The following is a 144179-nucleotide window of genomic DNA, read 5'->3' on the forward strand; positions in this document are numbered from 1 at the left end:
TAGGTGCGCTGTCTCCGAGTAGCCAAATGAAGAAGAAGTAAGTGCTGTTTGAAACCAGTGTGTTTAGGAAGGACGGGAAAACAGCTTAGCTGTCCCGCGTTAGTCAGGGTGTTCCTGAAAGTCGAGTTAGTGCTCCAGAAGAGCTAGGTGTTTATTTTGATTTTTGTATTTGTTGTGTTTTCTGTTTATTAAAAAAATTGCGCAAACGCGCTTGAAAAAATCCATTTCTGTGTGCCGGGTCTATTCTTAAAGGGGCAACGAACCCAAGTGGGTGCGAATCTTTTACAATATATATATTGTAAACGATCCAGTAGCGTGGTGCTGCTGACCACTGGTTTCCCGTTCCCACCAACTGGCACAGACTCGATACGTTTGCAGGCAAGTATGTTTTATTTACAATATTTACACAATACAGCAGTTTCTGCTAAAGGCTAATGCCCTGTACGGGCCACTGACTAACTCACTTCTTCGACCCTCTCTAAGCTACTTCAAGACTACTACACGTCTATAGGCTTTGGCCTGAGCACGATCCACTTAGGTGGGACCAAGTCCACTGGAGCGAACCACACTGGCCACTGTAGCCGTGGAGACAGGAGAGTAGTACAGAGATTCCTTCCGCCGAAGTGAGTTAGTCCACAGGTAAGAACAGGGCCAGCTCTCTTCCTTAGAGCTGTCCAGGATCACAGGTAAGTACAGGGTAGGCTCCTTCTGCTGGAGTAGTTCTGTAACACAGGCAAGTATAAAACAGACTCCCTCTTCTGGAGTAGTCCTGTAACACAGGTAAGTATAAAACAGACTTCCTCTGCTGGAGTAGTCCTGTAACACAGGTAAGTGCAAGACAGGCTCCCTCTGCTGGAGTAGTCCTGTAACACAGGTAAGTCCAAGACAGGCTCCCTCTGCTGGAGTAGTCCTGTAACAGCAGTGTGGAGTAGTGGTTAGGGCTCTGGACTCCTGACCAGAGGGTCGTGAGTTCAATCCCCGGTGAGGGACACTGCTGCTGTACCTTTGAGCAAGGTACTTTACCTAGATTGCTCCAGTAAAAACCCAACTGTTTAAATGGGTAATTGTATGTAAAAATAATGTGATATCTGTATAATGTGAAATAATGTATAATGTGATATCTTGTAACAATTGTAAGTCGCCCTGGATAAGGGCGTCTGCTAAGAAATAAATAATAATAATAAAAATAATAATAATAATAACACAGATAAGTGCAAGACAGGCTCCCTCTGCTGGAGTTGTCCTGGAACACAGGTAAGCGCAGGTTGGATCCCCTTTAGAGAAGAATCCCAGGAACACAATTCAGATGACCCCAGACGTCCAGAGAAGTAACCCAGACAAAACAAGTTATATCCGAGCTGTGGGTAGGAACCCCTGCAGCCAACTCCTGGTCGTCCTCAGAAACATATTGTGTCCCAACTAAAAGCCACTTTTCTTGTGTAACACGTATGCAATGTGTCTTGTATCTGTATTACAATAAACAATGTGTTGCACATCCCGACTAATAAATCCGTTCTTTCTGGTAATTATTCACTGTTTCTGCAGTGCGTGAATAATCCAATACACCTTCTGGTCGTACGTATAAAACTAAACACCCTGCGGTTGTGACCACGCACAACCGCACAACGCGGATTACTGCGGACCTCTTTTAAATTGCTGAGAAGTAAAAATAAACTTCAACTAGCACCACGACAAAAGAAAATAAATAAACTTACACCAGACCAAAAGGCTACCTCACCAAGAGGAAAATCGTACACCGTTTAAACTAAATACTATATTCTAAATACAAACAACGATCACTTTACCTTACGTTGTTCTAACAACGCACTCGAAATTGCAGGCTTCTTCTCTGCAGAACAATAGGGCGCTGTTCCCCACGATCATACAACGCCCCGATGGTTCTGCCCTGCCTCCTTATAAACCTAGAAACCCCTCCCAATAAATTGGCACTCGGATTTCTGGGTTGTGTAGTTTCTCCCCTAGCGCCGCCATTTCTTAAAGGCGACGCTACCCTTTCCTCACTATATATATATATATATATATATATATATATATATATATATATATATATATATGTATATATTACAGCTACATTGTAATTACATTGCTGTTATTTTAAATGTTGAAATTGCTTGTTTTAACAATTAGGAATTATAGGCTGTTGTTAGTTTAGACTTGACCACAGCAAGCGTTCATAAACACCTAGTTGTCGACAACATTTTGCTGTTGTTCAGGTTTAGGGTTAGCAGGTTGACCGATGAAAATGTTATGCTAATGAGATATTTGTTAACCTTTATCACAATTCGTTTAAAATATTCCTTCAGGTACGAATGCCCTTGCAGCTTAACGACACATATCAGTTGTCCCTTATGAATAGCAATGGTCGTTAGATAAGCGACTATGGTTGAAATCTCATCCTGTGCTCCTGTGTTCCCCTTACGGCAGCCATTAACCCTTTATGAATAGACCCCAAAGAGTGTAATGTGGTGCAGGTTAGTGATTCCTCCAAGGAACATCTGCGGCTCCAGTATCTACACACAAACTGAACGTCAGTCAGGGATCACACTCCTACCTTTAAACTTTGGGTTGCTGTTTCACTATTGCTGTAAGCCTCTGAATAGCCTCAGTCTGGGCTGTGGAAATGCTTTTTCAAAAATTAGATTAGTTTGGATTGGGTTTCACTGATTAACATCAGGACTGAATAAACTGATATCTGATATCTTCTATTGGCCTTACATTTAGAGAAAGTGTAGTTATATTTATCAGTTTATGCAGACAAGCATTGTAGATGTGTCCAGTTTGTGTGTAGATACTCCTGGAGCTGCGCATGTTCTTGTCTTTTGCAGTGGACCAGTTGATGACCTGAAAATGTGGTACACTAGAATGAACTACACCATCTTTCTGTGGCTTTTAACATAGTTGCACATACATGGAACTTAAAGGAATAATTGTGAAAAGCAATTGAACCTTTATTAAAATAGGTGAAACAGTCAGCTCCAGAGACGGCGTATGACTCACCAAATCTTTAAAAAAAAAAAAAAAGATTAAATAGATAAATGTGGCTGAAGTACAACATGTAGTGAAAAAACACCAATTCAGAATCAGAGACAACTCTGGATTGTTTACATCAAATTTGTCAGCTTTATTGGGTGCGTCTTGACCTTTCTAAAAAAATAATGTCGATGGCGATTTGGTGTAACTTGCTTTAAGAATCTAGCCCATTGTGTAAACTGAAGATATATCAATAAATATAACATTAATTTGATGGAAAGTATTGCATCTGAACCCACACCTTCCTGCTGGGACACAGGTGGGTTGATCGTGATCAATTCCCCCATATGACAGACACTGCTTGGAGCCATTGCTGGAACGGAGAGCTGAGCCACAGAATAACATCTCTGTAAAATGTACATTTGTGATAGGCAATTTTCGTGGAGTAGCTTGACCACTTTAAGACACATTTTGATCTTCTTAACTCATGTTTCATTACACTTTTATGATTACGTCACTTGTGTTTTAAATGATCTGTTGTTGTTTAAGTTTGAATGATTTAAGTAGTTTGTTTGGTGATGTGTTTCCACAGCCTTTGGTGCAGTTCCCTTGTCTGTCCTGGTTTCCGTCCTGGATGCCTTGACCTGACTGGAGGAATCTCTGCTATCACCCCAGGAAGAACGGCTTCTTTACTTTCCTGCAGGCTGTTTTTAAGACACCCGAAACATTGTTGTAGAATAATTGCAAGGTGGTTTTTTTTTTGTTTGTTTTTTGTTTGCTAAGGATGTTTGATTTTATATTTGGTTAAACGAAAGGAATGGACAGTGCTATTTCAAAGATGAGTCAGTTTACATGAGTAGTAAAGATAGTTGATTAGCTGAGCTGTTGTTCTGTCGTGATACTCTGTTCATTGTAGATAATTGGCCAGCTGTAAAAACTGATTCTATCTATTGCACCCACCCCCATGAAGTAACTTCGGCAAAATGAATATTGGCTAAATCTGACCTGTATATTGTTGCTACTTCACCCTTGTTAAGCTTTATTGAATGGTTAAATATGTTTTAGCTGTGGAAAGACCTATTCATTTATCTTCCAGAGGGATACAAATGCGCTTTACTTATTAGAACCCTTGTAAGTATATTGTAGTCATTGTGTGACTTTTATTAGGTTAGTGAAAGCACACTAGTAACTCAGGCTCTGGAGATTTATAATGTGTTTGGATGTCCTGTCTAACCTACTTCGGTACGTATGGATACAACTGCTCTAGGACAGTGTAAAGTAACCTGATATATGTATGGTCAACGCCATGTCCCTCCTAATTCTTCTTTATTATAGGCTATATAGATTTCAGCCTATCTTCATAGCTCATTCCTTCAAATCCTGGGAGAAGTCTGGTTACCCTTCGTTGGACTGTCTCCAGGGCCTCAATGCCCTTTTTGGGGCTGTGGTGAACAGAACTGGACACTGTGGTCTCACCCATGCATTATACAACCTCACCACAACCTCTTTAGATTTGTACCCGTAGTGTAATTTAAGTTCTCTACCCAAACATTCTGTTTGCCTTTTTTGAGCTGACTGCGATGAATCTATTACACCAATGTTTATCTTGGTGAGCCTGTTCTGGTTCTATAGCCCTGTAACAGGGGACTTGCTACATGTGATGGAAGGAGACGTATCTGGATGACCTGAATGACGTGGATGCGTGTTCGCTGCTTGATTGACAGGAGGCGGAGACAGAAGGTTGGGCAGGCGTGCAGGTTTATTTACATAGTACAGATGAACCCCACGGGACACTACCAGCAATGGTCACTACCAGCAGGACATAAGGCCCGGCCTACAAAAGGCAAAATAAACACTACAAATACGATCAAGCAAAAGGTGCCACTTCCACACCTGTCTGCTATACTGGGTGGGATCTACTATCTCAAAACTAACTCCCTGTTCCTCGGGCAGTTCGCCCAACTCCAACCTCGGATATACAGACAATCGTTCATGCATTGCAGCTTCCTTGTCCCGGAACAAACCCCCGACCACCTCCCAACCCCGGAAAATACAAAATCGATCGCTGTTAGAGGTGGTCGCTTCGTTTCCTGATCCCAGTCGTTCAGCAGCACAGACGGACCGATGCTTCGGCAGCAGCAGCACTGACCTCTATGGCTTACAGCAGCCATGATCCTTATAATTGGTACCCTTTTAATCCTGGCGCTCTGCTGCACCACGTCCACCTGCTGATTAGAAGCATGCAACTGGTAAACACACACACGCTGCTCGTTCCCACAACTAAACACAGGCAGGCTGCTACACACAGAACGTCGGGTTCCCCATTAAAACCAATTCCATTCTTACTTATACACGCACAACACTCTTATTTACAATAAATAATCCCAGAAACCTCCTCATGTGCATGGCCACAGCCCTGCTACAAGCCCCCATTTTAAATATGGATCCTACATGTTTGTGACTGGCATGTAACAGTTTACATTTGTTGGCACTACATTTTATTTGCTACGTTTCTGCCCAGTTTTGTGTGGTCTGAATTTCCTGGGTGGCAGTAAGCATGTCTGCCACTCCCCCAAGCTTTGTGTCGTCTGCAGTTTGACTAGTTGGCTAATTATCCTACGATCTAGGTCTTGCTGATGTATATAAGAAACAGCAGGGGTCCAAGCAAGGAGCCCTGCAGCACACCACTGAGCACATGGCTCCAGCTAGAGGTTTCACTCTTACAATTACTCTCTTATGTTAGAGGGGGAAAGTAAAATAAATTGCAATCTTTGTACTGTAATATAGTTTTAAAATAGTTTAATAGTTTGTCATTTATACATATAATCGGGCACAATTTTCTGGTCCCGAGCTATTTGGGATTAGACAAGTTTTACTATATTTGAAAGCGGCTTTATTGTTCTATATTGAAGAAACTGCATTTTCTTTTGGGATTGAAAAACACTAAAATTAAATTATAGTCAATGCTGATTACTGGTGATATGTACTGTATATTAGGATTCATATACAGTACTATAGCATAGAAGGATGCTGTTGGGATACTGTTGCGCCTGTTTAGTTATGGAGGAAACCTCTTAAATGCTAAACTCAGATTTTCATTATTATCTCAGCAATCGTAGGGTGCAATTTTGCTCAGGTTTTTAAAATCCATTGTCATACTTCTAGTAGCATTTTCACTGCTCACCCTATCAAATGCTATCACATCTCTGTATCAATGTTAAAGCCTTACCTGCATAAAGCTGACTTATTTGGGAAATTCCTGGCTTTTGTGGGCTCAGGTTTAACATATACCATATTTACTCAAATTTAAGTCGCCCCTGAATTCAAGTCGCACCCCCAAATTCGAAGACAAAAGAAAACAAACACACAAAAAAACTCTGAATGCAAGTCACATTTGTTGTTTAGTATCGCCTTGGTGTCGTTTTCACCTGTGGTGTTAAAGATACTTTTCAAAAAGTATAGGCTCTATTCTTTTTTCGCATCGCTGCACAGTTTCACTTGTCGCATCATGTCCAGTGTGTAGAGGCCTTTACTGTACTCCTTTGTTTAATTTGGCCATTGTAACTTTCTGTCACGTTTGCAAGCAAAAATAGCCTTTCAATTGCATCTCCATCTTCTGACACACATCTCAGATGCCCCAAATTCTAATAAACCAGCACTGTATCAAGAGTTCAGTTCTCCTGAGCTTTGTGGGGAATTGCTGAATTTTGTGGATTTGAACTGAAACCATAATATTATTTAAACATTTTTTTAAAAAAATATTGGGTAAGGGTTCATCCTACTCATGGGAGTGGTATAGTCAAATTTTGGTGCACACTTGTCTGACACTTTACTAATTGATACCATCGCTGTTATTCACCCATGTATACTTTTGGGGTGTTCCACAATCATAATACAAAAGGCAGACAGACGAATGTAATGTCTGATGTTTTATTTATTCCAAAACACAATGAATATGTAATGGAGTCCCAACCTAGGAGAGTGTTTGTCCGTCATGGTCCCACGTACGTTATTCACATTGTTAATAATATAACACTATGTAACAATTTTTTTTTTTTTTTTTGGTTCCTGGGTAGTAAGTGTTATTTCCTAATTGCTTATGCCTCAAAAGTATAGAAAATGGCTATTATTCCCCACAAACTTTGCTTTTGTGATCAGGACAGTGATATTTTGAAATTTACCTATTTCCAATGAGAAAACGGGCAAATTTGTGTCTTTTCGTTCACATAAAGTCAGAAAAAAACAACATATGAATCCAAATTAACATGTATTTATACTAAAGTAATACAAAAATGACTACAAAAGATTTAGAAGTGAGTAGTTTTTCGAGATTTACGATTATACTGTAAATCACTTTCACGAATCAGCACCCAAATGTAGTCTCCCATCATGTTCTCGTTATACTGTCCTTCATTGACAGCTCATCCAGGAGCCTCAAAGCCGTGCTGCTCCATAATGGTAACAAGTACCCGTCTCTTCCCCTGGCTCACTCGGTGCACCTCAAAGAGGATTACAACAGCATCAAGACCTTGCTGGACGCCTTGAAGTATGATGAGTACGGCTGGGACCCCCGGAAGGTGCTGATGCCACCACTGCACATCAAATTGGGCCTTATGAAACAATTTGTCAGAGCTCTAGATAAGGAGTCGGCAGCCTTCAAGTACCTTCAAGACTTCTTCCCTAAGCTGTCTGAGGCAAAGGTCAAAGCTGGTGTCTTCATCGGACCACAGATAAAGAAGATCCTGGAGTGCAATGAATTCCCCAAGAAGCTCACTAGTAAGGAGAAAGCGGCTTGGAACAGCTTTGTCTCAGTGGTTCGGGGCTTCCTAGGCAATCACAAGGCCAAAAACTATGTGGGGCTGGTTGAGACTCTGGTGAAGAACTACGGCACAATGGGCTGTAGGATGTCCCTCAAAGTCCATATCCTTGATGCTCATCTTGATAAATTCAGGGAGAACATGGGAGCGTACTCGGAGGAGCAAGGCGAGCGCTTCCACCAGGATATACTGGACTTTGAACGCCGCTACCAAGGACAGTATAACGAGAACATAATGGGAGACTACATTTGGGGGCTGATTTGTGAAAGTGATTTACAGTATAATCGTAAATCTCGAAAAACTACTCACTTCTAAATCTTTTCTAGTCATTTTTGTATTACTTTAGTATAAATACATGTTAATTTGGATTCATATGTTGTTTTTTTCTGACTTTATGTGAACGAAAAGACACAAATTTGCCCGTTTTCTCATTGGAAATAGGTAAATTTCAAAATATCACTGTCCTGATCACAAAAGCAAAGTTTGTGGGGAATAATAGCCATTTTCTATACTTTTGAGGCATAAGCAATTAGGAAATAACACTTACTACCCAGGAACAAAAATTGTGTTACATAGTGTAATCAGTGGTGGATTGCAGAGTTTAACAGCTTTATTACGATTCTTTAGGTTTGTCACTCTGATGATTACATTTCACTTCACCACTGGAGGTAATAAGTGCCAAGTGCAGTTCTCTGACGTCAGGTTTTCAAAACAAATTTTCTTCCGTAAAAACAACTGTGCTATCCAAGTCGCTACCAAAATAACACCCTTCAACAAAGCCTATGCATTTATGCTGCTATTTGTATTGTTTTGCTTATCATTGTATTTATTCCAAAGCCCAATAAACAGCTGCCAGGTAACACATGTACACAAATACAAATGTGTATATGGAAAAGGTAATGGCAGGATAAGTATTTCATGTTAGACACAATAAAATCAATAGGCATCTCTAGTAGAAGTTTTCCCAGAAATGTCTGAAGGGTTAAATGTTTTCTGTGCAGTTGTAAGGCTTGCATATCCTTATCTAAATATCACAAAGCATGCTAGTCTGTACGCACTGTGAAGTGAAAATGTCAGGGTTTAATTTTGATTTAATCAATGGCAGGCCCACAATTATCACATGTGGTTTTAAATTCCCTGAGGGCAGGCAGCATTGGGAGCTACAGAATTGACACATGGCTCCATTATGCCTGGTAAAACGAATAACAGTTCATCCTACTCACAAAAAGGGCCCTCAATAATGCTAAAGGAACAGTGTAATTCATCTCCAAAAGCCTCAGGTAAAACCAGGCTATTGTAATAATGTAGATGGCTTTATTTTATGTTGGTTTTCTGGGATAAAAGAAGTAGCTTAGATTGGTGTTTTTGCATGTCTTGTGTGTAGGTGTGTACTAAAAGCTAGCTTTTTCATCTCTTTCACTAGGGGCCTGTGACAAAGACGGCCGGAGTGGGTGGCGTCAGACCAGAAACAGGAACACAAACGACAGAGAGATGTGGAGTTTGGTGGAGCTGAGCGAATGCTTTCGCTCAGCATTTAATGAATAAACATACAGAAAATAAACGTTTGTAACAAAACACAAAAACAGGATACGGCACTTGAACCAAAATAAACAGACAAACAAAACGGACTACACAGACAAACACGGTGAGCTTCTTTTACTACTTATTTTGCTTTACAATACCCTCCGTCTCCTAACCCGTTCTCCACTCACCGAACACCAACCACCAGTGAGTGAAAACATGCAGCTTTTATGCAGTTGTACCGAGATTCGATTGCTAGTCAATCATTCAATTGGAATCTCGGTACAACTGCACGTGAATTAATTAAAGTGCAATTCCCCGTGCTCACATATTACTTTTTACTTGCACGTGATGTGATGTGCCATCCCCGTGCCTAAATACAAATATACAATTTACACACACGTGAAACACAGACCGCTTATATCCCGTGTACCAATGCCTATACACCAACATTTACACACAACACGTAACATATAACATACACAGGGGGGGGCACTTTGCCACATATACCCCCCCTTGTGCAACGCACACATGGCCTCAATGGCCACCTCCCCCCTCAGTCCCAAAGTCCCGGAAGAGGGGGAAGCAAGTTGTTTCTGGGGGTGGCCATGGTGGAATGTCTGGCACCCCCCAATTCTTCGTGGCTGGCAGCTCCCTCTTCCGGGGCTTCAGCCACACTATCTGCTGCCGCCAAAGTGCAGCTGGGGGAGCTGGTCTCCTGACCTCCCCCTCTTTCTTTATGGCCGGCAGCTCCCCTTCATGGAGCTCCGGCCACAGTGTAGCGACCCGAGGCAAAGCAGAGGCCCCGGCGACCCCAGGCGAAGCAGGACCCTCGATGACCTCAGGCGACGGCAGCAGCAGCGGACCCTCGGGAGGTGGAGGCAGAGGCAGCTCCTGCTCCTCTCCCTCGGGTGGTGGAGGCAGAGGCAGCTCCTGCTCCTCTCCCTTGGGTGGTGGTGGAGGCAGAGGCTGCTCCTGCTCCTCTCCCTCGGGGGGTGGTGGAGGCAGAGGCAGCTCCTGCTCCTCTCCCTCGGGGGGAGGTGGAGGCAGAGGCAGCTCCTGCTCCTCTCCCTCGGGTGGTGGAGGCAGAGGCAGCTCCTGCTCCTCTCCCTTGGGTGGTGGTGGAGGCAGAGGCAGCTCCTGCTCCTCTCCCTCGGGTGGTGGTGGTGGAGGCAGAGGCAGCTCCTGCTCCTCTCCCTCGGGTGGTGGAGGCAGAGGCAGCTCCTGCTCCTCTCCCTCGGGTGGTGGTGGAGGCAGAGGCAGCTCCTGCTCCTCTCCCTCGGGTGGTGGAGGCAGAGGCAGCTCCTGCTCCTCTCCCTCGGGTGGTGGAGGCAGAGGCAGCTCCTGCTCCTCTCCCTCGGGTGGTGGTGGAGGCAGAGGCAGCTCCTGCTCCTCTCCCTCAGGTGGTGGAGGCAGAGGCAGCTCCTGCTCCTCTCCCTCGGGTGGTGGTGGTGGCGCTGCTGGCTCCTCCGACAGCGGGGGTAGGGCTGGTGGCGCTGCCGGCTCCTCCGACAGCGGGGGTAGGGCTGGTGGCGGGCGTCTCCGCTGGGCTCCCTTCAGCAGCAAAAACAGCGGCTGCTGTGGAGCCTGAGCTTCACGCCCTCGTCCCTCCCAAAAAAAAATAGGGGTTTGGGCCTTCAGCTCCTCCCCTCCGGACACAGGACGCACCGGCTCCTCCCCTCCGGGCCGTGGGCGCACCGGCTCCTCCCCTCCGGGCCGTGGGCGCACCGGCTCCTCCCCTCCGGGCCGTGGACGCACCGACTCCTCCCTCTCGGGCCGTGGACGCACCGACTCCTCCCTCTCGGGCCGTGGACGCACCGACTCCTCCCTCTCGGGCCGTGGACGCACCGACTCCTCCCTCTCGGGCCGTGGACGCACCGACTCCTCCCTCTCGGGCCGTGGACGCACCGACTCCTCCCACTCGGGCCGTGGACGCACCGACTCCTCCCACTCGGGCCGTGGACGTTCGGGCTCCTCCCACTCGGGCTGTGGACGTTCGGGCTCCTCCCACTCGGGCTGTGGACGTTCGGGCTCCTCCCACTCGGGCTGTGGACGTGGCAGCAAGGGCTCCTCTTCTTCATCCTGCATGGGGCATAGGGCCAACGTGTGCCCATATGCCCCACAGCCAGGGCACCACTCCCCCCATCCCAGTCTTTGGGCCATTGCCTGTAGGGTCCTGTGGACGGAGCAGGGTATGGTGGTGTGGCTAGTTTGGCCACAGTCGAAACACCACAGCCCTGCTTCCACCTTTCTCCCTTTGCCCTCCTGTGCTCTTCTCCAGCCTCTTCTCCCCATTTCATCTCCTTTGTTTTTTTTTTCCCCCCCAAAAAAAACTGCGGTTCCCGCTCTGGCCTGAGCTCTGGAGGCGCTGTTGTCCCGGTTCTGACACCACGTGTGACAAAGACGGCCGGAGTGGGTGGCGTCAGAGCAGAAACAGGAACACAAACGACAGAGAGATGTGGAGTTTGGTGGAGCTGAGCGAATGCTTTCGCTCAGCATTTAATGAATAAACATACAGAAAATAAACGTTTGTAACAAAACACAAAAACAGGATACGGCACTTGAACCAAAATAAACAGACAAACAAAACGGACTACACAGACAAACACGGTGAGCTTCTTTTACTACTTATTTTGCTTTACAATACCCTCCGTCTCCTAACCCGTTCTCCACTCACCGAACCCAACCACCAGTGAGTGAAAACATGCAGCTTTTATGCAGTTGTACCGAGATTCGATTGCTAGTCAATCATTCAATTGGAATCTCGGTACAACTGCACGTGAATTAATTAAAGTGCAATTCCCCGTGCTCACATATTACTTTTTACTTGCACGTGATGTGATGTGCCATCCCCGTGCCTAAATACAAATATACAATTTACACACACGTGAAACACAGACCGCTTATATCCCGTGTACCAATGCCTATACACCAACATTTACACACAACACGTAACATATAACATACACAGGGGGGGGCACTTTGCCACAGGGCCTTATAGTGTGGGGTTGTGGGATGCAATTACAGTACTCCACAAAATGTGAATTTGGAAATTCACATGGAAATTCACATGGAATTTAGAAGAAATTCACCCCACCAAAGTTGATCCATGAAGCCAGACAGATTACCAACTGCAAAAAAAGCACACCTCATGCAAAATTATTTACAATTGTTACAAGATATCACATTATTTTTACATACAATTACTCATTTATACAGTTGGGTTTTTACTGAAGCAATTTAGGTAAAGTACCTTGCTCAAGGGTACAGCAGCAGTGTCCCCCACCAGGGATTGAACCCACAACCCTCCGGTCCAGAGTCCAGAGCCCTAACCACTACTCCACACTGCTGCCCAATGACCAAGAAAGTGCAACAGTAACTGAAAGCAAGGCTTGCAAACTGAGATTTCTTTAACCAAGTGTATACCAGGTTATACTGTATATCAGGTTTTAGAATAAAAAATATCAGTTTACTATAACATGTGTTTCTTTCAAAACTGGGCATTTGAGACTTGTATAACTAATAGAAGTACACGACCTGTAAGAGTGGAATTATTTTGTTAGGTAAAATCACTTTAATGGCTATCATAAACTCTGAAGATTGCCCCAAAATAAACTATAAGTAACCAGGGATTTAGACATTAGTCGACATCATTGAACCCAAAACCACACACGTTCTTATGTGAAGTAATTTATTTCAACATGTTAAAATCAAATTTACATCAAATTTACCTCTTAGGCTTGTATAGGATTGACGGGAACGTGCATAATTATTATTATTATTATTATTTATTTATTTATTTATTTATTAGCAGACGCCCTTATCCAGGGCGACTTACAGTCATAAACAAAAAATACATTTCAAGAATCACAGTACAAGTATTAATACAATTAAGAGCAAGATAAAATACAATAAACGTAGGCAGACATTTGATGAAGAGACTTTGTCAATGTCTTTCTGAGTGTGTTAGCCAAATGTATCTATTTGGGAGTGGTGTTGGCCCCTACCTTGGTTCTGAAACATATCTTATTCTTTTAGAAATACAGGTAGTGAATATAATTTGGACTTTTCTGTGTTTCCTGACTGATTAGCCGAAAGCTTGTTACATTTAACCTGTGACAAGAGATGCACAGCAACTTAGTAACATAATTACCACCTTACTTGCTTTAATTCATTAAAAAATATTAGTTGAAATTAAGTTTTCCTTTGACCATTTTGTACTGGACATGCCCCAAGATCAGGCTTACTGCTCACCTTCATGTGTGGTTCCAGTTAAGTTGAATATCCTCTATGGAAGACATTGACTTGCTTATAGTGAATCAGAAGAGACTAGATCAGGCCTTTCTGATTCACTAGGTAGTGAATATCAGCTTGTACAGTAGATCACCCTACAGTATATGGTATTCTATCATCTGTGACCTATATATCATGATTTGTATAGAATCGTTACCCTGCTGAAGACCAAATGAAGTTACAGGCCCATGTTATACAGATGATCTTTCTAGTAAATCTATATGACAAGCAAGGGATCAAGGTGGATCCTATGACTGACATCTGGCCAATTTGTGTGGCAATGCATGGCTATTGACATTTTATCAACTATTTAAGAAATGCCAGACAATATTAGAGAGGGAGTGGGGGAAATGGTGATTAGGAGGTAATATGTGGTATCCATAGCACAGTGCATACCGCCTTCAGATCAATAGCTGAATGGTATTCTTCTTGAAGCGCAGAGTTATCAAGCCAGGCCAAGGGTGTCATTATCAGAAGAAGGCATTGCTTGCAATGTCACTTCCCTCCCCTGTCTGTAGCTGTCATTTATTCGCTGCTGATAACACATCTCGCTACAGTGATCACCCTAAGCAAGTCTTAAAAATCTGCCACTTTTGACAAATTACATGTGTGAAAGCAATAAAGTACCACTCCAGCCTATTATTCATTCAAGCTGGCAGCTGTATTTTGACATGCTAAAAGTAATCATTGGTAATTGTGGAGCTTAAATTCCCCAAAAATGACAAGAAAAAGAGAAAAAGAAAAGAAAAAAAAACAACAACTAGTGTCTTCTTTTCAGAGCTGACCGCAAATAACAACAACAAAGCTTTGATCTGTAATACATATGGGACAATTTAGAGACTTTCTGTGAGATGGACTCCAATGGATTCTCTGTTTTGTTGAACAGCTAGTTCTTTGGAAGAGCACTAAGTGCGTCATTCTGATAGACCCAACTTTCACCTTAATAGCTTTGCTTTGATTCCAAACCAAAACACAGTGGATATTTTGTTTTGGTTCACGAATGAGCAAAGCTTTAGAAAAGATCCCATTAGACCAGTGTCTTACCAGAAAACAAGAACTAACACAAGCAGGCCCCAGCACTTACAGCACAATGGATTTGAACAGTGCTCCCAATACTATGGTAAAACAAGAAGAAAGTCACTTAGAAGTAGATACATGTTTCGGCTAGTGCCTTTTTCAGTGCGCTGTTTCTGCTTGTGAAAAGCGGATATTGCAAGTCCATAAAAAAATCAAGAAAAACTTTGTCAGTAACATACATCCTGTGCCACGGCTGTAAATCCAGAGCAGTATAATATTAATACCAAGCTTCATGACGATTGAATAAGCGGTTCTCCTATATGGAAAAGTGAAACACACTTACGCACACATGTAATTGAATGAACTTCAATGGTGCAGCTAGATGCCACAAAAGTCAGGAAACAAGTGAATATAGTGTTTAAATGTTATGTAAACAGCCCCTCTTTGTTTCAGTGGCTGTTCAAATATGATGGCGGAGCAAGCAGCAGTGAACCTGTGTGAAAATGACTGCTGGGTATGGCCGGCAGCGAGAGAAAGAGAGAGACGGGCACAAAGCTGCTTCACTGAATAGGGACTGAAGTCACTACCAGGAGGCCGAGAGGCCTGCAACCTGAACTCAGTTCCTTGAGGCTGGCTGCAGACAGCCAATACCCCCCACTGAACAAGCAGCCTTCTTACACAGTGATTTGTGTTATAGGCGCATGTCTTTCTGAGCTGAACTGATGGAAAACCACATCCTCTCAAACACTTGAATGTACATGCAATAAAAACCAACATTAAAAATAGCAATAACCTAGTACAAATACAATCAAATTCTAACCTCCGTCAGAAATTAAGCCAGCACAGACCAATACCTCGGTGCTGAGTACTATAGCTGTAGCTATTACATTTTTTTCTCCAGGTCTGCTGAACAATCACACATTATAATTCGCATTGTACATTGTACATTTTTATGTTTTGAGCACCATTTTATCTTTTAAAATAGCAGTCCTATTGAACACCATTTTAAAACGTACAGAGACAATGCTACATATGCTAGAGTGTGATTCTCATAACTCTCAACCATAGCAGAGTGTGATTCTCATAAATCTCAACCATAGCAGAGTGTGATTCTCATAACTCTCAACCATAGCAGAGTGTGATTCTCATAACTCTCAACCATAGCAGAGTGTGATTCTCATAACTCTCAACCATAGTAGAGTGTGATTCTCATAACTCTCAACTCTCTGTGCAACAAACTAATATGCTGTTGTTGTTTTTGTTTTTTAACAGCTTTACTCAAACAATGTCATCCACAGGTTTAGAAATACAGTACACCTGCAAGGAACAAATTGTTTTTCAGGCTCCTGTTATTTTTACAATAATTACAGATTATAAATGTGTTGACTTTAAAACCTGAATACAATCTGTGCTTTCCAAACCCTGGAGGGAGGTATCATTATATGCTATTAAACTCTTTTTGTAGCTCCCAGCGAGTGTCATTAAAGCTACAAAGTAAAAAGGCAACATTCAATAACAAAATCATACATAATTGGTCAGTCAGACACATTGTAATTATCTCAGCTGAAATCAAATAATTACACAAGGCCAACATAGTGTGCTATATATAGAGGAAGTATAGAAATCAATTTATAATTGTGATAACTGATATTGTAATTCCAGTCTGTATTACTAAATAACTTTTTAAAAACATTTGATGGAACCGTTTCTTTCAGGATAAGTGTTTGAAGCAAACATTTACCATAACAGCAGTGTGGAGTAGTGGTTAGGGCTCTGGACTCCTGACCGGAGGGTTGTGGGTTCAATCCCAGGTGGGGGACACTGCTACTGTACCCTTCAGCAAGGTACTTTACCTAGATTGCTCCAGTAAAAACCCAACTGCATAAATGGGTAATTGTATGTAAAAACAATGTGTAAAAAATAATGTAATTGCACGTAAAAATAATGTGATATCTTGTAACAATTGTAATTAAGGGCGTCTGCTAAGAAATAAATAATAATAACCCTTTCAAAACAAGTAACATACAGTACATCCCCCACACGGCTGTAAATTCAAGATTAGAGTTATCAGTATGATGAAAATGTTGAAGACATGTATACACAGTATGTACAGAATAGTATAAAATAAGCAATCACATGTTTAATTGCAATATAATAAGTGATTTTCCAGATCTAATGCATATGTGTTATACAGACATCTGGATTCACAGACACCCTCCTCTGTGTCTAGTCTTAGTAATCTATGCTAAATAATGTTAATACCAAGTTCTGTGACAATTGGATACGCAATTCTTCAGATATATAATAATAATATCTTTATTTTTATATTTATATTTAGCGCCTTTCATAGTGGACCACCATCACAAAGCGCTTTACAGAGGTAGGTTGTGAACTGTGCATAATATGCAGAGTCACTTACAATAGGACATTATGCAAAAATGTAAGCGTGACACACAAACATTAGTAAATTTGTGTATGTCGCACTTACACTGGAGTCTGCATTCACCTGAAATGTTACTGTTACATCAACACTGAGAACACTGTCATTTTGATTAAACTTGCTAAGGGCATTATTTAGCCCCAAACAGGTCTAATCTTGGATTACCTCAGCTAAAGCATTAGGTAATGCAGGATGTGTGCTAATCAGGGTTTATGGAACTAGCCGTGAGTGTATCAGAATCTGGGGTATATGGATTAAGGTTACTGGTCTCTGTGTCTGTATTTCACTGTATTGATATCTTAATATTTACGGCCATGGTGCGGAATGAATGTTACTGATTTATTTTTTTACCACTATGGTCAGAATGCAGAAGAACCCTTCTAGAAAACATAAGCGTTGCATTTGTGTGGATATAAACAAACCTTATGCCCATGCTGTTACCAGAATTGTGTGTTTTACTTATCCTTTTGATAAGCATGATAAAAAGACATTGAAATTGGAACGCAGCTGATCAGAATGACATACTGTATTTAAATGCAAACTTTGTATCTCTCGTCTATTTCCCTATGTTTGCTTATAAAGGGAACCCTTTAATTTGGCAGACACTGGCTATTGTAGTGATCTTTAGCATTTTCATTGTATTCACTGAAGAAATAGCACTAACAGGATTCGAGGCCAAGACATTAGTCTAGCTGTAATCCTTTTAGTCCCAATGCCTAGGGGTGTGTGTAGTAATTCATAATCATATTATCTATCAACATGTTTTCTGCAGAGGCTTAAGAGTCACTTGATGCAGGGACTATAATCAGCATGGGGATTTAAAGCATACGCGACTGATGATAATGACAATGTGAAACTAACCTTTAAAATATCATCAGCTTCAACTATATCTGGAATCAACTTACAAGTCATTTTTGTTTGCAATTGGTAACTGAAAGTAATTCATTAATTTACTACAGCTTCCCCTTTAATGTGTTACAGAACATCCTGCAAAGATTACAAGAAACACACTACGTTACCTTTGTTCCATGTCATCTGTATCACAGCGTTATATTTTTTAACATATTGCACTCTTTTTAATCAGACATCATGGTTCAAAAATCAACTGGATAATGCATTTCTCAACATTTACATGGGAATGTTCACCATGAAAAAAAAAACATGTCTTCTAAAGATCGCAGTGTATCCAGATCACGCTTCCTACTGCAACAACAGGGCAGTTTTTGTGTTCCCACAAATCGACACATCAATCAGAGAGCAATTTTGAAGTAATAATATTAGTGTTACTAAGATTTTAAAACCACGGTTAGCACCGCTAAGAGGTCTGTAACACTTTAATTGTGTGCTAAACAAGCTTTTAAATAAGCAAATACTGTATCACAGCATTTTGACTAGCTTGGTTTTGGATCTCTCCCCGATCTTGGCCAAAATGAGGTTAGGGAGGAGAAGGTTCACTCAAGGCAAGGCACTGTCTGTAAATTCACTTGGATAGATTACTGCACTATTGGTGTTGGCACGGACTGAAGTGTGACATTGATATAGGATTTACCTCCTTAGTTCAATGTCTGCTTAACTTGTGGTTATGGCTGCAAAAATAATTTTTCGCATGTTTATTTACTTTCCTGCCTGAAACTTTGCATAGATTATTATCTTTTATTATCCCCTGCTGGGGATAATGCTACATGTCACTTACATGTTTGCATATATCTGGAGAATAGCTTATCAAATTATGATTAAACATTGTATTGCTAATTCTTATTCTATACTGTACATACTGTTGGTATATATCATGGTCATCCACTTTTTTGTCAAACTATTCCAATGCAAAAGATATGAAGTTGTTGCCGCTTTCTGGAACCTAATCACTTCAAATGCTGTACTGTAGTTCAGACTCACTCCACACTGTAATCAGACAATGCCACTTCCAGCAAATGCACCAGGGTGCTGCAGATTAGTTATAGCATTGTATTTTAAATATTAAAGTGAAGAACAAAAAGATTAAAAATAGAAGGGGGAGCAATTATAGTGTTAATTAAAGTGAATAGGAGTTAGTAAATTATTTTTAAAATCATTGGTTAGCATTCCTTTAAAGGGATTTTAAGTAATTGGTTGAAAAAAATTAAAGAAACGGCACAAAAAGTAAATCAATATATATAGTTTCATATGTGACACTGTATGCAGTATCTGTCCAATATCACATGTACAAAAATGACCAAGTGAAAGGACCAGCCATATAAAGATGTGATATCTGCAGAGGAGCAACCCTGTAAAAATTTCATGTAAAAGTTGAACAAGACACAATTGTGCCCTCCATTTCATTACAATAGGAACTAGTAGCAATATAAATAAAAAAAAAAGTGTGGGCTAAGTTTGCATTCCATACAAGTATGCCAAGTATCATGAAGATCTGTCTTCACTTCCTGTGCTTTTCTTCTTCAACAACAAACACAAACACATTTTTTAAAGAGGTGCTGTAAGACCATGGTAGTATTTTCACTTGGCCAGAGTATATGATTTTGAATGAAAAAGTAAACATCTAATTTACCGGTGCAGGGCCAGAAAGCGGTACATCGTCAAAATGTGGTACACATACCAAAACGACCCTTTGTTGATACGAGCCAAGACATGCAGGGGTAGAACAGTCAAGAAAGATGACGTGCAAGGCATTTATTAACTAGCTAACACAGGGCCTTAAGCCATCAGCAAATACAAACAAACAAAAATACTGCTCAGAGTTACCTTTGTGGTCTTAGTTAAGCCCCATACCTTTAAGCCTATTGCACTTAAAATACACATCTCTTATGGTAATAAATAAAAGTTATATTGACACCTGTTAAAATTAGATCTCCAGCCATACAAGGCTATGATTAAGAGCACACTGATCAGGAAGTGCTGTGATTGATGACTGCGTCATCACTACGAACAAGACAAACTGTAGATCACCCACAAAATGGAATATGTTTGCAATTGTAGGTAACCCAATGTGTTGCTCGTCAGTTAAAGTCACATACTTTTGCTGAATTGTGAATATATATATATATATATATATATATAAATATATATATATATATATATATATATATATATATATATATATATATATAGAGAGAGAGAGAGAGAGAGAGAGAGAGAGAGAGAGAGAGAGAGAGAGAGAGAGAGAGAGAGAGAGAGAGAGAGAGAGAGAGAGAGAGAGAGAGAGAGATATTAAAAAGATCTTTAGGGGCCAAACTCAATACGTCGTGCACCGTTCAGATGGGAGTTTCCTTGTTTTCTGAGCTAAAATAATTTGCAGCATGACCGCAGTACACGTTTTAACGCGAGCCGCGTAATAAGACCACACCTGTACTGATTGGTATATGCTATGGATAACTCAAAATAAACATACCAAAGATTTTATTTTGTTTGTCAGAAACTTTCAAATTCTAACTTCGCTTCGTTAAGTTCCAAATTGCATGCGTTTAGCCAAACCTATTCTTGTGATGAACACAACAATCCACAGGCTTCATCGATGTGGTATTTCTTTCTGAAAGCTCCAATTAGACCCAGAGCCGTCTGTTTTCCGATTTCCTGGACAGCCACAGGTCTGTACTCAAAACAAACCTTTTTCTTTTTAATAAGACCCTTAACTGCAAATAAATGAAAATACAATTGCATGGCTCCAGCAATACGCTAAATGCTTCTGTCGGCAGGTGGGTTGGAGGAAATAGTATTTGTCAATGCAATATTGAGGCAATTAAGTTAAATGGAAGTGACAGAGGCTGTGGGGTGGCTGGTAAGCAAATTGAGGGGCCTGACGTCAGGAAGAAGAAATGGCCTGTATAAATATGCGAGGAGGCAGGGTTTGGGGTACTACATAAAGGTTCGGTAGCGAGACGCGACTAGTTTAAGGACAGACTCTCATGATGCCAACTTCAAACAGTTCCACTTCTTCAGATAAAATCTTCCGCAGGGCAGTCTCCGAACTGGACTCTAAACAGGTCGAGTCTGTTACGGTAAGCATTCCATCTTAGGACCAGTACTTTCTGACACTTCTCTTACATCTTCAATTTGTGAAACAAACCTGTATTTGTTTACTGCACGGAGTTACACTTGCTCCTTCACATCATTATTATTATTATTATTATTATTTTTAAATACTCAATTCATATTTTTCTACACCAAGATTACTTTCTTTCTTCCATTGTGGAACATTAGTTATTGTCCCATTTTTTGTATTTTGAGCACGAACCATGTACAAGTTGTCATTGATCATTTTTTCTACAGTATATTCTGTAGATAGTTGTTTGTTTTGTTTGTTTGTTTTTTTTACCACTAAAATCATTTAGGTGTCAACCAATACATCGATTTAATTTAAATACACCATTAATTTGTGATACTGTAATACTATTTGCTACATTATATATATATACAAAAAAAAGCATAACATAAACGTTACTTCATGTATAACGGACATGTGTGCATACTGGCTGGGCGTTGTATGTGCTCATTTTAAAACACAGCATTTGAGCATATTGGATAATTTTGTAGAATTTGAAAAAACTGTCCTAATTGTACTAACGTATAAAAGCCTTGCACATTGACTATCGGGTCATGTTTTAACTAGCACAACTTTTTAGTGGTTGGGTAAAATAGACAGGTAACTCGGAGGGACAAGGGACAACGACAACGACAAACCATTTAAGCTGTTAAAGCAATTTAGGTCCTATCAGTCATGTACCCTCATACGGGGTAAATCACATATGGCACTTAGTTAAGAATAATTTAAACCATCGCAAGATCATGTCCTTAAGACACTATGTTATCAAAGCATCGTCCGGGTCAGTATACATTGGAATGAAATGCAATTGTGCCAAATCGGTGTTGGTAGAAACCGGAAACATTATTTAATATTTTTTGGAAATTCTGGTTTGATATTTAAGCGTTGTCATTTTAGCGGAATGCACCGCCTAAATTATTATTTGCGAATGAAGCTTTACTGTCAATGTATGCAGTCTCCTCGGTTCGTGGGAAGGAGGCAAAGCTTAATCGAAGATGCCCGGAAGGAAAGAGAAGCTGCGGCGGCGGCGGAGTCTGCTGATTCCAGTGATCAGATTGTCTTCGAGGAGGAGGAGGATGGAAAGGCCATGGTTAATCTCTTCTTTACCCTCCGAAGCACCAAAAACCCGTCTCTATCCCGCACCTTCAAAGTGTTTGAGGTAAGACCAGCTATTGAAACTTGTGCTTTTTATTTATTTATTTTACTACGGACAATAATTATACTTAACAAAACACAGTAATAAAAAAGAGAGACTTGCAAACTTTAAAAAGTAGTATGCTGTCTATCAAAACCAATTGTTAATAGATTTAAACTTTTAAAAACAGTGGCATACTGCACGTATGAACGAGAACTAACTTTACAATAAAAAATAAATCAAAAAAGACATACTGAATGTTTATTTTTGGTCTTGAACCGTCAATAACTATCCGTGTGTGTGTGTGTGTGTGTGTGTGTGTGTGTGTGTGTGTGTATATATATATATATATATATATATATATATATATATATAATATATTTTTATTATTATTTTTTCTAAAACCAATCACATACTGTAAGACGCGCGGAAAATATGCACATAATACTGTATATGGCTTTGGTTTTGTGAATGTTGACAAGACGGATTGACACACTTCCAGCCCCTTACTAAGGATAACATCTATCCAGACACGGGTAAAATACAATTGGGTTTCTAAATATAAACTGCAGGGAACGGTCTGCAGAAACCATTACAATATATAAGGCACCTTTCAGTTAATTCAATAGCTGTCAGATTATAGTAAATAAATTGATTGCGCTGAGACAACAACACGGAGAGGTGGCGAGATAAATTTAGAAGAGGAATTCAATTCAATTCAATTGTGAGAAAAGCGTGTGTTCCAGACGACTAATTCCCCTTATTACAGGAAATCTCATGCAAGTTAAATTGATAGCTGCTGTTTTCACTTTGCATTGTAGATTTGTTTTATTTATTTTACATCACAATACTTCCTGAATTTAACTCGATCTCAACACATAAATTTCAGTTCCTTGGACGTTTCGCAGGTGGATTGTTTTTTCTACAGTTTTTTTTTTTTTTTACTACTAAAATAATTTACGCGTCAACCAACAATTCAACTTCATTTAAATAAAGACACACTTAATTGTTGATGTAATTCTCTTTTCTACACTATTTTAAAAAGCGTGTGTGTCAGCCTGATTTCAGGACCACGGAGAGCGAACACAACTGATCGGCGCTGGAGAAAACATATTGCTTTAAAGTTGTCACCAAAGCATTCCTAATGATATAAAGTCAACTGCATATACCCGAGTATGGTCTAGAGTTTTGAGGAATAATAAATTAAAAAGGTAAAGGCAATCATCCAAATAAAGCTGAAGCACTAACGGATAACGACATAGAACGTCTGTACAGCACTGAAACACTACGTTTAAAAAAAAAAAAAAAAATGTACTGCTGAACCTTGTCGTCTTTAATATTAGCATCACAAGGATATCCATGTATTATAAAAAGTAATAGATGTGCCTCTTCAGTGAGTAGCAGGAAAATAATTCCATCTAGGGTTTTTGTGACGTCATAAATTACGATTCGACGGTCGAGTAATTTATAAACTGTCACAGAAACCCTAGATGGAATTATTATCCTGTAACTCACTGAAGCCCGTCTATAATCTCTCTCTCTCTCTGTGTATGTGTGTGTGTATATATATATGATACATACATACATACATACATTGATGAAGGCTATATTTGCATTCTGAGTCATTCGAAAAAAACACCGCAGTAATACCACAGTAGTGACGTCAAAATGGTATATTTGTCTAGAAGATTATACTTAACTTTTGACCCATATTTGACTTTTCCTTAAATACGCTATTTTTTGAAGTTCATTATCTACCCAGCGTAATTCACCATTACTGAATTATGAAAAAGATAATTATATTTAATATTCTTTTAATATTGATTTAATTTACGTTAATATTATTAATTAAATTCACTTGACATGTTATCCTTAACACCCGTTTTATTGTCTTTTTTTTATTACAGACACTAATATCCATGTATTATAAAAAAAGAAAAAAATAGCTGGGCTTCAGTGAGTTAAAGGAAAATAAATTACTCAACGGTCTCGTAGTTTATGACATCACATAAACCCTAGATGGAATTATTTTCCTGTAACTCACTAAAGCCCATGTAGTATTCTCACTCTCTTTCTCATGTTACCATGGCAACAGACCCCTGAACTGGAAAAAATAATTCTGATATTATTTACGTTCATACCTCAGAACGTGACTAATTCTTTTTTCATATTAGGCTCCTTTCTACGCCATCTCCTTCTCAATCAACAAGCACGGCGAAGCGGAGAATAGCCTACATTCAAAACAACATATTTACAATTCGAAAAAAGCGAGGTTGACACCAATAACAGAATCCTTTAAACACATGTTTCTAAAAGAGCAAGAAAATGAAAATACAAGAAGAAAACACATATGGACATAAACCTTACAAAGTCGTATTTGCGTTCAGTTGGAGAAACGAGCGAATTTCACCAGATACCTGAAAAAGACCTGGCCAAACACCTTAGCAGTAAAAAAGATATTTTTTTAATTAAGGATTACCTCCTCACATTATAAGGCTTTATTTTAACTTAACTCAAATTGGCAAGATCACTGTCACATTTTGTGCTTGCTTCAAAAATGTGACAGTGCCGATGTTGGCATGTGGCACCACCCCACATTTAGCATGGCAAAACTCCCTGTGGGCAGCATGGTAACCAGGGACAACCATATATTTTCTTAATACCCACAAATGATAGAATTCAGGGATGGGTAACACAACCCCCACCCCTAAAGCCTGTTACCTATAACCCCCTCCGATATGAGGCAAAACTACTTAAAAAGTGGTAGAAATGACACAGGTTTATATGTAGTTCCACAATTATGCCCCAAAGGATGCATACATGAACTGCAAATGTAGATTTCCACGTTCTGTATGTTCTAAGGTTTGCAGGGAGACCAAACATGTATATTTAGTATACTGGGTTCTTACCTGACACACCCCCAAAAGCCATTGACACCCCTGGAAGGATATTTCCATGCAGTACCGGAGGTTATTCAAGCTAGCAGTATCCACCTTTGGACTGGAATACCAATAAAGCGTGGTATGTCCGGCTGTACATTATTTTTTTGGGGGGGAGGGGGCAATTGTACACTGGCACATACTCCCTTGGCCTCCTGGGGCATGCAGGCTGTTCCTCAGACTCACTTTCTGGAGTTCTAACAGGCTCTTCTGTGGATGAGGGGCAATCCTCTTCCTCCGTGACATCACTGGGGGTGTCACTAGGGTAAAAGTCACTGACGGAATCAGACCAGGGTCTGAATCAGGAGTCACTGTCGGTTTCCATCATCATCCTTGCCACCTCCTCAGTGCGCAACCATTTTGCGTGAAATTTAATTTACAGTAGTTACTGCAATATATAGCAATCGATGAAATAAACTTCACACAATAACACAAATTGGTACACCATTCACATACTGTTAAGCCAGAAATATTGCAAACCTTTTATTGTGGGTTTTGCGCGTATGAAAAAAAAAACTGCAAACATTTTTTTGCACAGATATCAAATTCCACTAACAATACATGCTTTGTATATTGCAACAGGTCACCAACATTTCTGGACCAAAATAAGTTTTATGGGTGTAATTCGCCAAATATTTGTGGATTTACAGTATTTTGAAAGACACTAAACCCTCCCGCACACGTCCTAACATTTTCGAAGCGATTGATCATTCACAGCCTGCGGGGCTAACCCTAACCCTAACCCTTTGATATACATCGCGTTCGGTACAATATAGGGCACCCTGTAGTAATCACTAGCGAACGACTAGTTCTGAAAATAACTGTTGAAAATAACATCAAGTTTGCAAAAATAGCTCTTTGGGTGTGCTAAATGTTGTAGCCATCACAATCTGCTCAGATCAAAGCACAATCCTATATAAATACAGACTTTGGTTGCTGTCTTGACTTGCTGGATTCTAGACTGAACAACAAGGAGAAATCCTATCGGCTAGTTTAGGCATCAATCATAATGCATGTTTGATAGACGTGAACGGTGCACCATTCACAAAGTTTGAGAGACTAAACCCTCCCACACATGTCCTACAATTGTAGAGGTGATTGGTCACTCACAGCCTGCAGGGTACTATGCCACTGACATGTGCTAGATTGCATGCGGTACAAAATAGGGTAGCCTGCAGCAATCAATAGCGATTGTTTAGTTCTGAAAATAATTGTTGAAAATAAGATTGAGTTTGCCTAAATAGCTCCTTGGATACCCTAAATGTTGTAGCCATCACAAGTTGATCAGATCAAAGCAATATAATACAGATTCCAGACTGAATAGCAGGGATAACTCCTTGTGGCAAAGTGGTGAATACGTGCAGGTGAGTGCAGTGCAGAGCAGATTAATCACACAGACAATGTTGTACAGGTGCAAGGGTGTTTATTTAAATTATTAAATGTCCAGAGCCTCAAGGCAAAACCTGTAAACAATAATGAAAGAAGTGGTACAGCGGCGTGTAACACTTCTGTTTATAATCCAGCGGGTTTGACCCGTAACCCAAAGTCCAGTTCTTTCACCCACACAAAACATATATACACAGACAGTGCGTAATTCCATTAGTGGTGCAAAGACGGTTCCTGTAGTGGAAAAGGTGAGCAGTGATGTCCAGTTTTTACGCTGGCCTGCGGCTGCAGCTCCGGATCGTGTGGGTTAGTATTCTTTGAATACAACAAACCCAAGACAAACAGTTTTAAAACACAGACTCACAAATAACACTCACGGTATTCAATATACAGTCTCCTTTTCTAGGTTGTTCCTAACCATATGCAAAAAAGGAACCGATCACGTACCCCTAAGTTAACGAGCGCATCCGCTCCTCCAATCCTCGGATGCCACACCGTTTACCGTCGGGGTCATTGAGTTTGGATACCGTAGCTCTGTTTCTCTCCTAAATGACCGACTTCCACCTACCCTACGGAATAAATTGTCGTGCCATTTAATTAAGGGTACTCTGTTCATCTTGCACCGTGCCCTCACAGGTCGAGAGGGAGATCTAACACCAAGAATCATTCGATCTCCTTCACACTCCTATAGGCTAATTTAGACATCAATCATCCACTGTTTAAATGACGTGACCAATACACCATTCACATATTTCTAGAGATTAAACCCTCCCACACACTCCGTAAAATTTTTGAAACGATCGGTTACTTACAGCCTGCGGGACAGTGCGATATATGGGAGGACATAAGCCGTAGTCCCCTAGCACTTTAGGAGTATATTTTTAGTATATGTTTATAAAAATCATATTGCATTTCTGTTTCTCAATGAGATTTGTAACACCGATGACAATAAATAAACCAATCAATAAATACATATGTTCTATTCACTTTCTTCATAGCTCATTCCTTCAGCCTGATTGCTCTTCATTGATCTCTCTCCAAGGACACAATGTGTTTTGGTAATGTGGTGACCCAAATTGAATACAGTTTTAAAATTGCAGTGATTTTTACTCTATACTTTTTGGCTATGTAGATCTGTGGATGGATTTAATACCTGTTTTTTTCTTCTGTTAGACTTTCGAAGCAAGGATCCATCATCTTGAGACAAGACCCAGCAGAAAACCAAAAGACAATTTGGAAGATCTTGAGTATTTCGTCCGGTGTGAAGTTCACGTGTCTGATATCAACACTCTCATCAGCTCAGTCAAGCGAATCTCTGACGACGTGCGCACAACCAAAGAGGAGAAGAGTAAGATCTGACAGCATTACACATGCCTCTGTGTCATGTTGTAAATGGCTTAGTAAACATTGTACTATTTATAGCTATTTACAAAATATCATGCGCTGCCTTCCTTGTTTTGTACCCTTCGTACATTTCATATATCTTACCTGTTGTGCACTGCCATGGGCTTAATTGGTCTCAAATGTGCAGTTTTGAAAGAAACACATGTTATAGTAAACATGTATTGTATTTTAAAACAATATGGTACTACGTTGGGTAAAGAAGTCTCTCTTTGCAAGTCTTGCTGTTAGGCTATTCTTGCACATCCTTGGTCATTTCACCTGGAGAGTAAAATTGTCCCCTTCAACTCCTTCTTTACAACTAGCTGCTTCCCCTATGGACTGACATAATTTCAGCCACTAACATGCTTTGACCCAGAAGACACTGCTGTGGTGAAACAACATAGGAAGTGAAGCAGTAACAGACTTTCTGAGACAAAGGCATGAAACTTATTTTAACCTTATATAGTACCAGAAATCCAGTTTTAAAGAGAAGATACCTGTTCTTATTTCAAAACTGCACACGTGAGACCTACGTAGCAAATGGAGGTGCAGGGTAAGTGAGATTACAAGAACACTTTAGGTAACATATTCAAATATGTGTTTCCTGTACAAAGTTTGAAAACTACATTTGGTACATTTTGTTCCAACTATTTACCTTAATGCTCCCATAATGTAAATAATTCAATATGGGATCCTCCATAGGATTTATGTATTTTTACAGACATACATATATTTTGACCTACATGCAGTACACAGTTAAAGGCACTTCCTGAAACTTCTGTCTTCTTGACTTAATTTCTTCTGAGTTTTCATACCTTGGTACATAAAGGGCATTTGATAATCTGCTACTTTTTAAATCACTTTCGATAACTGCTTTATTCTTAGGTCCCCCTAATATAAATTGCTGCACTCATAACCTATAAACTCTTTTTTTTCAGTTCATTGGTTTCCCAAAAAAATTGCAGAGCTAGATAGATGTCACCACCTGGTAACGAAGTTCGACCCAGACCTTGACCAAGACCACCCAGTAAGTGAACAGCTAGGATGTCTTTTTTCAATGATTGTGAGTGCCTAACTGAATACCCTCTGAATTTGCGTAATGTTAATATTTTTCAGTTTATTATCCCATGATATGTGTTCAATTTCACTTAAGACAGTCTCTAAGCTAGCCTGTACAATATGGAATTGAGGATATCAAGAACACAATTTGATGGGCAGATGCATTTGGCCTCTTGTCTGCTGTGCTTAGTGTGACAATTGCCTGATAGAAATTTGAGAGCGATCAGCGACTCCCACATATATAAGCTTAGGGGCTGCTAGAGGTATAGAAGGAGATGGAAGGATGATGCTGCATGAGCGTTGCATGCCGACTGGAATACTGGGAATGCATTCCCTGAGGGAAGTGATGAAGCACAGGGGCTGTCTCCTCATTAACTCTGCTGAACAAGCACCATTTTCTGTAATGATTTTGTACCAAGAAGCAGAAGAAACGTACACATTGTTGAAATATTTTTCAACAAATTTATAACTCGGATAGTCTTATAACAGATAATAACACATATGGTAAGTTGGGAATAAGCTGTTGGCTATTAAAATATGTTTTCAATGTTTCTAATTATGTTTACTTAATTTATACAGGGATTCTCTGACCCTGTTTACAGACAGCGCAGAAAAGCTATAGGTGATATAGCGTTCAACTACAAACAGTAAGTGGCCTGGCTGCTGTATTTCTTTCCTAGCAGAAACCATAGGGTCTCAGTTTCCAAACTGAAAGTTTAAAGCAAGAACTATGCAAGGATAAGGATGGATTTCACACATATAATTTTATGCAAAACTTGCATGATTCTTGCAGTCATTTGTTAGTTCTTGCAAATTCGTTGGGTGATTTATTCATCCCATGCATCATCCACTTAAACTCTTATTATTGTTCAAGGCATGCATGGAATCCTTTTCTTATCCTGAAGTCACACTTGCATTCTTGCTTTAACATACATTACCAGTGTTGCATGTCTAGCTGGTTCTTTGCATGAATCTTATGTTTGTATCGGTCAGGGTTGCTTTTGGCAACACTGCTGTTCCCACAGATCCTCCTGGCAAACATATTTATTTTGTTTTGTTTTATTCCTCAGCTGATATTTCCCCAAGCCGGTTGTGTGAAAAAATAACAAATCTTAATTATGAAAAACAGATGTCTGCAATATATACAACACAAGATAATGGCCAAGTGTGGCAAAGCTTCTTCGTATCAGGTTAGGTCCGGGACTTTTACCATGGTTTTATGTGGGTGCACCAATAAACAAGTCCTAGTCCCCAAGTATGTTTTAAGCACATACAAGTGCACTTTTTATAAAACACAAAATAAAACAAACACAAAAAAGCCTAACTCTTTCCAGGAGTTCTAAACTAAAATTGTCTTCAGTTCTAACTATACCAGATAGCTAAGCTGTTTACCAGTCACAAAATCCAACAAGAATAACTATTAAATCCATTTTCTTTCAGGTCTGTACGCACCCATGCCTTTGCCTCAACACAGCACCCAAACAGCAGCCCACATATACAGGGTTTCCCTTCCTTTTATGCAGTGGCTAAGTGTGCACAGGTGTTCTAATTAGCTAATAATTACCCCTTAGCTAATTGAACAGTTACCCCAATTACATTCCCAAGATGGCTGCTTTTTGCAATCACCCTCACCAATCTGGCAATGTCTCCCAACCCCCAGGGTCCTAAAGCCTCCAATTAGGGTCGGGAACACCTATTCCACCACACTATGATAAAGTATTGCATAGTGAACGCTGCAAGATGTTCTATAACAAAACTGTAGTGCCAGAGAAGTGAAGTTCTGCACAGTTTTTGCATTCTCATTTTTCATATTTAAAAACCCAACAGGTTAAGATATTGGGCTGCCACATTGATCTGGAGGGCCAACATTTTTTAAGATATTGACCATTTTTGTGGGCAACAGCACAAACTACTTTCAATGCAATATCAGGGTTTATATATATATATATATATATATATATATATATATATATATATATATATATATATATATATATATATAATTTAATCGTTATTTTTCTTACAGCGGTGACCCCATACCACGAGTAGAATACACAGAAGAAGAAATTGGCACATGGTCAGTGTGTTTCTATGTGAATGAAAAGGACAATTTGGTATGGTTTAGATTCACTTTGATGGATTCATAGGTTTGTCATAACATTCTGGCAAATGTTTAAAACTCAACAGCGCTCCCAATATCATCCCCTATAAAAGTATCCCATAGTAAAAGCATAGAGAAGTGTCATGAAGCATAGTGAAAGTATAGGTAAGCATATTAGAGCAGAGAACTAGTATTTAAAAGCATGGTAATACTGCAAAATTACCATGCAAATGTAATAAATATTTATAAAGGATGTCTAAAGTATATCAAATACACCACAATATTTTACTATTTACAGAATAGTGTTCCTATTTCAAAATAGAAACAGCATTTATTTTATTTTTAGAATGGAAAACTGTTTTGAATTTTTTTTTTAAAGTAGAAAATAGTTTGGGTGTCCTTAACACTGAATTTATTGTACATAGTCAAACAATTAATACATTAAGGACTGGAGATGGTGGCCTTGTAATGAATACTGAATACAGGTGTGGCTTAATATTGAAGTTGGCTTTTCCTTGCTGTCAATAGAAGCAAATCGGAACAGTAATATAAGCGGCCTTAATTGTGAGGAGCTCTTTATACTAAAGGTAGCCTTACAGTGAGGTTTTAGTGTATATCTGCTGTGACAAACAACCCAGGATTAAGATATGCTGTTTACATCTTTGTTTTTTTTCAACACCTTCCTGTGTATTTCTGTAGGCACGAGGTATACTCAACCCTGAAGGGCCTCTACCCCACGCACGCCTGCAGTGAACATTTAGAGGCCTTCAGGCTTTTGGAAAGACACTGTGGCTACAGCGAGAACAACATTCCCCAGTTGGAGGACGTGTCACGCTTTCTTAAAGGTGAGTTGTGCCAGTGAATCAAATTTCCTGGTTATATTTATTTTGAAGGTGAAACGGTTGTGTAATCTTTGTCAGTGTCTTCTAACAAAATAATTCCATTTAAAATATGATAACTGGTAATACACTGGGCTACAACAAATCTCTGTTTGCAAGCCTTTCTTTTACTGAACTTTCCTGGTAATTTCAGCTGAAGAGTAAAATTGTCCACATCCCTTCAATGCCTTCTTTCCTGTTAGTAACCAACCAGCTGCCTCCTCTAGGGACTGAAATGCTTTGTGGCCTGTAAGATTTTTATTATTGTTATTATGTAATTATTTGGCAGACGCCTTTTATCCAAGGCAACTTCAGGTGTTACAGGACAGTACAGGGTTACAATGCAAGATTCATATTTAAATACATTATAGTTTACAGCAAGTGCAAATAATACTACTGAAATACAATATTAAATAGGCAACAAGTCAGGATTACAACAAGTTATATCTACAATGACATATTAGTAGATCCAGTAACGTGGTGCGTGGGTCAGGCAATTCCAGTGCATAGTAGGAGGGGTAGATCAAGAGACCCTGATGACCCTGCTTAGGTGAAATGACCTAGGAAGTGCACATGCTACAGATTTCCTGAAAGGCAAGGCTAACATACCAATAAACATTTTTCTTCCTAACATTGTAGCTGGTATTTCTCTATTTGAGATTACAAAATATTTATCAAGCTAGAATAAATCCATCACTGCTAAGATATATTCACATGCTGCTTACAAGAAAAGTTGGTTGCGGGTTTGAATATGGTATTTCTGGTATTTCTTTGATAGTTATCTAAAGTACTACCAGTATGTATATATTTTTGGTCCAATTCTGGTAATGGTCCTTGGAAAAGTACCAAGATGGTTCCTCTCTTGGAAAATGAAGGAGAACAGGAATTGCACAGTGAGTGTTCTCGCATTGCCCTACAGATTCCCGGCCATATCTTACTGAAGCTTCGAAGTTTAATGGGAATGTAATGTGATTTGTGCCGGACTTATGGCCCTAATGTTTCACTACTCCCCTAGTCATAGCAGGATGTACAGTACTACAATATCCAATCAATTCAATAGCGACTTCTCTAGCTAGCAAAGATTTATGAAAATAAATGGGGGGGGGGGGGGGTGTACATGACTATGAACTGCAAATTGAATTCATGAGTAGCAAATGATGACATTTTACCATGGCATTGCAAAATACATAGGCCATATTTTCAAAGAGTTTTCTCCAGTTTAACTTTTATTTTCTTAAAGGAGAAAAACACTGATTAACTTTACAAAATTATATCAATGATGTAAGTAATGCAATTGGCGGTCTCTTGAGTCCTCTCAAGTTGTTTGTTTCTTAATTTTGTACATTACTTTTGCATTTTCATCTTTCAAAAAATAGAGTTAAAGACTGGAATAAACACTTTGGAAATATGGGACTATTCTCAAAGCCCTTCACAGAAAAAAAGAGGGTTGAGAATGTGGCCCTTTGTGTCTTGTTTATTGTGGTTGTGAAAAAATTCTTCACAGCTGACCAATATAAAAGGTTGTTAAATGTTTTATCGGCTGCTCATTAAATCGCTAGGGTTGTCTTGATTGAATACTTGTGTCCTGCAGAAAGAACTGGGTTCCAGTTGCGCCCCGTTGCCGGCCTCCTGTCAGCCCGAGATTTCCTGGCGAGTCTGGCGTTCCGTGTGTTCCAGTGCACGCAGTACGTGCGCCACGCCTCCTCACCCATGCACTCTCCTGAGCCGTGAGTACACACATTCACTCTGCTCTAATCAGCCACGCACTCCCCTGAGCCGTGAGTACACCAGGAATAACCGTACAATAACCAGGAACTTCTGCTTCATTATTCCATATGTAAAACAGCAGACACAGATTTATACTTCCCTCTACCCTGGTAAGACAACTTAACTTACCTGGTATTTTCTGTTTCTTCTTTATAGAGACTGCATTCATGAGCTTCTAGGCCACGTCCCCATCCTGGCTGACAAAACCTTTGCACAGTTCTCTCAGGTAATGCTGTTTTATTTGTTCTCCTCCCTTTATACTCTATCATGCTACTTTTCATTAAACATGTAATAACCAAGGCTTAAACATGGTCCCTCCCATTAAGAAAACGTGTTAAGTAAGTAGCTTCAAAAGCTGCCACATATCTATCTTTATAAAAAAAAAAAAAAACACTTAAGCAATTTCAAATGTTTTTTCATGACATGTATTGGCACCTTTACATTAAGTCTGTCAAAATGTCATAGAACTAATTAAAGAATTGATTGAAAACCGTTACATAGTAACTAAGCTGCATTATAGTCAATAGCCAGAAAAAGAGGTAATTATTTCCAGCATCTGTTGAAGAACAATGTTTTGGCAACACAACAGATGATGGTCAAGACAAAGGAGTTGGATTCACGTTTTGAGAAAAGCAATAATAAAGAAGTACCACAGAACAAATTCAACTAAAATGCTTGAAAGAAGTGGACATCCAAAGAATTATGGGTACAGCAGGTAGAGTCATCCGAGCAGCTAAAAAAAAATCCAAGATTAACAGCCGAAGACTAGAAGCATCAGGCGTAACAGAGCCTGAAAGAACTGTACAAAGGCACCTAGACACAGAAGAGTTGTGTGCACGTAGACCTCGCTGCAAACCACCTTTAAAGAAAATTCATAAAACAAACTAAAATGTGCATTCTTCAACAAAATTCTCTGGTTCCAGTGAGTCTAAAATATAACTTTTCCCCAAAAATGAACCATAGTATGTTTGGAGAAAAAAGGGAAAGCCTTCAATGAATTAAACATTGTTCTTACAGTTAAACATGGAGGTGTTTTTGATAATGTTATGGGGGTGTTTTAGTAGTTCAGGGACTGGAGAGATTCATGTGATTGAAGATCGAATGAATGCGGTATCAAAACATTCTACAAAGTACAATGATACCATCTGCTCGTAGGCTGAATGGCAGACACATCTTCCAACGCCACAATGACCCAAAGCATATGGCTAAGTCAACGCTATATTTCTTGAAGAAAACAAAGGTTAAAGTTCTAGAATGGCCTTCATAATCAACAGATCTCAATCCAATAGAAATGCTTTGGACTGATCTGAAAAAAAGATGTAGCCAAGTATCCAATCTGTCTGAGCTGAAGGAAATATGCAAGACAGAATTGGCCCAGATTTCACCAACAAGATGTAACATATAGTACTGGTTAAGAATGATCATAAACATCTTAAAGCCATAATAAAAGCAAAAGCAGAACACATGAAATACTAAAGCAGGGATGCTTCTACTTTTGACATGAACAAACACTTTAAATGAAATACATTTGTTTGTTTTTTGATAGATTATTTGTTAAATTATTAGACATTGTGTATTTTTTTGGTTTGTTTTATTAGAAGGTGGTAAAAGTTTACTAAATGCTTGTCCTTATCTGTTACTTTGAATTATGGTATAATAAGCGTAGGGCCCCAATATTTTTGTCTGTAACTGCACATATTCAATTGATCCTATTACGTTACCAACAAAAAAAGTTTTTGTTTTTTTTTAGAAAAACACAAAAATCTGGATCTACAAAATAATAGCAATATTGGTAATAACATTTGTTTTTCTATTTTTTAAGAACATCGGTCTGGCTTCCATGGGAGCATCTGATGAAGAAATTGAAAAATTATCAACAGTAAGTATTGTACAGATTAAAAAAGATTGGGCCAACTGCTGTCCTTTAGCTGATTGGTTTTACATTTTAGCTCTGGTGTTGCTATTCTTATCGTACCTTTTAAAGAAGTACCAGACAACAAAACGAAACTAACGGTGATGAAGACAATTGACTTAAATGCAGTTCTCTTTAGTTTCTGTTTTGTTTAGTAATTCTTTAATTCTGCTAAGGGTAGCAGTGCTGTAATTCAAATGTATTCCCAGCCTAATATTTCCCTGTCAATAGTAACATCCAATCACCTTTACCAGATATGTGTTTTCATCAAGGGCTTCTCAAATGCTACCACAAGCGGTTCCTATTTGATTGTATAACCCTGTTATAGGGGGTTATGGGTTATCTGATGACAGACACACAGGTGTTGTGCTTCAACATGTCACTCAGGCGCGCAGATTGATTCATTTGTGGCAATTCTTTTTTTGATGTAGTATCAAGGTGCAACTAGGATGGACTGAGGCAAATAGGGAACCACAAGGCTGTGCCAACAATGGTATAGACCTGGGCACATATACACAAACGAGACTGTACACAGAGAACTAAGATACAAAACAATGAAAACATAAGCTGGCCTACAGGCGGCCAAGCGCTACCACTAAAGGCGGGCCCCGGTCCAGAAAACCTCTGCGCTACCTTCTTCCTATGTCTTCACAATGGTCGAACAGCACCATAAAATAAAATACTGTTTTTTTTTTTTACCGTATCCACCCCAAAGTGGCATTTTCCCATGAGCAATATCCACAAATGAAAAAATACAAGTATAGAGGGGGTTATTGTTACTATAAATGGAAATTATATACCTTATTTATCACAATTCCAAAATAAAAAATTTTCTTGAATAAGATTAATAGTCCAATGCTGTAATGGTGCACTGTTTATTTTCACCAGTGGAATGTAATTGTAATGATATTTTTTTATTTGCCTCTCTTTGTGATTTCAGCTTTACTGGTTTACAGTGGAGTTTGGACTCTGTAAACAGGGTGGCGTTATTAAAGCCTATGGGGCCGGATTGCTGTCATCATATGGAGAGCTTTTAGTAAGTGACCTATTTTCTAATCGCAACTTATTTGAACCCTTTGAGTAGTACGAACGTACCGGTACGTTCTGCAAATTTTAAACTTGAATTACTGAGCCTACACAACCCCTGATCACATAATATTATAACAGTAGGTTTCTGTAACACATTTTACTGGTCTCTTGCGCCCTCTGCCAGATATTGATTGAATTACATATAATAAACCCATTCACAAAAATGTCAACAGTGTTTGTAAACCGGCGAAAATCGCTCAGTGAGAAAGAAGTATTAGTAATAATGCTGAATTCAGATTCCGATTTAAATTCAAATACATACAGTTCTTCCACTGGATCAGATGTCGGTGCAGACATAAGCGAAGAATATTTATCATCAACAGCAAGTGGCAGCGAAGAGGCGGCGCCAAGCTCTGTGCGTTGCTCCATGCTTCAAGGAGTATCAAACGCTGAAGCATTAGACACTCTCACTCCCTCCACCCCCACCACCTGTTTACCCAGATATGATTTATTCATGTCTCTCTCTCTCTCTCTCTCTCACACCCTTTTTTTTGTTAGGACATGCTGTTGTGGTTGTTCCACCCCGTTGTTTATTGCCTACATGTTATGTTTAGTCAAAACCTTTCCCTATGACTAAATAAATATAGGACCAGCAGTGCATTTTAGAACTCGCTACTGTAGTGGATTATTTTCTTATAAGGTATTGCCTAAATGGCATTAAATAACTCAATAAAGCTAGACACAGCATTAACAGTACAAAGAGCTTATAGATGGAACAATGAGGGTAAGAACTAGCCCTGCCCGGTATCTCTAGGACACTGGGAACTGAAGTGAGATAGAAAAAATAGTTTGTGTAAGTTTACTTCTTAATTATATTTTATATACTTTTATAATACAAGGATGTTACAAAGTGTTACTTGGCACAACGCCACACACCTGGCCGAGGAAGGTTCCAGAAAGTCTGCCCGGTAACAACCAATCAGACCTCGACTATAAGTGGTGCGATTGCCCCAGCCAATCAGATATGGGGTAAACAAGCCCCACAGATAACAAGGAACAACCAGTCTAAACTAATTTTAGCTGTCATGTCTAGCATAAACTTGTTATGCAGCTGCACCCTGCATACACCAAACATAGTTAATACTTCCTCTTTTTACTATTCTCTGTTACCTAAAATGGTATACACTTCCTCTGTAAGACATAGTTAAACTGCATTAAGTGCCATATAAGGGCAGGACGATTAGTTTCCTGCTTTAAGCTTGTTTAAGCTGACTATATATTGAGGAGCCAGAAACGGCTCGGGGTGCGTCTCTGCCTATTGCTAACAGAGTCTGTGTTACTTTGTTGAGCGCGCCAGTTTGCAAACTTATTAAAGGTAACCTTTTGTTTGACTCAATTTGTCTCTTGGCACATTCTTTCTGGGTCTAAAAGGAGATATTGAAATTTCCACGACACTACTCAAAGGGTTAATGAAAGATATTGCATACAGTGGAACCCTCAAGTATTTTATGTTACATGTTTTAAGACTGGCGTGGAAGCATCAAGGTTCTTAGTTTAATTGTACACAAGACGTTTCCAGTATTTTGTTTGTGATGTTGCTTAATGTGACAATCTGACAGCCCCCTGTGGCTCCCTTGATAAAATCACTGCCTCATGGTGCAGGGGGAGCTGCTGATTTTGGCTGGGGATGGTACATTGGGCTTTGTGCTCCCACAGCTGCTGTTTTTCCTCACTCTGACCCCTACTGATTAGGCACCAGAGGAGACCAGGCAGAGGCCAGTCTGCCAACTCCGTCTCTTCCCCCGGTTCAGTATCTTGGTAGCATCCTGCTTAGGTATGGCAGATGAGAAGAGAGAATTGGCTAGGCAGCGGGAAAGGGGGTCTCTCCCAGCTCTTCAGTCCACATGAAAGACAGTGGCGGAGAGTGGCAGCACCATGTTATTATGACTCAAAAGAGGGACTGCGAAGAATAAGCTTTAGGGCTGATCATGAGAATCTGTCATGTTTATTTGTAAAAGCACATTGTACTGTATATGTACTTGAACACCTAATACTTTATACTGATGGTGTGTGATGAATACCATTCTTCCTGCGATGTTGCTTCCCAGCATTCTCTGTCAGATGAGCCGGAGCTGAGGGAGTTCCATCCTGATGCTGCTGCTGTTCAACCATACCAGGACCTGAACTACCAGTCAGTGTACTTTGTGTCAGAGAGCTTCGCTGATGCCAAGGAAAAGCTCCGGTATGGACTGAATTCATTAATAACACTATTTTATTAAAGATCAGCTTGGTATGAGTATCACAGTCATTTCAGCTTGTGTGTTCTTCTTTAGATTCACTTTGTAAATCTGTTTCAGATCCTGGTAGTTTACAAATATAACTCTGTGATATAAAGTGTTCTGTTACACTTTAAGCCAGTTACAATGTCTTTGGAAAATGGCTTCAATTAGTGATCTGCATATTAAATATATATTTCTCTTGTAGAGCCTACGCTGCCAATATAAAGAAACCTTTTTCAGTGCGATTTGACCCTTACACCAACAGCATGGAAGTCTTGGACAATCCTCAGAAGATCAAAACTGGCTTGGAAGTTTTAAAAGAGGAATTGAGGGTTCTTACTGATGCTCTGAACTTTGTCAGATAATAATGTACAAACCACTGTGCCGAATGTGCTGGTTTTCTTACGACATAAATTTGCTTCTGTGTAGCGCTGCTACACTGTTGTGGGGTTGGATAGGCTAGCTAGAAAATAGCTAGATTGAAATAAAAGGCACTGGATTAGGTTTAAATTTCACATCTGTGTTTATATGTGCACGTGATATCATCTGGATTCAAGTAGTTTTAGATTTTATGTTGAGGGTTTATATATATATATATATATATATATATATATATATATATATATATATATATATATACAGACGTGCTCAAATTTGTTGGTACCCCTCCACAAAAAACGAAGAATGCACAATTTTCTCTGAAATAACTTGAAACTGACAAAAGTAATTGGCATCCACCATTGTTTATTCCATATTTAATAGAAATCAGACTTTGCTTTTGATTTTCTTTTCAACATAATATTGTAAATAAGAAAACAAATGAAAATGGCATGGACAAAAATGATGGGACTGCTAACCTAATATTTTGTTGCACAACCTTTAGAGGCAATCACTGCAATCAAACGTTTTCTGTAGCTCTCAATGAGACTTCTGCACCTGTTAACAGGTAGTTTGGCACACTATTCCTGAGCAAACTGCTCCAGCTGTCTCAGGTTTGATGGGTGCCTTCTCCAGACTGCAAGTTTCAGCTCTTTCCATAGATGTTCGATAGATTCAGATCAGGACTCATAGAAGGCCACTTCAGAATAGACCAATGTTTTGTTCTTATCCATTCTTGGGTGCTTTTAGCTGTGTGTTTTGGGTGATTATCCTGTTGGAGGACCCATGACCTGCAACTGAGACAGAGCTTTCTGACACTGGGCAGTACGTTTCGCTCCAGAATGCCTTGATAGTCTTGAGATTTCATTGTGCCCTGCACAGATTCAAGGCACCCTGTGCCAGGCGCAGCAAAGCAGCCCCAAAACATAACCGAGCCTCCTCCATGTTTCACTGTAGGTATGGTGTTCTTTTCTTTGAAAGCTTCATTTTTTCGTCTGTGAACATAGAGCTGATGTGACTTGCCAAAAAGCTCCAGTTTTGACTCATCTGTCCAAAGGACATTCTCCCAGAAAGATTGTGGCTTGTCAATATGCATTTTAGCAAATTCCAGTCTGGTTTTTTTATGTTTTTCTTTCAAAAGTGGAGTCCTCCTGGGTCTTCTTCCATGGAGCCCACTTTCGCTCAAAAAGCGACGGATGGTGCGATCAGAAACTGACGTACCTTCACCTTGGAGTTCAGCTTGTATCTCTTTGGCAGTTATCCTTGGTTCTTTTTCTACCATTCGCACTATCCTTCTGTTCAATCTGGGATTGATTTTCCTCTTGCGGCCGCGCCCAGGGAGGTTGGCTACAGTTCCATGGACCTTAAACTTCTTAATAATATTTGCAACTGTTGTCACAGGAACATCAAGCTGCTTGGAGATGGTCTTGTAGCCTTTACCTTTACCATGCTTGTCTATTATTTTCTTTCTGATCTCCTCAGACAACTCTCTCCTTTGCTTTCTCTGGTCCATGTTCAGTGTGGTGCACACAATGATACCAAACAGCACAGTGACTACTTTTCTCCATTTAAATGGGCTGAATAACTGATTACAAGATTGGAGACATGTGTGATACTAATTAAAGAAACTAATTAGTTTGAAATATCGCTATAATCCAATTATTTATTATCTTTTCTAAGGGGTACCAACAAATGTGTCCAGGCCATTTTAGAATATCTTTGTAGAATAAGCAATAATTCATCTCTTTTCACAGCTTCTTTGCTTTATTCTATGACATACCAAAGGCATGCAAGTATACATGATAAAATAGCTTTTAATTTCATCACTTTTCAGGAGGAATGAAGCATTATTTCAATGAGCTGTAAGGGTACCAACAAATTTGAGCACGTCTGTATATATATATATATATATATATATATAAACCTGAACATAAATTCTGAAACTTTGCATCCAGATAGATTTTGTGGCCTGTGACTGGTTTAAACATCGTCGGAGCAAAAATAGATTGAACTATTGCCCTGACGTCCTTACACCGCCAGGCAATAGTCTCCGTCTGTCAAGTGATTGGTTCACATCAGTCATTCCCGCCCCTTTTCAAAGGAACACCCTTCTCCCCTGCACTCACAACAAGAGAAAATGGCTGAACACTGATTCTGTGATTTAACAGAAAATGAATTACAAAGAATACTACAAAAGAAAGATGCTCCAGACACTAAAATGGTGATTAAAACGTCACTGTTCTGAATCGACGATGTCAACAAATATGATGGCCGGGATGTAAACTGGATTATGCAGCAGTCAGCAAGCCACACGGAGAGCTGGACGCCAAAAAAACTTTTATAACTACTGTATGCAGTATGAACTTCAAAAACATTATCTGTTATTTATTCTGTTAATGATTGATTTACTTATGCTGTATCAGCTATATTTAAACTAAATATATAAAGTTGTATTTAACCTTGCCTCACTTATTTTCTTGAATGATTCATATATTAAATATGTACTGCAGACTCGGCCATAGTGGAAAATTAAATGCCACTCGAGAAGACTACTGTTACCGACAGAGGGCTATAATGCCTGAAGCTGCAGTCAAAATAATGAGAGGCAAGGTTGGATAGTAAATATGACTTTATATACAGTAAAGCCATAAATATTTGCAAGTCTGTTTATATACGTTTTTCGCATATGAAAAAAAGTTAACATTTATGGCATGAATATCTTAGTGCATAATAATATACTACTACCAGTGCATGCGGTTGCCAACATTTCTGGAGCAAAATAGGTTTTATGGGTGTGATTTGCCAAATATTTTGGGAACAAATATTTATGCTTTACAGTATTTTGTTTAAATATAGCTGATGCAGCAGAAGTAAATAACATGCATAAATAACAGAACATGTTTTTGAAGTTCATACTGCAAGTATTTTTCTTCCTTTTTTAGTATGTTTTGTAATAATTTATAATTATTATAAATTATAATTTATTTCAGCTTTTTCATTCTAATATTTTATCTTGTTGTTTAGGAGTGGAGGTGGAGGGTGTTCCTTTGAAAAGGGGCGGGACTGACAGTGATTTGAACCAATCACATGACAGACAGAGACTATGCCAGGTGGTGTAAGAATGTGAGGGGAAGAATTAGTTAAATCTTTTTTTTTTCCTATGATGAGCTTTTAACCAATCACAGGCCAGAATTTCCAAGCATTGACTATAATATATATATATATATATATATATAAAAATATAATTAATGTTAATGGTGTACCATAGTTATTCCACCAGTGAGTGTGACCAGATATAGGAGCATGTACAGTCACAGACAAGTATTTAGGCATTTTAAAAAAAATGAGAAAATCCACAAAAAGTGTTTTCTATCATTACTAATTGTTCTTTTGAAAGATATAAATTAAAGCAGAGATTCAGCTTTATAATAAAACAGCAAATGATTACATAACATGCATAAAATAATAATAAAAAAAAAAACGAATTCCATAATTTGGGCAATCAACATATTTCGTATCAAACCCATTCATTGCAAATTATTGACAATTATCATGATTGACCAACACCTGGTTGGGGTTAAAATGCCCTATCCAGATAAAATCGTGAGAATGCGTGGTCAACAGCGAGTGATTTTTGACAAACTGGCTGTTAACCACGTATATGAGAACCCTCGTGCCAAATGTGGCAGAGGGATAACCTAGGTAATTAATAGCCAGTTAATCCCTCTGCCACAATATAAAAACCAGAAGCTTTGGCTGAACGTAGAGTGTGTTCAGAGGCGGAACGAGATGTGAGTGAAAGAGAAACTAAAAACTTAAAACATAACTAATTGCTAGTTTGCTACACCAGCACGATACTTGTTGGCGTGTTCTGTGTCTGTTTGCTGTGTTTGTCTGTTTTGGGCCATCGTGCCTTATGTTTTGAATAAGTGTTTTGTTTAAGCCTTATATTGTTCAATAAATCACATTCATTCATTACTCCAGTGCTGACTGTTGTCTGTCTGTCTTCCGCGTCTGTGACATCACACTACACAGCCAACATGGCACAGGGCTATTATTGACAAACACATCAGAACAAGAACTACTGCAACTAGCTCCAGGTGTGGAAGACGAAGAAAAATTTCTGCAAAATCTGGAAGGAGAATCATTCCAGCAGCCTGGCAAAATCCTTGGATTACTGCAAAAGATTTGTCACAACTGAGACAAGATGGTAAAGAAATTCACGAGCGAACAATTCAATGATACCTTAACAAGAAAACAAAGATGCAAACCTTTGTTAAAATCAATACACAAAAGAAAGCGATTGGTTTTCCATTGAATACTTGAAGAAGCCTGATAATTTCTTCAACCAAATTTTATGATCAGATGAACCCAAAATGTAACTTTTTTCACCAAACAAACAAGTGTTTGTTTCAACAGACCAATTAAGCTTATAATAAGCACTTAATTGGTGCAATTAAGTAATTTATGGCACAGTTGGAACAAAAACCAGGAGGCACACCGTTTCTCCAGGACCGGAATTGCCCACCCCTGTTCTAAGTTCATAGGTGGCGGTCCCTGGTCGGCAAAAACAAACTGCTGTCATTGGCACTCTCGCTACAACAAGCACAAAACAACAGAGAAGAAATAATACATTTAAAAAAATACATGGACAATCGGAAACAATGAGGTTCAGACCAATAACAGAAGAATTAAGGAGATGTTTTTAAAAGAGCAAGAAAATGAAAATACAAGTAGCCTTTCCACTGCCAGTGATGCTACGGGAGGAGGAACTCGCCCCACTGTCATCACTTCTGCCGTGAATTGATTGAATGATTAATTTAGGCTCCAGCCACAGGTGTATAAATAGGGTGATCACGGGTGACAAAGAGGTTAGTGTGTTTGGAGGTGGAACGAGAGTCTGGAGGTTAAGAGAAAGTAAAACTAGAAAGAAAAATAATTGCTACGTGTGCTAGTTTTAGACTAGCACGATTTTTGTTTTCTTCTGTGTCTGTTTGTCTGTTTTGGCCCACGTGCCATTTTGTTTGTATAAGTGTTCTGTTTTGTTTGGTGTTAGGTTAAACCTTTTATTTTATTTAATAAATATGCGCATTAGCGAGTTTTATACCCTACAATACTGACTTCCAGCCTGCCACAGACAAATCCTTATCGTTAAAGGCACAGTAGCATCTGCAAGATGGGTGGCTCTGGGTTTTTCAGCTGGGTGGCAACAAGCACTAAAGCCTGGGACACACATGAGCGGAGTGGCATCGTGCAGAAAAAGCAGAGTTTTGCTGCGCATACTGCCACCATTTATTTCTATGAGACTGAAATCACATTGACAAAAGAATACCGTAGCGGAAAAGTATCACAGCTGCATTTAAGCCTGGCAGACACATGAGCAGCGCAGGCACCGCTAGCAGGGAGCAGTGAGGGGTGATACCGCAAAATTGGACATTTTAAATAAACGGCAATGAAAGATGTTAATTTAGTAGGGCAACTCTTCATTATGCTTTAAAAAATGTCTTATGGTTCTGAAAGCTTCATTTCCCCCCCTTAACTGTCTGTTCTTAGAGAATTAAATATCAAGAACTGTATTACCCCTAACAGGCACCAAATAAAACCAGGCCAAAATGTTTTGAATGTAATTTGGGATTAACATGTCTTCTTGTTACATGTGTGTGAGGAAGTAGTACAATATATTAATCACACAAATCATGTTGATGGATATTCTAAAGTTTTCACCCAGATATGTATCATGCAATCCCAAACCACTCACCTGATTGGTTAGAGCTAGAGTTGCAGCTGAGGGAAAATGTCTCAGCTACATAATATCGCTCCCTAGCATTATTTTGCCTTTTTAAAATTCTGCCGCTGCGATACTTTTCCGCAATGGTATTTTTTCATCAATGTGAGTTCAGTGTCATAAGAAATAAATGGTGAGCGATATGCGCTACAAAATGTTGCTTTTCCCGCGGTCCTCATGTGTGCCCTAGGCTTTAGCTGGGCTACACGTCTGGCTGAAAAGCCCTGGGAAGAATCTTCTTGGTTTCATCTTCTTGGTTTATGGTGAATTGGTTGTATTTTATCAGTTATTTTTTAAGGCGTATTTTGTATTCATAAATGTATCGCATGTATACATTAAAAGTATTTATTCATTGTCACTCAAAGTGTCTCAATTTTTTAAAAATGTTTACACGAGAACCAGCACTTTATTGTTGAATTTCACAATATAACAGAGCGCACACGCAAAGACAATAAGGCACATCAGAAGAGGCCTCGACCCTAAAATCAGAATCTTAAAATCTGATATAGATGGACGGCCTTGGAGATAATTAAAAATAAAGACACCATCTGTGTATTGTGCTGTGAAAATGTTTATTAATATTATCTCGACAATGGAAGCGTTTGATGCCTCATCTTGCAGTTGATACATTTCCTTAGTATTACTGAGCTGTATAAGCCACTATCAGGTATCCTAACCACTGTACATTAAGGAGTGGGCTGAAGAAAACTTGAAATAACTCCATAAATCTTACAAGATTAACTACATATGTCTTACATTTTCAGTTTTGAAAGAAACACATGTTATAGCAAACATTTACTTTAATTTTAAAACTTTTTATCTGTTACTAAAACAGTACTGGTTACAAAAGCATCCATTCTCATAAAGATGTGAATTTAAAAAACGGCAGATAAGATATGATTAGAACTAACTCCCTCCCCTCCATTTTAATGTCAGTGCATACAATTTACAAAAAGGGAAAAAACTTAATTTAGTATCTTACATCAGAGGGCGCTGTAGTTTACAAACGCAAGTAGAGTGACTGCATGTGCTTCTCTTGCCATTTCTCTTCCTGTCCTTCAGATGATCTTCTGCCTGGAGCAGGAAACTTGTGCTGACCCCATGTGAATGCTATGAGCGCTTTCTAAATGTCAGTTTATTTAAACATCGTCAGGCGTTAACAAAACACATTATGGCAAGAAGAGTAATGTAAGTAAATCTACGTTTCAAATTAGATACGTAGGGACTCTGAAAATCAAGTGCACTGTTTTAGTTCTTCATGTCGCACATTTCTTTTTGATACGTACTGAACTGTATTGTAGGTCCGTGTCTATCTGTAGATGCTGCGTAAACAGGTCATGTCGCAATGTATAAAGAAAAAGGACATGCGTATATGTTGTTTTTTTATTAATAACTATAAATCACAGGAAACTGTTATAATAAAACATGGTAAAGCTAAGGCAAGCATTGCAGTGCTTGGAAAAACTGCAAAGTTACCATGCGAATTTCCTGTAGTTCCAGTAGTAAATAAATGGTAACATAAGAGTATAAGTTTTCTGAATATAGTATAACTGTATTTCTTCTTCAAAATATACGGTGATAATAATATTAAGCTACTTTTTAAAATGACACATTTGAAAGCAGCTGAATCGTTGGTTGTTTTTCTTTTCACTTTATGTTCATAATGATGTTCTAGCAGACTGCTTTTGAGGTCGGATGCTCAATAAATTGGCAGTTGATTACATAGTCGTTATTGGTGTACAGGCGGTCTTCCTGAAGCGCAGGCCTCTTCAGTTTGTCCGAATGTACAATCACTAATGGTCACGTATCCAGAGCAGTACACCTCCACAGTCTCATTGCCCACGGTTCATACACAGTATGGCATCCAGGGGGCATGCCACACATTGTTATGAGAACAGCGTCTATATGGAGGCTGTTCAGTGTATGTCACAATTTTACATTCTGCTAACTGCTAATCCAATTGAAATAAAACATGGCAAGAACCGGCTTTAGCACAGTGTTAGCATCTGAGTGTATCTGGAAGCTGTCTGACTGTATAGCTTTCAAAGTATTCAAGATATTTTCCTGATACTCGCTACACGCACATAGCTGCTCTTGTAGCTTAACAATGTGCCAACATTTCACCTATTGGTGACCACGGATGTCAATGCAATGTAGAAAAAGTGCAATGACAACACACAGAATGCCATATTGTACCTGTGAGAACCCATGAATCACTAGTTACCACCTTCTCTGTAGTTTGTCCAGGTTACAGTGCCTTGCGAAAGTATTCGGCCCCCTTGAACTTTGCGACCTTTTGCCACATTTCAGGCTTCAAACATAAAGATATGAAACTGTAATTTTTTGTGAAGAATCAACAACAAGTGGGACACAATCATGAAGTGGAACGAAATTTATTGGATATTTCAAACTTTTTTAACAAATAAAAAACTGAAAAATTGGGCGTGCAAAATTATTCAGCCCCCTTAAGTTAATACTTTGTAGCGCCACCTTTTGCTGCGATTACAGCTGTAAGTCGCTTGGGGTATGTCTCTATCAGTTTTGCACATCGAGAGACTGAAATTTTTGCCCATTCCTCCTTGCAAAACAGCTCGAGCTCAGTGAGGTTGGATGGAGAGCATTTGTGAACAGCAGTTTTCAGTTCTTTCCACAGATTCTCGATTGGATTCAGGTCTGGACTTTGACTTGGCCATTCTAACACCTGGATATGTTTATTTGTGAACCATTCCATTGTAGATTTTGCTTTATGTTTTGGATCATTGTCTTGTTGGAAGACAAATCTCCGTCCCAGTCTCAGGTCTTTTGCAGACTCCATCAGGTTTTCTTCCAGAATGGTCCTGTATTTGGCTCCATCCATCTTCCCATCAATTTTAACCATCTTCCCTGTCCCTGCTGAAGAAAAGCAGGCCCAAACCATGATGCTGCCACCACCATGTTTGACAGTGGGGATGGTGTGTTCAGGGTGATGAGCTGTGTTGCTTTTACGCCAAACATAACGTTTTGCATTGTTGCCAAAAAGTTCGATTTTGGTTTCATCTGACCAGAGCACCTTCTTCCACATGTTTGGTGTGTCTCCCAGGTGGCTTGTGGCAAACAGTAAACGACACTTTTTATGGATATCTTTAAGAAATGGCTTTCTTCTTGCCACTCTTCCATAAAGGCCAGATTTGTGCAGTATACGACTGATTGTTGTCCTATGGACAGAGTCTCCCACCTCAGCTGTAGATCTCTGCAGTTCATCCAGAGTGATCATGGGCCTCTTGGCTGCATCTCTGATCAGTCTTCTCCTTGTATGAGCTGAAAGTTTAGAGGGACGGCCAGGTCTTGGTAGATTTGCAGTGGTCTGATACTCCTTCCATTTCAATATTATCGCTTGCACAGTGCTCCTTGGGATGTTTAAAGCTTGGGAAATCTTTTTGTATCCAAATCCGGCTTTAAACTTCTCCACAACAGTATCTCGGACCTGCCTGGTGTGTTCCTTGTTCTTCATGATGCTCTCTGCGCTTTAAACGGACCTCTGAGACTATCACAGTGCAGGTGCATTTATACGGAGACTTGATTACACACAGGTGGATTCTATTTATCATCATTAGTCATTTAGGTCAACATTGGATCATTCAGAGATCCTCACTGAACTTCTGGAGAGAGTTTGCTGCACTGAAAGTAAAGGGGCTGAATAATTTTGCACGCCCAATTTTTCAGTTTTTTATTTGTTAAAAAAGTTTGAAATATCCAATAAATTTCGTTCCACTTCATGATTGTGTCCCACTTGTTGTTGATTCTTCACAAAAAATTACAGTTTCATATCTTTATGTTTGAAGCCTGAAATGTGGCAAAAGGTCGCAAAGTTCAAGGGGGCCGAATACTTTCGCAAGGCACTGTATATAACCACAACAAAGACTGTATGCAATGTCTGTATTATAGTGTGAATGGTTACTGAGGTGTGAGCCCCCAAAGTGGACAGCAGGCCAGGCATGGCATCCCTTCAGCACCCCAGAACTCAAAAGAGCCCATAACTTTAAAAATAATAGTTGAGCTTAGAGCTAACATTTTGGGATTCTTCATAAAACGCTTCCAGGTATTTCAATGTGCGATATCAAAATAACAGGTGGGGCCTGTTGATCCATTTCATGGGGGGATGTATGTTTCACTGTAGTTGACAGCTTTAATTTTGTATTTAGAGGCTTATTGGAGATATACATTTTGTTACTGACATTTGTTTCAACTGTTGGATTAGGAGTGTGCCATACTGTAGTAAAAAGGCCCTGCCTCTATGAAAATGCAGATTCTTCTGCCCCAATGGTAGTGTGTATGTGTTGCCCATCATTTGGGGACTCATCCTGCTATTGCTCTTTGGTGCTGTTCTTACAAAGCACTTTTTATTTTTTTAAATTATAACTCCCCTACACTTCAGGCTGCCCATGATGTAGTGTGAACCCCAGACATGGTGATTGATTTGAAATGTGCTTGTCTGTGCCTCTCCCTAGATACCCACTCTATCAGCTCGGGAACCCCCAGTTGAGGATTTTCCGAACCAACTTCTTCATGACCCTGGTAAAACCGGGCAAGGAACAGCCGCCTGACACTGTGCAGTTTCGGATACCCATGGAGTGAGTGCTTAATACTGTACACACTTTGCAATAAGCAAACACATTTTTATTGCTCTAGTTAAGGCAGCCACGTTTACATTGTTGTTTTGTAAACCACCTGCAATAAACTACAGGTAACTTACAAAAGACTCGGTAAACTCAAATATTATTTTGGAAATAACGCTGTTTAATCATATGAAAGGACATCCTGCGACCTTCAAAGAGTTATAAGATATGTTCATTTTAAACACACTGGGGTGCATTTGCAGTACTGGCAGGCAAGTATGTAAAGAACTTTAATAATGAACTGGAATGCCATTCAGTCAGTATGCTGTCAACATAATTCAGAAATACAGCAGGGATAAAATGACTTGACCGCTGCTTAACACTAGTTTATAGTTTATTGGAACTTTTAGTACCAATACAATAAGCATGTGTTTACACATTTAAAGGTAGCAGCCTTACCTCTAGCATAACACAGGACCAACAGGCAAGTAATAACTGCAGAGCGCATTGAGTGTACCTTCATACAAGACTGTCAAGTGAATAAGTGATGGAAATAAGTCTCCTATTGCATAGTAGTTTCATCCATTCCAGGTTTTACTTCAAGCTTGTATAGGTAACAAGCTCAGGTGAGTCTTATTAAACTCTGAGTAAAACCAGGAATGGATCAAACCGCTGTGCAATGGGAGTCTTATTTCCATCCCTGCTGGGGTGTCATGGACAACATGGAATCTAGCACAAGTAAAGTAACGTGTTTCTTGTAAACACTGCAGGGGGTTCTGGAACACCTTAACACTGCTGTGAGAAGTTGAGAGTAGGTTTTGCAGGGGGTTATTTGTTTGCATCCCAGGCATCTGGTCAATTGACCCGAATGGACTAGATTCTCAAAGCCATTTACTCCAAAATGTCCTTAGCACGACTTTTTCAGATGGTACAAATATGCCCAATGAAGTTACCTAATCAGTAATAAGCAACTCGGACAATTCATTTAGGGGCTTGTGAGTAGTCTGAAGTTGTTTCTTTTTTTATTTCATGCTGTATTATGCATATGTGTAATAATAATGAAGGTCAAGCTGAATAAGCCAGTAGTACTTTCTCGTAGTGTAAAATATGTTGTGCATTTTTCACTTCACTGGTTTGAGAGGGAGGGGGAGAAGTTGTAGTCGTTGAATGGATACCACACAAAGTTATGCAGTGCCACAATGTGAGATAAGATCGACTTCAAACAGCAATAACATCATCAGAATAATAATTAGTACGAACATGGGTTTTTCACGTTTTGAATACTTTCAAAATGTAAATGAATATTTGAATATTGTTTAATTTTGATGTTATAATAATAATGTTATTATTATTTATTTTTAATTGTAGACTTTTTAATAGATTTGTATTTTTTATTGTAATACTACAAAAAAACCTCTAGAGGGCATGCAAGTTCCAAGAATGAGCTTTTCAAAATCTGAGAGGCTCTTCTAGTGCTTTCCCTTATTAGTCCACTGTTTTAAACTGAAATTGTATAATGTTAATTGAGAATGATATTTGATGGCTGATATAAAAGCATTGACCGTTTCCCTAGAAAGACACATTTATGCTCCCAGTATTACAGCAGGGCTAAAAGAAAGCTGCCAGAGCATTTGTCCTGCTGAAGAAACCAGCCAAGTTTAAGTGGATGGAAACCAACTACTGGGGCTCACTAATGAAAAGTAGTGAGCTTTATCTCTAGCTGTTCTTACATTCATACCACACTTCAGTTTCACTTAGACCTATATACATCTGCTTATCCAATTCTGATACAACTTGGGAACCATATTCTTTACATTATTGAAAGTGCAATTCATATCGCGCGACGCCCGGGACAACAAAATTTGTGTGAAGGACAACAAGTTTTACCATTATACTTTGCCAGTCGGACAAGTACTTTTTTATAACTTTTGTTATAAGAAAATGATGGTTTTAAATGGTACGTCCTAAATTCAGAGAAACACAGTAACCATTTTAGTGGTCTTTTATCCATAATCAATAAAACAACAGCACTCTCTTGTAAAGGAAGAGAGAAAACATGGAGAAACAAAAGGTCCTCACTAGATGACAGAATTAAAGTTATTAAACTTGTAAAGAGAGTAAGTGTCAGAAAAACTGCTTAACAATTCGGCACTAGAAAGACACAGATACAGCATTTTGAAATGGGAAGAACTACGGCTTGAAGTTTTAGGTTTTTATTTTTGTTACGTGACCGTGTTTTGAGCCGATTCAATATCTTAATTAAACTGTTAATTACTAAACAAAGTCGTTTCATTTTACCTTGATGTCCTGATTGACTTGCTGATTCTGTTTCACCGTCTTCATTATTCAAACACAAGAGCAAGCAATGACATTAATCACTTCCCCCAGATGCTACTTTAACTTGCATTTCATTCTCGCACTTGCATGGGAACTAGGTAGCTTCCAACGTGTCCGTTTTGTGTTGTGTTGTTCTTTCCCGCTAATTTAACAGAATGTTCTCATAATTAGGATGTAGCGGCTTAAGACTTAAAGGCAAACCTTTAAAAGGAAAATGTGCGCGGTAATCAAAGGATCTTATGGTTATGCTGGCGTTGGTTTCAGGATGCAATGAATCAACACGTACCTGAAAGGTAGACACAGGCATTGAAATTTGCAAAGGATTTAAAACATTTTGTGTTACCTGAGGCAAGCATTCATTACTTTCACAAAATAATTGGTCTTGTAAATGCATTATCTAAATGAATGCTATTAAATTACATACTTCCTATTGTTCATGTTACATCTGCTGGCGTTTACAGTTTATGTAAGACATACATAATTACAGGAAAGCATGTCAGAGAGAAATAGAAAATTCATAAGTTATGGGCCCTCTTTTAAGAGACCACCTGTGTTAAGAGACCACTATTAGACTGTCCCTTGAGTGGTCTCTTAATACAGGGTTGACTGTACACATATCCTTTTAATTCACAAACCCTCAGTCACACACAGTAACAAACGTATTTAAATGAATGCAGCAATACTATTACATTGCCTTTGTCTGCAGTAGAAGCCCAGTAAAGTCTGACCACCAGCTCTAAGAAGAATATTTAACATAATACAAATTACGAAAACCTATAAACTATTTTATATGTAACGGTATAGCAATGTATTTATTTTTTCAAAAGCTATTTAATCAGGTGGTTGGCAGTGGTTTGTAAAGCTATAGATTGACTTAATTATTTTTATTACAACCTTACGCTGTGACCGAACACCCACAACGCCATTTCTACTCTCCTGTGATGTGCAAATCCTGGGTTAAAGACAAGATATTTAAACGGTGAATTGTGGTGCTGCACGTGAGACTGACAGCTGAGAGCTCTCGTTCATAACTGCGGTGCAAGCAGGAGGGCATGGCCACTGAACTGCGTGTTCTGTGGTTGGTTGGTTGTTTGTTTGTTTGTCAGTTGTGTTAATGTTCGTTGTTAGCAACACTAGACTTGAAGGCGGTGCTAGTAGCCTTCATCCTAGCCTGTGAAAGGACACTCACAGAACTGTTCACATGAACAGCACCTGAGAGGGGAAATAACTCTCAGGTTAATCATAAACTCTTTCAGCTGTTTTTGATGTCCAGTTGGTTTTTAAAGTTTAAAACAGAAAACTCTAATTGCATTTGTGCAGCCAAAGGGACAAACATACCATTAATACACACATGTTTTTGCATATTGCAGCACTCATACCAGTGTATTATACAATTAGACGCAATGTAGAACTAATACACTAATGTAATAAGATACATACCATTGAGTACTTCTCATTTCCGTGGTCCCCCCCCCCCCCCCCCTTCTTGTTGTTGTGGTCGGTTGTAAATGGCAAATCACATGCGAATAGAGCCGCAGCTCATGGATTTCGAAATGAAATTATTGAATCAACATGTTGGCTTCAAAGCGACCAAGATGCTTGGCAGCATTTTAAAATGAAGAAACACTTCCAGGGTTAGAAATGAACTTTTTGAGGAGGTGGCCACTCGGACCACCAGTCAAGAATATCTGGTGGTCCCTTAGAGATTTTGGTGGCCCTACATTTTTCTAAGTGAACTTAAAAACAGTCGCAATAAATCTGGTAAATAACAAAATAACTAAAGCAAGCTGACGTTTGTTTAATTTGACCAATTATTACTTAAAGTCAAATGTTTGTTTTTTTTCTTGTTGTTTTTCAGGCATAAATAGAACATAAAAGTAGAAATTGCGTTTAAAAGAAAAATCCTTGCCATTGTCGTCTCTTCACAATAAACAAAGTGAACAAAGACACATTTTCAAGTAATAGCATTACTGAGGTGTAGTTATGCTTTTTATTTGCTGAAAAAGCAAGTGGAAACTGTCATATTTAACTCAAATAAACACTTAATGTGGAAAAGGTGACATTGTACAATGAAAAAAAAACATTTTGGGTCTCGTTTATAAAACAAAAACCAACTGTTGACCACCATACATAACGTTCCACTTGCTCGTTCGGCCCTTGTTGGACAGAGTGTGGAGTGACGTACCTGCATCTGTACCCCCGATTCTGACTCGCTTCCCAAATCTGAAACACTGACTTGAGCCGGTAGAGATCCCTATTTGGCAGATTGGGTTGCGCATGCATAGCCAGACTGCATATTCTTGGTGACAGAAACCTTTTAAATTGGGGATCAAGAGCAGCTGTCTTATTGTCTGTTTTAGGATTGTCAAATTAATAAAATGCAGTGTTATAAAAATGTAGCCTTACTCAAAAAACGTTCATAGGCCACATTTCAGTTCCATTTCGTTTGAGTAGCACTTGAAACAGCAAATTAATGACCGGAAGATTTAAGTCTAACTCTGACAGGCTGGTGTAACCTTCACGGAACACACATTCCCTATTATTATTGGCTCCTCAATTTAAGTAGCTTTTGAAACAGCCAGTGATAGCAGGGGAATTGAAATCAGTCAGGGTATTGCCTTGATAATTCAGCTAATAGAGATTGCGATCATTGACTTTTTCAATTTCAATTTCCTTCATACACACAAGGTATTCCATTGGTTTGTATGCAATGTCTGTGCCGGTATCTTTTGAAAACAAGACCTGGCAACCACCATAAGCATTGTACTTTTTAACCATTAGACAAAATATTTACATAATACATAAAAACTGCAGCTATAATCATGATTCATTTATTAATAGCATTAGAATTAAATTATACCAAATGACGGTTTTTTTTTATAAATGTGAAATATTCACTCGTGTACCATTTAATTGAATATAGGGTCTGAAATGTAGAACATTAACAAAGAAGATTTGCTTGTTTAATATATTAAATGCAGAGTTTCAGTTTTATTAAGTGTGCTTGTTTTGTAAAATAAAGTAACAATGCATATTTTATTGAATTCATGTTTCTGCATTGTAGCAACAATTAAACAGATCGATGCCCTTCCTGCAATTAACCAAGACTATATATGATAAAAACCCTGCTGCCAGTCAAGGCTCAAGTGTTTTAAATGTTTTAGATGCCATTATATTTACATCATGTTTTTGGTTCTGTTTTCCCCCACCATGTTTTTTTGTTGAATTCTCCCAGTATTGGTGCACCATTATCATAACCATGCTTTTGTTTTGAGGTTTAATGCAAAACAGGCGTTTTAACTGTTAATGGGCGCTTTTAATAGAAGTTTTCACATGGTAAAAATACAAGCTTTTCTTTGTTTCCACAGAGCATGGAACAGCAGACAGTTTAGCACAGCATTGTGCTGGTTTAAGTTTACAAGGGGCTTACCACTGGATTGCCTTAACCCTTTCTAGATCTTACAGAACACTGGTGCTGATATATTTTATCACAGATAAGAACATAAGAAAGTTTACAAACGAGAGGAGGCCATTCAGCCCATCTTGCTCGTTTGGTTGTTAGTAGCTTATTGATCCCAGAATCTCATCAAGCAGCTTCTTGAAGGATCCCAGGGTGTCAGCTTCAACAACATTACTGGGGAGTTGGTTCCAGACCCTCACAATTCTCTGTGTAAAAAAGTGCCTCCTATTTTCTGTTCTGAATGCCCCTTTATCTAATCTCCATTTATGACCCCTGGTCCTTTTTTCTTTTTTCAAGTCTAAGAAGTCCCCCGGGTTGACATTGTCTATACCTTTTAGGATTTTGAATGTTTGAATCAGATCGCCGCGTAGTCTTCTTTGTTCAAGACTGAATAGATTCAATTCTTTTAGCCTGTCTGCATACGACATGCCTTTTAAACCCGGGATAATTCTGGTCGCTCTTCTTTGCACTCTTTCTAGAGCAGCTATATCATTTTTGTAACGAGGTGACCAGAACTGAACACAATATTCTAGGTGAGGTCTTACTAATGCATTGTAGAGTTTTAACATTACTTCCCTTGATTTAAATTCAACACTTCTCACAATATATCCAAGCATCTTGTTAGCCTTTTTTATAGCTTCCCCACATTGTCTAGATGAAGACATTTCTGAGTCAACATAAACTCCTAGGTCTTTTTCATAGTTCCCTTCTTCAATTTCACTATCTCCCATATGATATTTATAATGCACATTTTTATTGCCCGCATGCAATACTTTACACTTTTCTCTATTAAATTTCATTTGCCATGTGTCTGCCCAATTTTGAATGCTGTCTAGATCATTTTGAATGACCTTTGCTGCTTCAACAGTGTTTGCCACTCCTCCTATTTTTGTGTCGTCTGCAAATTTAACGAGTTTGCTTACTATATCAGAGTCTAAATCATTAATGTAGATTAGGAATAGCAGAGGACCTAATACTGATCCCTGTGGTACACCACTGGTTACCTCGCTCCATTTTGAGGTTTCTCCTCTAATCAGTACTTTCTGTTTTCTACCTGTTAACCACTCCCTAATCCATGTGCATGCATTTCCTTGAATCCCTACTGCAAACCCAGAACCGCAGTCCAAAGCCTGGTAACGAAACCATCTCCTTAAAAAAGTACTAAATATAGTACATTAAAGAATGAACAAATAGTCAGTTTTAACAGCTACATAAACAGACCTCCCCTTGAATTCCTTTCAGAACGTCATGCCTTTCATCTTAACCTGCCGTTCCCACTGTAATTGCTTAGGCTTAATTTGGGGAGTCTCTTTGCTACTCTGTACCCCACCATCACGGATGTAAATGTGTGCTTTCTAGCAGCTGTTTGCTAAACAAAAACACTCAACGTTTAATGACACCCACAGCAGTTCCTCTCAATTTCATGCTCACTGCAAATACATGTGCACTTGCAGGTTTTTGGAATAGGAAAAAAAGCTAAGTAAGAAAAAAAAAAGAAAAGAAAAGTGGGTTTTGAATAAAATTAAGAAGGGTTTCCATTTCAGGCAGTATTCCATAGGTCTTTACTACACTTGGTGCATTAAAAGTTTGGATTAGATTATAGAGTGTGGTAATTATCAATCACACAAACAAAACTACAGTAGATGGTTGTATGGTGTTGTTGGCACTGTACATCTTGTGTGGTTTTCGACCAGAATGACTGTCTTGAAACACCTGCTAAGTCATTATTATATTGTTAGTGATTGACATACACTGCTTGGCTACTTTATTGGGACCTGTACCTAATGATCTCAGATTTGACATGACATAGACTCCACAAGGTGTTGGAAGGTGTCTCCATCTAGTCATTAATCATGCAATTGGTGCAGATAGATAGGAAGAGATATGCTCAAAAGGATTGAGATGCGTGTAGTCTCTGTCATGCTCCTCAAACCATTCGCACACATGGCGGATGGGTGCATTATTGTCTTAGTAGTAGCCATTGCCATCCGGGTACAAGGGCACGATTGTGGACTTGAACTGCAACTATGCTGAAGAAAATGATGGCAGTTTTATAGGGCAGGGATCACATTGCATGATTGACTTCATTTGTGTCTCTAATTCAAATGGGGTAATATTTCAAAATTAAAACAGTGGGGTATTTGGATCTGCCAATGTTTAGGCCAATTATCAGTGTTTTCAAATTCGGTATGATTGTCGTAATTCTTTGTGTTGTAACTTTGTCATATCTCGGAAATCAGTTGCATGTCAGATTTTATATTTGTTACATTAAATGTTATGCAAAACATGACAGTGGCCAAAACTTGAACTCATATTTAATGTGGCTGCCAGATGATGAACAAAAAACCCTTTTGAAATATTACTTTCCAAGTGAATTCACAGCTGAATTTGATTCTTACAGTGAAGTTTGAAACCATTCTTTGGGGGCATGTACTTTAACCTCTGGTTATAGTGATGATGGACTACTGGCTCCGATATATATATTTTATTTAAACTTGATATACAGCTGTGTTTTCTCAGATACCTTTGATTATTAAAATTGTCAACAATTCACCGTTCTGTGGCCAGATCATATTTCAGAAACCTTCCGATGTATTCTTCATATATACTTCACTTCCTTCATGCTTACAAACAATTCTGGCAGCCATGCTGTTCCCCAAGGGGTGCCAGTCAGTGGTTCATTAGTAGCTCCCAGGCTTAAGATCTAAAGGAATAAATGTTGTATGTACAGGCCACAACGCTTTTTGTTTTTTAGTTCAAAAGGATTTCTTAAATTGCTCTTGTCTCCGGATTCTTACATGAATATTCAGTTTGTATACATTTTTTTTTTTTTTAATTGTTGCAGCATTTTTTTGATACAGCATACCTTGTTTTTTTTTTTTTTCTTCCAGCCTACAAATATAGAAAATATAAACCTATTTGAAATGTGGACCTCTTTTAGAGCTGCTAATTTTGCCAGTCAGTTTGTACAGCTGTTAAGGCTTGTGCTTTGTGTTTTTTTTTTTTTATTTACAGGTGGCACGTGCAATGTCTATCTGCTGCAAATAGTAGAATGACCATGCCTTTGTCTTGTAGAGTGACTTGGTGTGCATCTGGTTACAAGGAAGGACATGTGTGTCCCTACAACAAATCAACAAGTTTAACACTCAAGATCTACCTCAATAGTTGTACTGATCAGAAATATATAAATAGATATGCTTCTGTGATGAATCTTTTGTTTTGTGTTAGAAGATTTTTTAATCATGTCATTTTTAGTTAGGACTTAAACTTCTGTTTCCAGATGGTTTTTTAATACTGTGCGAAATGGAGGCACCTACAGCAAAATAAATAAATAAATAAAACACTTTAAAGGTTACATTTCTGAATGGAAACATAACGTTTGTAAAGACACATTGAAACCAAAAATAACTTAAGTTTTTTTCCCTACAACTACATCTGCCTTTGGGTACTGCAAACAAACTGGATTGTCAACAAGGCTTTCTGTTTAATACAGTATTATACACAGATGGCTAAGCCAGTGGACGAATAGGGTAAACAAGCATCTAGGGATAATCTTGTACTGTAAGACAGTAGGGAAGTTTTAGCTTACTTTCTCTTTAAAGATTTCCAGGTCTCTAATCAAGCTCTACTCTCCAATGATTTGGCAAAGCATGCCTCTTTAGCTCTACACCCACATATCCGGCAGCCCACATTTCTGCTTTCAAGGAATCCTTCGTTTAAACAAAAACACAGAGGCTAATGCTTTCTGCAGTGCTTCATGGCAATTACATCACAGACGCAGATGGCTTGGAGGCAAACTAAGGTAACTCAAGGTTACATTTGTTTTCAAGTCTCTAAGGATACCAGCTTAAGAGTTTGAAATAGTTGGTGGATTCAGCCAGATGAAAACAATCTCTTGATTGAGCCCCCCCAAAGATTTTCCTAAAATTTCCTTTACACGATTAGAATTAAATAGGCTGAAATATATTAAGGTTTTGTTTCAGTGGAAAAAAATCCATATTCTACAGTAAGTCGGTATTTAAAACAATAATCCTTTAAAAAAAAAATTATATATATATATATATATATATATATATATATATATATATATATATATATATATATATATATATGTATGAGATCTCCTTGTGCTGTAATGGATTGTGAGAACACTTCAATCCTGGGGTTTCAAATGGCAACAAATGGTTCAAATCAACTTTAATTATAAACTGCTGTGATTCCCTTCAATTCTGGTTTCCAGTGTCCTCCAAGTAATTACTAATCTTGTATTACAGATCTGTTTTAAAGTATTCTTTTTATACAATACAATACAATACAATTTGGTCAGATTATGTAGGGCCTATTATCATTTTAAGTGATAACAGAATCCACAAAACATGCTTGTTGTGCACTTCCATTCATTTTATATAACCAGTTTTGAAAGAAACACAAGTTATAGTGAACTTTTATTTTAAAACAAGATATCGGGTCCTACACTTTAAGGAAACCTCTGTTTGATATCAACTTCACAACATTTTAGCATGTTTAACATACCTTTGTCAAGGGAAAGTGTGTTTGAAAACGAACAGTGGAGGTACTTATAGGCGTTTGATGCCTCCCTGTGAGGGCGCTGTGTAAAGGGAACAGAGTGCCCTGGACTGGATGGCCAGACAGTTCATTCCCAGGGTTAGGCAGAAGTCAATCCAGAAGGGAAACTATGTGGCAGCCACGGCTTGGAGGAGTGATTGCAAACGTTTACCAAGGGGGCATGGTTGACAGTATATAAGGGGATGTAGCGAAGTGATCTGATCCTTTGTTATGGTTAATGCTGAACCGGAAGGAGAACCGTGTTGTTATTGTGAGTTTGTCATGTCTAAATACTTGTTTGTTGTTATTAGACGGCTAACACGATCCGGAGCTGTCGCTAAAGGCCAGCACCAAACCCGGACACCACTGCACTTGTGTCACGATTAACTGTTTGCACCACAAGCACTATAGCACTCACTGTGGACCTATGAACGTGTTTGTGTTACGTGTGGGTGTTTAAAATATCTGGACTATTATTTCGGGACCAGCCCATGGATTAAACGTAGCAATACACAACACTGTACTGCCTGTTATCATTATTGTTTACTGTTGTTCTCATACTTGGGACTGCAAAATAAACCATCATTTCACCAGTACTTTGTTTGTCCTTGTCATGGGCACTGCATCATCTCTACACCTGCGCACTGCAAACCACTTTGCCACACAGCTGTATTTGCATGTGTACCCAATTTCAACTACTGTACAGAATCATTTTCTGACCGAAATATTTCATGAGGCAACTAAAGATTTAAGTAAGGGATAAACAATTTGAGTTTGTGCCACTTAAAACATTTCTTCCTACTTGATACTTGTTCACTAGCGGGATTCCGTTAATTGTTAATTTGGTATTTGGATTTGGTTTTCGCTCTTTTGTTACACTTAGCAAAAACAGTTAATTGCGGCAATGTTATCATGAGTTCCTCGGAGTTTGAAATTCCACTTTACACAGACGCAAGTGTCTGCTGCAAGTCAAGATAGTAGCGAGCACTATGTTATAGATGTAGAATATGAAAGTGGCATTAGAAAAATAAAAATGCAAAAAACAAAGGAATGTGAAGCAGGAATGCTAAATGCAAAAGCTGAGTTTAAATCTAACGTCCGTGTAATTGTTGGAGATTTACAAAGTAATGATGAAATTGCTTTTGTTACTGAAAAAAAATAAATATAGTTCTTGCTGTTTAAATGAGGAATGAGAAACTACATCTCCCAGAATGCCATAGCTATCCCAGAACACCGATTGACTGACAGTTGGTTAAACTAATACACCTGTTTGTAATTTAACAAGGCAGGCGGTTATAAAGTGACAGGTTTCAAAGACACTAGCCGTTTGTGGCAATGTAAGGAACTGTGTATAGACCTGAATGCGGTTAAAATATGAGTTAGGATTTATTTTCATTTTGGATTGTTTGTTAAAAGAAGCCGTGTTCCCACTGGAAAAACCCATCCTTTGTTGTCAGTCTTGCATTAGTGTGTTATACTGTAAGTAAAGAAGCTTTGCCACATTTTGTAGTTATGAAAAAAAATGTTTACATTGTTAATGTATAATTGTATGATCCTACTTTTTAGCAAGCAATATTAAATGCTAAATTGAAATCGCAAGCCCTTATCTAAATGTTACGTTTGAAATGTGTAATACTAATTATTGAAGTGATTGTTGCGTAACAAAATTCAGTTTGTTTTTCTGTGGTTTCGTTAATGAATCCAGTTTCCTGTGGATTCGTAGCACTAACTGGATTCATTAATCAACAATATATCTGCCCCGCACTCCCCTTCTCTTCAAAGCCATTCCACCACTTTTAGTTAGAAAATTTATAGAATTAAACAATCAAAAGATATTCTGTGTAATTATTTTCTTAATGATTTACCTGCATTTCTTCCCTTTTATTCGTTATTGTTGCGAATTACTGTAAAACATCGATTTAATTAATAAATAATGTGTTAATCTTCACAGTGTGGGATTTCCTCTGGATTATTATTTTATTATCCGAATGAACAGTGATTGTCTGTAAAGATATATAAATAGAACAATAAGGGTCATGTGAGGGATACTATCCTTAAAGTAAAAGGATATCAGAACACTTTATGCTGTGTACTATTGTCAGTGTTTAGTTCAACTCTTGGCGTTGTGATAATGTGGCATGGAGTGCAAGATGTTTTAATTGTCCCTTCTAGACTCGTCCCTTCTAGACTCGTCCCTTCCTAGCACACCATTTGCCCCTTCCAAAGGGATCGACTAATAGGACAGAATCTGTTTTTTTGTTGTTCCCAGTGTTTTAGATTGAATTGTGTCACCTGTTTGGCTATTCCATGCATTTATAGCTGTGATGTGATGCAGCTACAATTTGTGACCTCTCGTCTGACTCGCTGTGCTAAATTTGAACTTCAATTCAATTCTTCTAGGATTATTTCATTCTTTTAACCTCCTAGATCAGGCAATTCGGTCCTAAAATCAGTCTACTCTCCCTTCTGTGAACCTTCTCAAGTGCAATACTGTATTTTCTGTAGTGAGGTGACTGAGAATGGATATAGGATTCTAGGTGGGGTGTAACTCGAGCATTATTACAGTAGTCTTAGAATAGCTTCCCTAGTTTTGACAATGGCAGTGTAATCTACCATCCTATTGCCTTTTAATTGCCTCGCCACATTGGCAAGATATTTTGATCTGATGTAACACAACATGCCCGCAACTGTAGTTTTAAGATTAGAATGTGCCTATAATTCTTTTATTGGCTATTTTGTGTACTTTTGGAAGGTTAAAGTACTACAACGATTAGCTACTGTCCCATAGGGGCCAACTGCCTAAGGGGAGTTGCCAAAAGTTTTATTTTATTGTGTTTTCTACAGGATGACCAAGTGTGATGTTAAGAACTACCTTGAGAAGATATACAGTGTTCCAGTGGGAGCAGTCAGAACTAGAATCCAGTACTGTAAGTATACATTATTGTTGTATAAATGTATGGTTGTATTATTATCCCCTGCTGGGTATGCCTATCCACATCCAAAAATTGCTCGATGCTTGTGTGTGAGAGGATTGATCCAGCTGAATGTCTAACCTTGAAGAAACAATTTGCATTGAGTTTTTTTTTTTTTTTATCTTTTGAAATTTAAAAGCTTTTAAAAGTGAGTGAATCCTTCTGCTAGATTTGCAGCACCCTGCAAAGAATGTCCAGTAGTTTTGTTACAAAAAATGCCAATGTAATCCCTCAAAAACAAACAAAGCAAAATACTACTGGCACCAAGGGGACAGAGTATTTTGAGAAACTAGCTCAGTGAGGATACCTTTTTGTTTGCAGTTAAAACTGATCATGCAATGCTTACTTTTTATCTTACTATTCGCTTCCCCAAAGCCTTGAGTTCACTTCCTGTTTTACAGGTAATAGGGACCCCATCTGAGGCAAACATTCAAAATCTTTGATGGAAACAGGAAACAATGTAACACAAGTACTCAACAGGGAGTGGACTCCAATAGCGTTTGGAGTCTGAAAACGAGCCTGGAGTGAACTCTGTAGCTCAATTAGAACAAAAGCTATTCATCTGTAATAAAAAATAAAATAATTAAGGTTGCATTTTTGACCAAAACAATATGACCACATATCTTGAATTTATGAGTGATGGAGATCTTTAATTCAGTGTGCTTTGGCTTTCAAAGTGGCACCCTTCTGTATTGATTTTGAACAGAACAGCACTCGGTGAAACGTTCCATGAGTGGCAAATGGTTACGCTGTAGGAGACAGTAAAGATTGCTATGGAAAGTATGTACAACAAAGAAACCCTTTCTTCGTCAACGCTGGGTATTTTGGAGGATGTTACTATAGTTACAGATATCTGGGAAGTTTTACTTGATCTCAGTGTTGACAGCTACATTCTCAAGCACAAGCTAATAGTTGAGGGAACATAAGAATAAAAAAGGACTGCTGGTTGAGATGTTTCCATAATCCTGAGAAGAAAATTACAGTTGTGTGGTTAGCCCTTTACAGTTACCTCACCAGCGATTGACTGGAAACAGGTCACGATGGAAGAGGAGATCAACACTTGTGGAGATCTTTATACTGCAGTCACCTACACTTGTCTTTGTTCCCCGCAGTCTGAGAGGAATAACAACAAGTTTTCTTTTTCCTATCGAAAGAGCTGATGTTTGGTTTCCATCCAGTATGCAACAAATCAAAACCCACCTGTGTTTTGATTTCTTTTCAGCAAAGCTCAATCACACTAGAAGTTCAGTAATTCGGTGAGGACACAAAGGAGAAGCAATAGTAATCAAGCAATGTAATATGTTCCCAGTTTGGGAACTGATTTTTTGAGTGTAGAAACTTGATTTGAAGTTTTAAGAAGAAAAAATATATTTAAGCACAGGAAACTGGACCAGTGAAAATGAAGTGGCGACAGATAGGACAGGGTAGGAGACACTGCTTTACTCAGTGGTGAAAGCATGGGACGGATACCAGGCTATGTTGTTGATGCTGAATTATTGGGACCCATCAGCTCTGGGAACCGGACGAGCATTATTTGGCCGAATGGCCTCTTTTTGTATCATATGTTAGAAGGAAAATTACTTTAAATTACTGGAAAACAGGATTTTTGAATTAGTCATGGAAAAGTTCCATCTTGGTTGAACCATATTCTGGAACAGTGTTTCCTCCATAAGCAACCCCCTTAACTCTGAAACATACCCACGAATGGAGCATTTTACTGATGAATGAAAGAGTTATATGTTATGTGTCCACTTTCTGATCTTTCGCAGGTACGAACAAGAAAAGAAATCACCTAAGCCAGAGGGTGAAGCGGCCTGATTACAAAGTAGCATACGTACAACTGGTGAGTATAAATTAAGCCATACAAAGTGGACTGCAGATATTCACTCTCATGATGTTTGAGTAAGTAGCTTCAAATGTCATTTTAATTAATTCCTTTACATTTCATAATTTTTGTCTCTGTCTGTACCTGGCTCTGAGTTTTCTGCCTAACTGCCCTGCACTAGACAGACTTTCTCATTTCGTTCAATGGTACCTTTCAACACTGCTGGTCCTCCTACTCTAACAGGCTGCCTAGAAAAGCAAACAATGTTATTTTATTCTATTTCCTTAAACCTTTGTGTGTGTGTGTGTGTGTGTGTGTGCTTTAACTGTGACCAGACCATCTTTTTCTGTCTAATTTTTCCCTTTCTCATTAATTCAGCCAACGACAGCGCCCATTTAAAAAAAAAAAAATTTGGTTTTCACTCCATGGGATTCCACTACTTTCAATGGGCCATAGTACAATATAAGGCTTAAAATTGAGGTCTGGTTTCATCCAATTTAACACCCCTCTCTCAAACTTGACAGGTGTCCGCACCTGGTTTGGGGGGACTGATTGTATTGTTGACATGTTTAGAGTTGAACTCTCGTCTGCACTACGTCATTTTGCATGGGAGATTCTGGGGAAAAGGAGCAAACGGAACCTACTTGTTGCAGCGAGCCAGGACTCATTAGCATTTGTATACGCTTACACAAACTGAGGGGCGTACCAAGATAGTTAACCAGGGGAGCAGAATTCAAGGAAGATTATTATGAGGAACACAAAACTTTCCTTTAAGCATACACATTGGAGAAACCATTTAGAGACTTTATTTGCAGGCTTATAAATTTATCTTATGAGAATTAGGCACAGGGCAATGAGAGTATGTTTCCTGTGATAGAACTCCCTGCTTTGTTGTCAACTACTCTCAACAGCCCTCTGGTATTTATTCATTTTCTGTCTCTCTCACAAACTCTTACTGCTCTCCTTGGACAGAGGTCTGGGAAAACAGGCATTATTCAATTACATGCCAGACTTCTTAGAGGAAATAAAGAACAAAGTACTGTAGTTTATTGTCTAGGACAGCTCGTTTCACATTGTGATATATTAGAGAACCAAAAGGATATTTTCTAGCATTTGTCATATAGAAGTAGTAATTAGACAGCAATGTTTCTTAGGAAATGTATCAGCTGAAAATGGGGACAAGTCTTCTGTACCCTGGGTTTAAAAATCAATAAAAAAAAACTTTGGGGAATAATGGTGAAAAAACTTCTTGGCCTCCTCAGATTGGAGATCCAGTGCTTCTACGGGTTTGTAGTACTGCCACTGTTACCAGGTGCAGGGTTATATAAAACCACTTTCATAGAGTCATATAAATCCACTATCTAGCTGTGGAGATATTTGTATTTAAAACGACATGAGGGTGTTAATTTTAGGTAGGGTTTCTAATAAAAAAAATAATAACAACAACTGAAGGAACATGGGAGATTACTACTTATTTTGTGTTCACTTCTCCCCCGGCTCGTGGTGCTGTTTACTGTATTTTGTTGCAGTACAGGTACTGTGCTATTTGATTTAGGTTGTTCTTAAGAATTCCATTTTTAACAAAAACTAAAAGCCCAGATAAACAGTAATTTATAGGGGCCATCTACAAAAAGCTAGAAAGTGAAAAATGAACGCTGAAAAACAGAAGCCTAAATTATACCCTATTTGTTTTCCCGACAATGCCTCTTTAGCTAATTACCACAATTATTTATGTAACCATAGTATATACCACTAGGGGGCAGCATTATTCTATGAACAGTTTTGTTGTTGGACACTAGCCTCTGGGCCTGTGTCTTTTAAATAACATATATTGAGTTTCTCAACAGTAGCTTTGCGTACTACTAGGTGCTTAAACTCATAATGCATGACAGCAAGCTTCTGTGGCATTGCTTGCTGTGTTGTCGAGTTCTTTGGTGACTGTGTAAGGAAGAGGAAAACCAGACCTGGAGATGTTAAGAACTGGTTTAGTTCACACATGCTGTTAGCCTAAAGCATACAGTGCCAGGCAGTTATCTGAGTGGGGGTAGTAGATAGGGCATATTCAATGCTATCTTTTGTACTATCCTATAGTGTCTGTCTAGTAGCTGTTTGGGTTACATGATTTTTAAAGAGCTAGGAGCTTACATTTTCAATTTTTCTCCCTGTTTTGCCTTTTATTTATTTATGTCTTAAATACATTTTCATTTTTCGAATTTTGCTTAATAGAAGGGCTTCAGCTCTAGACGTCTGCCATAGACATGTGAAACCAAGGCTTGATCAGCCAGAATGTCTTTAGAGAATTAAGCCAGGACCACCTAGTGATCAGCTATTTTGGCGTATTGTTTTGCTGGGTGCAAGTTTACCCTAAAGTTGTAAAATGTTATACTACCACAGTATGTCTGTATTCTATTATTGAGGTCAATCCCAAAACAACATGGTGCTGCAGTTTGTTTGTTAGAAAAATGTATTTTTGGCACACCATAAAAAATGTATTTAATACTAATGATTATTAAACATATGGAGTTTGTACAGAAAACGAATTCTTCACTTAAATAAGAGTTTGAATACTGTAAGTAACAAGAATGAGTAGACTGTCCCACTGCAGTCGCTTGTCCCTGCTATTGAGACATTGAAACTTGTAAGCTGTGTCGTTGACAGTTTCCTTCAAAACCATTATTGTAATACAGTATAATCAGTTCACAAAAAGATCTTCCTCCGACACTTTAGTAGGGGTGCAAGTATCATCGCTTGGTTTTGAAGCATATTTGCAGTAGGCATTGTTTTCTGTTTGCAGTAGAAACATGCAAAGACAACACCGTGGTGATGATGGTGACTGACAGCAAGGTAGATGGAATGCTCCAGTATGAGGCTGGGTGAGGAAGCTGAGCAGGATGTTGAATAAAAAAGTGTTCATATGAAAATGGCCTTTTCCTTCATTTTGATCAAAGGAGCACGAACATTAACCATTGTATAGCGTAATTACGATATTTACGGTATAGGATAATGTAATGTACCTACACCTCGGTAAACCACAAAACCTGTATACAGACTCGCCCCTAGTTGACAGTTTTCCAGGTACTATATATTTCCAAACCCCCCCCCTCCCTCCCCAAATAGAGCTTCAGTTGGAGTGCCCTGTAATGCAAGCCCTCACATGTTGCAGGCATTTGGTTGTGACAGCTGGACCACCCCCAGTAAACGTTACTGAAGACAGGCAGTGCTGCATGTTTCTTACTAACAGGGTGATTCTTTGTTCTCGGAGAGTATACGGCTTAATCACAGAGAATGGGATGCTCCCCCAGGACCAGGTTTTTTTTTTTTTTTTTTTACGGTATGATTCTTTAAAAATTCGCTTTTTTCAGAACACTCTGAGAACAGTATAAAGTAGGTCAGAAACCATAAAAAATTATCTGCCCCCCCCCCCCCCCCCCCCCTCCCAACACTATATTTAGTTAGACATATTTTTTAATGAATTATTCTGCTTAGTGTGTTATTCTAAGACCTTAGAGACCTTCCAACACTTCCTGAAAGCTTTGTTGAAAAATATTGATGTTTGGGCAAATTACAAGACATCACCTGAGTGATCTCTTTTTATCCATTTTTTGCTTACTTTGGCTTTCTATCTTTGAAATTCATCAAAACAATCTGTTTTTAGTGGTAGAGACTGTATTTATTGGGGTTTATATATTATATATAATTCAGTTGATTTGGGTTTTTCAAAGAACATTTTATTCTGTAACCTGAAGGACCCTACGACAAACACTCCTGGAAAGTTTTGTTGAAAATGTTTGAAATCAGGGAAAATTGTTAAAAAAACAAACGCAACACATGGTTTGGAACTGAACATTTATTTTTTAAAATAACTAATACCAAGAACTCATACATTACATAAACTGAATCACTGTCAGAAAATTCTGATTCACCACAATCATACGCCAGTATTTCTGCCAACAATGATTCATCTAATTATCTTGCCATCTTGAAATTAAATTCTTTAGTCTGGAAACATTTATATTATTGTGTGCATATCAGTTTCTGTACATAAACAGTAAACATATACATAAAACGTAAACTATTATAGCCAAACATAATAAATTTGCAATGTCATATAACGTTTATTCTCAGGATCTTTTATAAGCAATAATAGACACTACTCAATTTTTTTTTTCTCTCCAAATAAATAAAATACATTCTTCATTTTGTTATCAGTAATAATGAAAACAAAACTGGTTTAAATTTTATTCAAGAAGCATCTGATTATATCCACTCTTCTTGATATTTACAAATGGTTTAAAAATATATAAAACACATTTATCGTAATGTTATCATACTATTACCCCAGTTTGTCTGTGCACAAGCTGATCTACAAATGTGCTCACTGAAAGATCAACCGAAATGGTGTCCTCTGTACTGAAGACCTGATCCATGAAATCTGCACAGTTGGAAAGAAATTCAAGACCGCAAACAACTTATTGTGGCCGTTCAAACTGTCCTCTCCACGTGGTGGAATGAATAAGAAAACCACATATTTTGTGGAAGGTGGTGACGCTGGCAACAAGGGAAGACAAGATCAACAGACTTATTGTTTATTTAGCAGGGAACTTACGGAGACTTGGGAACTATGCATCAGCTGCAGAGTCACTTACAACATCTCACCCGAGAGCACAAGGAGGTTAAGTGAGTTGCTCAGGGTCACACAATGAGTGAGTGAGCCAGGATTTGAACTGTGGACCTCCTGGTTGCAAGCCCTTTTCTTTAACCACTGGACCACACAGCCTCATCAGGAGGATGAACTAACAAGATATTCCAAAGAGGCTCTACATCATGCACTGGTCTGTTGAAATATATATACTACATCGTCCAAAGCTTTGCTGTCGATTACTGCACCACTAAGGAAACATGAATATGCTTTCAGTTTCTATGAGTAGGATAACACAAGATCTATAAGCAAAAGTACATCACAGGTTTTTAACATTGTTTGTTTATATATATATATATATATATATATATATATATATATATATATATATACATATATATATACACACACACACACAATCACAGACAAAAGTATTTGGGCAGTTAAAAAAAAAAAAAAGTGATTTCTATAATTTGTAATTGTTCTATTGAAAGATATAAATAAAAGTAGAGATTCAGCTTTATAATAAAACAGCAAATGATTACATAACATGCATACAATGAAAAATAACATGCAAAGACTAATTTAATACTTTGACAAAAGTATTTGGGCACCCTGACATTAGTATCTTTTGTGCTCACCCTTCCCTTGCTTTATAGCTTGCAGTCTTTTTTTGCATTTTGAAACCAGCCCCTGGCATCTTTCCAGAGATATTTGTGCCCATTCTTCAGCACATACAGCATTGAGTTCTGCAATCGAGTTTGATTTTCTTTTTGCAACAGTAGCCTTCAAGTCAATCCACAACATCTCCACAAGCCCATTCCCTCACACAGCCTCCACCATGTTTAACACTGGGCCTGATGAACTTTTCATTAAATTCTTCCTCCAAACATATTGTTGCTTTCTTGGTGGGTTCGTCTGACCATAAAATTTGGTTGAAGAAATCATCAAGCTCTTTCAAGTATTCAGTGGAAAACTCCAATCGCTTTCTTTTGTGTATTGTTTTTAACAAAGGTTTTGCATCTTGGTTTTTGCCCATGGACATTCATCTTGTTAAGGTATCGTTGAAATTCGCTCGTGAATTTCTTGACTATCTTCTCTCAATTCTTGAATAGAATGTTAATTCCAATAGGTTCCAAAGTGCCTAATTTGAAAATGCATGTTTATTATTTTTGCTTCCTGGCTGCATTTGTTCCTTAACAGTGATTTATCCCACAAAATTGTATAGTCCTAAAGGTATTGGCGATAGCGCACACACACACACAAAAACCCTTTGTTGTACACCCTTTATGCTATATGAGAAAATGTTCCAGCAAAACACAGAAATGGCTTCTTAACAAAGCTCATTTTTGGTCATCAATGCTCAGTTATCGTGTTTTAACTACACTTGTGTATATATACTTAATTTATTGTTATTTGATATGACTGAAAAGGTTAGCAGCCTTCTATTACTGGCTGTGTTGAACCAGCTACCTGAAAGAAATACAATGTACTGTCATTGAGGTTGTAATGGGTCTGTCATAGCAATGATTGGAGTCCACACAGATAAAGTTTTTGGAATACACTCATTCTCCGCTTTAATCATTTGAAAAAAAGTGAAAAAATAAGTTTTTGGGAGCAGTGATTGTGTTTATCTGTTAGATTTGGCCTAACAAAATAACTCCATAAATCTTCACTATTTTGTACTTTTTGTATTTTGTACATTAGGTCTCAAATATGCAGTTTTGAAAGAAACTTCTGTTTTCTTTTTCCAAACACAATACCTGTTACTACTTTAGTTTAAAGGAAGTTTTAATGTGCACCTTTCTCATAGGAAATCTGTTATGCTTGCACTTCCTGGGTCATTCTTCTCTATGTGTCTTCTGGGTCTTTGCATGTTACTGGTTGAAAGCATGTCAATCAATATGGAAGCAGCTGATTGGTTGTTGACAGGAAAGAAGCCGTTGAAAGATTGGGGACAATTTCAACCTCTGGGTGAAGAGACCAAGCAAGTGCAACACTATCTGAAAGCATGGCTTACAAGCACACATGTACAAGTGTAGTACCATATATGATGTTTTCAAATTAGGAAGACGGTCAGCTGTCAATGACCAAAACAAGCCGATGTCAATTTCCCCTGCCAGTAGAGCGCTCTGGATCGCATCGGGTGCCACCTTCACAGTGTACAAACATTCTCTTTTGCTGATATATTAGCAACGTGGGTCCTTTGTCGTGGCATTTTCTGGCAAAATCAGTCAATGTTCTCTTTACCCTCAGTGTGCTCCAGCATTTTTCCCTGTCCTTCTCTGTTAACGGCGATATTATTTAATATTACGTGCCTATGCGTGACGATACATTTTATGCGTAAAATTACGAGGGCACTTAATTGCGTAATTCCCCAGGGTGCAATTATAAACCTATTATACAAATCTGTTTGGTTTATAATTTGCACTCACATTTTGTGCTGCATACAGGAACCTTTGTTGGGGGCAGGTGAGCTCCTATTACATGCAACTCAGTAAGCTGGCATGGAGTAACCCAATTACCATACTCAAGCACGCAGTGTCGTGGCAGTAACCACTTCATTTCAGTAATTTTACAAACCTTTTCAAAGCTTCGTATCACAGAGACTGGGACGATTTCATAATTGTAGGGTTTTATTTACACTACATGATAAATTGTAGCTGCCCTTTTACATTTAAACACTGTACCAAATGAATGTAAACATCAATCTCTCTTTCCTACTTTCATCTGAAGAAGAGACCTTTGAGGTCTTGAAAGCTTGTGATTTAGTTAGTCCAATAAGAAGTATTGCATCTCCTTTTGTGTATCATCACTGGACTGATATGGCTACCATTTCATCTATCACTGAATTAATTTAGAAAGCAAAGGATTTTTTAATTTACCAGATTGTATTACCTCGGATGAACTCCAGTTTTACTGTCACAACACTGTGTGCTTGAGTATGGTAATTGGGTTACTCCATGCCAGCTTGTTGAGTTGCATGTAATAGGAGCTCACCTGCCCCCAACAAAGGTTCCTGTATGCAGCACAAAATGTGAGTGCAAATTATAAACCAAACAGATTTGTATAATAGGTTTATAATTGTGAGAGGAGTGCTTTTGATGTACACTTCCCCTGTGACCAAATATGGCTGCCAAATTGACATCATTGTAAGTTTCTAGATGACAAAGTCCTAAAGCTTTTGAAATACAATATGTTCTTCATTCTTCTTTCTATTCTATGATTTCCAAGTTCAAGTTCCATTGTGGGTATCGTACAAGATAAATGAACCATTTTGCTTGTTATTTTACAAACCCTTTCAAAGCATTGTATCGCAGAGACTGGGGGGGCAGTTTCATAATTGTAGGGTTTTATTAACACTGCGTGATACATTGTAGCTGCCCTTTACATTTAAACACTGTACCAAATGTCAGGGTTATATCCTTATCTCCAAGTTATAGATACATTACTTGCAGTTGGTAGGTTCTTGTTGTGTGATGTGGATTCGATTTAGTTGTTACATTGTCATGTATATTGAGTACAGTGGCTCTCAGGAATTGGTTTCTTCACTAATTAATCCTAAATACAAGCAGGTCGGTGGGTGGCATGGATGTTTTGATATGCTAGGGGCACTAATGTAATTGCTTTCTAATTTTGGAGATGGTATGCTTTAGGTACATGACATAATTGACACTGAAGATATTTGAGTTGTATTTGTCAGATTTCAGCAGAGAAGTCCTTTCTTCACACCGCAGGAGGAAGGGTGCCATTGAATGGGTTAACTCTCCACTGTACCAGAGGGAGAAGGCGTTGGGGATACGTTGTACAAATTCAAGTCCTTGATGGACAGCCATTGTCGGTATAGAGCTATGATTTGTGTCTCCTTGTTACAAATGTTATTTATAGTGAATTTTGGCAGTTGTATCAATCTACAAACATAACTACAGTTCTGCATAGGGCATGGACAAGTTGGGCCAGTAATACTAGTGTATGCTTTTTCAGTGCTTTATTATAATAGTAAAATGTGAATATATAATGTTCTCTTTAAATAGTAGTACCATACACACTGTCCGTTAAATTGGTTCCTGTTGAAGACCAGTTAAATATTAATTAGTTGTCCAGAAGCAACGAATACAAGGCATTGACTAAACTTGTCTAGTTTATCTGGTAAGTGTTTGTTTCTAGTTGCAGGTCTATGAAATACAGGCAAGTAAATTACTGACAAACAATCACAGGTTCAGTATATCAGCATCTTAAAAATGAAAGTTGCCTGTGGTTTTCATTCATTGGAATTTGTTCAAACTTTGATAACCAGTTGGAATGAAATTGTTGCAGTTGGATGTTGCTGTTTTAATAAATCACAAAATACAACAGGAGTTTGGATAATATGTAATTTACCAACGGTATAGAAACAGCGGTCCATTTATTCAGCATGTCAGGTCCAATTTATTTTCACACACGCAGTTTATTTTAGACGCGCTGTTTAAAAGTATTTTTTTCACAGTAAAACAGGTTTAACCCTTTGCGGTCCATTTATTAATCGCACGTCAGGTCTAATTAATTTTCACACGTGCAGTTAATTTTAGACGTGCTGTTTAAAAGTATTTTTTTCCACAGTCAAACGGGTTTAAATGGCCCTGCATATCAACAAAGCACTCACTAGGCATCTCCAGCCCCGCCCCACCCTTTCGTTTGCTGTAGCGTTCACCTATGTAAGAAATAAATAATAATAATAATAATAGTCGTACATACCGATCGATCATCTCCGGATCACTCGTTTTATCACCAAACTCCTCAATAATGCGATCCAAGTCATTATTTTATTACTATAACATCTAAAAAAAGCTCTGCAAATGTCTGTGACATTCTTTGAGCGCTGGATGCAGAAGCAGCTATGTTGTTTGTTTATGTCCGTGTTATCTATGTGGTGCCGGGGCTATCTGCATTCATGAGGTACGCACTTTTTTTTTCGGCTTCTCTCGGCTCCTATCAGTCTCACTCGGCCATTGAATGGTTTTCTCGGCTTTTTCCAGAGAAAAAACGACTAGAGACCTATTTTTTACATCTTTTTGATCATGTCGGACAGGTTTTAAATTGGACCGGAAAGGGAAAATTGCATTAAATTAATACCATATCACAACTGGTGAATAAAATATTTACTTTGCAAATTGCTTCACCCTTTAATGGAACTACCGTGCAGTATACTTGTATAAATTCACTTTTCTATTGATAGTCTTATTTTTTTTAAATCTTTATCAAATTCTATGTAGGCCCACTTCATTTAAAGTCACTTTTTTATTTGACCACCCTCTTGAAACAGGTCGTCTTTTTTATTTTTGTGTCACATCTCTAATGCTGAACAACATACTGAAGATTGAAGTTGTTTAACCCTTTGCGGTCCATTGTCGGACTGGGTCTGACATTGCAATTATTCCTCACAGGTCCTTTGTCGGACTAGGTCCGACATCATTATAGCAACGCAATAAACGGGTGTTTAGTCGTTTTTTCTCCGGAAAAAGCCGAGAAAACCATTCAATTGCCAAGTGGGAGCGACAGGAGCCGAGACAAATCGGGAAAAAAAAAAAAAAAAAAAAAGCGTATCTCATGAATAGTCATACATGGTAACAGGTATCAGATAACGGGGCGTTCATAGTAAACAAGCTGGCTGAGTGCGTCAGCGCACTGAGACTATCATGGACATTTGCAGAGCTTTTTTCAGATGTTATAGTAATAAAATAATGACTTGCATCGCATTATTGAGGAGTTTGGTGATAAAACGAGTGATCCGGAGATGATCGATCGGTATGTATGACTATTATTATTATTATTATTATTATTTATTTCTTACATAGTTGATTGCTATAGCAAACAAAAGGGTGGGGCGGGGCTGGAGATGCCTAGTGAGTGCTTTGTTGATATGCAGGTCCATTTAAACCCATTTGACTGTGAAAAAAAATACTTTTAAACAGCGCGTATAAAATTAACTGCGTGTGTGAAAATTAATTAGACCTGGCGTGCCTGACGCGCGATTAATAAATGGACTGCAAAGGGTTAAAGATGGCGCCGCTTGTAGGCAACATTCCATAGTAAATATTTCATTATGGTTGTTCATTGTAAGCAGAATTCCTTTCTTTAGTGTGGTATTATTACTTTAAATTATTCTCATCTGAATTGTTACTTTAATGCAGATTAACATTTCATCCGTGCTTCTTGCCCTGGAATTATATTGTTCTAAGGACTCTTTTCCCATATTGTTCAGATTCTTGATACACTTGGATGAGCTTTTGTTTAAAGTGTGGATTTTGTTTTCCCAGAACTGGAGTTAAACCAACATCGTCAGTGCTCTGAGGCACTCTTATTGATTTAGGCGCTTCTTCCAGTAGAGAAGAGAGAGCAAAAAGAAGTGCAGCTTGAACGGCATGCCTCGAGGATTCTTGGAAGACTTGCATGTCTGGGGAAAATACTATGCTTCTCATTGTCCGTGATTTGGATTTGAATCCTCCTGTTCTGGAAAAGCAGTTATACAGAAAAAAGCAGTGTGTGCTTAATTGTCAGGTGTCGCAGTACTTCTCAAACACATTCTCTACACAAAAAAGAAGGGTGGTATTTCACAAAAAAGAAGGGTGTTATTTCTTACAGTACAGTATCTGGGGATATATGAAAACATCTGTCTGTATGCCAAACTTTTTAAAATCGGTATATGGGTTGAGGTGATATATTTATTTATTTTTCTTGCTGTGGTTGTAGATGTATCTCACTGATGTACTTTATGATGACCCCCCCCCCCCCCTCCCCTTATAAAGCAGGCCTTTATACAGCTGAACCAGTTGTATAGGATGGCATGGTTGTGGCTCCCGTTTGGTTAAAAGTATCCTTTACTGTGACAGCTATATACAGTTTTAGTAAGCTGTGAGCTTCTATGATTGTTTAATGATCAGTGGTTTTTAATGGGAATGCCAAGACTGATAGAACCCTACAAAAATCAATTTTCTGAGGTAAAATAAAGGGGAAAGAAATGACCCAGTCCTCCTGCATTGATAGTAATTGATTTCTATGATTTGGGCCACTGTAGCATCTTAGCTGCTTGTCATAATAGGGGGCAAACATCTGTCCACTCGATCCATCATGACCTGCCTGGGAGCTGTTCTTTCTAGCGGTGTTTACAAACCACTTGACATTCCCTGTTGATGATGCCCCCTGTGGGTCTCTGTTTTTGTTCACAAAAACTCCCATTTCTAGTTTGTTCTTTTAGTCGCATTCATTAAACAGCTGGATTGTTTGCTAAATCTGTGATGAGAACTCTTCAAAGGCAGTACCAGCTTTATGCTGTTCACCAAGCAATTTGTTACCCCTGCCTCTGTGCTGGGGACTTAATAATGAATACTATCTTCAACCTTTGAATATATGAAAACTTACCTTTTAGCTGTGCTTTAGGAAGCTGGTGGATAAGCTCAGTAATCGTAAAGCTTTTGGGAATACTAAAATAGCACCCAGGTCTGTGCACTGCAATGTGAGTAACCCTTTAAAGAGTAGAGCGAGAATCCTGGATAGTGCTTTCCCTATTAGCGTGCCCAAGTGCCCATGCATGAACTTCGTTAAATGACTTCATTAAAGTAACTTCATTTTTTGTTTTTACTTCTTATTGTATCTTGTACATGAATGTCAGAGTTTCCATTAATATTTATGAATCAGATTTTAAAAGCAACAAAGTACTGTGTAATGAAACCGGAGTGCTTGACATTTTTGTGTGGTTTACATTTTTTGGCATGTGAGTTTTCTGTTATCCCAAGTAGTGAATGAATATATGTAGGCAACCGGTACATAATACAAATAAAAACAACTTCAATGACTTTCATTATGAAAGGCAGTTTTCAATTGCTTGAGCTATGTCTGCTGACAAGACAGTTCAATTTTTGCTTTGAATGCATGAATTGGAAAATTAACAGTGTAATAAAATGCTGTATTCAGATGATAATGTGCCAGTATTGTTTTGTTTAATGAAGGAATGGGGTAACCAAGAAAAATGTCATAATACATGTTTTTTATTGTGTGTTATTCGTCTTCAAATTTTACCACAAACAACTTTGAAATAACTAGTTAAATGTTTGTTAAATATAATTTAATACAAGTAGGAATGTTTTTAAATACATGTTATAACAATTTTAAATGATACAGTCTATCATAGACATAGGATAGCCTTGTTGTCAATCAAAAAATATTGTAAAAAATACAGGATGTTTGTTAATACAGTCCATAAGAGAGGCAGGGGGTATTAAAAACATCTTAAGCAGAAGTCATCTTGTTAATCAACAACGATGTACAGCCAAGTAAATTCCTAAAATCTCTTTGGCGCACACTGCTGCAAAAAGAAAGCATTGCGTTTACACAGATAACCGTGGTATAGATTGACTTGTCTCGAGTTACCACGGGAATTCTTCAGTGGGAGTGATCCGCTGTAGTTACTTTAACATGGAAAAATGGAAAAAACAGTAGATACCACATACAGATTCCAGAATCCTAAAGTTGTGGTTTAAATGCCTAAGCACATTAGATAGTTTGTGACTGTTAACCAAAGAAGCATGGTTATGAAACAACTTGATACACATAGTTTCAAAGACATCTGTACCTCAGAGAGGGCCATTGTTGCACAGTGAGAAAAGAAAACGGTACATGGGAAACGTGTGCATTGAAGAATATCCTGGAAGTGACCCAGTTAGAGGAGATTCATTAAAATCGTATTGATTCTACTTGAATTCTGCATGATTAACTGCACTTTTTTCTATCTTGGGCCCTTGCTTGCTGCCATGAATAAGAGCAGGTTGATTCTCCTTCCCACAAACCTACTGGAAAGTGACTACATACGCAGTCGAGAGTTGACCTCTAAATATGTGCATAATACAATCAGTACCCCAACCTGAGACCAAAAGCATGACATAGCTTCTTGTAGTTTGCAAAATAGTTGTTTAATGGAGTGTTTTGTAGTTGGTATGAATAAATACCCCCCCCCCCCCCCATCTCAGATTTTATGTGTGTCTTTTAGAGAAACAGCCAACATTTAAATGATCATTTGATCCTATTGTGCATCATACAAGTAGCCCATCGGAACCATCATGTGTAACGTAAGATACCTGCATATCACGATCTGTATTGAATCGTGGTATTACACCCCTAGAGGGCAGTCAATACCAGCAGTCATTTTCTTCTAGCTGTCGGCTAATGCCAACATTGATTTTGAGCCCTAATGATATGTATGTTTTTTAGGCTCAACAACAGACGTTCCAGTTCCCAGAAATATTCCCACAGAAAGACACAGCTTATGAGCCAGGCTCCGTGGAGGAAATGCAGGACCAGTTTATGCAAGACGAACAGCAGAGACAGAAGGCTGACCCCAGACGAGGAGGGGTGACGGAGTGGTTTGGGCTTTGAAAGGGAGAAAATGAAATATACCCATTTCAAGAAAAAGCACCAATAAGTGGAGCCAGGTGGAATAGCGGATTGCGTTCCAAATTATCCTGGAAACTTAGTGCACTTGATATGTTAGTCTGATGAATTGGAGTCTGACATCTGAAAACAAATTGTCCTAAAAACTCAAAAATAAGTTATCTTGAGGACCAGGTCAATTTCCATGAGGCTTTTGTGTGTGAACATTTTTTGTAGCATTTTAAAAATAAAATGTAAATTGTCTACATTTGATCTTCCAGTTGACTCATTTTGCAATTCAACAATATGTGTACAATAAAGTGCATTACATTACATTTTATATATATATATATATATATATATATATATATATATATATATATATATATATATATATATATATATATGTAACGGGGGAGATCTGGACTGACTGTCTGGCACATCCGTATTACTGCAGGTAGAGGGCAGCAGTCTCGTGGGATCCGCCTGTCGGCCATGGCGATGACACGGAGAGGTGGGGAAGAGTGTGTGTGTGCTTTCCCTCTCTCTGAGTGGCTGAGGGGCGGCCTTGGGAGACTGCTCGGCCCATAAGAACTGGTTTGGTTATGCGCTTGGGTGGCCGGGTTGGGGAAAGTACAGTGTCGCTGGCGGAAGAGGCCAGCGTGAAATAAGGAGCAGGCAAGCCCGACTGAGGGGACAGCCTTCTGTAAAAATAATTTACAAAATAAAATAAATAATTACCTACCCGAGGGGACGTGTATAGATATACGGGGAAACCTGGCCAACCCCAGTGTATAAGCACAGCGGAGTGTAGGACGGAGACCCGTGCTGACCGGCTTAGCGGCAGTGGGGGCACTGCATAAGCAGCACTTTTGTTTGTAGTTTTATTACTGTGTTTTATTTTCCCTTTTTCTTTCGCCTTCTGTTTTCATTATTACTTTTGAGCACTTGAAGGTGCACGGAGTTGGATACCTGTGTTGGTAACCCCGTGGTCCTGGTTTACTGTCGGCAGTATCCAGACCACGGACAACAGTGCCCTCTGCGGGCTAAAGTAAATAAAACAACTAATATGAAAAATAAATAAATCTGGGCACCTGTGCGGTGTTTCCAAATAAAATCTTCTGTCTCCTGTGTCAGTGAATACCCTCACCCTTCCACAATATATATAATAAAAGAAGTAAAAAATGACTGTTTTGTCAGGAATATTAAATGTAATTTAGAAACATCGTATATCAACAAGATACACAAGTAAATCCACATGAATCGAGCAAATCATTAAATCATAAATCAAGACTTTTCTCTATATTACACCTTATCAGTTAGCTTCAAGAAAGAAAATAGAAAGAACTTCAAGCCAGTATCATAGTTGAAGCTTCAGATTAGTATACTATTCTTTTTAAATGATGAATAACTTAACTGAAAAGGTTTTTGTGCTGTGTCTTGGTGTTCTCCTTGTGTTTTTTCCATATCGGAGAGAGCCTCCATCTGTAGGGTGACCTTAGCAATAATTTCATAGATATTCGATTTCCAAGATTGAAAGTAGATTGGTAATAAGGCTGACTTGATTTCAAAATGAGCTGCACGAGTGGCCTGTGCTGGAAAACTAAACACTGCTGGAATGAAAACTTACCTGCTCTCCTCAATAGATGTAACCAGTCATTCAAATATTGTCGCCTTGTCTCTGGAGAAGAATAGCATTCAGGCTAGCTATGTTCTAAAATAAATAGTGAAGCTGTAACCTCTTTGAATCACGGTTGTTATAAACATGTGAGTCTGCGTTATCAAGACCCGTAGTCCAGACCAGTCGAGATTAACCCTTTACGATGTTTAAAAGTATTTTTTTATAGTAAAACATTTAAAAGGCACTGCATATCAACAGGACAATCAGTACAGCATCTCCAGCCCCGCCCCACCTCATATTCGTTGTATTTTTCACATACCTCTTCATAGTCGTGCATACCGCTAAATCATCTCCTGATCACTCGTTTTATCACCAAACTCCTCAATAATGCGATCCAAGTCATTATTACTATAACATCTCAAAAATCAGATCCGCCCCCAGCCCCCCTTTTTTTTCCGGCTTCTGTCAGCTCCTATTGGTCTCACTCAGCCATTGAATGGTTTTCTCAGCTTTTTCCGGAGAAAAAACGACTAGAGACCTGTTTTTTACGTCTTTTTGATGATGTCGGACAGGGAAAATTGTAATGTTGGACCTGGTCCGACATCGGACCGCAAAGGGTTAAAAGTAAAAATAGGTAAAATAAAATATTAAAAAAATGTCTAGTCTGCACTTACGCCAGTCAGAGTGACAGCTATTATAATGTAACCAAAGTAATCATTATTATATAAATGTATTAATAAAAAAAAGTAAGTGATATGCTGTTATGTTTTCTTTCTTAGCATACTAGATCACTTTGTGAACAGGATTCCTTTATAAAAATTTGCCATAATTTTCCCACAGTTTACCGTGGGTTACCATGTTTATTCATATGATTTACTATATCTTACTATTTTTTACAACGCTTACCTATGCTTTACCATGCTTTATTACACTTTGCTGTGCTTTTACTATGGTACACTTGTATAAGGGTTATATCTGCAAATCAGTAAGAAAAGATGCAGTAGGCAATAATATTCACCCCCATTGTCCAAATCTTATACTTTATATTTGGGTCCAAGAATTTGGACTGCTTCAAAAACATCTGAAATGTAACAAGAGTCCAGAGGAGGTGGAGGTAGAATTCTAGACTGATTTCATCACTGCCAAAGCCGACCCCCCATGAAAGTTTGGATAGCTTGTGTGATGTTTACCAGGCAACAGCTGGACCCCCCCAACACATTCCAGTAAATCACTGGACACAATGCCTCAGCTCTGCTTTAGCAAACAGATGGCATTGATTTTCTTGTTTGCTCATAACATGTTCCTTCAGCCTAGCAAAGACCTGATGAAGAGTTGAAAATATGTTTAAAAAGCTGGACACAAAAGTTAATGCATTGTCTGAACATGACACATAAAAAGGATTTTTTTTTTTTTTTTTTTTTTTTTATAAATTTAGTCGTTGCCAATTATTTTTATTATTTTCTCCCAATCAGGAATTGCCTATTATTTTATTATGTTCAGCTCACCACTACCACCCCTGCGCTGACTCGGGAGGGCGAAGAAGACGAATACACGCTGTCCTCCGAAGCGTGTGCCGTCAGCCGAACACTGTTTTTCACACTGCAAACTCACCATGCAGCCACCCAAGAGCTACAGCGTCGGAGGACAACGCAGCTCTCGGGCAGCTTACAGGCAAGCCCGCAGGCACCCGGCCAGACTACAGGGGTCGCTGGTGCGCGGTGAGCTGAGGACACCCTGGCCGACCTAGCCCTCCCTCCCCCCGGGCGCCGCTCGGCCAATTGAGCGCCGCACCCTGGGAGCTCCCATCCTCGGTCGGCAAAGGAATAGCCTGGACTCGAACTCGTGACGTAAAGACTATAGAGCGCATCCTGCACTTACTGGATGCACCACTCGGGAGCCCCCAAAAGGAATTATTTTGAGAGAGGAAAAGATGAGCCTTAAAAGAACCTTTGTACTGCTGCGCCAAGATGTGCATTTGTCTTGATTCCATTCTGTGTGATTTTAATGAAAGGAAAAGTAAAGATTTTAGAACTTCATTGCATTCCTTGTTTTATCCAGCTCCAAAGAAATCTCCTTTGTATTGAGAAGTATCGTGCTGTTTAGTTCAAGGTTGTAAAATGTAACAAGGGATAACGCCACTGCACACCAGAATACTCTCTTTAGCCATGAGGCCAATAACAGCACATAAAAACTAAATAAGGTTATAAAATGCAGGCAGAAAAAGAAGAAAAAAGGTTTAGATGGATAGGCCGCATCAGGAACTACCTGTGGAGAGAACAATGAGAAAGGTGTGTTTGCATTTATACTGGGATAGCGTGCAAACAAATGCACAGCATCCTAGCTGTGAAATCATTTACTTAATAGATACACAAGCCCAAGAGATTGTGTTAAAATGTTAAGGAGCAGTAATGATCTGGAAATGAAATGGATGTATGATACAGTAAATACAAAAAGCGTCAATCTTCCACAGCCAAGTTCTTTAGTAATATTCATCACAAATAAAAACATTCAAATAATGTTATGGGTTCAGCTGAAAGCTGCAAAAGTCAGGAAGTTAATTAACAAAAATAAATACATTGGGGTCCCCCCGAGTGACTCACCTGGTCCGACCACATGGAGCGCAGGGTGAGTCCAACAGTCAGGGGAGAGCTCTGGTGCTCCTGCACTGACTGTTTCTCCTCATCACACTGCCGCAGACTACTGACCAAGTGCTTGATGAGCTGAAGCAGACACCTGCAGGTCTAGCCTTTGTCCTCACCTCTCGAGTTCCTTACTGTAGAGGTAATTAGCTTGGTCGTGGGATTGGACTTGCAGTTTCCCTGACCTGTTGGAGAATTGTTGAAGTGAGGGAACCACATTTGCCATTCTATATTGGGAAGAAAATCAGGGGTAAAATAATTGGGCATACATAAATAAATAAATACATTAAAACAATGTTGAGTGTTCAACTTGTACAGTACACATAACTGAGTTGTATCCAGGCTTCAACATTAAGGTGGCAGTAAAAATGCAGATGAAGCTAATAAGAGGTAAAAAAACGAATTTTAAAAACTCCAACTTTAACAAGGAAAACAGCCATGAAAAAAGGAAACAGTACATTCTTGCTAATTTAACTTACTGTGCATTTAAGACAAAAGACCTGTTTGACTCCAGATTTTTAACATTCTATAAAGACCGTCTTGAAGTCTGCGTCTTGTCTACTATTTGTTGCTGCAGTTGGAGATTATACACATATTTATGCTTTTTCTTGAAGCTTAGTACAACCAAATAACCTTAAACTGTATAAATATAGATTTTGTGCAATAAACAAAGTTTTTCCTAAGTCTGAGCTGCGTGACATCCAGGTCACTTATAAAATAAGTACTGTATATACCAAATGGATACACATAAAGACGAATTGCATGTACTTACAGTTAGATTGGTAGGTGAATTGCATGTACTTACAGTGTAGTACCCATTTACAAATATTTTCCACAAGCACACATTTCTGTGATCATGAGGATGGAACTCCATACATTAATGTATTTAAAAAGTTATTTTCCCAATCATATCATTTTTTTGGAAGTGTATATATATATGTTACATAATGTAACAAAAGTATAAGTACAGTGCAGCCCAGGTACCATGTCATATTGTGCTAAAGGTGATTTATAAAACTGATAAGGGTATTTATTTCAGATCTGTCATTACAGTAAACAAACCACATCTCCAACTGCAGTCCCACTGAGAAAAAGATCCAATCAATGTATTTGATCAACTCAGACACCGCTGGGATAACCATGGATTTTAATAGGACTTGAAATCCCCCTGGATTGCATCATCCTCCTCTCTGTGGGTATCCCCGGAAACCCCCAAAATAGGTGATTGATGAAATCCTCGGTAAAATAACATTCTAATAAAAATCCAGGGGTGACTTATCTGTGGCTGGTTTAAGTTGATCAAATAAACCACTTAGCACTATACTATTTGTAAAAATAAGACACAAACCAAATTTTGCGATTGCATTTATACAGTAATTAAAGGATATAGGTATTGTTGTTTCAAAATTATTTAAAAGGCCAGTTTCAGCTCTACATAAGCTATACACAATATCTGTAAGATAGAATGAACCTTGCTGTGCTGATTCCTACACATGAAAGAGGAACACATTTTACATTGTATACTGCAGATGTTTCCTGACTACACCAATTGCAATGTAAACTCTTGCTGGCAATAGTCGTCTGGGATGCCACTAATGAATAAACTCAATAGTGTTTGCCAGACCGCACTGGTTGTGACCTGAGGTCAGAACCACAGTGTTCAGCTGTCCTCTTGTGCCCTCTTCTTAACCAGAAGCCTGGTCATTCTGAACTGTAGAACTGGCAATGCGGGAGAAAGTGACTACTGACTACTGAACCAAAAGCAGCCGGTCAGCAGCTGTGGCTGGATGGATAGCTATTTCAGCCCAGTCCCTCACAGCAGGCAAAGCTACAATTTTCCTTATTCTGTATTTCACAAAATATATTCTGTATATGAAAAATTCACCTCACCAAAAAAAGTATCTCTATTAATTATTATCATTATAATGATTCATGGGTTTGTTTAATCTAAGAGAATTTTTTATAAATAAAAACAACCATAAAATATCATTTAGAAATACTAAAATATATTTAATAAATTAAATGGCAAAATGTTTAAACTAGAGAGATATTGAAAAAGACTTCTAATCAAAACATTTGTCATTGCATTTTTTAGGTTTCTTTTAATATTTCTAAATTCACAACTATTAACTGTTTAATAGTTATGGATGATCTTAAAATAGCCATGAAACATCCACGTTTTGTAAATAGAACACATTGTATTATGGATGGCACTAAACATTACAGGCTTTTTTATTGAACCAATCAGGTTTTTGAAGTGCAATAATAAAACAATAAGAACACAAACATGGAAAAACTGTCGTCTTGCTAATTTTGAGGAAATGTCACTTAACCAGTTTGTGGGTGGCGGTTTGTGTGAAACTGGCGGGAGCAGCTGAGAGAGGCGGCATGCATCTGTTGGCATGCCTGTGCGATGACACTCCACACCAGCACATGGTACTTTCCTCTTGGGCCAATGGCACTCAGATATCTTGAAATTTCATAGTGCCATCTTGTAGCATCAGAGCCCGCATTACCAGCTGTTGAAAACAAATGTTGGGGAAGTGTTAGAGGAAAACAAGACTCAGTGGCACCAGCCCAGAGCTTGATATCTACAGTACAACATCTTGGCTCGTGGACTGAGAAGTTTGTTCAAACCGTACTTATTATTTGCTTTGCTAACGAATTAGGCAGACAAATTCTTTAGTCTATACAGTATCCTCCATCGTGGCAAGTCCCTTGCATGATAAAATAAATCCCCCTTTGCACTCAATTAATGTTTATCTCTAGTCAACAACATTAAGTCTTGTTTACTTCTATTGGGTGGTCTTTGTTTTAAGAACGGTCCAAAAAACTGCTTTACAATACACGCCAAACTGACTAATGATGCAAAAAAAAAGACAAGAAAATGTTTTCCTGTGTGAATAAATTCTCTGCACATTTTAAATTAGTTGTATTGTCATAACAAGGACTAGTTATTGAATATGGCCACCCAATAGGATCTGAAATGACCTTAAAAAACCAGAGGCTTTGAGGGTTTTTAACCAAAATATTTAAACAAAGCATTATTGTCCTTTATAGACAACAGACATGCTGTGTATATTCCATTGCTAAGCTGAGAGGCTCATTCATTTATTCGCTACAGACTACTAGTCTGTTTTTTTCTGTTGTTCAGATATGTACAGTAAATTATTTAAGTCCTAACATGTATTTAGTAACACAGTGGTCACAATTCATAGTGGCTCTGCAATCTTCTAGCCTAGTAGAGTTTTGCACACCAAAAAATAAATATTGTACCTGCAGCAGGATAGCATCAGGAATGAGACTCATAGGTATGTGAAGGCTTCCACCCTGCCACATACCTATTAGATTTGCCTGGTCAAAAATGAAAATGATAATTTTCTGTTTAAGAAAGGCCTAGAACCAAATGGCAAGGGATATTCGGATCCAGGGCTCTAAGGGGAGGCTTTCTTGCCGCTAGCTTGTACCGTGCCATGGTCCCTGACAGAGGGATGGATGTATGGATAGACAAACACCCTCATGTATCCACGGAATCTAATACTCAAAAGCACTGACAGTAAGCTTAATCCCAATTGAATAAATGGTTTTCCAGATGTATGGAAAAATGTAAAGTATGACATGCCACCTCCACTATTTCCTTGATGCCAGTGATTTTATCCCCTGCGGGGGATAATTCAAACTTTAGCTACTGAGGTTCCCAGGTAAAGGCAATGTCACTGGGAGCAAATCCTGGCTGTGCTGACTTTCTTCGTTGGGGTCCACAGTGCATCTAGGGATGTCTTTCCTTACAGCAACTCCTTCTGACCAGGCAGAGACCAGTGGAGCTGTCCAGGGGACATTACAGTACTTTGGTAATATCCATTGCTTAGATTAATTCGGTTAACGCCCCCCTATGACGGTATTTGGGTTGCACATTCATACTGATAAGAAAATTGGCAAATACATCAATGGGCTCCGTAAGTTGTTGTGGTCAAGGCACATTATGTCAGCCTAATTTATACAGTGCTGTAAAATGTATAGTTATCAGGGTATTTAGAGACCCCTTGACAGCAGTGCTGTTTTAAATGAGTTTCCTCTGGGGGAGTCTTGTGAACACTGACCCATTAGCTGTATAGTTAGAGGATATATGTGGTTTGCCATTGAAAAGGGGGTAAGAGGGGTTTATTTAAAATGACACAATTAGGGCCCCTCTACTCAATTAAAACAAATGTGAAACATGACAGCCCATTCCAAACGCAATTAAAAACAAATAAAAGGACTAGACCATGTTTTTTAATTGGCCTCATAAGTACTGGGTTCCACTACTCCCCTTTGTAGTCAACAAGCATGCGTTCAATTACTTATTGTTCAGGATGTAATCACAATTGTTAGTAAACCTCCCGGAAACAAAGACAAGCTGTGAACTCCACTCAGTCAGTATGACTTAGCTTAGGTTGTGGTTGCCTTTGGGGAGGGGAGTTTAGTGCAAAGTCGTGCAGAACATCTCCACAATCTGAAATACATTTCCCTCAGGGAGTGCTCAAGCTTCCATATGGTTTCCTCTGACGTAGTTAGGGCTTTTAATTTACACTTGAAGTACTTTGTGTTATGCTGGAGAGAGGGGGATGAAACACGCTTTTATTTCCTTGTTCTTAATGACCATTCAGTCTTATATTCCGATTTAGACATGTTCAGAGACCCAGTGTTGGGGAGTCACACATTACAGGTAATGCAGTGGCTAAAGTAAGGGGGAGGGGGGGGGGCAGCTAAGAAAATCACTCAGGAGAGCCCCCCTAGCTATATGGAACAAGGGGCCAAGGGGAGATTGTGGAGGATACATTGAGGAGCGTACGATTATACACAAAAACTGCAGTTAAATTGTCATTGTGTAGGATAATCTTAACAACTTAAAAACAGGTTGGAAGTAACAGACCACTGCCAGATATTCCCAAACAATTTTCTTCTCCTTACCTTATTTAAAAAATATAAAAGGATTCTACTCTGTAAATATAAAAATGTTCACAAAGACAAAAAACATTCCTGGTTATCCCAGGTGAAGAACTGAGGAGTGTCTGCGTGAGGGGAGACGCACTAAATAATATATTAGTAAGAGCAAGACTTCCACAAGATTCTCCTAATGGATTATAATACGAAATAGAATAAAATACAGGCTCTTGGGTTATAATAAAATATAGGCTCTTGGGATATATATTTATTTGAAGCTATTTATACAATTCAAGGAATTTCTATTTTAACCAGTTCTTAAACAGAGGGTTGCTTATAACTGGGCTTGCTACCTTTCGATTTTAATCGGTAAAGTTTGTTAAATGCTGAATTCTCCAAAAAATAATTCAGACTGAAATAAATTTACATAGAATTTACATAGAATAAACGTCAGTAAAACCACTCGCAATTTTTTTTTTAATTTTCTTACCAAAAATAATAATTTAGAAGTTATCTCTAGTTTGTGTAGTTTTTATACTTGCTGTCTGTCTCGTCTCTGTTCCGCTCTGAATAGCTAGGGGTCGCTGTCAGTCATCTCAGTGGTCTTTTTGTAGGCTACTGTAGTTTCACTGTCAGTCTTTTCATCCTGTGCTGACAGACCTGCACTGACAGTGCACTTTCATTTGCCAGCTACAGCACCTGTCATTCAAAGCACCTATTTTGAAATTAGCAGGCTATGGTGTAGGTAAGCTTTTGCTATAGGTATACGGTGACAAGTTACTATTTGTTTGATTTGAAAATGGGGCACAAGAGGAAAACACTTAATGAGTATTGTGCACAATACCGTGACTGACGGCTGGTCTCTGTGGCAGGATGAAGCGGGCCAGTCTGCCTTGCCTTCCAGTGAGTCCAGCTGTGCTGAAGCAGGAGAGAGGCGAAGCTCAGACTCCGAGTAATAAGTGCAAGTTAGTTCTGTTCAACTATCCAATGTTTTGTTCTATGCATATTATTTTTACTCGCACATTTATGCTTAAAAGTCTGTGTATTACACTTTTATATGCATTATTTGAGACAATTTTGTAATTTGTGTATCTTTATTTTTACAAGGTATAACTCTGTTGTGACCAAACAGTATTTCAATTAGAATGTTGGTAACCATGGTTTTGTTGCATGTTGAATATGATAAACGGTTTACGCTAAATAAGACAATGGCATAAAAGTTGGTCGATTTCACCTATTCTCTGCTTGAAATGAAAAATAAAGACCGAAAAAACTGTAAATTCTTTCTAAAACAGTGGCAAGCCTACTTATAACCTTATACTTATAAAAGGAACTACAATTCTATGCTCCATATTAGAGGAACTACATTTGAAAGACTGAAACAAAAAAATCATCAACAACAAATTCTGGAGTTAGCCACTGAGCCCCCAAGCTCCAGATTTCCACTTTAACCACTGGTGTAAAGCATTACTGCAATCTCATTACATTTTTCAATATATTTTAACTGGAATGGTTCCTTTTTCAGACAGGTAATGAAATATGGTAAAAAATAACATGGAAATCAAAAAACACTTCAACAGTGCAAGTCAAGAATTTCACATGAACACACTTTTTATATCATTTATATATACACTGAGCCTTTGTCCTGATATATTTTCTTTTCAACATGAAATACCCAGTATAGAGTGTACACTGATAGCAAGTCCATCCTTGATTTGTAGCAAAGAAAAAAAATCAATCTTAAACCCAGTTTTTAATTAATAGTTGTCTCTTTATTAGGATGCAGAGACAGCTTAACAACTACTAATTCACATTTAAAGGGAGGTAGATTTGGAAAATAAGAACCGAAACAACAGTAAAGCATCAGGTGTGGATCCACAACAGCTGCTCTCTGATAAGTGGTCCTGTCCTCAAACTTTGATAGGTGCTTGTCACAAAGACGGCCAGAGTGGGTGGCGTCAGACCAGAAACAGAAACACAAACGACAGAGAGATGTGGAGTTTGGTGGAGCTGAGCGAATGCTTTCGCTCAGGATTTAATGAATAAACAGACAGAAAATAAACGGTTGTAACAAAACACAGGACACGGCACTTGTAGCCAAAAATAAACAGACAAACAAAAACGGACTAACACTACAAACGGTGCACGGACAGACACACAAACAAACACGGTGAGTCTATAAACACTTATTATTTACGTTGTTTTCTTTTACTCCTTTCTCTCTCCCGTTCTCCACTCTCGAACACCCAACCACCAGTGAGTGAAAACATGCAGCTTTTATGCAGTTGTACCGAGACTCAATTGCTAGTCAATCATTCAATTGGAATCTCGGTACAACTGCACGTGAATTAATTAAAGTGCAATTCCCCGTGCTCACATATTATTACTTTTTACTTGCACGTGATGTGATGTGCCATCCCCGTGCCTAAATACAAATATACAATTTACACACACGTGAAACACAGACCCGCTTATATACCGTGTACCAATGCCTATACCGCAACATTTACACACAACACGTAATATATAACATACACAGGGGGGGGCACTTTGCCACAGTGCTTTTCAATGGAAACAAGCTTGTTTGCTCAAATATATAAAAAAAATCAAAAAAAAAAAATCTATCTGTTCCAGAATGTATTACAACTCTACAAGTACAAAAAATAGCCAAAAGACTACAGGCTGCTAATACCCCCTTGCAACAGTGTTGGGGACTACAGAATAGTAAACAGCATTCTGGACAGACAGGTGAGAAACAATGTGCCTAGCGCAATGCCTACATGCCAATCACTACCCTGACTGGTTCCTACGCAGGTAAAAAACCTCATCAACATGTGGGAGAGTTACATAACTCTGCGGGAGGAGTGAAGCAACTTCCTCCCTCCCTAATACAGCAAATCACCTTCCTCTGTCAGTCACCGCACACCACAGATGCCGTCCAACTCTTCCTCCAAGATTCCAGCCTTTCGCTCACGCTGTAGTTACTGCAGTTCCGTGTGTCCACTTCACTTCGGCAGCCCGTGTACGTCCTTCTGCATCTCGTTTTCCCTTTCTTCACAGTTTCCTTCAGGATTATGATTTCCATTACACGAGAGTAGATGTTAAAACTTCATGCTGATTTGAACTCGGCTCTCGCCAAGATAAGCACCAACTAAGACGTAGCTTTACAGTAAACTAATGTGATCCATATGTGTCTCCATCCATTTACGTTTCCTTCCATATGATGATGTAGATATCCTTCTGTCTGGTGTTAATGGCTGAAGTGTAATGCTGGCTCCAGGGATCAGCTTATTTTGCCTCCCTGGCGCATCAGCACACACGACGGCTGCGATGCTGGCTCCGGGGATCAACCAAAGTGCGGCCTCCCCAGCGCATCAGCATGACAACCGTCTGGATTGAGCTAAGTAGGGTACATCTCTGGGGTTTTCAAGTGGGCACCTTCCATCCTCAGTGTTTCGTCGACTAGCCCACGACACCTCAAGAGGGCTCGACGGTGATTCTGGCGTCCCAGCATCACCCCCCTCCGTCCCCCACTCAACTCAGCCCAGCTTACTTACCTGTCCCCAGCCAGAATCTTTCCGTCTCAACCACAGCCAGTTGCTGCTCCTCTCTGCTGCTTCAGATAAGTTCTTCACTGTGCGACGCAACTCTTGGCCACTGAATCCGACGTCTCTGAGAAACCGGGTTGTAGAGTGTGCCACAAATCCTCGACAACCCACTTCCACTGGGTAAACCCGAACTCTCCATCCTCGCTGTTCCGCTTCAGTGGCTAGTTGAGCATACCGCAGTTTCTTCCTCTCATACGCCTCATCTACAGCGTCCTCCCATGGCACTGTTAACTCTACCAGGTGAACAAGGCGTGCTGATCCAGACCACAAGACAATATCTGGTCGAAGGTTAGTGGTGGCAATCTCAGGTGGAAAAATAAGCCGTTGACCAACATCTGCCAGCATATTCCAGTCTCTAGCAGCTTCCAGTTGTCCTGGGCGAGGATTGGTTTTAACACCTTTTCTTGGTGGTTGCTCTCCTGGGCGGAGGAATGTTGTCTTTTGTGTGTAATGTTTTGATGGAACAGGTGGCAACTTATTGGTCATGTTACGCTTGTCTTCCAATGCTAAGGCCAAACATCGCAGCACCTGGTCATGGCGCCAAGTAAACCGTCCTTGGCTAAGAGCCACCTTACATCCTGTCAAAATGTGCCTTAATGTTGCAGGTGATGAACACAAAGGACATGAGGGATCCTCTCCTACCCAGAGGTTTAGGTTCTGTGGTGATGGGAGAACATCATATGTTGACCTGATGAGGAAACTGATCCTGCTCTGTTCCATTGACCATAGGTCTTGCCAGCCAATCTTGCGTTGTTCCACACTCTCCCATCTCATCCATTCTCCCTGTTTGGCCTGGGAAATGGCCTTTATACACCTCATCCTCTCCTCCTGCTTTTGCACCTCGTTGACTACCAGCTTCCTTCTTTGAGCTGGGGCCGCCTTGTGCCATGTAGGAGGAGTTGAACTGAAACCAAGACCCCCTCTTCCATGCTGAACTTGCCCCATGATATCACCAATTCGAAGGGCAGCCTTTGCATCTTCCACAGCTTTCTTTGCCGCCCACTTTCTTCCAGTTTTCAACACAGGTGCTGCCTCCCTTACGCATTTATCGCGTGACTCTACTAATGTCATTTCCAGTCTGACCTTGGCGCACTTAAACTCCTCGGTTAGAGCAGAGACTGGTAGCTGCAGTATTCCTTTACCATAAAGTCCCACTCTGCTGAGGCAGCGTGGAACTCCCAACCATTTCCTGATGTATGAACTGATTAAAGCTTCCAGCTTCTCTACTGTTGTCAAAGAAACCTCGTACACAGTCAGTGGCCACAGCAACCTCGGCAGTAGACCAAACTGAAAGCACCAGAGTTTTAGTTTACCTGGTAGTGCGCAGCTGTCTATGCTCTTCAACCCTTCCACTGCTTGTTGTCTAACTTCTCCCACACGAACTGTGTCCTTTAGATCCCCGTCGTACCATCTCCCAAGACTCTTCACTGGCTTCTCAGACACTGTTGGTATTGCCTCACCATTAATGAAGAATGTTTTATCTACTACTTTGCCTTTAATTATAGAGATGCTCCTTGATTTAGTGGGCTTGAATTGCATTCGTGCCCATTCAATGTTATTGGTTAATTTGCCCAATAATCGATTAGTGCAGGCTACTGTTGTAGTCATGGTTGTCATGTCATCCATGTATGCTCGAATTGGTGGTAGTCGCATTCCAGAAGCCAAGCGCTCTCCTCCTACTACCCATTTTGATGCCCTAATGATTACTTCCATTGCCATGGTAAAAGCCAGTGGAGAAATGGTGCATCCTGCCATTATTCCAACCTCTAGGCATTGCCATGTAGTGCTGAATTCTGAAGTTGAAAAACTGAATTGCAAATCTCCAAAATAGGCTTTCACTAAATTTGTTATTGTCATCGGTACACTGAAAAAATCAAATGCTGCCCAAAGTAGTTCATGTGGCACTGAACCATATGCATTAGCCAAATCCAGGAATGTCACATGGAGCTCCTTCCTCTCCTTTTTAGCTGATTGAATTTGTTGCCAGATCACATTGATGTGTTCTAAGCAACCTGGGAAACCTGGAATGCCCGCTTTTTGTATTGAAGTGTCAATGAAGCAGTTCTTTAATAGGTAAGCTGACAATCTCTGAGCAATAATGCTGAAGAAAATCTTGCCTTCTACGTTTAATAGGGAAATGGGACGAAACTGACTGATGCTTGTAGAATCTTTTTCTTTAGGTATAAAGACTCCACCTGCTCGGCGCCATGCTCTTGGTACAACCTGTTTTTCCCATGCCACTTTCATCAATTTCCACAGAATTCGTAGAACTCCTGAAGCACTCTTGTACACTCTGTACGGAACTCCATTAGGCCCTGGAGATGATGAAGCCCTTGCTTTTTTCACAGCTTGCTCTATTTCTTTCCACTTAGGTGCACAGTCCTCCATTTGGTATTCTGGTGGATTGATAGGTGGGATGTCTGACGGAATTGACATAGGCTCCTGCCTTTTTGAATCTGTATGTGTTTCCTCCAAATATCTCTCCAGCTCAACCTTAGATGCTTTTAGTGTGCCATTCTTCTCACTGGTGAATAACTTCTTTACAAATTTGAATGGGTCTTTATAAAAGTTAGCTCTCGCACGCTCCTTCTTTTTGTAGCGTTTCCGTAGGCGCTCAGCTCTGCGCAATGTTGCAAGCTTATCTTTTATGACCCTTTGTAAGAGATTGAGTCCCTCCTTCTGACTTTGTTCTGCTCTTCTCCATTGGTTCCTCAGCTGTCTCCTTTCTCTAACTAAGCGTTCAATCTCCTGCTGCCGTCTAGACTTTCCAGGAATAGTTTGTACTTTTTCCTTCCTTTTTTCAACTCCAAACCTCTCACTTCCATATGCGTAGATGATGTCCCCAAATTTATCCAGCTTCTTTTCAACTGTTCCACTTAATCTTTCCAATGCAACGCAGAGATCTGTGTTTACTGTGTCCCATGCAGTTTTCTCACAAGCTCTTGGCCATTTAACTCCAGGCTTGTGCCCGTTGAGGTTCTTTTCTCTCTTATGCTGGTTTGTCTGACCGGGTTCACAAGGATCATTAGGTTCATCACTAACTGTGTCCATGCAAGTCCTCCTCACATCTATGACAGGGGTGCTGATATCCTGCGAACTGTGGTTTGCTTCCTGTCGCTGGATTTCATTCGACTGACTTGACTGACTTCGTAAGAAGTACTGATCAATGCGAGGCCCTTGTCCCTTCTTCCTCAAGCATTTCATTCTCCCTTGATGAATCTTCAAACCCCTGACCGTTGTCGCCTTGCTCCAGCCGCAGACACAAACCTGGAGTTCTATGTCTTTGTTAACTGCAGATCTTGAACTAGTCTTTTGTGAAGTACTCTCCATACTCATATCCGTTTCCGTTCCTAAGTCGTTAACCGTGTTGTCCAACGTTGAGTCATCTTCCGCCCCCGCTCTCGCAGACTCTAGGGGTATTTTTCTCTTTAATTTCTTAGAAGCCTTGGGCGGGTGTCTCCAGCATCCTGTAAACACAGAGCTGGATACTGCCGACAAGGGTAGCTAACCCTTACCAGCCCCAATGGGGTCTCTTTCCTCCTGTCAGCTGTCTCTCCAGGCTGTCACAAGGTCTTTCCCTTGTTGCCAGCTGCACTATTCACAGCAGTCACTGGACGTATCCAGATCTTCATGATTTCCATTACACGAGAGTAGATGTTAAAACTTCATGCTGATTTGAACTCGGCTCTCGCCAAGATAAGCACCAACTAAGACGTAGCTTTACAGTAAACTAATGTGATCCATATGTGTCTCCATCCATTTACGTTTCCTTCCATATGATGATGTAGATATCCTTCTGTCTGGTGTTAATGGCTGAAGTGTAATGCTGGCTCCAGGGATCAGCTTATTTTGCCTCCCTGGCGCATCAGCACACACGACGGCTGCGATGCTGGCTCCGGGGATCAACCAAAGTGCGGCCTCCCCAGCGCATCAGCATGACAACCGTCTGGATTGAGCTAAGTAGGGTACATCTCTGGGGTTTTCAAGTGGGCACCTTCCATCCTCAGAAGAATTAAGTATAGGTAAGTGTGTGTAATCGAACCAGTTAAGGGCTTTGAGTGGTTATGGGACTTCATAGCCTCTGATGTCCCAGAACCCAGAGAAGTTAAGTATAGGTACACACACTTACCTATACTTAATTATTTATTATATATGCAGAGTTGTAATCAACCGAACACACAAACACAAATATTGGCAGATCTGCAGAGAGCTGCATGTTGTGCATCATCTGCCTTATTTTGTTCATGCCCACTGTTATACTTTTTAACCATAGCGAACGTCCTCCTGCTTCCAGCATCAAGTTTGGTGCAAGGTAGTAGGGGGGATCCGGAGTTGTCATTAACTGTGACCAGTTCTCTCTGTAGAGCTTGTAGGCGTTGATTGGGTCCCGGGCCGGTGTTGCTGTACATTCTTTGTTTCAGGGACTGTACGTCTCCTGGTTTGTCTCCCTGAATATCATAGAAACTCGTTTCCAAGCGAGTCGGTATTCAGAGAATTGTCTCCCCACAGGAGGTCGTGCTGCTCCTTGATCCGGAGCGTGAAATGGAGACCGTCATCTGTGAGAGAGTCAGCCCGGTGAGGAGCATTTCCCTATCCCCTTTTTTTGAAAAACCATTGTTTTGCACGTATTGTGTCTCTCATAATGACTAAAACTATCCACCTCAGCCTCACTGACAGCTGGAAATCTGGAGTCTGCCATTTTTTCTCAGTTTGATTAGAAGTCTGACAGGGTGATGACGGTGGTAATCGATTACAGGCCACAGCTGTAACGTCACAGTTTTTTCCACACACTTACATGGTAGTAATAAGACTGTAAGCTTCACCAAGCTCTGTGGGAGATTACAACTCTCCGTATATAACAACGTGATTACAAATAACAACAATCAACTAGTCACCTTGTGACAAACACATATTATCAATCCATCTGAATTTCTAAAGCAATGTTGATGCTGAAATTGTAATAGAAATGCTCTTTCACTATTTGTGTGACTTATAGACTTTCCTGCAGAATACTGCAAATCTAACAATTTGAAAAATTAGTCCTACATAGTTTACAGAAAGTATGTCTTTTTCCAACGTTGTTTAGGATTATGTGAGAATATGGTGAGGTCCAAGAAGCTTAAAATTGTCATTTTCTTTTTACCTTGTGCACTGAATGCATGCCTGCCACAGGGCTCCCCTGGTTCCTAAACCCTGCTAAGTACAGACAGCGATTGTAGTAACCACAGACAGTACATGCCTTTTGCAGAAATTAAAGGTTTGATGACATAAAGGGCTTTAACAGTAGTTTTGAGCAAAATACCAGAACAAATCTGTCCCAAGAGTTGTCTGGGGGGGGAGGGGGGGGGTTCACCTAGAGGTGAGGCCCAATCTGGAAAGTATCCGTCTGGCCTTGTCCACATTTTCCAGTAGGAACCACTAAAGCAGAAGTTTTACACCCCTTCCTGACAGAATGCAGCTCTCTCTACACTTGCATGATTTACCCACCACAATACTGCTTTTACTGGGTGAGTCACTTGTTACCCCCAAAAATACTTTATTACTTATTACAGACTGCAGTAAAACACTGAGAATAGACCCTGAATCTAATAATGTGCAAAACCCCTCCTCTGATTATTCTTTGTGCAGACAGGAGGCCTCCCTCTGAACGCCCACACAAAATGGCTGCCGTTACCAAGTAATTACTTTATGCAGATATACCAAACAAATGCATGTCAGGAAAGTTAATTTAAAAAACACATGGCCCAATTGTAAGAAGAGCTTGAAATAAACACCAGATGTATTGAATACACTTCTAACTTGTTTATCAGTATCACATAGGAACAGCTGTGTCTGAGTGTGGAGTTGGAGACACCAATCCCTCATACAGTGCTCCCTCACTATAAGGCTCTCGGTTATAACGCGCCTCGGATATAACGCCCTGTGGAAGGGTGGTGGGTAACTCCCCTTTTCAGCCCGCAGAGGGCGCTGTTGACCGTGGTCTCCCTACCAACGATGGTAGACAGAACCACAGTAATACCAGAGGCTAATACAAAAGGCGAAAGAAAAAAGGAAAATAAGACACAGTAATCAAAACTACAAATAAAAGGTGCTGCACTTGGCAGATTCACCCTGACCGTCACTACATGCACGGACCGGGTCTCCGTCCTACTCTCGCCGCTCCCTCAGCCTGCTAAAAATACTTATGGGGTCTGCCCACGGTTTTCCCCGCTACCCCTATTCTCTTTCGTTGTGTTCTTTTTCTTTTTGGATTTTCCTTCCCGGCCGTATCACAGTTCTGGACCATAGCGTCCGCACGTCTCTTAAAAGGGCAGACCTGAGGGAACAGCTGAATATTATTTTATAGGGCCAGCAATCCCTCCAAGACCCGCCTCTCAGCCACTCAGAGAGAAGGAAAGCCCACACACCCTCTCAACCACCTCTCCGTGTCACTGCTGTGACCAACAGGCGGATATTGAACGGCTGCTGCCCTCTTCCTGCAGCACTTTTAATACACCAGAAGAGTCAACACAGGTCTCCCCCTGCTACATGCCCCTACAGCATGTCCCCCAATTCCCTATACTAGTGATGCATGCAATATATCTACAATAAATACAGTGCCAGTATTGTTCAAACTATAAACAACTTCTCAGTCTAACTTCCGTTTCTGTCCCTCCCTTTTTATACAGTATCTGAACTGAAGAGCTGCCCTGGTACTTTATAACACAGATATCTTATTCAGCATTCATTTTATAACTAAATAAATATTAGGCCTATTACGTGGCTATATTTCCTAATATATTTACTTTTTTGCTGCAAGAGGAACTGTGGCTTTCTCCGGGAGACGACATGCTTCAGCTTTGCTTCAGCCCAGCTCCGGCACCCGAACCTGGGGCGAGCCCATTCCCTTTTCCCCTCTTCCGACCCGCTCTCCTTCTCGCACTTGGTTTGCTTCTCTGTCACTTTGAACTGAACTGCCGATCGCCGTTTAGCCAGGCTGTTTATAGTTTAAAAACTGCTAATTAAAATGATCCACAAGTGGAAATGTTTTTTTTTTTTAATATAGCATTGGTTACATTTTGCTTTATGCATTGTTAATTCACTGAAAGTTAAATTGTTGCTTCACTATATGTGCATTATAGAGAGGGAGTTATTTTATTTTGTATTTTAGTCAGATGTGTGTTGTTATGTGTCCCGCGGCGCCCCCCACCCCCTCCCCCATTTATAACGCTCTTCGGTTACAACGCTCATATTATGTGTTCCCCGAGACCTGCATATAGCGAGGGAGCACCGTATTTCAATCAACACATTTTCTCTCCTTCTTCTTCTTCTTCTTCTTCTTCTTCTTCTTCTTCTTCTTCTTATCTGGTGTACCCTCTCTGCTGTTTACTTTGGGATTCCAAATCATTTTATCCTGCAACTGTTTAAAAAATAAAAGTCACAAAGGCTCCCATTCACAGCATAGCCTGTTGCTAAATGACTGATTTGGTTGATGACACACTCACAGCTAAAGCAGAACAGGCTTTTCTTCATTTAAATCCAGGACCTTAAAGACAGAACAAATAGGGTGTACACAATCAAGCTTGGTTCCAGTTAGCTCACCATTAGGGCATTTTGCATCATAAATGTGACTAAAGGTAAGAGATTAAGATAAGTTTGATTATGAGTCTTGTCTTCTACACCTGTGTGAGCTTCCCTGCTGCTGCTAACGAGATGCAATGAGTCTGATTGGTTTTGAGGTGTTTTTTTTTTAGTTCAGTACAGGGAAGCTCACACAAGTGTTGAAGGTGAGACTAATAATCAAATGAGTCTCTTCCTCTTACCTTTAGCCTCACATTAATAATTAAAAAAACTCATTGTGGAGAACTAACTATAAGCATCTTGTCTTTAATAAAGAAAATATTGGTAAGAACCATACTGAGCTCAAAAGTAATACAGCTAAGTTTCAAGGATGTAATGAAAAAACGGGAACAGAATAAGAATTGGAAACCAAATAACATGAATGGTACTTAAGTGATTATGTACACCTATATATTCTTTATTCTGTACATCTATTTATTCTACCTTTAAGAAAGGAAAGCCCAAAACACTACTCACATAACATAACTTTTATCCACTCTGAGGACTGGTGCCCCAGATGTGTACTGCAGTTTTTAATTAACCCTCTTTTTACTGACAGGACTTCTTCACCTCAAGAGATACCAATCAAAAAATAAGATTGTAACTTAAAAGTCTCATAAAAATAAACAATTTTTCTTTTATATTAGCAAACAGATGCTAGAGCCATATATCAATGCTTTGACAATGCTGACTGTCTGTTTATATACTAGCTTTCAGCTCCTTGGATGAGCAGCTGTTCAGCACTGGTTCTACACACAGTAAACATTTCCTTTAGACCTTACTCTGCCCTGGGCCTCTCTCTACTAAAAATGTATTGGTGTGACTCAAACTTAGGGGGGGTTGTCAGGGGGCAATACATCTTCCAGCATTGGCAGCTACTCAATGAACTAATTACACAAGTCTTGAACACATCATTCCATACATAGTAGTATTATTATTATTATTATTATTATTATTATTATTATTATTATTATTATTATTTATAATAATGAACTCATATAAAAGTAGCAATACGTATATAACACAATATGGCTACTTAAACTAATTAGCCACAAATTATACACCCAGGAGTGTACTGAAATTAGCTAGTTGCTTAAAAGAATTACTGTTCGTACTGTTTATTGTCTAATAGTACTTTGCCCTGGTACAAAACAGTTTGTACTGCCAAAGCCTGAATACAGCAGGTTCATTGGTCACATCTCTGCATAATGTTTCATTAAGAAGTTAAATACATTGTAGTATTTGTTTTAGCAAGCTCTTTTTTTATTGTGCTAAGGAAAGAGAAAAGATGGAAAAAGCTGACCTCATGCAGAAGATTGGGCCTACTGTTTAGAAAGTTGCCTGTTAAACGTCAATTGGATATTAAATAAATAAACCAAATGAGTAACATTTTTGGAAAGAAAACAATAAACGTTAATAATACTGCCTGTTATTAAATAAAAAGTGGAGACATTTAAGAGAGCAAAGTTCAAGCAGTTGTATGTGTTGGCTGCAGTGTTTAGTCAAATTCTCTAAAACACAAAAACCAAGATGTCTTGGAAACAGACTGTGACATTCTGGAACCTTTATGAAAGGGAGTGATGTAATGCGGTTACACTTCTGCGTAATTCTTGGACATGTGTGTGCTCTTGTATATTAATATAATACATATCCACTGTACTGCATGTTTTAAAGCTCATATTACTAGAAGATAGTCTCAGAAGCATAAACAAGAAATCAGCAAGACCATTTTCTGTAGAATAGCTTGCTGTAAATTTTACAAAAAGAACATAAAATGTATTGAATAATACTTGTTAAATGCATGTTGAATAGTAGGCAAACTCTACAGTATAGTGGACATTTTTTTTAATATATATAATTGAGTATGAAAGCAGATATTTTGAATGGCATTAATAATTTAAATCTCCTAGAGCTAGGGAAACAATATTTTATTGATTAAATTAAGTTGTGGATTCAAAGCTGTTAAACGCACCAGCCAGCAGAAAAAAGAAACAGTAGTCCCCCGTAATTTATTATAAAAAATATAACTGTTCCACACTGCCAACATCTGCTTACCATACAACATTAATATAGCATTTCAATTTCAAGACCATGTCAGTTTAACATACTTTGCATACAGTATTTTCTAAACAAAGTTGTTAAAGCAGGAGAAAGGCAGACAAAAATCAAGCACACCCTATCGACTTAATTGTTAAACTTAATAAATGGCCAACAAAATAATTAGATACTGTTCTGTACATACGAAATGTATCTGTTTAATTAGAAGAAGCAATTCTGGAGCAAGGCACATTACTCAGCTGCATCTCTTGAAGGTGGCTGATGGAAAACCTCCTCCCAAAAGTAATACAAAAAAAAACCAAAAACTGTGGGAGAGGGTAAACGGGGAGTATATCAGTCTCCGTATTTAAAGGGCCTTTTTACCATGATTGATGCCAGCGTTGGTGTCTGGGGACTGTAATGGGGTTCAAGATCTGAGAGAGGCTGGTCTCACTGCCAACCCAGCTAAATGTCATACAGGGCTAGTTGAAGCAAAATACCTGGGCTACAGAGTAGGTGGGGGTGTGGTTAAACCACATCTTTAAAAAGTACACGCCATAAAGAAAAGGCCAAGACCCGTTAATAAAAAGCAGGTCAGAGCTGGGGAGAAGGATATGTAGGAGAGTGTATGGGGAGTATATTAGTCTCTATATTAAAAGGGTGGTGTCTGGGGACTGTAATGGAGTGCAATTACGGTGGTGAACCACTAGAAGTCATCACCACATTTGAAAGTTAATTACCTGTGTTAATGATCTAATAATGTCTAATTAACAAACCACTAAGAACAGTTTTTTTAATTAGTCATTGATAGTTGTTAATTAGCTGAATATTGAAACCTTGAGTAAGCAGAGGTCGAAGAAGGAGATAGGAGTTGCTACGGGGGCATACGAATGCTAAAAATCTGTGTGTACTGAAAACAGGATTTGTGTACTAACAGTAAGAGAAGACAACAGGGTTTGTTTTTTGTTTTGTTTGTTTACCTTCCCTGGTTTTTGTTTATTAAAATGTTGTTTTGATTAAATTCAACACCATTTTGTTCTTTCGTCATTTCCACACTGCCAGCCATGCTACCACAAAACAGAAACAGTAATTTGAATTATAATTAAAAACATTTATTAAAAATTAAATAAATCAAACTACTCAAATCAAAAATATTTTTCTGTCAAAAAGGTTTTCATAATCAGCTTAACATGACATGTCTGGAGGGAGACATGAGTTGTCTGATTTAAAATATATATATATACAGTCCCTTGCATAAGTATTCACCCCCCCTTGGACTTTTCCACATTTTGTAGTGTCACAACCTGGAATTAAAATGGATTTAATTAAGATTTTTTGTCACTGATCTACACAAAATAGTCGTAGTAGAATAGTAGAAGTGGGGAAAAAAATCTACATATTTTTCAAAATGATTTACAAATAAAAAACTGAAAAGTCTTGATTACATAAGTATTCACCCCCTTTGCTGAGACACCCCTAAATAAGCTCTGGTGCAACCAATTGCCTTCAGAAGTCACATAATTAGTTGATTGGAGTCCACCTGTGTGCAATTAAAGTGTCACATGATCTCAGATTAAATACACCTGTTTCTGGGAGGCCTCAGAGTTTGTTAGAGAGCATATCTAAAGAAACAGCATCATGAGACCAAGTCTGGGATAAAGTTCTGGAGAAGCACCAATCAGGGTTAGGTTATGAAAAAATATCCCAAACTTTGAACATCCCCCGGAGCACCGTTAAATCCATTATTAAAAAATGGAAAGAATAAGGCACAACCGCGACTCTGCCTAGAGAAGGCCGTCCACCAAAACTCAGTGACCAGGTAAGGAGGGCATTAGTCAGAGAAGCAACCAAGAGGCCAATGGTAACTCTGAAGGAGCTGGAGAGATCCACAGCTGAGATGGGAGAAACCGTCCATGGGACAACTATAACGCGGACGCTCCACAAAGCTGGGCTTTATGGAAGAGTGGCGAGAAGAAAGCCATTGCTGGAAAAAACCCATTATCAAATTCCGTTTGGATTTTGCCAAAAGGCATGTGGGAGACACAGCAAACATGTGGAAAAAGGTTCTCTGGTCTGATGAGACCAAAATTGAACTTTTTGGCCTTAGCGAAAAACGCTATGTGTGGCGCAAAGCCAGCACTGCTCATCACCCTGAGAACACCATCCCCACGGTGAAGCATGGTGGTGGCAGCATCATGTTATGGGGATGCTTTTCATCAGCAGGGACTGGGAAAACTGGTCAGGATTGAGGGCAAGATGGATGGAGCCAAATACAGGGAAATTCTAGATTCTAAATCTGTTTCAGTCTGCAAGAGACCTGGGACTGGGGCGGAGGTTCACCTTCCAGCAGGACAATGACCCTAAACACACAGCCAAAGCTACACTGGAGTGGTTTAAAAACAAGAACCTGAATGTCTTAGAATGGCCCAGTCAAAGCCCAGACCTCAATCCGATTGAGAATCTGTGGCAAGACTTGAAAATTGCTGTTCACCAACGGTCCCCATCCAACTTGACAGAGCTTGAGCAATTTTGCCAAGAAGAATGGGCAAAAATTGCAGATTCCAGATGTGCAAAGCTGGTAGAGACTTACCCAAAAAGACTCACAGCTGTAATTGCTGCCAAAGGTGCTTCTACCAAGTATTGACTCAGGGGGGTGAATACTTATGCAACCAACAAATGTCTTTTTTTTTGTTTAATTAACATTTGTGTCACAATAAAAAATATTTTGCACCTTAAAGTGTTAAGTATTTTGTGTAAATCAAATGGTAAAAATCCCAATTAAATCCATTTTAATTCCAGGTTGTAACACTACAAAATTTGGAAAAGTCCAAGGGGGGTGAATACTTATGCAAGGCACTGTATGTATATATATATATATATATAAAAGAAAAAAGAAAAGGATATTTCAGGTACTTAAAAAGGTAGAATAATTGATTACAAATCAATTATCAGGATGTTTCAGACTACAAGTCCTTCATCGGCTGAATACAAAAAAACAGTGCTTAAAGAAGTAAATATATATATTATTACTTTTTGTTTTAATGAAACATAAGTGTTCATGGTGCCAAAACTACGACCTGGGAATTACTGTAATTCTGCAAGTCCTGTTGGTGGTCAGATGTCCTACTGCACTGGTCACTCAAATGTGCTTGTGTGCATGTACAGTAATGCTGTGAAAAGACGTGTGTGTTTCTTTAAGGAATGTTAAGTATCCCAGAAGAAACAGGTTAGGGAAAGATGGTGGCTGCAAAGCATTATGAAGAGTATCAATCAATATGCATAATGACCCAAACACAAGGGCAAGATGCAACGACCAATACAGTGCATAAGACGTTTTGCAGGGTGGGTTTTCACCTAGTACTGAGGGACAGAAGTTAAGGAACACATCTTTATAAACTCATATTAAACATATCCTCACATACTGTAACCCATGTACTCAATGTACTGGCTTCCAATACACATGTCCAACAAGTTCAGTAATGTACTTTTATCATTTACTGTATATGTCAAGTGCATAATGTTGCCAAAATATATTATATTGTATGTATTTTGCTTTAACGGGATATTAGTCATTGTGGCTTCACATCTCCTGGTTATTCCTTCTATAAATCACATAGTGTATGGCTCCCTATCTGATCATACCAGTTCTAAAAGCCAGATGGTTAATGGATAATGACTCAGGTCTAAACACTTTACCATGGATCCCAGAGTGGCTCACCTAGTAAAAGCAAGGCCACGTGGTGTGCAGGGTGAGTCATACAGCCCTGGGAGTGCAGGTTTGCATCCTGGCTGTGCAAAGTCGTTGTTCTTCGCTGGGGATTCTGAAGGGAACAGTACATTGGTTCTGACGCTCCCACAGGTTAGGGAGGCAAAACTGGCAGGCACTGTTTCTCCTCATTGTGCTACAGCGGATCCTACCGGCCACGTGCCTAGTGAGCTCAGGGGACACCTGCATGGCTGGTCTTTGTCCTCCAGAGGCCAGTAGCTCACTGACATCTGCTCTCAAATTCATGGTGAAAAGAGGAGATTGGCTTGATCATGGGATTGGAGGATGCCCTCTGAACCTTCAGTTCTTCTGAGCTGTGTGGGGAATTGCTGTGGAGAGGGAAAATAATTGGCCATTCTAAAGTGGGGAAAAATAATTTTGCACTCTAAATAAAAAATAAAGAAAACTACTTACCACTGTGAGGTGTCAAGTCATAACTGTCTCTGAATCATACTTGTGTTACATTACCAGATCCTTCACCTTGTTAATTGGAAGTAGAAGGCATTTTCTGACACAGGGTTTTCCTTTTTACTTTCCCAGTGTGATTAATTCAGTGTTTGTGAAAAGTGTGGTTTATGGCTTTCTAGCCAACCAATGTGACTCAGCTGTTGACTGAAGGCAGCAACCACCACGGAAATGGAATTTGAGTTGCACACAGGATCTCTAAGCACTTTACTAACTCTGTGTCACTGGATCACCACTGGAGTGGCAGCCATATTGTACTTGCATGCCACTGTTTGAGTGTAATTATGGTTGGTGGTTTTGCTGCAGTGTTTAAACAGCCACACCACCTTCTCTTCTTGAAGATGTCTCCATACGGGTACTCTTTTAGTGTTGCTTTATAAGACATTGTATTCCTTTTCCTTTTTTTCACACTTTTAAAATAAATGTTAGCTATTTTCTCAGTAATAATAACAGGTGTGCAAGCATGCAGGAGTTACCACTGCTGCTTCTAAACTAAAGACACAACAATAACAGAAGCTAAGATTTCTGATATCTTGTCTTAATTAGATTGTATAAAGTTATAGGTACTTTATATAGGTATTGAGACTATATAAAGTTATAGGTACCTAAGATCAGGACTATTCTTTACAAAAGTACATTCAAAATGCTAAATCCAAGTTGCACATTTGAAAGGGTCTTTTCACACCAAGAGTGTGGTGCAAAAGTAAAAAATGCTGTACATTGTAATCCCGTCATATTGTTTTCATATAAAATATGTTATTATGGGAACAGCACTATCTTCTCCCTGTTTATAAAATGTTTTAGAAATCCCTTTTGTGCAGATTGGCTGGTGAAATTTCACACTCAGATCTTATGTTAATTTCAAAAGCCACTTTGACACATAAATGCCGGTACTGAGCCATCTCAGAGACATCTCAACAATTCTTAAAAAGACCCATTCATACAGCACAAACATATGTGGCATTGTTACACTGTTACCCAATGCTCATGGTGTGAAAAGACCTTAACCATGGGGGAGCACTGTTATATTAACTGTAGTAAATAGATCAATTAAATACAGCAATAAAGTGATATGAAAACTCTCAGACATTTAGTAGTCATCACACAACAAGCAACAGCTGCTCTGAGTCAGAGGACATGTCAGCCTGCCAGATAAAACAATATAAAGTTACATTCACTTTGTCTCCATCATGGAGCAAAACTCTTTCTGGAGAAAGAGGGTATTGTGACCTAGCAGGTATGTACCTGTTAGGACCCGTGCCGATCATTACCAGTTGTATACCAGTTGTATTCCTCCTGCAATATATAACAGTGTATTGTGTGGGTTCTAGCCAGCAGCACTCCTTTAGTATTCAGTATGTCAGATTCTTCAAACATGTCCAGACTGCCTGCTTTGCAGTAGTGACTCAGTGTTCACAAATACTCACTTGTTTGCCAATCCCCCAGGGTGTTTGCCTTTCACTTAGTGATGTCATAGAAATCTTAGCAGTGCCACTGAGCCATTTCCATTTCCCATTAAAGTAAATCAACTAGAAGTAGGATACAAACCATCATCCCTGGGACCAGCGTCACCCAAGAACAAATGATAACCAAACAGGGTTAGGAAACACCCCTCGCAGCCCCTTTATTAATATCCTCATGGAAAATATGTCCTCATGAAACAAACATTGCCTATGTGTTGTGTGGAAACTTTCCATTTCTAACCTAACATATGAAACGGGGTATCCACTAGGATTCGAAGGTAAGTTGGAATGTGGCAGGTGTCACATGCAAACTGAGAGACCCAGGCAGTATATTTCTACTGGTCTTTCTATTATACTGTACACCAGTTATTATCATCCTGCAGGGGATGAAATCCCTGGAAACAGGGATAGAGTCGTACATATATCACTCTTCACATTTGTTCATAATCTTCAATTGTGATGAAACTTGGTATAAACATTATTTAGTATATTGGAATTACTGGGTCATCAACTTTTCCATCATACTGATTCATTTAAAATGTACAGCTATAGGGCTGTATGCTACTGACATACCTATGGTTTGGTTGTACTCTGGGGGGGAAAAGTACAACCAGACAGACCCTAGAATCATAGCCGGCCCCTACAAGTCTTACTGCATTACCTGCTTATCAGCACCGTTTGAACCAGCATTTCATCATAAAACAGCATTAAAACAGCAGAAATTAGCATGGCCTGAGTCACTCATCTTTTTCATGTCTGGTATCCTTTAAATCTGTTGGGTATTGCGACATTGCACTTTATAATAGTTTGAATGAGTCGATGATTGTGAATGAGCTGATGGAATGGAATTTGTATTCTCTAGCGGGTACAGGGTTGAGTGATATTAACAACTACTTATTACCCGAGAGACAGTTCATGGTGTGGTGGTTACACAACTCAGAACCAGTATTACACATGCAGTGCATTTAAAGTGCAGCATGAAGTGATCCAGTGCTTCTGTAACATTATGGATTCTGACTCCACAAATGACTGTGTCTTTTGCACAGTGGTTAACTCTTGCTTGCTGTGTGCATAGTAGCCAGCTCACGTCCATCCTCTACTCTGATACGATGGTGCCCTGACACACACCTCACTGAAGGTAAAGAGTTTAACAGGCAGTGCTGTTTGATACACTGCCATTACGGATTCTGATCCCTGTAGGTGAAATGAGGTCAAAAGCTCTGTGACTCGAATGCAGATGAGCCTGGCTTTTTTACACAGTAGTTAAGTCACTTGTTTGTGGTGTGTGTGGTCGCTGGTTGACATCCAGCCTTTGCCTTGTTATACTCTCCTTATAAGGCAAACCCTTCAATCTATTTCATTGAAGGGCTTTCTTTGAACCAGTTGCTTTATTATTTAATGAACCCTTCTGGTTAACAGGCCGTTCATGAGGAGGCTGTGTGGTCCAGTGGTTAAAGAAAAGGGCTTGTAACCAGTAGGTCCCCGTTTCAAATCCCGATAGTGACTTATTGTGTCATTTAACCTTCTGCTCTGTCTTTAGGGTGAGATGTTGTTGTGACTGACTCTGCAGCTGATGCATAGTTCACATGCCCTAGTTTCTGTAAGTCGCCTTGGATTCAGGTGTCTGCTAAATAAGCAAATAATAATAATTACTGTGTTCTGTAAATAGGAATGCTTTAGCACTTTCACTGATTTATTAGTATTGTTATTGTGGCCTGTTATTGCTATGTATCCAGCAAGATAATGTACATTCCTCTGTTTGGGGACCTGTCAGTACAATGCTGAACAGAACAAAATCTAGATCTGTCTGATTTTCCTCATATATAGTGTTCCAGATATCTAAAGCAAGGCTGTTTATACCTGTTCAGTAAACCAATGAAAAGGGGGTAAATTGTAATCCTTGAGGAGTTTCACCCCTAATGCTAAAGGAGGGTCTGATATATAGATTGCACTCTGCATAAATGCCACTGATAATGGGTCTAAAATGATCTAATCAGTGGCAGATCTAGAGAATAACAATTTGAAAATCAAGCATCTAACAGTGCATGTGACTCTCTTGAGTGCTGGGAAGCCCTGAGTAGTCCCTCCAGGATTCCAGGATTCCGCGATCATGGAAAAAATCACAGAATTTGCTCTCTCCCGTGTAATTTTAAATCTTTTGCAAAAAAACAAAAACTCAAACATTTGCTCCCTACTATCACTGTAGCGCATACGCGCTATTTGTATAGTGAGAAGCATGGTGGGGTTTCAGTGCAAGCTTTAGTTCAGTCATGGAGAGATTCCTAAGGCCATCGGTGAGCTCCGAAAACAAATCTAAATTAGCTCCAAATATAACGGCAAAAGATAGGGCACAAATGCAAAATGCAAGTCCAGTATTTCCAATAACTCACCGTCATAGCTTCTGTTAAAACGACAGAAGACTGTGACAACAGCCATGGAGAGACAGACAGTGAAGAACGAATTAAAGTAAGATTATTATTATTATTATTATTATTATTATTATTATTATTATTATTATTATTATTATTATTATTATTATTATTTTACAAAAGGATTTCATAGTTTAGTCGCAAGTTCAAAGCTTAGCATTAGAACCTTGCTTGTACACATTATGTTGCAGGTCCAGAAAGATGTCATTCTATTTATATATGGAAATACACACGTTTTTTGTACATGGTGTAGTAACATGAATGCTCAAAAAGGAAGGGGGCAGCGAACTATATTAGATATTATCCAATTACTTGGGATGACTTAACATTTTTGTGAAAATCTTGTGTGTATACATTTTAGACTTACAACATTTTGGTGAACAACACACGTTTCCAAAAAATACTGTTACATTAGTACAAAAATGCTCCAAGCCTCGTACACATTTTGCTAATTTGAATCTTATTCTGCTAGGCAAATGTTATTATTACTAAAGTGAATAAATATAGTCATATGTTTTGGCCATAACTGTAGTTAATTTATTTTTTTAAGGATTGTTATGTTTTATGTATGTTTAAAATAACAACAAAAGTGAACTCTGTTTACTTTATTGTATGTGTGTTTTTTTCTTCTTTGATTTCCATAAAATATGGCAAACATGTTTGTTCTGTTTTTTTCAGATTTTAGTAATGTGATTTAATTAAAAAAATGAATTTAACTAACTGTGACTTACTTTTTCTCATTTATTTATACTCATTAACACTTTTTTTCATTAAAAAGTCATTGTCGCAGAATTTTGCAGAAAACACTCTTTTCTCGTTGCAGATTTTAGGAAATTTTACAGCGGATTTCCGTGGGGACTACCTGGGGGGGGCCGTAACAAATGCAGTGTTACTGTATTTCAAATGTACTTCTTTGACATCATTTCTATCATACATTCATGATCCTACATTAACATGATGTACTATTGTACAACAAAACATGAATGTCAGGAGAAAATGTCCTGTTTCTGTGGATCTATTGGGTGGGGGGTCCTCTGCCGTGGGGTATTCATGAATGTTTGGGAAACCTTTATTTACAGGACAGTGGTATTTAGATCTGACAAAGTTTACACTGATTGAATAAACTCCAATGTGTGTACTGGGTGGTGTGCGAACATACCAGAAAGAGACAACAGGGAAACTCGTGTGGAAAATAGGGAAATTCATGATTCAGTAAGGCAAGAATGATGGAAGACATAACCACAGAAGGACAATGTTGTGATCTGGTTATGTCTCGCCTCACAAATTTATTATTTTTTATTTAGCCCCACATAACCATTGTGTTTGCTGTTTCTTCTAAGTAATACAGCTATTTTAAAACGGAATCTGCTGAAACCTCAATGGTTATTACAAAGATTGTAGCTGTGCAAGTTGTAATATGCAATTTAATTTGCCTCAAGCACGGAAGAACCATAGTACTCCATGAACAGTATCTGCTATATCTCTGTTATGGTTGTAGCTGAAAGGCTCTAGCATGCAACAGAAATGGACTAATCCCAAAGCTTTTTTTGTTTTTTTCTATTTTGAAGCCATCCAGACTCATTCTGGCCAATTTTTTTCACATCCTTCACGATAGGCCCCAAAGGAACTCACAGTCTTACTTCCAGCTTTGAATCTAAAGGATTTCCTATTTGTAACAACTCTGGGTCCTCTGTCAACCTGCTGAGAGAAAGGTCCACACCTTGAAGCCACCTGCATCCGCTGTGGGGCTCATAACAAATACAGCTCAGGATACTGTCACCTCTGGCACAGTATTTGTACTGTTGTACTGTACATGTACACTAGTGTAAGCCACAAAATATGAAAATACCCTTTGAAACCATTCTAGCAACATACCATTGCAGCTGCTAGCTGTCCTTGTGCTACCATTTCCCCTTTGTACACAATGGCATTGTCATTGTCGTGCTCGTATTGAGTAGTAATTGAAAATAATCTGGCATGGGAGTAATTTTAACCCATTCTTGTCCATTTATTTTTTGCCTTTGCCTTAATCGTGTTGAGACTATTTCTTAATTTGTTCAGTAACCATAACACCTAAAAGGGAGGAGATTAGAGATTGAATGATTACTAAGTTTGACAGTCGAATATCTTAAATTATTTGATAATGTCTGGTGCTCTACTTGTGAACATACTGGATTGCAACACTTTGCTGTGTGTGCACTATATTTTAAGACTGCTTGGCATATTATTTTAAAACTATTTACTAATGTTCTAAAATGTAATTTATATATTAATGGATTGGAACCGCAACTGCAGTTCCATCCATTTGACATCACACACTTCACAATACGTTTGGTTTCAACCGAAAACAGCTGAATACAATTAAAATACTGACATTGCTAGTTTGATGCTAGTATACACTTTGAACACACAAGCATGACTATTTTTAAGTGAGCAGCTTTGTTGCCCATCAAATGATGACACAGATGACGTGAAAATAGTCAACTACCGGTTTCTGAGGTCTGCTGTCACTCTTCTATTTGATTAGTCCACCAGTCGCCTATTCCGTGCTCCCCCATTTTTATTTTTGTATTTTTCTAGCAACTGTTTTGACCTCCATTTCTCAAATCATTTTAATTCCAGTGAGTAAATAAAAGAAAAAATGTGGCGCCAAGCAAGGCTTTAAAATCTATTGTCATACCTCTAAGTAGCATTAGCAGCAGCATCACTAATCCCCAAATCTTTGTGATGAATAGCATGGGATATGCAGATTATTTATCAAGTACCAGTTAGTAAAACATATACCCTATTCACACTACCTAAAGATAATGTGCTAACAGCATGCTATAAAACCATGACTGTATTTAGTATCAATAGGGTATTAGTCTGCTTTTCCTTGTACACTCACTTCCTTTGTCAGACACGATCACATGGTCTACCATAAACATGTACCTTTACCATAGGAAATAATATAGTACCAGGAAGTGTGGTGCTAGAAAAATCTTCATATCATATATTGAAGTAATTGTTTAATTATATTTGAATCAAAGCTACTAATAAACTAAGCAAGCATGCCAAAAGTAGTCCTAGATATTTCAGATATGCTGCACTTGCATCCCTGCATTCTACTTCAAAAGGTAACATGAAGGAACTGGGGCTGAAAGCATATGATATGAGTACATTTAGTTCATAAGTAGCTTTGAAAATAAAAATACAGTTAAAAATTGAAAACACATTTTCCACAGTGTGTGTTTTTGGAAAATTACAGTAATTTTTATTCGGTAATCATTTTTTTTATGTTTGCTCTAAATTAAATAGACTAGCACCCTAAAGTAAACAGCCTTTATATATTTCCAAACGCCATGTCCAGGAGCTGTATGATTGTTTTTGTGTGTGGTTGTACCTTGCTGCCAAGTCTGCAAAGCTGTGATTGTGGCCTGGAATTCTCCCACTGCTGGGTTAATGAATAGACTCCAACCACAAGAGGATAACCACTTGTCATCATAAGACAAAATAAAGAACAGATGTGCAGACTGTGTCTTCAAGGGCACAAGTCAAGTTCACACACCAAGGTCAAGGTCAATGTGGTGATGTGAAGGGGGGGAAACACTGATTGCTTCAAAGGAAGTGTTTACTATTTTTGAGTGAAAATGAAAAAGGGCCTAATTCTAGAATTAGGGCTTTCTAATAAATATCTATAATATTCTGGGGTCTATTGAATGTAGCTGAACAACAGTGGAGCTAAACCACTGCCATCATTATTTAAATTAATTATTATTATTTATTTATTAGCAGACACCCTTATCCAGGGTGACTTACAATTGTTACAAGATATCACATTATTTTTTACATACAATCACATTATTTTGTACACATTATATTTACATACAATTACCCATTTATACTGGAACAATTTAGGTAAAGTACCTTGCTCAAGGGTACAGCAGCAGTGTTCCCACCTGGGATTGAACCCATGACCCTCTGGTCAAGAGTCCAGAGCCCTAACCACTACTCCACACTGCTGCCCCGTAATAATATGACCCCCCCGTCTTCACAGAAGTAAAGTTCTCATCTCCACGGCCTGTTTCCTTCTGTGGATCCTGCTGGGGGAACAACGAGTGTATATCCAGCGAGCATGCGATCGATCTAGAAGGGCTCTCCATGTATCCTATGGGTAAAAGTGTTTCTGTAAAGTGTTTTCATGTAATAGTATTGTTGTATAGAATTGCTAAAGGTACCAGGAATGTATGTATACAAAAAAAAAAATTGAAATGGATATTTTAACATTGCAAATGTATTTGTGTTACAGTGTGTGTTTATTATTATGCTCGGTCAATGGCTGGGGCCTGCTCAGTTGAACTAAACCTAGCACAAATGAATACTAAAAAGAGGTCAGATATAATTAAACAAACTAATTACTATTTGAACCAGGTTAAAACAAGCAGGCCTATGATAAGCCTGTACTTGTATCTGTGTACCTATATCTTATTTTGGCATCCTCTCATTACTGATTGTGTTAGCTGATCTATGATGGGCTACTGTTTTCTTTTCGCTGTTAGCTAGCTGACAAAATGCATTAAACAGCCAAATTGGGAGTAAAACCTGTTTGGACTGCAGTTGTTGATCTCTTGATCTACCCCTACTGCTATGCACTGGACTTGCTTGATCTACACACCATGTTACTGGATCCTCAGCAGATGCACTATTGCACTACTAATATGTCATTGTAGATATAACTTGTTGTAATCCTATCTTACTGCATCCTATTTCATATTGTATTTTAGTAGTATTATTTGCACTGACTGTAAACTATACTGTATTTAAATATGAATCTTGCGTTGTAGCCCGTACTGCCCTGTAACACCCGTATAATAAATAATATATCAATGGCATTCAACTAGAACTGCAAAAGCAGCCCCTGAACCCATGTGAAAGTGCCTCACAGCTTCAGTAATTGCAACGAAACCACTTTGAATGATTGCAAATGTCATGAAAAGGTAAGGGGACAGTAAAAAGTAAGTAGCTTCAAATATCATTAATAGATTATTTTATTTTTTTTACATACAATCTGTCTAAACTAAAATGTTTGTGTGGAAAATTAAAAATGTTACTTGCAATAATATAATGCACCTGGGAAGGCCCCAAATTACTGATGTCAGTATTTCGATCCACTACTGCTTAGCTCCTTAAAAGTCTCCATGTGTTTTTCATATGTGATCAATTCATTTGACGTGTCAAGTAGCAACCACTATGATATCTTTTTAAAACCTTTGTGTCATCTTGCTGTAAACACTTCATCCAGCACCACAAAGCTGTTCCTTGAAACTCTTAGCTTGTTTTGCAACTGGAAACGTATGGTTCTTACTTTGGATTTGGGGAAAGGGGGGAGGTGGGTTTTTTTTGCAGTTTTTTAAAGCGAAAACCCAAACTGAACTTAATTTAGACAGCACATGCATTTTATTCCTTCTTTCTGTAGGTCATTCTTCTTTGTGGTTTTTATAGCACTGCCCCTATATGTCTAGGCAGATTTCCTGTATGCACAGTGCACACATATTAAGGTAGGACGTTAGCGAGAAAGAAAAGAAAGTGGGGGTAAGGTAAAGCTGTGTGAAATGCAATCCTGTAAACGTTGCATCTGCCAGTTTTCTGCAATCAGCTTCTGCATCCAAATGGAAGCTCCTTGCTATTTCACAACCCCCACCTCTCTCCAACACTTCTCTCAGCTGCACTCAAGATGACTCTGCTACGCTGAATGCTTCAGAAAGGAAGAATTTAATAATTTTTTTTTTCTTAGGCTGAGAGTCCACATCAGCGAAATCTTACCTCACCTCTTAGTATCTGAAAGTGGGTCACTGTGATTTATTGCTTTCCCCTGGTTTTCTTGATGCTTAATTGATGTTTTGCTTCATTCCCTAACCCCATTTGAGTGTGGCTTATTGATTCAGCGATGGAAAACGTCAGGCATGAACTGGGCACCTTAAAAACACTGGGGGCCTTGCATGCTGTGCCAGGAAATGGTAAAAGTACTCCCGCCCCCCTCCTGATGCTCTGCTAATTAGAAACGGTTGATAATCAGTTGAAAATTTGGCTGCTGGGAGTGATGTCATGGATTTTCCAGTTATTCTTTGGATCCTGTTTCCTCCAATTAAGAGAGAGGGCTTCCCCACATCAAACCAGCAAAGTCGTTACTCTCTTAAACACCAGGCTATTAAGCCAACCTTGCTTTGAAATCCATCCACCAGATGACTTTTGTTGTTTTTGCGAGCAGCGAACATTGAACGGTTTCCCAAAAAGCTGCACAAAGCTCACTCTGTTTGTTTGGAAGCGATTTTGCCTGCTTTGCGGTCACACTTCTGAAGGGACCACAAATATTTACTGGGATCTTGTGGTTTGTTGGCTGGAGTTAAATTAAAAACAGAAGCCAAAAGATCCCTGCAATTTTATCAAAGTTTTTTTCATTATTTAGTTGCCCAACTGTGTTCTCCACTGAGCACAATAGATTCTTTGTAACTAGGGCCCTACCCATTTCACGGCCGTAAAAACTGTGACACGGACTGTGAAATTCATTCTGCACCATGAAATCTGATCTGTTTTGTGTACTTTTACCTTGCACTAAAATCCAATGAAGTTATATGTACCGTTACAGGTTCCTGATGCAATTATTAGCTTGTTTCAATTTAAAAAAGAAAGCTCATCATTAACTGGACAGGATTTATTTATTGACACTTGACAGCAGCCAATAACTGGGCCTTTACTCACTGACACGGGCATCCGAGGTGGGTTTAGTATGACCTACGGATCTCAACTGGTAGTACTATTAGGCGAGTTAAATTAGACCTAGATTTTAAAATGTGTCCAAAATAAATCAAAAAGTGCGACAATCATTATTGCAGCAGATTGTGTAAAAGAATTTGGAAGCCAAATATATACGAAGTATTAATATGAACAGAAAAATACATTAAAAGCAACCGCACGACACAAGAAATGTCAGTAATTTATGAGACTTCCCTTTATATATTTTTTAGTCTCTGTATATATTTTCCAGCTACAGTCAACCTCTGGCTTGGATAAGAGTGTGACCTGTTAATGCTCAGCATTTCAGAATAGTTTTTGAGTTACTGTTGCATATAATGCCATTTAAAACCAGAAGAGTCTTTTAAATAATAATAACAGAAATGTTAGAGCGATCCTCTGGATTTAAGTTTCATTTTCTTTTAGCATTTCTACTGTGTTAGTCACATGCTTTTGTTAACTTCAGGGCTTTGAATGTTTATATTTTGCCGTTTTTAACAACATGTTCATACTTTGTTACACAACCGTGAGGTTTAAGATTTAAATAGCTGAAACTGTGAAATTTAAGATTTAAAAAATGTTATGACTGAAAATTACGGAAATGTACTGTGAATCTGGTAGGGCCCTATTTATAACTTGTTAGTCATATGTACTTTTGAATTTGTACAGATCTGGGGGCTGAACAGCATACTATCTTGTACGGCACTATCTTAGGATCACCTTCAGTTAATACCAAACTCTGTACTATCTTAATACCAAATACCGCATTGCTTCAAATTTTAAGACATACTTTTTAAACAAATTTTTTCTACTTAAAAATGGCCTGCATCTTAAATTTGAGTACAGTATAGTGATGTCTGTTTAAAATCAACAACAAAACATGATACTGCCCGAGTACATAAACAGCAACTTGACTGGCAGTTGAAGGGTTCTGTAGTAGTTATACTGCGTAGAGGACACATTCCTCCTCCTTCTCAAACTTTCGCTCAGCGGCCGCCTGTGTAGCTATGGCAATGATGCAGTAGCCTCAAACTGGCGCTGCTGCATTCTTAAACAGGCATAGGCTCCCCGGGCACACCCCCCACCCTATCAGCTCAGCTCCCCGGGCACACCCCCCAGCCAATCAGAACCTCCCTATCAGCTCAACTCCAGGAAAGTCTTCCTGTTTATCACAGCAGTAGCGCAGCTGAACCAGCGACAGGGTCCTCCCTGTCACAAAACATAATTAGCTTCCTCAGGAATTTGAATTTGAAGCATTTACAATTTCAGCTTTTCATTATTAGGCTCAGTTCTAATCAGACTCCTGTATTTTTCTACCTGCCAAGCAATACCACTGTTCACAAAAAGGCAGAAAAACATGTGTGAGTAATCACAACTGGAAATGAGAAGCAGCGCATAACTGTAATGCTCTGTGTGACAGCAGATGGCTCCAAACTGCCTCCATACGTCGTTTTCTTATATTAGTAGATAGTAGATAGATAGTATCTTTGTAAATGTATTTTATTTCTTTTTTTTTTCCTCAAGTTGAGGGTGGGAAATTAATACACTGCATTTGGATTAATAATTTGTTTGAATAAAACAATATTCAAATTAATTACAAATTATACAAAATTACCCATTCCAGCGGATCACACCAGATCTCATTTGCTACAAATTTTATTTGAGCAATTTCCATAACATGCACAATGGCGATCATGAAGCAATACCATTATATACAGTAGTCTCTGCGTATAGGAACACCTCATAAGAGAACACTTCTCCTAAGGGAACACCCTTGTGGTGGAACTGATTTTTCTCATTGTAAATGCTCTGGCTAAAGGAACAGGAACTTCGCTTAAAAAAACACCTTCTTGGCACCGATAGTGATTCGTTCACAATAGATACAGTAGTGTTTTGCAACCTGATATCTCATCATCAGGGATCCTAGTTTTCCACAATAACCCCCCCCCCCCCCCCCCCCCCGAAAATCTCTGATAAAAAAAAATTAAAATCTGCGTTATTCCACAATTAAAATAAAAAGGTTAAAATTGAGTCGTCCGTCGTCGTCCATCGTGCCCCCTTGTCACATTATAAGATACGCAAACAGTACTATTGAATAGCAGTTAACACAGGAAGTATTTATTGGTACACTTTTAAATTCTAAGGAAGTTACACGCTCACCAGTGCCATCAATCAATAATATAAACAAACTTACCATTTTACTTTAAAGATTACAAATACTTCTATGTAGCAATAGTAAAAAACAAAAAATAGTATTCATATTAGTTTATTTGCGAGATCTGTCATCTGGATGGCAAACTTATTTACCCGAGTGATTTGATCATTTTCAGCATCTTTAAACAACTTGTTCAATAGTAACAAAGCACTGGATACTGAAGTAAACTGCAGCTACGTTTCAACATGAATGTTAAACCTTGACCTCTTTACACCAGAAGCTGTTTTATTGAACAAGTATGTTTATGTACATTTAAAACAAAATTGCCTGTGTTGATGATTATATATGATAAGTGTACTGATTTGTTTATCAAACAAAAAAAAACCTTAAGTGTAAAACTAAAAATTCCGCAGCAAATTGATTCTTAGGATCCCCACTCATCATCATCAAACTTAAATTAAAATGGTTTATTCAGTCTTTAAAAGCGACTTGTCATCGCGAGAGTGTCTTGAGGCACACTGATTGGTTTGTTAAATCTTTCCAGAACCGCCGTCATATCATTGACTTGTTTGTATTCTGATTTCCATGAGCGCACCTCATCACTACAAAATGGTATGTAAACAACAGCAAAATGCACAGCTGCTTCTCTTGCTACAAAAAGTTGGAAATTGTTCGAGCTCTTGAAAAAAATGTTGTGTATATTGCTGCTGCATGTTTAACGTGTGTAGGGGTGCTGTGTTAATTTAGTTTGACAGTTTGTTTATTAACGTCAGTTTGTCTGTTACTTTATTATTATAGTTTATTATCATACACTTGCCTATTGCTTTTCTCTTAATTCTGTTCATTTCGTATGTTGATGCACGTGCGTCATGACAAATAATACATATGTATTTATTGATTGATTGATTCATATTGTGTCTGGTGGCTAACTCCGTCTTAGAGAACACTTTGCTTGTTTCCCGAGGGGTTCTCTCTTAGCTGGAGACTATTGTGATATGTGCAGACATCTGTTTATTGGACTTTCACAGAACCTTTGTTTTTTTCATTTAATAATATTATTTTTTTCTTAATATATACATGCCTATATACCTACATATACATTCAAAAACACTGCTATTTTATGACCATGGAATTGCTCCACTGATGAGTTCTAGGAATGGTCCCCATTTCTTATAATACAGTAGCATATTATTTATGTTGTAAATTACTTTTTTGTATTGTGCTATTGTAGTTTTTAACCTTCCAAATCTTTAGTATTAACCTTTTCCTAATACCAAGGCCATAGAGATACATTTTTTTATTAGATTTTCACGCATTTTGGGCATAAAACCCAATATGCAAATAGCTGGGTCAAACTCCAAGGCCTCCAGCAATGTCTCTTAGGTTCAAAACATATTTATTATACCACATTCCCATAGCATATGTATATAAGCTCCTTCTTGAACATTACACCTCTATGTGTCCTGTATGTGCATTACACCACATCTCCTCCTACACCTCTGTTAATTCATCCTTCAGATCCCTTTCCAATATGTTCTTAATTGAAATTACACTATATACATAAAATGTTTTATTTACAGTTATACAAAATATATACTGTAAAGACCTCGCAAGAAATTAAATGTAATCATGTTTATATGAAAGTGTTCCTTTATGCAATGGCAAATTGGAGATAGATAACAAGGTGCCTGTAACTTCAGCAAACTAGTTAATCCAGCAGTTTTATGTATGGAATTCATAAAATAGGTTATTAAATATTACCTAGGTGTATCACAATGCAATGCATGTTTATTCCAGTGTTACGTTTTCAAAAGTTAAAGATTCATTTTGTAATGTTTGGGTTTAAATTTCAAGTGACAACTGAACCATTTGTTTTTCAAATTTGGTGCGTGTCCTGTGAATGCGCAACAAACACGGGAGCACATTCACATGTATGTTGCAGAGGACAGCTGAGAAGAAACCAGGAGAAGACTCCTCTAAAACTTTAATAACATGGAAATATACAGGCTTCCTGAGAAGCGTGTGAGAGATGCTGGTAATGGAACACAGTATTTAGTCAATGCAACCGTATAAGAACGACTGCAACCAATGACATAGAATAAACAAATGTATTTTTGTGTTTTATTTATATTAATAATGCCATATTATTTACAATTGATATAATATGTAGTCACACTAGGAAGATGTGGTTTACAGTATAAGTTTATTTTACATAAAATAATATATGCTAAATTATCAGTCAAATAAATGTCGTAAGATCAGTTAACCCTACATAGTGAATTGTGGGATACTGGAAGACTAGTGGAAGTTATTTATTTTCTGCTAGGACTTTCTCCCAAAATAAATCTGTATGCTGAGCCTTGAGTGAAGTCGTCTCCAATCTCTCGTATTGTTACATGTATTAGTGTCACAAAGACGGCCGGAGTGGGTGGCGTCAGACCAGAAACAGGAACACAAACGACAGAGAGATGGGGTTTTGGTGAGGCTGAACGCGTGATCGCGTTCAGCATTTAATAAACAGAACAGAAAATAAAAGGTTGGAACAGACAAAAACACTGGACACGGCACTACACGCCAAAATAAATAGACGAACAAAACGGACTACACAGACAAACGGTGCACGGAGACAAACAAACACGGTGAGTGAAAACACTTAACTATTCTTCTTCTTATTATTACCTCCGTCTCCAATCCCGTTCTCCACTCACTGAACACCTAAACCCCGACTGCATGCTATGTGTCTCTATATATACTGTTGTGCTGGGATTCAATTACTAATTAATTATTCACTTGAATCCCAGCACGTGAATTAATTCTGTGCAACCCCGTGCTCACATATTACATTTAACCAGCACGTGAAGTGATTTGTGCTCTCCTCGTGCCTAAATACAAATCTACACTTTTTAAATACACGTGAAACACAGACCCGTTTATATCCCGTGTACCAATCTATACACCGACATTAACACACGCAACACGCAACACATAACACACAATTGCACACAGGGGCGGGGCACATTGCCACATATACCCCCCCTTGTGCGCAGCACACATGGCCTCAACGGCCACCTCCCCCCTTAAAAACCCAGCAGTCCAGGACAAAGTCTCGGGCTGGGAAGGGAGGCTTCAGTGGGCCCATGGCTGGCCATGCTGTCAGCACCCCTGCCGGTAGTGGCACGGCTGACAGCCTGTTGGTCCCGTCCTGCAGCGAAAAAGCTGCGGGGGCAGGTGGTCCCCCGACCTCCCCCTTCTTCGTAGCCGGCAGCTCCCTCCTGTGGGGCTCCGGCCACAAGAACTCCTGCAGCGAAACTGCTGCTGGGGAAAGTGGTCTCCAGACCTCGTCCCCCTTCTTTGTAGCCGGTAGCTCCCTTTGGTGGGGCTCCGACCACAGTACTGCCGGCAGCGAAGAAGCTGCAGTGGGAGCAGGTCTCCTGACCTCCCCCACGATCTCCGGCAGCGAAACTGCTGCTGGGGTTGGTGGTCTCCAGACCTCCTCCCCCTTCTTCGTGGCCGGCAGCTCCCCTTTCTGGGGCTCCGGCCACCGTACTCCCTGCGGAGGTACGGGAATCAGAGGCAGCTCCTGCTCCTCTGCTCCGGGCGGTGGCGGAGGCAGAGGCAGCTCCAGCTCCTCTGCTCCTGGTGGTGGTGGAGGCAGAGGTAGCTCCAGCCCCCCTGCTCCTGGCGGTGGTGGAGGCAGAGGCAGCTCCAGCTCCTCTGCTCCTGGCGGTGGTGGAGGCAGAGGCAGCTCCAGCTCCTCTGCTCCTGGCGGTGGTGGAGGCAGAGGCAGCTCCAGCTCCTCTGCTCCTGGCGGTGGTGGAACCAGCAGGTATTCACCCTCTGCTGGTGGAGGTGGGAGGGGCCAGCAGTCCTCCCACTGTGGTGAAGGTGGAACCAGCAGGTATTCACCCTCTGCTGGTGGAGGTGGGAGGGGCAAGCAGTCCTCCCACTGCGGTGGAGGTGGAACCAGCAGGCATTCACCCTCTGCTGGTGGAGGTGGGACCAGCAGGTATTCACCCTCTGCTGGCAGCTTGGGTCCTAGGGCTGTGGAAGCCCCGACTTCCCTCTCTTCGGGCTGTGGACGCACCGACTCCTCCCTGTTGGGCTGTGGACGCCCCGACTCCTCCCTGTTGGGCTGTGGACGCCCCGACTCCTCCCTGTTGGGCTGTGGACGCCCCGACTCCTCCCTGTTGGGCTGTGGACGCACCGACTCCTCCCTGTTGGGCTGTGGACACACCGACTCCTCCCTGTTGGGCTGTGGACGTTCGGGCTCCCCCCACTCAGGCGTAGGACGTTCGGGCTCCTCCCACTCAGGCGTAGGACGTTCGGGCTCCTCCCACTCAGGCGTAGGACGTTCGGGCTCCTCCCACTCAGGCGTAGGACGTTCGGGCTCCTCCCACTCAGGCGTAGGATGTTCGGGCTCCTCCCACTCAGGCGTAGGACATTCGGGCTCCTCCCACTTGGGCTGTGGAGGCAAAACCAGCAGGCATTCACCCTCTGCTGGTGGAGATGGGGACAGCAGGTACTCACCCTCTGCTGGTGGAGATGGGGACAGCAGGTACTCTTCCTCTGCTGGTGGACCTGCTACCTGGGCTGCTGTTCCACTTATAATTGCCTCCAGGTAGCTGAGGACCAACCCCACACCTTCCTCCCAGGTGCTTACAGTCTGTTCCCTTGCATATGCCTCCCATCGCTCTCTGTCCATAAACTGCAGGAACTGGACGACTACTGGTATAGACTGGGCCTCCAGCCCAGCATTTTCCAGCATCCAGTCCCGCACTTTGATGGCGTCTTCTGCCATTTTTTTTTTTTTTATTATTTTATTTTTTTTTAAATCCAAAACTGCGGTTCCTGCTCTGGCCTGAGTCCTGGAGGCGCTGTCGATCCCACGCAGGACACCACGTGTCACAAAGACGGCCGGAGTGGGTGGCGTCAGACCAGAAACATATTACATTTAACCAGCACGTGAAGTGATTTGTGCTCTCCTCGTGCCTAAATACAAATCTACACTTTTTAAATACACGTGAAACACAGACCCGTTTATATCCCGTGTACCAATCTATACACCGACATTAACACACGCAACACGCAACACATAACACACAATTGCACACAGGGGCGGGGCACATTGCCACAATTAGATGTAAATAAATAAATTGTATATTTATTTATTTATTTATGTGTTTTAAAATAGCTTGATGCAGGTGATGCAGCTAACACTCCCCCTGTTACATATGGTGTCAGAAGTGGGCATCACTGGTCCTGCTGAGACAAGGCAGGATAGACACAGAGCAGTTGGCTGGCAGGACACGCCAGCAGAGCTAGGTGACGATCAGCAGCCACCAAAGGCGCTGCTGAGGTAGCAACTGGTGGTGTGGTCGAGGCATCCATAGAGACAGGAGCTGTCGTCCCCGAAGGCTTTAGTAGGAGTAACTCCCATCCAGAGAGCCAGAAGAGGAACTACGTCCTAGAGTAGGATTAAGAGGAGCTACCATCCTGACAGCCAGTGAGGAGACTCCCTCCACCACCCCTGGCCAATAGTCCGGCACCTGTGGGTCACAGCCCTCAGCCTGTGCTCCCAGACACCTGACCTTGCTGTCTGGACTTCCCATGGACTTCCCCCCTGGTGGACCAGAGGTCACTGCACTGTCACCGAGGCTCTCACCTCTGCCTGCAGCTGCAGCCACTCGGTCACCAGCCTGCACTCCAGTCATTCTGATCAGGAGTGTCTGATTGGCTAGAGGGCACTGATGCTCCCGTTTACACAGAGGAGGAGAGCGTTCAATCCGCAGGATTACTACTACGGAAGCCTTAAGCTGTCCAGCCAGGACTGTCAGTAGGATGCCGGGACTCCAGGAGCAACAGCATTAGGTTAGTTTAGGGGATGTTGATTCCAAACAGTATAGCCAGGCTTTCATAGTAGGTTCCTGGAGTGGGACATCTATTTTAGTGGGGCTAGCTTTTATTTCTTAGCTTTGTTTAGTTTGTCTTTCTTAAATCTGGCACTAGGCCATTGTTGGTACTCTAGTGTTGCCCCTGTGTTTATTACATCTACGTGTCTGTGTGGCATGTCAAACACCAATGCTGTGTCTGACTCTTTACTATTAGTGACAACCCATGCAGGTAACACTCCCCCTGTTACAATGTCAATAAATGTTTCAGTGATATATTTACAAATGTATTCATTTAATTTAAGAGTAAGCAGCGGGGTTCTTAAAAATATAGCGTTACACGTCCCCATGTATTGCTACAACTGTTTAAATAATGTACCAGTAATTTTTATTTCCATTGTTAACTTCCTGAGAACTTTTTACACTTATAACTTTAAAATCTGTTTCAAAGTCTGATTGATTTTTAACTTTGTGTTTGGGGTCCCTGTGACATAAGGTGCTATATAAATGGGAATAAATAAATAAGTAAATAAAAACTATTTTCAAAATGTCCGCTCTAGTGCACTAATAGTGTAAGGATTATTGCCCTCATTGTCAATAACAATCCATGATGTGATACAGAACAGAAAAACCAGAACACATGTTGTTATGTTTTTTTTTTAAATTTATTTTAATCGCTCTTCCTGCAGACATTTTGAAGCGTGCTTAAACACATTTTCATGTGCGACTCTTGATTGCCTGTCTGGCCATCGGTTGCCCTTTCACAGACCCATAAAAACAAATAATAAAAGCAGTACCAAAACTCTTCATGAGCAATTAACATGCTATTTGGCCTAAATGGTCATCTAAAGCAAACATGGTTCTATGCCTAGTGAAAGCCGTGAAGATTTTAGATTGCAGCAAAAACAGACATGCTAAATTGCATGCATACCAAGTTCTGCTATATGATTTCATACCACCCGTACCCACTTAGGCATATTGCAAACCACTTTGCATATACATAATTTATAGTCCACATACTTCTGTGTTACAAAATATACAACTGCTTTTTTAACCCAAAAAGGGCCTTTTCAAAGGGGACTACACACATTTCACTAAAATATCTGTCATCATGGAGGCTCAGAATCCTGTTCTTTAAGAACCATACACCACTTTGTAACTACAGCAGTCAGCAGCAATATTAAGTTTCAAGCATTCCAGGCACAGCATGTGCTTGAAATGTCATTCTCCGCTTCCACTAAAGCTATGTAGACAATTTTAATGGTAAAAAGATGGGTTTCTAAAGATGTGTTTTTAAATTACAGTATCTTGAGAAAAATACCAGCGGGTTCAGATTAATTTAGTTATTTATGAGCCTTTTCTTTTAATCACTGAAATAATGACTCCATGATTATTATAATAACAAGCAATAGTTTTTTGTTTTTCTTTCAGCCAGTAACATGCTTTGAACCAGATAATACTGCTGGGGTAAAATAACCAAGGAAGTAAAGCAGTAACAGACTTCCTCGAAGACAAGGCAAGCAAACTGAGTATTTGCTTTAACCTGCTTTTGTGCCAAATGTCTGTTTTTAAATTGAAAATACATGTTTGCAATAACATGTGTTTCTTTAAAAGGCACAGTTGAGTCCTATGTAGTTAATGGAAGTGTAAAATGGATAAGATTTAAGCAATTATTTTGTTTGCCAAAATGTAAAGTCATTGCAGCTAAGAGCCTGTCTTATTATGTACACAGGACATACTAAGGTAATTAAACAAACTAGGGAAAAAAACCTGTATAGCCTCTGACTAATTGGTGCAGAGTATTGTGATGACATAATTCATCACAACCATGCCACATTGAATCTTGGGATTGTGGTGGCCATGAAAGTCTTGCTCCTTAAACCATTGGAGCACAATGCAAAACAGTGGACAGGTGCATTGTTGTCTTGAAAGTAGCCATCACCATCTACAGCTTTCAAGAGTAATCAAGCAATCCAGGGTATAACAGGAGAACATGCCTACACCAGGGTGAAATCCAAACAAGCGACAAGTCCTAATAAAATGGCCAGGCAAGATATTGCACATAAAAGAGGAATCCGCAGTAAGACAGATATCCAGTCTTCTAGTCTCTATTGAGTTAATTCACTGCCCAGGCAGTCTCTATCACACAGTAAAGCACATAGATATTACATCTCAGAGATTTAGTCACACACACTCCCCATCTTTCATTTTTAGTCTGTTGGTTTTTACATCACATACATATTTAAAAAGCTTTTATAGTTGAATGATAATTTTTAATGTAAATCTGTGTCGCCTTACTAATTTCAAGTACATTTTTGGCGGCCCGTCCATTAGTTTCTAAAATTGCATTGATGTACTGTATCGTTTCGGAATTCTTCTTTAAAACAACCCGCCTCTTTAATATAATATGTGTATTCAACGTGTGCAGTCTGCATTGTATGAGTGACATTCTCATTAAGCCAATCACAGCTCACAGAGGTAGTAAAACAGCCAATCAAATATAAGATACTTGAGACTTAGCATTATACTATATGACATCTTTTTTTTTTTTACTGTTTGAGATTTCCACTGAAAGTAAAATACTCTTCTATTTACTCCATTATATTACATTTGTGATATTTCGTTTTTTTGTCAGTGTTTTAGGAAAGCTGCTTCTAGTTATATCTGCCTATTGTTGTACTATAAAATACATTAAGTAATATGTTGATTGATTGAAACCGTGCCTGCATACTTTTTGATGACTAGGAATCATGCAATGGGGGTAATGTGTTTTGTGTACAGTACTATAGCAGTTTGTGGATGACAGTTAACCCAAGCCTTTACTTTAGGCGCAGTACAGAAACCAGGACCAGAGGACTCAGCTGGAAACTAAGTGGAGATAGACTTGGGACAAAGATAAGGAGACACTTCTTCACACAGAATGGTGAGTGTATGGAATGGGCTACAGGTCATATTGAGGCAGAAACACTTGGATCCTTTAAGACCCAACTTGACAAAGTTCTAAGATCAATCAGGTAGGAGGAACCAGACAAGCTTAGATGGCCTTGAATGGCCTCTCATTCGCAAGTTTTCTTGTGTTTATGTTATTATCTGTTACCAAGTGGCTGAAAACATTACCCATAATCCTGAGCCCTGACTGTGTGACACTTCCTGCACTGCACGTGCCCATGCCTTTACCAGCTGAGCCATTTATAGACCCAAAAAGTGATTAGTCTTGAGCAGGAGTAAAATTTACAATGCCACTAGAAAATGCCTATTAAAATTATCTACTGGGACCCCAGTCAGATTCAAGTCCTGACTTGTCTTTTAGACATCCAACATTTTTATTCATAATCCCTAGAAACTAAACATGACCTTTTAGACTGAATTATAAACAAATGGACCAGCTGGGGTTCTATGTAAACAACAGCTGACACGATACTTGTTCAGCACAAGCCCAAATGTCAACAGCCTGCTTTCAGATACACAAACAACAGCCGGTAGAGTTCCCCCCCATTGAATTATCACAAATACCCAATCTATCAGGGTCTGCTGGAACTGCCAACATCAAAGAGATGGGACACGCAACTTCATTTCAAATGATATTGTTTTAACCTTCGTGCAGTCGTCAATGTCTCCTGCCTTAGTTTGTTTTAACAGTTGAACATGTGCCATGGGCAGGTCAAGTTGACGAATACATATAAAGTTTAAACTCCTTTGACCTTTTTCAATACTGTAGTCTGGTTTACATGGGTCATGGCCAGTTTCTTTGGCTTTTGGTTATTTATACGACTGTAGTTTGTGTTTCCAAAAACAATATATTATTGCTTGTGAGAATTATCTGGAAGCTTCTGTAGATACAAACAGGATGATTTCCTTGATTCATATTGTCTGGAATTGTAGCTCTATGGGCACAGAGCCATTCCCCCACATTGCAATGTGGTTACAGTATGTGTTTTTTCCTCCTGGTTTGCATGCCACCAGTCTAGGAACTCCAAGAAACATGGTAAACACACAGAGCTTAAATAAAGTTGGATTTAATTTGGCTCTGCATGACAAAACAACAAAGATGTTAAAAAGGGGTCTAGCTGTAGATCTAGGACAGAAGTCTGGAAGCCAGTAAGAATTTCAGAAGCTATGTCCTATTCCTATGATTTTACAACTGAAAAATAAGTTTGGTGGCGTATTCACTAGTGTCTCATGCTTTTCTTTACAGGAGGCCTAGGTTCAAATCTGGCCAGTTTAATGAGCTTGTAGCCCTCAACTACCCAGTGGACATTAAAACCACCACACAATGTTCAGGCCAGTATTGAGTTGGGTTCACTTGCAATAAGGGCTTGAGCTATAAGGGGAAACATTGTAATTCACCTTTGACAGCAACCAAATTGACAATTTATAAAAAGATCTATTGTCAGGGGTGAAATTCTCAACCATAAAATAAGAAAAAATGGAAACAATTTGAGTGCCTACTTCTAAAATGTATAGCTATCTGTGATAGAGCACAATCCCCTGTATGTATGTAATGAATTGTTATATTGTTGTTCTTCCAGTTTGGCAGGGATAGGGTTAATACTATCCCTGCCAAATACACGTGCAGACTGTGGCTGGGACTTAACTGATTCATTAACAATCAATTAAGCCCAGCCACAGGTGTATAAAAGGAGCAGTCTCTCCACTTGCGAAGTTGACGAACCCAGGGCAAGGAACAGAGCACAGTAGCCAAACCCAAACCGAAAAGGAAAGTCTACAATTCTCCTTTATATCTCCCTGGAATGAAAGCAGGTAACATATGTATCATAACATATTACATGTTTTTGCACTGTACAAGCTGAACGGCAGGGCTGTATTTGTATGAAGCCAATGTTTTATAAACCTCTGATTTGCTCTGAATTGGCATTTCATGGGAGTTGCATTAAATACTGTAAAAGTGTGGGAGCAACATCCATTTTAGGGGTGGGCCTTCCCCTTTAAATTGGTTAGATAATGCAAGTACCTGACAAGCACGTAAGCCACACCCCTGCCTGTATGCATTGGAAGAGGCCATTGGGGGGCATAGCTACGAATGAGAACAGAAATATCAATGGGAGCATAGCTACCAATGGGAACAGAGATATCAATGGGAGCATAGCTACCAATGGGAACAGAGATATCAATGAGAACAGAGCTATCGATGAGAACAGAGCTACCGATGGGAACAGTCACACTGGCTGCTGCACAAAGCGAACAAATTTGGGAATTACTATTATTGTTTTATTTTTATTTTTGATCGCCGGCCAGTTTGATTTGGAACTTATCAGCAAGGTGCAGGAGTGTGTATATGTCATGTGACAATGGACAAGAAGTGAATTATTGGTGAGTTTAGTATGACCCTCAATTGAATGTAAATTACATGCTTCACTCGCCACGTGTCTAGTGTGAGTGTGGTTTAGTCTCTCCCATTTGTATGGACACATTCATTATTTTTAAACATCTACAATTTTGTTTCATTTATATAAATCATTGGGACCAGCAGCAGTGTATTTTAAACAGCTCTAGTTTATGTGAGAAAGGGCTGTACATAACAAATGTGAATTAAGAGTGCAGCAACTTGGAACAAGATCAATGAAATAGCCTGCCGGATACAATATGGTAAGGGCATCAAACTGGGACAATAAGGTCAAAGCCGCCAATTTTACCAGCATGAAGTTTATTATTATTATTTATTTAGCAGACGCCCTTATCCAGGGCGACTTACAATTGTTACAAGATATCACATTATACAGATATCACATTATTTTTACATACAATTACCCATTTATACAGTTGGGTTTTTACTGGAGCAATCTAGGTAAAGTACCTTGCTCAAGGGTACAACAGCAGTGTCCCCCACTGGGGATTGAACCCACAACCCTCCGGTCAAGAGTCCAGTGCCCTAACCACTACTCCACACTGCTGCCCTTGTTTACCCACATCTACAAAGTGACTGCCTTTAAAGGAGTAATAATCAAGGCTTAAAAAACAACTCACCTTTCGGTAGCATAACTACTTACTCATAAGCCTCTTCTTGTTTTGCCATTGATCTTTTGCAGACTTTATTTTCAGCCCATTTTAACCTGCTACACACTGTACTGTCGATCTGAAGTAGTGATGGGCACCAATATCGATATTTTGATATGATATCGATAATAATTTCCATATCGCAAAATTGTGGGATTTAAAAAAGATATATATTGTACAGAAAGCTTTCAGAGATGTTTATTGCTAACACTGCCGAAATACAAACGCTGTATAATGTTAACAATAAACTCTATACATACCAATCACTGTCAGTCTCGTAGACAAAAACACCACACACTAAAGTATTATTTAACCATTTTATTCCATTGATTGGTGTATAGGTACCAAGCGCTATTTGTATGATGCATTAAGTTGGGCACTACTGGCCGTCCGTAAAGTGTTGCCACATTATTTTGAGATATCCGCATGCATCAGCGTTTCGTTGACTTTTGTCTGCGTGATTACTTACACTATTATTAATTGATTGATTGCCTTGGTTTTAATGTAAACTTTTGGTATTATAAACGAGATGTACTTTTTAGACAGCAAAACAGTATAAACATCAAAACACATATCCAAATAATGCAAAATTTGGCAAATTAATACTTTTTGAGGTGTTGTGAGTCAACTTTTATGCACAGAGCAGTTTAAGATTGAATTGAATGGCTAGAAAATTAACAACCCCGAAGTCTGAGGTGTATGATGATGGGATTGTAAAATATAATAAGACCTTGGATATAATAAGAGGTTGAAGAGGTGCTCAGTCATACTAAGAAAGGTAACTGTGTGATCCTTTTGTTTTGTTGTTAAACTGTGTGTTTATTTTTAACAGGCAAACAGCTTGGCTGTCCTGTGTATTAGAAAAGGGTCCTGACATGTGTAGTCAGCACTCCAAAACGAAGCTAGGTGTTTGTTTCATTTTGTTTATTTGTTTATTGAAAATAGCGCGTCAGCACTCAAAAACTCAATTTGTGCCCTGGGTTCATTTTTAAAGGGTTAACGACGGGTTACTATATATATATATATATATATATATATATATATATATATATATATATAGTCACAAAACTGCTTCCCCTCTGGTTCTTTGCCCCTTTAAAAATAGACCCAGGACACAAGAAATTTATTTTTTCATGCGCTGATGTGCTATTTTTAATTCACAAAATCAAATAAAACACAAAATAAACACCTAGCTCTTATACAAACACTAACTAAACATACAGGAACGCCCTTCCTAACACAGGAGAGATACCCCGTTTACCCGTAACAAACAAAACACACGCTTTACAAAGCTAAACACAGCACAGTACTTACATTGGGACTGCTTGGACACAGAGTACTCCTTTCCATGTCCTTCTACTCAGCAGCCCTGAGCAAACTAACTGCTTTACTTTTATACCCTGCACCTGGTCCTAATTTACAATTACTACCCAGGTGCAGGGGATAATGAAACAATAAAACAATCACCAAATTAAACCAAACAATACAGCAAAACAATTAACAAAACTAACAATAATGTGCCTGCGCACATGTCTTATGCAGGGAGGATTTTAACCTCCTCCCTGCTATGTTACAATATATATATATATATATATATATATATATATATATATATATATATATATATATATATATTGTGAAAATGTCATCCAGGAGGGGCTGAGGGACTACATCACCCACAATGCTATGTGAGGGAGCCAGGATGAGGTTCACCTGGCTCAGAGAATTAATGAGTATCAACTGCCTGTGATTAACAGGCAGGTATATTACAGAGGCAGGGCCAGATTAACCTATATGCAAATTACGCTGTAGCATAGGGACCCCAGCAGAATTGGGGCCCCCGCGAGGTCGCCGTTTGTTTGGGATGGACATTTTACAAAAACTGCATGTGAGCAGACAGGCCCACACACGTACAGTAGTTTGCTTTCGTTTTTTTTCCTTTTTTATTTTTTTTTCGATTACAGCATACTTGCTCTCTTATTCTCTCATGAAAGCAGCTTCCTGCTAATGTACAATACCAAATGCTCCACGCCCAGCCCCTGTACCTCCGGGAGCAATCTGTCACCTAGTCCTACTATATGTCAGAGGTATCATTCTGCAGGATAAAATGTAGGAATCAGGCTCAATTTAAGTATTCGTTTATTTCAGTTTTATGGCCAATTTAAAAACCTGTCCTGAATCAAATGTGCACAGTGTGCCTCTTTTAAATTTTAGAAATTTTCCTTTTTCATTTGGGGGTTGGAAATTTAGAAAACAAAAAGGCGTGTAAATGTAAATGTGTAAAATGTGGGAGGCTGAAGGAAATTCAAATGTGGATGTCTGCAGCTGCCAAGAATGGTTTGAGTCCATAGCGTTTGTTTCTCTCGCTACAAAAAAAAGAACAAGTAAAGGGCAGAAAAGTTATTCCTTTTTTGATAAACTACATTGTTTTATTCTATTGAATGCAATGCCACTACTGGTGCGTAGAAGGAATCTACGAACAGGTTTGGAAAAAAAAACACCACATTGTTTTTGTTTTGCTCTATATATAATTCTGCTGCTATTGTATATATTAGCTGCTGGACTTTCTAGTAAACCCATTGGATGTTATATTATGCACTTGCTAATGCTTTTGTACTTTACTGCCTGGGACTGAAGTTTTTTTTTATGTCTGTAATTCATATTGCATCATTTTGTGTTCTATGTTCCCATGGATGTTTGAATGTTAATTAAAATGATTAACAACAGTGAGAGTAAATTATTATCAATGTGCTTTCTGTCGTATTTTAGCAACACTTAGGAAATATCATCTTGCAATTAACAGGTTTTTACCAGGTTCCTATGATGTTGTGTACAGTGCGTGCATATATTTCAAACTTCGCATATGATTCCTATCAAATTAGCTTCATACTGGGTTTGTTTGTATTATTTTTTGTGCAAATTCCATGGCTGAACATGTATTTAAGAAAAAGGAGAAGCCATACTAATGGGGGATTTCAACTTCCCCTGTATAAAATGGGAAAACCCGATGGGGGGCACGACAGACGAAATTGAAATGGTGGAAATGACAAATGACTGCTTCCTAATGCAATTTGTCAAGGCACCGACTAGAGGGGAGGCAAGCCTTGACTTAGTCTTTTCAAATAATAATGACAGAATAACTAAAACAGAGGTCAGAGAGCCATTGGCAAACTCAGACCACAACATGGTCTCATTTGAAATATTTTTTAAAACCCCAAAAGTAATGACTAAAGCTAAGGTTTACAATTTTAGAAAAGCAAACTATGAAGATATGAAACGGAGACTAACAGAAGTAGACTGGAGTAAAATAGAGAAAACATCCACAGAAAAAGGATGGCTGTTTTTTAAAAATGAGTACTAGAGTCACAAAACAATTACATCCCAAAAGTAGACAAATCTAAATCTAAAACAAAATGGCCAAAATGGTTTAATAGATCAATTAAAAAAAATATTCAGCGAAAAAAGGCACTTTACAGAGCATTTAAAAGGGACCAAAAACAAAGTACACAGAAAGAGTACTTGGAACTGCAAACACAAGTCAAAAAGGAAGTTAGAAAGGCCAAGAGAGAGATATAAATCAATATTGCTAAGGGGGCTAAAACCAATTCCAAAATATTTTTCCAATATAGAGAAAATTCAAAGAGGAGGTTAAATGTCTAAGAGACACAGATGGCAAAATCATAGATGAAGAAAAAAAAATAGCAAATATATTAAATGATTACTTTTCACAGGTTTTTACAAAGGAGGACACGGACAACATGCCCGACATGTCGACCTGTTCCTATCCAATTTTAAATAACTTTAGCATAACAGAGGCAGAAGTGTTAAAGGGACTAGGAGCTCTTAAAATAAACAAATCCCCTGGGCCAGATGAGATCCTCCCAATAGTACTCAAAGAAATGAAAGAAGTTATTTACAAACCGCTAACCAAGATCATGCAAGAGTCTCTTGACACAGGGGTTGTACCGACAGACTGGAAAATAGCAAACGTAATACCGATCCACAAAAAGGGAGAAAAAACCGAACCAGGTAACTACAGACCAACAAGCCTGACTTCTATTATATGTAAACTTATGGAAACTATAATAAGATGCAAAATGGAAAATTACCTATATGGTGTCAATATCCTGGGAGACAGCCAGCATGGTTTTAGGAAAGGGAGATCGTGTCTAACTAACCTACTTGACTTTTTTGAGGATGCAACATTGAAAATGGATAACTGCAATGCATACGACATGGTTTATTTAGATTTCCAGAAAGCTTTTGACAAAGTCCCGCATAAAAGATTAATTCTCAAACTGAACGCAGTAGGGATTCAAGGCAATGCATGCACATGGATTAGGGTGTGGTTAACAGGTATAAAACAGAAAGTACTGATTAGAGGAGAAACCTCAAAATGGAGTGAGGTAACCAGTGGTGTACCACAGGGATCAGTATTAGGTCCTCTGCTATTCCTAATCTACATTAATGATTTAGACTCCGATATAGTAAGCAAACTCATTAAATTTGCAGACGACACAAAAATAGGAGGAGTGGCAAACACTGTTGAAGCAGCAAAGGTCATTCAAAATGATCTAGACAGCATTCAGAATTGGGCAGACACATGGCAAATGAAATTTAATAGAGAAAAGTGTAAAGTATTGCATGCGGGCAATAAAAATGTGCATTATAAATATCATATGGGAGATAGTGAAATTGAAGAAGGGAACTATGAAAAAGACCTAGGAGTTTATGTTGACTCAGAAATGTCTTCATCTAGACAATGTGGGGAAGCTATAAAAAAGGCTAACAAGATGCTCGAATATATTGTGAGAAGTGTTGAATTTAAATCAAGGGAAGTAATGTTAAAACTCTACAATGCATTAGTAAGACCTCACCTAGAATATTGTGTTCAGTTCTGGTCACCTCGTTACAAAAAGGATATTGCTGCTCTAGAAAGAGTGCAAAGAAGAGCAACCAGAATTATCCTGGGTTAAAAAGGCATGTCGTATGCAGACAGGCTAAAAAAATTGAATCTATTCAGTCTTGAACAAAGAAGACTACACGGCGATCTGATTCAAACATTCAAAATCCTAAAAGGTATAGACAATGTCAACCCAGGGGACTTCTTTGACCTGAAAAAAGAAACAAGGACCAGGGGTCACAAATGGAGATTAGATAAAGGGGCATTCAGAACAGAAAATAGGAGGCACTTTTTTACACAGAGAATTGTGAGGGTCTGGAACCAACTCCCCAGTAATGTTGTTGAAGCTGACAACCTGGGATCCTTCGAGAAGCTGCTTGATGAGATTCTGGGATCAATAAGCTACTAACAACCAAACGAGCAAGATGGGCTGAATGGCCTCCTCTCGTTTGTAAACTCTCTTATGTTCTTATGTTCTTATGTTCATAGGGCCCCCAAAATATGGGTTAGCATAGGGCTCCCACGTCCTTTAATCGGGCCCAATACAGAGGAGGAATGTTTGTTCAGGGCAGTCTCCAGTCTGTGAAGAGAGAGGTTGTCATGGTGAAGAAACCTGTGTAAATTTGAAGTATTCCTCTCCATATTCAACACCTATGTGTCTGGTTCAGGTGCCTTTACAAAAGCTGTGTTGCCACTGCCACCAATCCAGCTCTGAGCAAGACTCAATAAGCACGCTGTTCCAATGATTGCTCTCCTCTCCCTCCGCAATCAGGTTCTAAAAGGTCTTGATATCAGTGAGATATGCTGCAATATATTTAATAACCCACAATATATAAAATTAGCACAGTGGTCTCCTGTATTATTGCTGCGGGCTACTGACAGCACCAGGCTTGAGCGACCACCTACAGAGTTTTAGAAGAACGAAAACATAAAAAAGAAAAAAAAAACTGCTGGTTCCATGAATTTGTTCAAAAAACAAATATGGGGCTTAACATCAGCTTGCTGCAAGACTTGCATAACAAAGTTCCAGAAAGTTACAAAAATTCCCAGGTAGATTAGCATCTGCTAAGAAATATGTTGAGCTTGTATGGACTACTAGTACACTGAATCCCCACTAACAACAACACAAAACTATAACCACATTGTACTGGCGAGAGCCCTGCACTGTCCCTGCAGAATTTGGATTCAGGCATGTATTATTATTATTATTATTATTATTATTATTATTATTATTATTATTATTATTATTATTATTATGTAATGGGGAATGTGAGTGAGTAGGGTAACCTATTGTAGATTTATTACTAGTATTTTGAAAATGTACTGGCCGAAACATTGGGTGCCCAAAATGAGCTTTACCATGCCAAGATTCAAGTTTCCACATGCCAAGAGTAAATTGTGCTGAAAAGTCCATAAACACTGCATCAGAAGAAACACTATTATTTTTTCATGATTAGGGCCTAAAGCATTCCAAAGTAAGATGAAAAATCATGCATAACAGAAAGAAAGGTTGTTTTTTTAAAAACATCAAAAACAAACAAAAGGGCTGAAAACATTTCCAATGATGTTTGAGACTGGAGTCAGCCCAATTGCAAAACCACAATGCAGCCTGCACACAAGGGCTTGACAAATAGCTAGACAAAGGTGTTCACAGTGTGGTAGTTGAAAGTAAGTCGGGAGGTCTACATGGATATATTCCCTTAATACAAGTCCCATTGTCTTCAGTTAGTCAAACTAAAGCACTCCCCTTTTATTTTCGCAATTGGAGAGAAATGTTTTATGAAACCCAGAAGACATGTCAAAATATTCACTCCCAAAACACAGGAGTTTAACTGTAACTGTTTCCACATGGCCTAGGTTGGCAATACAATGGCCTTTCTTGTGCCCAAAGCCATATGAAAGTTTTACCAGACTGTAAGAGTTTACGTCGTCGGCAACAGAGGCCTTTTCTGGCCTATATCTTTTTATCTTTCAAAACAATGGAAATTAAAAGTTGATTTCACCACTGAGTGTTTCATCATTTTTATTTTTCGAATAAATATAATTTTTTAATTTAAATTAATTACCAGTATATTCGCTGTGAAATTGTTTTAGGCCTTAACATCTGGCGCTTTTTTCTTTTTTTATTTATTTAAAAAAAAAAAAAGGGACATTCGATCCTAAATGCAGTTATACCTTTCAGTGAACTTGCTGTCAGGGACCCTGCAGTAAGTATCTAGGGTACTTTTCTTTCCTGGTTTCTAATTATTGTTAGATAGGGGATTTCCTTAGAGAAGCCTGTCTGAGTCCCCAGAAATGAATACTATGAACACATATACATCTCAATGGTAGGCAACCATCTGTCTTCATTTAGAAGGCAGCAGTTGCACTTTCCTACACTGCTGGCCCTGAATACCACCCACATTTGGAACTCAGTAAAATTAACCTTGTAGCTGGTATTTGGGAAAATACACATTGATTGCGCTTTTTGATGAAAGAAATGATGATGTTTTTATATAGCTTGAAATAGATATGTCATTTTTTGTTACAGTTCCTGATATTTTAATTTTGGTTGAGTAAAAGGATCCTGTTACATTAACTTCTTTCCCAGCGCACGAGCGAGTATGAATGTATGGAGTGTCAACAAGCTTCAGTTACTTTTCAGTGTATGCTTAGAACTTTTCTTGGGCTACACTATTAGAAAAGTTTGCCTGTCACGCAATACTACTCAGTTTCATTGCAAAATCAGATTAGAAAACTCAACATATTTCTCTTGAACTAACTCAAACTACAAGAACACAATCCCGTTTGACACGAATACCCCATGGTTTTTATTCCGTATTTGGTTATGTCTCCAAAATAGATAAGGCACAGGCATACAGGCTTTTCTGAGATTACACCAGGACATTAAACATACCTTCAACTGGCTATACTGGGTGAATGGGGTGCATTTTACAGATGCTTGTAATGAAATATTTATCCAGAATCTCCAACATGGATTACTGCAGTAACTCTAAATGCAATCAGAAGAAAACCAAAGGCTCTTTTCAGAGCCACAACTTAAAAAAAAGGAGTGACAAATCACATATATAGAGGCTCCCTGGCCGAAAACATGGTTCAGAAAATCCACCACCACAGGAATTGAATGGGGACATAAGTCCTACTGGGAGGCCCGCAGCCAGGAATAAATTCTTGACGACCACTGAGCACCGATGCTGCACAGACAGGGGATTAAAATATGACATCAATATTAAACTACTAACATTAATTAATTCACATAAGCATGTGTGGATATGTTAATACATTTAAGAAAATCCCCCCATCCAATACAGCCATATAAGAAATGATGTCATTAAGTAGAGAAAAATTCAGTCCACAACGACAGTGTTCAGGGAATTTAAGCCTAGTGTTATGATATATAGCCTTTAAGACGCTAGATGATGCACTAATTGTTAATGAGTTACATACTGATCTGCTGTAATAATTAGCCAGCAGCACAGTTCATGTTTGAATGCACATGTTAGAAACACTGCGAGAGACAAGCCTCTCAATAAACGTACCTGTTCTCTTCAAGTTGTCTTCATTGTTCCCGACACACATCAAAACATGGTGTCGGAAGTAGAGACTTAGAAAGGAAACTACGCCATATATGTGTGTAAAGCAAGCAAGAAAGCATATTTAAAAAAAAAAAACCTGAATTCGGCAGAACCTGAGACTGTGTTCACTAAGCAATGCACAAAAAGTGTGCAGACCTCAAAGGTAATTCACAAAGTCACAGCAACAAAAAGCAAATATGAACCAGACGCATACAACAAAGCGAAAAGCACTAAGCAAAGCAATTGCCATGCTGCGGCCAGTACACACCAGAGCAAAATGCCAGAGCAAAATGTACGGGGCCACCTGCAAACGAAAGCAAAAAATACAAAGAAAGCAACTGCACCTAGTCCAAGACATATCTGAATCAGATGAAGAGCAGAGACAGAAACACTCTGCATTTCAGACAGTAAGTTGATAAAGTGCGACATGAACAAATGGTACATCAATCTAAAGATATAGCCTGACAGCGACGAGTGGTTCAACTATGATTCCAGCTGCAACACTTATGTCAGCTAGACAGAGGATCGACAGTCAACATTATAATAAGCTACAATGATTCCCCACAAGTCATACAAGATGGAAATGCGAAGCTGCAACCAAGCAAAGCTATACGATGGTACAATAATAACACCAAAAGGAGAATGCAAGCTGATAGCGGAACACAACAACAAAAAATACAGGGTGAAGTCCCAGATCATGCAAATGACGCAAAAGCCACTTTTATCGGCTGAGACGTGTGAACCACTCAGTCTGCTGAAAGCTAACTACGGAAATGCTGTACATTGCGCTGAAGCCAAAAAAGCAGTACACTGAGATGAAAGCCTGTCGACAACAACTATTCTAAAAGAATCTGAGGATGTTTTTGAATGACTGGGAAGTCTGTTAGGAGAGCTAAACCTTGCACTCTATAAAACAGTCACACCAGTACAACACCTGCTATGCAGAATACCCATACTACTGAAGAAAAGCGTAATGGAAGCGCTAGACAAAATCGAAAAGAACTGAATAATTTCCAACTATGCATTTGCATTGACCCAAGTGATTTAAACAAAGCCCTGATGAGAGCACATTATCAAATCCCCACGATAGAAGAAATTCTACCACACTTGGCAAAAGCAAAGATATTCTCAGTACTCAATGCTAAAGATGGCTATTGGTAAGTAAGTCTAGACAAAGAAAGCAGCTACCTCACAACATTCTGGATGCATAATGATGCAGTTTTGGAATAAAACCGGCAGCATTAGACAGCATAATGCACTACAAGGATTTCCCAGAGTAAGTCTAAAAGAAGACGGTATTCTAGTGTACGGATACAGAGTCACTGCAGAAAAAGCCATAGCTAACCATGATCAGAATCTTATTAATCTTTTGAACAGTGCCAGAGAGGTCAACCAAAAACAAAATGAAGCCAAGACTCAGAAGTGTTCCATACTGACTGCAGACTGACTGGGTCCAGACCCAAACAAAGTCAAATCAATACAAGACATGCCCAGACCGACTGACATAAAAGCAATGCAAAGATTGCTTAGATTCGTGAATTATTTAACTAAATTCTGTGAACCACTAAGACAACTAACAGACAAACTGATAAAGAGGCAATATGGACTTGGTTATCACAACAAGAACTAGAACAAATTAAACACCTAGTCGGCAATCACCCCATACTGAAATACTATGACGTATGTGAAGAAGTCACCCTGCAAAACGGACAGTCAGTCACTTTTGCTTCAAGGACACTACACCAATGGAGCAAAGATATGAATAGATTAAAAAAGAATATCTTGCCATTGTCTTTGTATGTGAAAAAATTTGACCAATACATACACGGCAGAGGATGTGTCAACATACAAAGTGACTGCTAGAAACAATTTTCAAGAAACCTCTATTCTCAGCCCCGAAACGCCTACAAAGAACAATATTAAGATTGCAGTACACCATTGCAAAGTGTCTGTTTTCACTTTCACTATGCTGAGTAATTGCATTTTGAATACCTAGGGCTTGCTTCTTTGGGGGGTGGTGGTTTGTCTTGAAAAAGAGCATGCTGTGTATACTTGCATCTTTCCTTTTCTTCTCACTTTAGCTCCTGTAGCAGCATCGGATCCTAAACCTTTTTGTGGATTTGGATCTGATGCTGAAGCTAAAGTGTTTTTTTCATGAGAACAGGGCTGGAGTATGCCTCTAGTTTTATGCTGTGTGATTGTAGTAGTGCTACAATCACAGTACAGGACAGTTACTTTTCTTTCTACACAGCTGAAGAAGGGCTTTTGCCTGGAACATCCTGAAATAAATCATTTTTTAATCATTTAAACTTTTTGTGTACATTATTTTTTATTTTATTTTCTAAATATTTTTTCTTCTTATCAACCTTCATTTTTGTACACTGCTGTGCTACCTTCTCTGAAACCTGTATATATATATATATATATATATATATATACACATGTACCATGTGGTTGAAAAGGGGGTCCTGTCATTTAAAAATGTCACACAGATGTATATACTGTATTAGAAAAAAAATACTAAGGTGGACTGCGCAGTAATGAAACTATTATGACGTTACTCTCCTAGTTTTATTAAAAAAATATGGTTAATTGGAGGGTGGAGTAAACCATCCATAACTTGATGAGATTTCTAAAACTGTAAGAATCTAAAGCAAGCAGGGTCAAGGGCGGGGTGAAAACATAGAGGGGCCATTTTTCTTTTTCCAGCAATAAGTATTGTGCTGGAAAAGAGGAGGATCAAGTTTTCGCATGTATAGTGCACAGCACGGAGGTCCAGCTTGCTGTAATTATGGTTCATATGGGGCTGCTTTTGATTAGAATCCTGGCAAAGCCAAGGTGATTCCTTTCTTAATGAAAAACACAGGAGAAAAACACTGGAGAGGCTAGTTAACAGAATTATAGCCTTGCTTGAAAAAAGGTTCCTTTATACCCACCCAATTTCCTAAGGAGTTTCCTTCCTTATGGCCCATATACTGAACTTGCCAAATTTACATCAAAAGAAAAAGGGCATTTAAGGGTAAGCTGGAAAGGCCATCGGGGGTCTGAGCTATAGCTGCAATCACTGCTCTATTTATGAGACAATCTGCTGTATTATTGAATTGTGGTTTGTCACACTTGTACTTTGCTTGAACAAAAGTTATTGTATTTCTTGCTCTTATTGTATTACTTGTATTGTAACACTCGAAATGTATTTGCTTACGATTGTAAGTCGCCCTGGATAAGGGCGTCTGCTAAGAAATAAAGAATAAGAATAATAATAACAATAAGGTTTTGCACCCCTACTTTACAGACAGCTGGTAATCTTATAAAAACAGAAGTTATTCTTAACTTGTATTATATAGTAAGTAGCTTCATATTACATTTCCTTAGGTTATTTTTTCACTCATGTATAATGTTTGCAATCATTTGTGTGCTTCTTAATACAAATACTATATATATTGTGAGCCAGCTCACAAGTTTACCACCAGTAGTCGTTCATGGCAGGCTTGGTATGAGCCCACAGAGGTTGCCAGTAATGATCAGATGGACCTGTGGGCAGCATACATGCCTGCCATAACGTCAAGGAGTTAACAGGCCAACAGGCTGCAGGTGTGGTTAGGTAGGCAATCATGGCTTGACTATTGTTAGACTATCATTGGCCTTAATTGGCCCACACCTGTAGCCTGTAACAGCCAAATGCCTGGCTGGTAAAAGGGAGCATGTGCCGGCAGTCTGGTGGGTTGTTTGTTTTGTGTTCCTGCCTGAGAACCTCTGGGGCTTATCTACCACAAGACTGGAATAGAATAACAGGAACCAGTGTCGGATAACGTGGTGGTCCTTTGCGTCTGCAATTCCCTGTTCTCTACAGGGGCTACGAGGAACGGCCTGCCCGCTGCTGGGATCCATAAAAGACTGGACTGCAGAGTAAGGGTAGAAGAAGCCAAGCAAGCTGGAAAAAACCCAAACCCCAGGTCGAATGACCTATTCATCAACTGGACATGGTTATTGGTCCAGTTGGTTTACATCGGCATTTTTGTTTTGGTGGTTTTTGTTTTGTTTGAAATCTTGTTTGAACTGTTTACTTTCGTTATGGACATGGCTCGATAACGCAGCGGACATTGCAGTATAAGAGCAAGCCTTATAAAATACTGAAATAAAACGTGCTTTGTTTTGGAAACTCCTGTCTGTTTTCTCTGTGTGCACCCACCCGCTCACAATATATATACAGTGCCTATAGAAAGTCTACACCCCCTTGAACTTTTTACACATTTTGTTGTGTCAGTGCCTCAGAGTTTCATGCATTTAAATGAGGATTTTTTCCTCTTATCTACACACCATTCTCCACACTGTTAAGGGGAAAAAAGTTTTTATTGAGAAAATTATATATTAAAAATACAAAACTGAAAGATCATAATTGGATAAGTCTCCACCCCCCTGAGTTAATACTTGATAAAAGCACCTTTGGCAGCAATTACAACTGTGAGTCTGTTGGGATAGGTCTCTACCAACTTTACACACCTAGATTTGGCAATATTTGACCATTCTTCTTTACAAAACTGTTCAAGCTCTGTCAAGTTCCTTGGGAAGTGTTGATGGACAGCAATCTTCAAGTCATGCCACACATTTTCGATTGGATTTAGGTCAGGGCTCTGACTGGGCCACTCAAGGACATTTACCTTTTTGTTCCTTAGCCACTCCAGTGTAGCTTTGGCTGTGTGCTTTGGGTCGTTGTCATGCTGAAAGGTGAACTTCCATCCCAGTTTCAGCTTTCTTGCAGAGGGAAGCAGGTTTTCCTCAAGGACTTCTCTGTACTTTGCTCCATTCATTTTCCCTTCTATCCTGACAAGTGCTCCAGTCCCTGCCGATGAGAAACATCCCCATAACATGATGCTGCCACCACCATGCTTCACAGTAGGGATGGTGTTCTTTGGGTGATGCGCTGTGTTGGGTTTGCGCCAAACATAACTCTTTGATTTAGGCCAAAAAGTTCCATTTTAGTTTTGTCAGACCACAGAACGTTTTGCCACATGGCTACAGAATCTCCTGAGTGTTTTTTTGCATAATTCAAACAGGATTCAAGGTGGGCTTTCTTGAGTAATGGCTTCCTTCTTGCCACCCTACCATACAGGCCAGATTTGTGGAGTACTTAGGATATTGTTGTCACATGCACACTTTGACCAGTCTTGGTCATAAAAGCCTGTATCTCTTGCAAAGTTGCCATTGACCTCTTGGTAGCCTCTCTGATCAGTCTCTGTCTTGCTCGGTCATCGAGTTTGGAGGGACGGCTTGATCTAGGCAGGGTCTTGGTGGTGCCATATACCTTCCACTTCTTAATCATCTCGACCGTGCTCCAAGGGATATTCAAGGCCTTTGATATTTTTTTATACCCAACCCCTGA

General features: G+C 39.2%; 2 protein-coding genes and 1 long non-coding RNA gene across 3 annotated transcripts; all 3 read left to right on the forward strand.

Moving 5' to 3' along the window:
* The first annotated feature begins 20951 nt into the window (after positions 1-20951).
* LOC117435126 (tyrosine 3-monooxygenase-like) lies at positions 20952-45504 on the forward strand. The gene is made up of 13 exons (XM_034906857.2): positions 20952-21071; positions 22071-22274; positions 27749-27923; positions 28897-28985; positions 29597-29664; positions 31044-31094; positions 31818-31963; positions 33588-33723; positions 33920-33989; positions 35586-35642; positions 36616-36711; positions 38813-38946; positions 39189-45504. Exons 1-13 carry the CDS (start codon positions 20979-20981, stop codon positions 39346-39348), a joined length of 1479 nt encoding a protein of 492 aa, XP_034762748.2. The 5' UTR covers positions 20952-20978; the 3' UTR covers positions 39349-45504.
* Positions 45505-46145: 641 nt separating this feature from the next.
* LOC117434671 (large ribosomal subunit protein uL23m-like) lies at positions 46146-79208 on the forward strand. The gene is made up of 5 exons (XM_034906715.2): positions 46146-46334; positions 49634-49756; positions 62949-63031; positions 64846-64919; positions 78784-79208. The coding sequence occupies exons 1-5, from the start codon at positions 46318-46320 to the stop codon at positions 78946-78948; spliced, it is 462 nt and encodes a 153-aa protein (XP_034762606.2). The 5' UTR covers positions 46146-46317; the 3' UTR covers positions 78949-79208.
* A 39745-nt stretch (positions 79209-118953) lies between these two features.
* Positions 118954-130873, forward strand: LOC131701971 (uncharacterized). The gene is made up of 3 exons (XR_009309204.1): positions 118954-119030; positions 127135-127229; positions 128502-130873. It is a non-coding gene; the product is annotated as an uncharacterized LOC131701971 (long non-coding RNA).
* The last annotated feature ends 13306 nt before the right edge of the window (positions 130874-144179 follow it).

Source organism: Acipenser ruthenus, chromosome 28 (genome assembly GCF_902713425.1).
Source record: "Acipenser ruthenus chromosome 28, fAciRut3.2 maternal haplotype, whole genome shotgun sequence".
Lineage (NCBI taxonomy): Eukaryota > Metazoa > Chordata > Actinopteri > Acipenseriformes > Acipenseridae > Acipenser > Acipenser ruthenus.

Excerpts from the sequence above, each read along its gene's own strand:
- LOC117434671 (XM_034906715.2), top strand. Across the intron at positions 63,032-64,845 it reads CAGAACTAGAATCCAGTACT|GTACGAACAAGAAAAGAAAT; the intron begins GTAAGTATACAT and ends GATCTTTCGCAG. Across the intron at positions 64,920-78,783 it reads AAGTAGCATACGTACAACTG|GCTCAACAACAGACGTTCCA; the intron begins GTGAGTATAAAT and ends TATGTTTTTTAG.
- LOC117435126 (XM_034906857.2), top strand. The coding sequence starts at position 20,979 with ATGATGCCAACTTCAAACAGTTCCACTTCTTCAGATAAAATCTTCCGC. Across the intron at positions 33,724-33,919 it reads CCCATGCACTCTCCTGAGCC|AGACTGCATTCATGAGCTTC; the intron begins GTGAGTACACAC and ends TCTTCTTTATAG. Across the intron at positions 33,990-35,585 it reads CCTTTGCACAGTTCTCTCAG|AACATCGGTCTGGCTTCCAT; the intron begins GTAATGCTGTTT and ends CTATTTTTTAAG.